Source organism: Chelonoidis abingdonii, chromosome 17 (assembly GCF_003597395.2).
Source record: "Chelonoidis abingdonii isolate Lonesome George chromosome 17, CheloAbing_2.0, whole genome shotgun sequence".
NCBI classification, from domain to species: Eukaryota; Metazoa; Chordata; order Testudines; family Testudinidae; genus Chelonoidis; species Chelonoidis abingdonii.
The window spans coordinates 30,861,318-30,988,069 of record NC_133785.1 but is presented as its reverse complement, the minus strand read 5'-3'; the positions used below and the strand labels follow the sequence as shown (position 1 = coordinate 30,988,069).

The 126,752-nt window shown below is 43.0% G+C and overlaps 3 protein-coding genes, 1 non-coding gene and 1 pseudogene across 4 annotated transcripts; 3 read left to right on the top strand and 2 right to left on the bottom strand.

Moving 5' to 3' along the window:
* Window positions 1–22,359: 22,359 nt before the first annotated feature.
* On the bottom strand, window positions 22,360–50,972 carry EIF4E3 (eukaryotic translation initiation factor 4E family member 3). Its single transcript, XM_075073424.1, has 7 exons — window positions 50,777–50,972; window positions 35,878–35,950; window positions 31,654–31,748; window positions 29,454–29,514; window positions 27,488–27,554; window positions 25,104–25,259; window positions 22,360–24,130 (listed from the first exon to the last, which is right to left on the bottom strand). Exons 1-7 carry the CDS (start codon window positions 50,794–50,796, stop codon window positions 24,084–24,086), a joined length of 519 nt encoding a protein of 172 aa, XP_074929525.1. The 5' UTR covers window positions 50,797–50,972; the 3' UTR covers window positions 22,360–24,083.
* Window positions 50,973–63,155: 12,183 nt separating this feature from the next.
* On the top strand, window positions 63,156–63,279 carry LOC116834116 (U4 spliceosomal RNA; annotated as a pseudogene).
* Window positions 63,280–72,173: 8,894 nt separating this feature from the next.
* Window positions 72,174–74,749, top strand: GPR27 (G protein-coupled receptor 27). Its single transcript, XM_032795981.2, has one exon. The coding sequence runs from the start codon at window positions 72,741–72,743 to the stop codon at window positions 73,884–73,886; it is 1,146 nt and encodes a 381-aa protein (XP_032651872.1). The 5' UTR covers window positions 72,174–72,740; the 3' UTR covers window positions 73,887–74,749.
* Window positions 74,750–93,092: 18,343 nt separating this feature from the next.
* Window positions 93,093–93,279, top strand: LOC116834114 (U2 spliceosomal RNA). Its single transcript, XR_004375875.1, has one exon. It is a non-coding gene; the product is annotated as a U2 spliceosomal RNA (small nuclear RNA).
* A 2,255-nt stretch (window positions 93,280–95,534) lies between these two features.
* Window positions 95,535–107,478, bottom strand: PROK2 (prokineticin 2). Its single transcript, XM_032795982.1, has 3 exons — window positions 107,407–107,478; window positions 101,681–101,806; window positions 95,535–96,440 (listed from the first exon to the last, which is right to left on the bottom strand). Exons 1-3 carry the CDS (start codon window positions 107,467–107,469, stop codon window positions 96,315–96,317), a joined length of 315 nt encoding a protein of 104 aa, XP_032651873.1. The 5' UTR covers window positions 107,470–107,478; the 3' UTR covers window positions 95,535–96,314.
* Window positions 107,479–126,752: the final 19,274 nt, after the last annotated feature.

Genomic DNA, 126,752 nt, shown 5'->3' with positions numbered 1-126,752 from the left:
GCACAGCCTCCCGCTGCCATGATAGTCCAGAATCTCCATTAGACATGAAAGAAGGGGAGTGAGAGGAGCTCAGCCTCCAGCTGCAATGATGAGGATGGTTACCAGCCTTATTGCACCATCTGCCAGGACTGAATCTCCAGGAGACAAAGCTTAAAGAAGGGAATGACCAGGAGTCATTCCCTTTTTTGCCCAGGTGCCCCCGGCCGACCTCACGGAGGCCAGCCAGGAGCACTCACAGGATGAGGAGGAGGACGGCTATCAATCATATTGTATTGTACTGTCTGCCACTGGGGAGGGGAGAGGAGGGGATGCTGCTGTTTAGCGCTGCAGCACCCCGTCTACCAGCAGCATCCAGTAGACATACGGTGACATTGAAAAGAAGTGAGAAACAATTTTTTCCCCTTTTCTTTGGGGGGGGGGAGGGTAAATTGACGACATATCCCCTGAACTACTGGTGACAATGTGTTTGACCCTACAGGCATGGTGAGCTCAGCCAAGAATGCAAATGCTTTTCGGAGACTGCAGGAACTGTGGGATAGCTCGAATCCTCAGTCCCCCCTCCCTCCCTCCATAAGCGTCCATTTGATTCTTTGGCTTTCCATTACACTTGTCACACAGTACTGTGGCCTTGGTCCCTGCTGTGGCCTTAGTCTATCATAATCTGGAGATTTTTTCAAATGCTTTGGCATTTTGTCTTCTGGAACAGAGCTCTGATAGAACAGATTTGTCTCCCCATACAGCAATCAGATCCAGTATCTCCCGTATGATCCAGGCTGGAGCTCTTTTTGGATTTGGGACTGCATCGCCACCCGTGCTGATCAGCGCTCCACGCTGGGCAAACAGGAAATGAAATTCAAAAGTTCGCGGGGCTTTTCCTGTCTACCTGGCCAGTGCATCCGAGTTCAGATGGCTGTCCAGAGCGGTCACAATGGTGCACTGTGGGATAGCTCCCGGAGGCCAATACCTTCAAATTGCGGACACACTAACCCTAATTTGAAATGGCAATACCGATTTGAGCGCTACTCCCCTCGTCGGGGAGGAGTACAGATATCGATATTAAGAGCCCTTTATATTGAGATAAAGGACTTTGTTGCGTGGATGGATGCAGGGTTAATTCGGTTTAACACTGGTAAATTTGGTATAAACTAGTAGTGGAGACCAGGCCTAAGGCACCAATCAGCATCCTGTGTAAACCCTGTACAACCGATATAGGCAGCACCCGGCCTGGGAGAAGAGAAGAGGAAGAAAACTAAAGAAGGGAAGGGGACACCTCGGAAGACCACAGATGATAAAACAACTAAGATGGGGTATTTTAATGCAGGTGAACATCACTGGTATATTATTCAAAGAGCTTTCCAGCATACCTGTAGCAGGGATCAGACTGAGCCAGAATGCCAAGGCAGCAGGTCTAAGACAGGGGTAGGCAACCTATGGCATGTGTGCCGAAGGCGGCACGTGAGCTGATTTTCAGTGGCACTCATGCTGCCCAGGTCCTGGCCATCGGTCTGGGGGGCTCTGCATTTTAATTTAATGTTAAATGATGCTTCTTAAACATTTTACAAACCTTATTTACTTTACACACAACAATAGCTTAGTTATATATTATAGACTTATAGAAAGAGACCTTCTAAAAAGATTAAAATATATTACTGGCACGCGAAACCTTAAATCAGAGTGAATAAATGAAGACTCAGCACATCACTTCTGAAAGGTTGCCGACCTCTGGTCTAAGATGACCTCATCAGTTTAAGCTTTATTTTAAAAGTTGCATCTCTAACATTTCCAGTTGTTTCTGAAGGTGATCCAGTTGCAGTTCTGTGTGAATGTACCAGAAGACTACCTGTAACAGTAGCTCTATGAGAGACCTGAAGAGTTCCCAGTCAGTTCAATGGGGTATTAACTCTGAAACCTAACGGGGGCAATTCAAATATCAACATTTAAATACCCCACTGCTGATCGTGTTCTCAGAAAAGTCCAGCTATTCTGAGATAGTGAGAGGATCTGTAAGCAATGTCCAGCTATAACTATAAGTCTGCCCCTTGACCAGCAACAACACTATTTACATGTATTATTTTTTACTACACAGTCTTTTCCACCAGAAGTTCTGCTGATCGTGGCAGTTTAGAATGGAGGCTGTAGAGATGCCTTTTATCACCTTCTAGCAGTGGCAAAATCTATCTGACATTCCTTGGTTTGCTCCTGAAGAACTACAAAGAGCCAAGACAGTGTCTCAAAGCTGAAGAGCGAAGCTAGTGCTACGTTTAAAGTTAAAAAAAAGCAGGCCCTGGTTGCATTCAGCCAAAGAAAAGCAGCAAGCCACCCTTCTGGGTATGAGGAGGAACTTAGGTGTAATTTGAAATACTGAACTGTCAGACATCTGGGCCTCATGAGTATGACAAGCATTTTCTGAGGAGTGGGACCCCCACTGTGAGAGATTATTAAAGCAGCAGAGATACTTGCTCATAACACCATCTCAAGGGCCTGGTCCAACTCCCTCTCCAGTCAGCAGAAAGATTCTCATGAAATTTGATTCCCTGCCTTGCCACAAACTTCCTGTGTGGCCTTAAGCAAGTCATTTAGGGTAAAATTTTCCCAAGTAACGGAGGCACTTAGAAGCCTACAACCCATTGATTCTCAATGGCTTACACTTCTCAGTCATCTCCGTGCTTTTGACAATGTTCCCCTCGGCTTCAGTCCCTCATCTGCACATTAGGGAGAATAGCCCGACCCTACTGCACGGGGATAGATTCATTAAGTCATGAGGGGCTCAGATAGCATGATGAGGGGGCCATAAAAATACCTGAAATCGAATTGCAGCTGGTTTACTTTCCCATGGGCGTGTGTCAGTGTTACTTTTCAGAAAGAGGGCTGTTGACAAAATGGGGGTCAGGCATTTGGGGCCAAATTCCACTCTCACTGACACCCATGGTGTGCCCCCCCCCACACCGGAGCAGAATGTTGTGCTTTTGCACAGAGCATATGCTGCAAAGCCAGGAAGTAAGAATGTCCCACAATTGCAACCAATTTTCTGACTGCCTGTTTCATGGCATTTGGGAAACATAAGGCCAGATTGCCCCTGGCCTTTGCATGGATGCACAGAAAGAAGTGGGCACAACAAGTTTTCCCCTTTGGTACAGGAATACCCTAGGGGATGAAGTGTCCAATACCCAAGGGAGACCGGTGCCTAAATCTGGTCCTTACTTTGGCCATTCTAAGTTTTTACCCCCAGTGCTAGAAGGCTACTTTAAGCTTAATGCGGTAAAAAGAAGAAACCACCAAAGACAAATACACCAATCTAGTTTCAACCCAGGCCATGGCTACGTCTTTTCTACAGTTATTCGCCAAAGGATACAGAAATCAAATGCACTCTGAAATTGCTGGCAACTTCCAAAGCAAATCTATTTCCTTGCTTTGTCTACATAGCTCTTTTTTGTGCTGTTTATACAGATTCCTAGTGCATTATGCATTTAGTAAAAGCAGGAAGAGCCCAGCCCAGAGCTCCATGAGAAAGTCTCACTGACTCATTCCAGAATTATTCTTACATATGTCCTCTTTCTCTCTTGCCGTTTTTCTGCGGGGAGCATACTTGTGTATGTAAATGAGTAGGATAAATACAGTTGTATTTATTTCAGTCCTTACAGCATATAGCTGACTTGCTCCATAATTTATGTTATAGTGCCATCTTATGGTAGCTTTATTACCATTATTTTCAGTTAGACCAGGCTTTCCAGATATTTCCCCACTGATCTGTTAGACTCCAAACATAAAAATTAAAGAAAGCTTTATTGCCAAAAACCCCTAGTACCAACAGCTAAGAGCTTCCAAATAAAGTTATAGGACAGAGCATGAGCAGTGAGCTGATAACCTCTTTCCCTGAAGATGTGCTGCCTTCTCATCCAGAGACTGCTGGGAATAAAGATGTGTAATATTATGCAAAGGTGTGGCTTCCATATGACAGATTGACTGACTATCTGTAGCTGCAGTTTCTCTATTTTATTTTTTTCTGCTGAAACAAAGGTTCAAAGATTTACTAGACGTCTGGAAATTGATTCTTTGGAGACACCAACATACCAGGGTAAACTTCAGACCAATGGGGGACTGAGTCATCCCTACCCTGCAATCTTGGGTGCCTTACAATGCATGCTCTAGTAGCTCCCACCTGAGCCACTCACAAACAGCCTTCCAGCATGCAAGCCACATCCTGAGTGTCTGTGTGTAACTGCAGCCTGCCAATTACATCCTGGCTCTCACCAGCCTGGGCTATACTGTAGGGTGACCCCAACACTCCCCCAGTCCAGGCTTTCCCCCTGGAAATGTGTGTCCTGTACTGCCCAGCCCTCTCCCGGACTGTACAAATATTTTAAATCCATTATTCCTTGAAAGGGATAATATACCAGTTTATAATCTTAACTAGAGTTACCCAGAAACTTCAATTTAAACACACAGGATTACATAAAAGAAGTTTGTTGTCTCCCTTTGGAGTTATTTTGAGTGAGTACAAGCTATGAGGCATAAAACTCAGAAATGGTTACAAGAAAAATAAAGATAAAATGCTTACTAGTGCCTACCTTGACATAACTATAATGCAGGGATTGGCAACCTTTTCATGTGGCCTGTCAGGGAAAGCCACTGGCCGGCTGGGCCAGTTTGTTTACCTGAAGCGTCTGCAGGTTCAGCTGATCGCAGCTCCCACTGGCCATGGTTCGTTCCAGGCCAATGGGGGCTGTGGGAAGCAATGTGGGCTGATGGATGTGCTGGCCGCTGCTTCTCACAGCCCCCATTGGCCTGGAACGGTGAACTGCGGGCAGTGGGAGCTGCGATCGGCCGAACCTGCGGACTCTGCAGGTGAAACCATCCCAGCCCACCAGCGGCTTTCCCTGACGGGCTGCATACCAAAGGTTGCTGATCCCTGCTATAATATATTCAAGCAAAATCTCTTACCATGTGCTTCCAGCAAGATTCCTGACCAAACTTCAGGTCAGGATCCCTTCCTCTAAGTCCAACAGCTGTTTTCTTTTATCTTCTGAGGTACAACACCAGAAACAGACAGGGTAAGAGGGTGTCTTAGGGTGTTTGCCCTACTTTTTATAGACTCCTGTTCCTCTTTGAAGAGCATTTCCAGCTGGAAACAGGAGACTAAGAATCTATGTGGAAGGATGTTCCCTGCTGGTTGTTCTTCTACCTGTTTGAGTTTCCTTTGTTTCCTCTCCCTGCTTGATGACTCTGTTTACTGCTTAAATGCAAATTAAGGCAAGCACACATTCCTTCCTTTGTTTAGGACAGACCTGACTTCTGTCTGGGTGGGGCTTGGAACATTTTAATAACATCATAGAGGGGAATCTTACTTCACATACAATGTTGCCACTCAGATTTTACCAGAATATGGACCAGCAACTAAGTTGTGAAATGATTTTTTTATAATGGCGATATACCTATCTCCTAGAACTGGAAAGGACCTTGAAAGATCATCTAGTCCAGCTCCCTGCCTTCACTAGCTGGACCAAGTACTAATTTTGCCGCAGCTCCCTAGGTGGCCCCCTCAAGGATTGAACTCACAACTCTGAGTTTAGTAGGCCAATGCTCAAACCAAGGAGCTATCCCTCCTACCTTACATGGCAGTCCCTTTACAAAGATTATTACAGTAGTGTGTAGGGAGTTAATACAGAGGGTATATTCTGCCACAGACATGAAAGAGAAAAAAAGTGTCTCAAATCTGCGGTTTCCTTGCTTTCAGGGATGTCAAAAGTTTCAGGTTATAAGAGTACCTATTGTGCCACTCATATTCACAGCGAGTAGCACTGTACTGCAAAAGTAGCTCTATTTGAATTGGTGGTTGAAGGTTGATTGTGGGTATTGGGAAAGCTAAATTTCAGAAGAGCTTCTCTTCAAGAACTCAACTTAATTCTTCTTAGAAGTAGAGAAGAATTTACGGCCTAATCTGGAAGATTTGCAGTGAAAGATGCAAGCAAGGTTTAAAAACAAAAAGGGAGAGAGAAGAAATAGGTCTGGTTTTTGCTATAGCAGTGCATGCGCAGTATTGGCCCAGGTGGGGTGTTTTGCCTGAACAAGGCATAGAACAGGAAAAAATGGTATTTTTTTCCAGCCAGCCCTGAACTCTGGTAAGAAAGGCAAACAACATCGCAATAGACTAGATGTTTGTGACAGAATGGTTCTACCAGTGTTCAGTAAACTCTACTCAATAGCTCTGTAGTGTAGACATTAGTATCAGCTGTAAATGCAAACAACTTGAGCGAGCAGATGCAGTAACTCCTTCAGGAATCCTGCTGAGGCAATAGGATTTCCCCCTTCCCAGTAAATGGACAGTAATTAATTACAGGAGAAACACTGGAGCCAAGAAAATAAGTTTCCCTGCAGCAAACGAAAATTAAATCCAATTTGAGCAAACAATAGCTGTGTGCGAGTTATTGTTAATAATAAACAAAACAACCACTGTATTCTCTGTCAAAATGCTGTGGGCAAAATCCTGGCCCTAATGAAGTCAACGACAAAACTTCTATTGACTTCAGTGGGGCCACGGTTTCAGAACGTGAATAGGGTGTTTTAGTGCAGATTTCTGCAAAGTTACTTTACAGATTGTCCTGCTGTCTTAGAGCCCAATTCTGCCACTGTTACAGCTTTACTGAGGCAGTAGGGTGCTACTCAGTGTAAGGTTGGCACCAACACTGCAAAGCTGTAGTCCCTGAGTCAAGACAACTTCCTTTTAAAAGAACAGAATTTAAGCACACACTTAATTTTTTAGTTGTCTAAGGGGGGAAAAAATGGGGAAATAAAAAGACGGGGAGGTAAAAACTAACGCCCCCAAATTGATAAATGAAAAATATTGGGGCGCAAACGGAAATACTAAAACACATTTCAAACCCTGAAAAAAGAAAGCAGCTTCAACATTGTGAAATATTTCATCACACTCTTTCTCAGCCAGCTTTACTCTGAAAGTCACTCCATTAACTGCAGTAAAACCTCAGAGTTATGAACTGATAGGTCAAACACAAAATCATTTTTAACCTGAATTACATGATCAGGCAGCAGAGACCAAAAAAAAGCAAATACAGTACAGTCCTGTATTACATGTAAACTACTAAAAATAAAGGGAAAGTTTAAAAAATTTTTTTTGACAAGGTAAGGAAACTGTTTCTGTGCTTGTTTCATTTAAATTAAGATAGTGAAAAGCAGCATTTGTTTTCTGCATTGTAAAGTTTTAATGCTGTAGTAAGTCAATGTTCAGTTGTAAACTATTGCAGAACAACCATAACAGTTTGTTCAGTTATGAACATTTCAGAGTGACGAAAACCTCCACTCCCGACGTGTTCAGAACTCCGAGGTTCTACTGTAGCTCAGTTCATCCATGTTATAGGCTACAGCATAATATTTCCAGCATGTGGAGTGAATATAACCCAAAGGGTCTGGACTGACAATTCAGTAAAATTTATGTCCTGTTAACTATGTGTGTCTGCCTGATGAGCCATGGTAGAATGCTGGGAAGCATCAGCAACCTTTTTGATACAATATACAAGTTAAAACTTTCACAGTGCTACACCATCCCAGGAAAGTGACGCTACTGCTATATTGTTTCTCTAAACATCTTTCCCCACAGGGAGTGCCTGTCTGTGTGCAAAAATAATACAAATGTGTTATCCAATTTAAAAATATTTTCCATACGTTCTCTCATAAGACTTACAGACATAACCACTAGCAGTTCCAAGACCAGACCCAAGACAAATATTTAAAGAGATAGTAATCTAACTGCCCTGTCTTTCAAAACAAATTTCTCCAATTTGTGGGCCCAGATCCTCGTCATGTCTATCTGCCTGCCTGTCTGCACAAACCAAGAAGTTAGATGTACAAATTGTTCCGTTTGCTCATGTGAAATTAGACACAGAGTTGAGCCCGCTTTAAAAATTTTGCTCTAAAATAATTGTAGTCCTTGCCTGTAAAATTGTATAATTGTCCTCTGCGATGCTGGCATCATCACCAGGGGGAGAACATCAGTTCCGCTGCCCATCTAGATTTAACAACTCTAGTCCCAGGAGTCTTATTTCTGCTCTAGTGAAACAACAAGACTTGGCACTTAATAAATAACTAATCATTAATTAGTGCACACAAACACCCTGTGGGAGAGGGAACATGGTTTAGTCTGAGAAATTGGAGGTCCTGCTCAAGGCCAGATACATCATTGGATTAGAATGCTGGAGTCCTGACTCACAGTCCCACGTGCAGCCCATTAGACCAGTGGTTCTCACTGATATTTAGTCCACAACCACAAGAGAGGGGAGTTTTCAGCCAAAGACCAAGCAGTCTGAAAAAGTAACTGACATTTGTCAAAAATAGATTTTTCCAAGGAACAATCAACGATTATTTTAAAAAGAAATAGGATAGGAACTCATTTGTTATGGTACCGATTTCTCTGGTAACTCAGTGCTGCACCTGATGACACCACCATCCTGCCAGGGCCATGGTGGTACAATGCTCCAGCAGCAATGGTTGAACTTGCCACTTGACCTAAAATTAAACAGATATTTTTAAAAAAAAAATGATTTTTTCCCTTTTTCCATAAAAGAGTCTCACTGAAATTTAGAACATTTCAAAGTTTTCATCCTGCTCGTCTCAAAAGCCAGACATGGCAGGTCCCTGGTCCGAGATGCCGTGGTTGGCACGTGCACGATGAAAATTATTTAGAAGAATAATGATCATACATGGACAGAGAAGAGCACACCGCTCAGGGCAGTGTGTGTGTACGTGCATAACCAAGCATGGACAGTGTGGATCTTTGTAGCCCTCTGATAGCTAAGCTACATACAGCTAATGGATTTAGGCCTGGGTCCACAAAGGTACTTAGGCACTTAACCCGCTGATGTATGTGCCGAAATCCTTTTTAGGTGCCACTGCAATCAATAAAACCCCTGCTCGGCTGCTGCCAAACCCTGTAGGTGCTTAAATTCACTCAGAGCCAAAGTTTGCCTGTTTCCGCCTCTGAGCATGTACAGTGTTGCCTCCCACTAGGCATCTGGACAGCTATGTCCCACCTAAGTCTCAGAGCAATCCACACGCCAGGGGGAAGACAGGCATTCCTCTGCCTAAGTTGCATGCAGGACCCAATCCAGTAGGCATGCTCAGAAGCCACCTAACTCCAAACAGAACAGCTGGACAGGAGGAGGAGGAGGCAGCAGCCTTAGGGTTGCCATCTTCGCAAGTGCAGAAAAATGAATACCCTTGCCCTGCTCCTTCCCCAAGCCCCTGCCCCCTGCTCTGCTGTTTCTCCCTTCCTCTGTCATTTCCTGTCCTTCACCCTCACTCATTTTCACTAGGCTGCAGCAGAGGGTTGTGGTGAAGGAGGGGGTGAGGGCTCTGGTTGGGAGGGTGGGACCTGGAGTGGGGACAGGGATGAGGGACTTGGGGTGTGGGAGCGGCCTCTGGGTTTGGGGCTGAGGGGTTCAGAATGTGTGAGGGGGGTCCAGGCAGGGGCAGGGCTTGGGGGTTGAGGGTTCTGCCTGGGGGTGCAGGCTCTGGGATGGGGCCATGGATGAGGGGTTTGGGGTACAGAAGGGGCTTCTGGGCTGGGGCCAAGGGGTTCACAGTGTGGAAGGGGATGCAGGCTTTGGAAGGGAGTTTGGGTTGGGGTGAGGGCTCAGGGCTGGGGCAGGAGGTTGGGTCATAGGAGGGAGTGTGGGGTGCAGAATCCAGGCAGTGCTTACCTCAGGCAGCTCCCAGAAGTGGTGGGCAAGTCTCTCCAGCTCCTAGGCGCAGGGGCAGCCAGGGGACTCTGTGTGCAGCGCCGGTCCATAGGTGCCCACTCCCACTGGCCGCATTTCTCAGCCAATGGGAACTGCGGGGCCACGTAAATGACAAGCCAGGTGCTCTTTTACTAGCCCATTCACAGATGGCAGCAGGTACAGGGCAACTCTCTGTTTTCATCAGGCTGCTGGTTCCTTGCAGAGGAAGGAAGCCTACCTTGGGAGACTTACACCCAGATCCTAAATACGTTTGAGGATCTGAGCCTTGGTGATTTGAGCATAAACAAAGCAGTTCATTAAATAACGTTGGCCCACTCTGCTGTGAGGACTCTGAACCAAAGCGTCACATAAACAGCACATCTCTGCTTCTGCTGTGCCAGTCAGAGCAGAGACAGGATTTAGCTAAAGCAATACAAGGTTTGTCTATAGACAAGACCATCCTGCTTATAATTAAACTGGCACAACAACCCTTGTGTGGACACACCTCTACTGGTATAAAGTGCTTACACTGGAGTAACAGATCCTAGTACATTTCAGGGTAAAAGCTTCCCCAGTATACAGCACATTTATATGGGTATAACTGTGTCCACATCAGGGATTGTATTAGCATCGCTATTTCAGTAAAACGCTCACACTCCTAACTGGAATAGTTACACCAGTACAAAGGCTGGAGCCTCGGCCTTCACGTTCAGGTCACAGCCAGAGATTAATTTTCACTCTCATTGAACATAATGAAGACTTAACTCCAAACCTAGTCCTAGGACAGTGGCTCCCAAACAATGGTCAGGAGAAGACAACACCACACACTTGCCAGTGGGGTTATTGGTGACCTAATTTATTGCAAAGATGAGCCTGAATGCCCAGAAAAGCAGCTGCAAACAAACAGAACAAGACAGCCTAGATGCCTTCACTAGAAGCTGCTGCTCCAGTGGGGTGGAGGTGGGGGCGGGGTAGAAATAGGGTTTGCCCTTGAAGCCCTGAGCTACCAATGGGAGGGACATTTGGAGGCAAAAGAGAAGGGCAGCATGTGCAGAGGGGGAGTAGGGAAGTTAAGTGACAGGGAAGCATATGCTGGGGAAGAGGAGGACTAGGCATCAGGGAAGCATTAACAAGTGTGGAGGATGAGAGGGGGAGCAGGTGGCAGAGAAGCAAGTGCCAAGGAGCAGGGGGAGAGAGGAACAGGACAGATGGGAGGAGGAAAGAAAAGCAGGAGCAAAGCAGGCAGTATGATTAACTGAAGCAAGTGTATTTAAGTCAGCTCCCCACCATGTTCCCATAGGGGTGTTATACTATCGTGGGGCGGGAGCAAGCGAGGAGAGCTCTCCAGTAACACACTGTCTGCACTGGGGAAAGGCCGAACACCACCTGACATGCTAGCTGGGATAAGCATTTCACAGCTGGCTGCAGGTTAGAGCTCGGTGGGAGGGCCTGCTGGTAGCTCCCACCTCTGTCAGCTGCACAATTTACTTACCCTGCACATATCCCCAAGCAGCGGCAGGGCCTGTTCTGAAAGCTCTCCTTACACTGTTCTCCATACAGCGCTCTGGCCACTTTGTCCCTTGGTAGGGGCAGCCAGAGGGGGTTGACAGAGTCCCACTGTACTCAGCTGGGAGATTTGGAGAATGGTGGAAAGCAGTATCCTGTCAAACTCAGAGCAGTGAACACTTCAGTCCTGTATGGATCCTTCTCCGGAACCCTCTTTCACCGGGTAGCCCTGATCCTGATAAGTGGTGCTGATTGCGTCTGTATCAGATGGTGCAGAGATGAGTCAATAAGCGTCCAGCTGAACTGGATTAGCAGATTTTCTTCCATGACATTCCAGAGCAGTGGTACATTCCTGGTAGGATCTATGGCCCTTATTATAGGAACAGGATACAACAGAGAGGTTGACTTCTTTGCAATGCCTCCCACTACAAATAGAGAGCCAGGCTTCAGCTTGGTAGCAAGATGCTGCTGCTTCCGTTGGTGTTATTGATTTAGACTGCCCTGAGATCTAGCAGTCGGACAATCTGTTCTAGATACTTATATGGCCGCCATCACCATAGTGTCTGAATGCCTCATAGTCTTTCATATATTTATCCTCACAACACCACTGCAAGGAAGGAAAGTGTTGTTCCCATCGTTTTACAGGTGGGAAACTGAGGCACAGCTAAATTGCAGCTGTGAGGTGTGATTCCTAGCACTGGTAGACATATTTAAGCTAGCATGCTAAAAAATGCTGCAGCCCTGGTGATAGCGCAGGTCCACTGCCTAAGCTCAGACCCAGTAGACAGGTGGGTTTGGACTCAGGCAGCTAGCGCAGGCCACCACCTGTGCAGAAGCATCCACGCTGCTGCATTATCACGCTGGCTCGAGGCGGTCTCCCCAGGCTGGGAATCATATCTCCCAGCCACAATGTAGGCTAAGCTCCAGACTCCCATTGGCTTCAGTGGGCATTAGAATTCTACATACAGTTATGGAGCTGGGCCCAAAGTCCCCAGGAAGTCTGTGGCAAAGCTGGCACCCCACCACGGGCCCATCCTGCCCCCCTCAGAAAATCCTGGCCTAATCCCAGCAATACATATCATTAGTAAGAGAAAGCAGTATTTTGTGGGCTCTAATATAATAAGGCAGACATGTTCTGCAGCTGATCCTGGAAGGGGTGTGTAACTTTGGAAAGTTCCTGAGGGTTTGTCTTTACTGCCACATCAGCTTGAGCTATAAATTGAGTTTTGCCCCAATCTGATGCCTGTCCGCACACACAAATCTCAAAGGGTCTGTCTACACTGCAATAAAACACCCACAGCTGGGCCATCTCATCTGACTGGGGCTACACAACTGCAGTGCAACTGCTGAATCCCGGGCTCTGGGACCCTCCAGCCTGAGCTTGGACTTCTATGCTGCAATTTTAAAGCCTCATGAGCCCAGGCCAGTGGACGCGGGCCAGTTGCAGTGTAGACTTGCCCTAACTTGAGTGAAGTGATGTTTTTAGCTTAAGCTAATGGACCTGTTGGGGGTGAGAAGAAGCTCAAGTGCTGCTGACGCTGGAGCTAACCACGCGGCGGGGCTCAGACTGCCACTCCAGTTACTACGTTTCTCTCAGCTGCTAATCCAATCAAGTCGGTGTAGTGGTTTCACAGTGGTGACTCTCCTCTGAGCTGGGCTAGCTCCAGTCGAGCAGCTGGAGCGCAGACACCCTGAGCTAATTGTTGGAATGAAGACAAGTCCAGGGAGCTGGTTGGGAAATTTGCAAACTCTCAGCTGATAAAAAACTGGAAACCATTTTTCTTTTTGCAGAGAACGTTGGTTGATCATTTCCCTGTATTGACTGTTTTGTCCGTGGGTCATCCTCTTTTCTTTTACACATGTGGACTTCCACTGTTCCCAGTGGGTGCTCGATCCAACCCCCACCCCTGCCCCCATTCCCCAGGGGTGCTCCAGCCCCAGAGCACCCACAGAGTCAGCGCCTATGACAAGAATCCGGTCACAAAGGAATGGCCAGGCAAGTGCACTTTGAGGCATGCTTATTCAACCCCTCTGGCACTGTAACCTACGATCAGGAGGCACTCGCTCAGCTACATGGTTTTCTACTCTGGAATTTCTACCCTCATTGGGGCAGGGACTGTCTTTTTGTACTGTCTATACAGCACCTAGCACGCTGGAGTCCTGGTCCAGAATGATGATATCCAGCTCTTACAGGGCATTTTTCATCCATAGACCTCAAAAGCACTTGGCAAAGGGGATAAGTATTGTCCCCATTTTACAGGTAAGGAAACTGAGGCACAGAGAGGTCTAAGTCATTACAGGGTCCAGGTGCTCCCGTACTTGAGCTGGCGCTGAGCTGGATTTGTAGGTGCTTGGCAGCGTTGAAAACTGGACCTATTTCAGATGCCTCCCATTTAGGCACTCAAAAATAGAAGCATCTACAATTGAATGAACATTTCTGAAACTGTGACCCTAAATGGTTACACCGGTGTTAGGGAAGCTACTAGCTTGATATTAACTTGGGTAAAGTATGCGGATACAAATTATTCCCCAGAGTCTCAATGAAATTCACTCACAGGGAGCCAAACTGTATGAAGTCTTATTGAAGTCAATGGGGCCCTGCCTGGGCAAAAGGAACCATGCTAATCGAGCCTTTCACAGGACTGGGCAGTACATTAAGATCTATTTTAGTCTCCCTCCCCCTAACACCAAGCAATCCATCACACAGAAGTGTGGCGCTGTAAATTGAGGACGTGCCAAATCCTTGACTCAGGTTTTGGATCTGTACCAGCAGACCTGAGAATCTTTGCAGGCTCCCGGATAATGTAGGAGTTTGAGTCATTTGCCATCTGCCACATACTCTAGCACAATGGTTCTCAAACTAGGGCCGCTGTTTGTTCAGGGAAAGCTCCTAGCAGGCTGGGCCCATTTGTTTACCTGCCGCGCCAGCAGGTTCAGCTGATCGTGGCTCCCACTGGCTGCAGTTTGCCGCTGCAGGCCAATGGGGGCTGCAGGAAGTGGCTTGGACTGAGGGACATGCTGACTGCCCTTCCTGCAGCTCCCATGGGCCTGGAGCGGTGAACCGCCACCAGTGGGAGCTGCAACTGGTCAAACCTATGAAAGTGGCAGGTAAACAAACCGGCCTAGCCCGCCAGGGGCTTTCCCTGAACAAACAGCGGCCCTAGTTTGAGAACCACTGTGGATCCAGGCCTGTTTAGTGCAAGACCTTCTTCATTTTGAATCCCTACAGGCACCTGGACCCTGTAATGACTTAGACCTCTCTGTGCCTCAGTTTCCTTACCTGTAAAATGGGGACAATATCCCTTTTGCCAAGTGCTCTGAGGTCTACAGATGAAAAATGCCTATAGGAGCTGGGTATCATCATTAATGGAACAATGTTTCCCTACGAATTTCAAGACAAACCTTTCTCCTGCAGTGGGAGATTTCCAAGCTCCTGCCATTTCAGATGATTTCCCTGGGCATTCTCAATCATGGGAAGACAGCCAAAGGCATCCTCATGTGATTCCGGAGATGCTGCCTGAAACAGGGTGAAAGCTGTCAGTGCCCATGGTGTGTACAGCGGGTAGGGCTTTGCCCATCCCCAGGAACTTTGTATTAATGCTGCTCTGTCAGAAGCCAGGTGGCTTTTGTTTTTTAACAATTCAGCCTCTGCTATGGTATTTCCAGGCCATGCAAGCCACAACCAGGAATGGGCCTCTCTGTCCAGCAGCTGTCATGCTGTCCAGCATGTAACAATAAAGGTGGAGTGCCACACACTGTGTGCTGAAGTGTCCAGTGTCAGATCTTTTTCCACTGGGAGGAGCTGAAAGGTGTAGCCACACGGGGATCTGGCAGGCTGTTCATATTTCCAAGCCCTTTGAGGAGTTAACACATGTAAGCCACACAGATGCTTGGCCCTTGTCTTGGTGGCAGGTGCCTGGGCTGGCAAAAGCATGGAGGTACTGCCCTAAAGCATCAAGACAATGAAAATGAACATTTCCCTTTAGCATTGGTGTGCTTCAGCAACGTGGAAACAATGGAAAGCTGCACTGTGGCTTAGTTACTGGATGCTCTGTTTTAAGTGCTTTCCTCAAGACAACGGCAGTGTATCCGAAAAGAACAACCAGTCCTGCTGAGGGCATCCTGAGCGAGGTGATGTTGTTTTATATGCAGCAGCGATCACTTGTAAAACTAACAACTGTTTTGATGCTGCACACGTATGTCGAGATTTTTTTTTTTAAACTATGAAGCATTCCTAGGAGCTAGGCCCTAGCTTGTAAACCTAGCTCTGAGTAATTTCTGTAGGAAAGAATGCCCCACTACACTATACAAATTGTTTGACGTGCTGATTAAACAGATTCAGAGCCCAAAAGTAAGTGGATTCAGCCCCTCCCTACTGATAACGCTGCCTTTCCTTGCAGACTAGGAGCATGAACATGCTCCAGACTGTTGTGTGTGATGGATGATGCCTACTTTGGTTCTTTGATGTCAGTCTGTCCTGGCTCACAGATTGATGGAGTTTTACTGACAGCAGCTCTGGCAGAAACCGTTTTGTCTAGCCAGCTCCATCAAAAGATAACAAGCTGTGGGTGCTGATACAGAAGCAGACAGTTGAGAGGGGTTGATAAAGGAAATTGGGCAGCAGAAAAGCATGAAATACCGCTGGTCAGGCTTCCTGCTGCTTTAAATGGAGCCGGCTGCTAGTGTCATTGCTGAGGATTACTTGCTTGAGGAACAGTAGCATTTCTTACTCTTCACTACCACCACTGATGGATGAACATACCTCACTTTTCTCATAAGCCTTCTCCACATAGTCTAACCTTGTATCACTCACTGGACAATCTCCCTTGAAAGCAGAATGTTAAAAATGCTGGTACCTTTTGTGCATGTGGTACAATGAAGCGTACTTTGACTTCATTGTACTTTGACAGATACCTTTGGCTCGGCTCACTGTTACAGTCCATTTTGTCAAGTATCAGAGGGGTAGCCGTGTTAGTCTGGATCTGTAAAAGCAGCAGAGAATCCTGTGGCACCTTATAGACTAACAGACGTTTTGGAGCGTGAGCTTTCGTTGGGTGAATACCCACTTCGTCAGACGCAGGTATGGAAATTCCGGGCAGGTATATATATGCAGCAAGCAACGAGAGATAACGAGGTTAGTTCAATCAGGGAGGATGAGCCTGTTCTAGCAGTAGAGGTGTGAAAACCAAGGAGGAGAAACTGGTTCTGTAATAGGCAAGCCATTCACAGTCTTTGTTTAGTCCAGAGCTGATGGTGTAAATTTGCAGATGAACTGAAGCTCAGCTTCTCTTTGAAGTCTGGTCCGAAGTTTTTTTCTGCAGGAGGCCACCTTAAGGTCTGCTATAGTGTGGCCAGGAGGTTGAAGTGCTCTCCTACAGGTTTTGTATATGCTATTCTGATATCTGATTTGTGTCCATTAGCCTTTTCCGTAGTGACTGTCCAGTTTGGCCGATGTACATAGCAGAGGGGCATTGCTGGCATATGATGGCGTATATGACATTGGTGGACGTGCAGGTGAATGAACCAGTGATGGTGTGGCTGATCTGGTTAGGTCCTGTGATGGTGTTGCTGGTGTAGATATGTGGGCAGAGTTGGCATCGAGGTTTGTTGCATGGTCCATTTTGTGCACATACAGAGTCCATAAACTATAAACAATGCAATGACCATGCAAATGCAATACCAAAAAGCCAAATATTAATGCCTATGTATGTAGGTAATCCTTTCACACACACATAACAGTAACATTTCTGTGAATATAGGACAATGAAAATACCATATTATCTATGTGGTAACACTTAGAAGTCCTGATTGTTGATCAGAAACCCACTGTGTTAAGTGTTGTATATAGGACAGAAAGATGGTCCCTACCCCTAAAAGTTTCCAATCTACGTGCACCTTTCCTCAGCAGAAGCTGAACAGCTATGCAGCCCAACTGGAAGGATGGGTCTTGTTTTTTGGAAACTGCGTGTACAGACAGGTAAACTCATTGCCTCCCAGCATATTTTAAATCTGTCTCGAGTTGTTTGGGAGTTCTGAAGTAATTCATTCTTCCTTAATGTGTCAAATTAGGAAGTTATGAGACCTGTCAGAGATAAAGCGCCGTTAAGACTGGAGATACTTTTTTAATCAAAATGAGGGATTCTCCTGCTATTTTTTAACTCTAATTTCCTCATCACCCCCACCCTAGGATAAATAATTAAAGGAGATGATCAAGACCCAAAGTTTTCCAACTGAAAACTACTCACTTTCTCCTTAAAAAAATAAAAATAAAAATTCAGTGTTGCATTTAAGTAGAGACGAGAATGTTAATAAAAGAGTTAGTGTGTTGGGAACATTCACCACTTAAAATTGTGTGATTTAACCAGATCTTTTTCTTTCATAACCCTCTGGTTGATCCTGCAGCAGGTGGAATCAAAGGCTGTTCTGTTTTGTAAACCTATCAAGTGGAAGAAGCAGTTTACTGACAGAGTCCTTTAGGAGCTGTCGTTCTTTTGTATCCATCATGTACAGGAGCGGAGTTTCATTAATTGGTGCTAATGACAATGTGAGATCTGTCCTGAGCATGCCTGTTAAGAATATTGGAAAGACCGATCAAAGAAAATATGAACAGTGGACTTTAAGACAGGCTTGCTTTGCGCTTTGACATACTCTTCCTTCGATGAGCTGGTTTCTCTCTCCTCAGCACCTGACCCTCTACTATCAGTGGAAGCAATAGTAAAGTGCATTTTTTGTTGCCTGGTTAGTTCCTGCCCCCCCCCCCCCCCCCATCATAAATTATTTAGGAAAAGATATACACAAACTGCTACAAATGTCTCAACTCTGCAAACAATGCTAGAGTCTAGTGCAGTGGTTTTCAACCTGTGAGTCCGCACGCTATGTCTAACGGGTCTGTGAAAGGTTATCGTTACCATAGAACTGTGGTTTTCAATCTGTGGTCCACAAACTGCTTGGGGTCCACAGACTATGTCTAAGATTTCCAAAGGGGTCCACACCTCCATTCAAAAATGCTAGGGGTTTGCAAATGAAAAAAAAAGGTTGGAAGCCACTCGTCTAGGGCCATTAATATTGTGACTCTCCTGTTCCCATACAAATTACTCAGTCTGCAGAAGCCTGTGTTAAAAAAAAGACAGCACAACATTTGAGAGAGTTGACTTGGAGGAGACAAGTCTCAGTATGCAGCTGCGTCCTGTTTAAATCCATGATAACCGCAGATGCGTAGCGCCTCCTGCTGAAGAGAATTTAATGTGCTTTATAAGTTACATACGGGAATCATGTCACCTGGTTTGAGCCTAGAGATGAGTAAAATGTTTCACAGTGCAAAACAACACTGCACAACAACACTTCAGTGCTAACCGCGTGAGAAAACTCTCTCCACCACTGAGTGTACATGGGGTAAGCAAAATGCAGTTATCCAAACCGAAATCTGGCTAGAACACCAGGGCTAACCATTAACTTTGCAAAAGATGTCATGATTTTTTGAACCAGGAATACATCCCTCAGTATTAACATCTGATCACGCAAATAGCTCCTTGGAGTGACTTGTAGTGCCTTCTAGCACCATGCTAGGACGCTGGTTAAGCACCAACTTAGAAAGAGAAATACCCTCTACAACTTCCTGCAATCCCCTGGATAAAGGGCTGGTAGCCAAGTACTTGGCTTGACTTTGTTTAGTTTGTGGGATCAGAAAATAGCCAGTGGCAGTACTGGCTGCAGGTACCACTGCATAACAAGGCTACCAAGGTGATCCAGTTGGTAATGATATTGCTCATCAAGATGTTAGTGAACAAAGAGGTTAACTGATACCAGCTGATGCAGGAAGAATAACTTGTTCAAAACCCAAGCACCATTTAAAATGGTGAGACGAATCCATACCGAAGCTCTTGCTCCAACAGCAGGAGAGGGGGAATACGTTGTCAAATAATATTGCTGGAGAAGTATACATAAAACAGCGACAGCTCGATATGTTTAGAGGAAGGGAGGATTAAAGGATAAGTGACAAGCTGGGAGTTGAGGTGTTGAGGCAAAGTGGCCTTTTCCTGCTTATTAATTCTTACGTCTTCACAGATTTCATCAAATAAGTTGTGTTCAGGAAACTGCTCCTTGTTTATTACAGTGGAATCCTGTTAACTAGACTGCTCCAGAAGACAGTGTTTCAGCCCCCTGAAGTGAAACTCACAATTAACAGTCATCACAGTAGCAGTAATGCTGCTGAAGAGCCCATTCAGAGAGGCCCAGGAAGTGGGGAGGAAGCACTGCCAGAGTCACAGCTCAGAGCCTGGCCACTGGCACATGGCTCAGTGGGCCAGCAGCCAATATAGCTGTGAAAGTGGAAGGGACAAAACAACAGCTAGCGTAAGACAGCGGGAAAGCCAGTGATCCTCATCCTGCATGTATCCCCGGAGAGGAGGATTCAAAGCCGACAGAGGAGCCTAGTCAGAACAAGTGTGAGACAAACACCAGAAATGCCACGCATCACTAAATCATTAAGCAGGGTGATCATTCGCTTTAAACGCTGCCACTAAGAACTAGCACCGCTGGGCCTCTCTTGGTCCCCTGGAAAATGCCTATCATTATTATTTATTGTTTGTATTATTGTAGCGCCTGCGGCCCCAGTCAGAGACCTGGACCCCATCGTGCCAGGTGCTGAACAGAGAACAAAAAGACGGTCTGTGTGTACAAGTGACAACAGATGGATACAGGCAGATGGGCGACTACAACGAAACACTGAGACCATATTGTCTACGGTAGTCAAGACAGACACGGGGTGGGGGAAAAGCTGTAACAAGCAGAGTGAGCAATGTGATGGCAGCAAATGTCACGGGAGTCCACAGTTTTGGGGGTGGGTGGGGTTTACTTAGGAGGGGATCAGCTAAATGGAAGGGAAAGAGAAGTGAAGAGCGGGTGGGGGACAGGGTAGAGGAGAAGAGGGTAGGAGTAGAGTGAAGCTGAGGTGAAGAGATGAGGGAGGGTTGGAGCAGACTGTCCATCAGCACGGGGCAGAGAAAGCCTGAAATTCCAACAGCTTTGCCCGGAATGCCCAGAGGTGTGATATCCAGTAGTCCCTGCTTTGGCTGCTCCTGTTCCTGTGGGCTGCAGTTTATGCAGATTTCCCGGTTACGTCAAGCATAACGCACAGGGACTTCTTGAGCTGCTCATGCATCACTAACGGTCAACAGGCGAGCTCTAGAGCAGGAGGCATCACATGTTGTGAGAGCCTGGGCAGCTTCTCAAGAGGGGCCAACCTTCCCTTGCAAGTCCCTGCCACCACCCATTGCTGGGGCAACTACCACAACTGATTATATTTAAAAGTAATCATCCAAGGCTGTTCCTCTCATCCCTTTTCCTCTGTTCTCCTCAGTGCAACTCCTTCGCCTGCCCGCCCATTTGCTCTGCTTCAGCAGCAGGCCACATGGCCTTCCCCTTCTCTCTCCCACTCCCCTGTGCTCAGCAGCATGCCAGCAGGAAATCCATGCTTCTGTTCCCTCTGCACGCAGCAGTGCATTCTCCCCTCACAACACTGATCCACCTTGCTCCCCTTTCCTGCCTTATGCACTTGGTTCTGCACTTCTCCAGTCAGTGCAACTATTCCCTAGCTAAGCTCTACTCTTCTTCCCACCTTTGCAGAGGTTGCTCAGCTCCTGGGTTTCTCTTCAGTTGGAAGCTGTAGTGGTAGCCTCTTACTCAGATGGTAAGAACAGTTCCCAGAGAAGGCAACTATTCATCACCTCCTGACAACAGCAGCAACTCTTTTGCTTTTCTTTCCCTTCCTCCTTTTCGGGAATATTTATAGAAGATCTTTGATCTATTAATACTTAACTGATCTACTATCAGAACTGGCAATTAGTTTTACTAGGAATTTGTTCGTTGTCTATTTTGAGATCTTTTTGACTAGTCTGGGGTTATTTTACATCAGTGCACTGTTCGTTTAATTGTGTTCAGTGAAGCAGGATCTCTAGGTACAATAAGACATTACAGAAAAATACTTATGGCACTTACAGAGTGTCCACTTTTCTGAACTTTACTGTAACATACTTCAGAAAACATCAGATAGATCAGTCTGAACTAAAGACCAATTGACTCCAATTCTGTAAGCTCGCTCGACTGAGGCCTGGTCTACACTACAGAGTTAGGTTGACATAAGGCAGCTTATGTCGACGTAATTATGGCAGTATACACACTACAGCCTTGCTCCTGCTGATGTAAGTGCCCTACTACACCAACACAACTCCACCTCCATGAGAGGCGTGGGGCTTATGTTGGCGTAGTTAGGATTCAGTGTCTGTGGAGTCACTGCATTACTTACACTAGATGGTGGCTATCATTCTGGTCAATCTTATGGCTCCAGCATGGAGCCATGAGATTGACAAGAAACCAGGGCTGTCACCAGGATGGGTGGGGTGCTCCAGCTAGAGCCTGACTGCCCCCGGGGTCCCCATTGCCAGCCATGCTGCAGCTGCCCCACTCTTCGCTCGGAGCCCAGCTTCCCTCCAAGCCCCAGCTCCCCACTCAGCTGCTGCCTGTGCCCCTCAGCTCCCTGCTGCCCAGAGGCTCCCTGCTCGGACCCCCAGCTGCTGCCCTGAGTATCTCCACTCCCTGCACAGAGTCCAGGTGCTGCCTGGAGGCTCCTGGCTCCCCACTGTCTCTTCTTTAAAGCTACTGTGTTATCAAGAAATCTTAAAAATAATTTAAACAGCTTCTTTAGTTTGAAGTCTATTGTAAGTTAAATATTGAATTTTAAAACTGCTGAAACAAATTTCATAGAATCATAGACTATTAAGGTTGGAAGAGACCTTAGGAGATCATCTAATCCAACTCCCTGCTCAAAGCAGGACCAACCCCCAAATGGCCCCCTCCAGGATTGAATTCACAACCGTGGGTTTAGCAGGCCAATGCTCAAACCACTGAGCTATCTCTCCCCCTTAAAGATTACAGACAGATATGGGGTAACCAAGAGAGGATATGTTCCTAATTCAACTTAATGGAAGGAAATCCTTGCAATTTGTAACTAGATTTTGGAATAGCACAGGTGTTAAAGCTCATTTAGACAAACAGTAACTACTATATTTCATATTCTGAGACACTGAAACAATGCAAACTGCAAAATATCAAGTCATTAAGATGAGCATATAGTCTCTCTGCTTTTATTTCAGATCATCAAACTACATGCAAAGTTTAATACAACATATAAAGAAATACAAGTCTTTCAAAATAAAAAAAATTTAAATCAGATTTACTACTGAAAATATACAAGAGCAGTTCTGATAAAGATTAATCAAACATGCCCTTTCTTCATACTTTAACAAAAAAAAATGTATTTGAATTTTTAAAAATAAATATTTCAACGTATGTTCAGGATTAGATGTATAGTTTCTTGGAGGTAAATTTTCATCCAAACATAGTTTAAGAAAGCAGCTCTAGTAACATAATCTTAGAAAGCAATTATTGAAGCAAGTCATTTGATTTTAGAAAAATTTTGTTTAATTAATATAACTGCACAATTCATAAATACAGATGATGATGTAAAAAAAATTCAAAGGGAATTTTTATTTATAAATGTAATTAATTCCAATGGTTGCCTCTTAATATACTAAATATGTGAAAATCAGTGCAATCTGAACAATTTCCAAACAAACACACCAATTCAGTAATACTCAGTGGAGTATGTATTCATTTCTACTTCATAGCTCCCTTTAGTAAAAAGAACTAACTCAATAAATCTTTGGTACTATAATAAAACATACTGAAACCTCCAATAATTAATACAGACAAAAACACACTTGGAGTTAAACATTGTAAATATTCACATTCATGCTGTAAAATGTTAATCAACTTCATTTTTCTAAATTAAGAACAACCTCACTTAAGGTGCCACCATAGCTTGAAACTAAGTACAGTGGGGGTTGCACTGAAGCCAACAGGAGTTTTGCTACTGACCTTTATGGGTACAGATAGAGGCCAAATACGATCAAAACACAGTGACAGAAGGATCTATTTAGTAAAATGTGTTAGAATTGATTTGTGAAACTTTTTTTTAGTGAGTGCACCGAAAAACTTCATAAGAAAGCATACAAAACTATTTAAATATCATCTCCTCTAAAATACGAGGTGAAGGGTTTAATATTGAAAGATCTCTCCTTCTAGGCTGAATGTGTTGTTTTGAGATAGCTAAAATCAAACACTGGTTAACAACAACTCACAGAATTTAAGACAGTCCCTATACAAATGTGTTCTTTGTTTGCAAGATCTCATTCAGTGATTATTATTTATTTTTACAGTATGTGTGCTATTATCAGTGCAAGACCACATGACTTGATATTAGAATAATGCAGTGCAATTTCTCTCTCTCTCGGGACAAAGAGAGTGAGTAAATCTTAACATGATAGGAATGTTTCAAAACAAATATTGAAAACACATGTTTGACCAAGCCAGGATTCCTCTATGTACAGCAAATCTAGAAGAAGCAGCATATCATGTTTGTGCATATTTGCATTTTACTAAGTACAGTACAACTACTTCAAAAGAAAGGAAAGTCTACTAAATTTAATGAAACAGAAATACAAATACAGTCTGAATGAAAGAAAAAAGTGGCCAAAAATATATATTTTTTTCCAACAAGGAAACTAAACTGAGAATGTACAAAGCCAAAAAAGGAAGGAGCACCATGTTTAGTAATCAAGGCAATCATTTTCCTCATTTTGAGTAATAATGGCCCAATTTGAAAGCATTAGAAACAAACTGAAAATGACCAGCAGATGTGGTGCTTCTGCAAGGATTCTGCCCATCCATCTCCCTGCTTAGACCACTTCCCAAAGTCAGACTACAAAGTATGAGTTTTTTTACAGGGTGCAGTTAATGTCTTCTACGTCCACCTTCAAAAGCATGATGCTCTCTGTGAGCTAAGGGGGGAAAAAAGGAAAAACTCAACTTTTACATTGACTATACGAACAAGTACTAAGTAAAAAGATGCTAGGGGATGGAGATTTGGGGACTGAGGTATATTTTAATGGATAAAAAGTATTCCTACTGTTGCTTTTACTGTTAGTGAGAAATAGTCTGTTTCAAATAAGGCATTAAGCTTTTTGTTACAAATGCCTGTACACTTAAGGCATAATGCAAGATCTAACATGACTGTACTTACGGGCCTGACCCTGCAACTCTTACTCATATGGATGTGAGTTGCTATATCAGGTCCTAAGTAAATTTCAGTTTTTTTGTGCTGCAGCTTGATCCAAAACTCCCATTGACTTCTATGGGCTTTGGACAAGACCCCTGGAGGGATTCCCCAGTAAAGCACTATGAATTAGCAAAATAGCACCCCAACTTCAAAGGCAAGAATTTCACCCAGAGTCCTTACCTGGAAGAGCTTACAGTTTAAATTAAGATGAGAACAACAGAAGACAATAATAAGGGTGAGTGGCAAGGGAGGACAAGAGAAAAGACAACAACCATTTTTACCAGTGTGTTTATAGAGAGCTTAGCAGAATGCACCCCCCGCCAATCCTGACTGTAGTTGCTACAACAATACCAATAAATATATTACTTAACAATAACTCACAATCTTGAGGGTTATGTGGCTTTTTTTTATTAATTTCATTTGCAGACAAAAAAACCCTTGTAAATCTGACAAACCAATTTGTTAAAACTTAACTATGAAAGCCATCCTCACTATTTTGTACAGAGGGAAAAAAAGCTCCAATAACTAAAAAGTAAAAAATCCTCATGCAACAAGATACACTAAATTTCGGAATGCTAAAAATTCAGTCAGTCACTCACCAAGGTTATCCTATAGCATACATTTCATCTATGATGACTTTCGCTAACAAAAACTGGAAATCCGGCTATGAGAAAATAAACTGACAAGATACTTACGCTTATAAAACACTGCTTTAAAGGAGGTGTGTGGCAGAAGTTCATAGATCTTTTCTAAAACTGTTGCTTCACTTGCCAAAGATGCATTCACATTCCAAACTTGAACAACATCTTCACGGTCACGAACACTAACACTAACCCCTATTACTTCATCATCTGTATAGAGGAAGAAGCGTTGAAAAAACAATCAGTTTTTTGAAAAAGGGAGAAGAGTCTATACTGGCTAGTTATGCTACTGTGGGACATTTTTTACAAAAAAATCAAACATTAAATAAAAAAATGAAAAAGAGCAGCCTAGACTGACGGGAATACCGGTGTAGAAACCATATGTATGCTTACTTGCAGCAGTTATTGTAAATAGTATTTCAGAGTGAAATTGTGCAGTTCATAAACAATCTGTAGTTATGGCTTTAATTCTTTGTTGCAGTAATATAAGGAACTTATGCTGAGGGTCTGAAAAATGTGTCACCACGATGTGGGAAGCTTTATTTTTCAAAGTGTGATGGAGACTGAGACAGTAAAGTTTCCAGAATGTAAGCTTCAATAGGGCTGCCACACAGTTTTCTCAAGCAGCAGCAGATGAAATTAACAAGTCTATGGTCAGTTTCACACAGCTGCTACTAGTATTCAGACCTCTGTGCTCTAGTGCTGAATCACTGAGATTGCGACAGAATTCTGCACATAGAATTAGATGTAAACGGCATACATGCTTTTTCACTTCCTGATGTCAGCTTAACTAAGCATAAGACTGAACAGACACAGATTTAAAAAGTTTCTTACTGTGGAAGGATGTGGGTCACCTTTATTCTGTTTCCTATAATGCTGAAAGTTGTGCAAGCAGTCAGAGAAGTGTATTATCTGTGATACTAGCTCAACAAACCCTTGCTGGAAAAAATTCAAGACAACCACCAAGCCAAACACACCAAAAAGATACGCAATTACTACTTTTCTGCTCTACTGTACTGATCAGGCTGGAGAGAAATTCCCTGTTTGAAAGGTCTTTGCTGAACTGCATTATGGAGTTAAGAAACCAAGTTCTTTTTTACTGAATGATAAATCAGAAATGGAACTACTTCAAAATGTAATATTCAGAGCATTAAATAAATATATGTCTAACCAGATGTTTGTGTTTAGGACATATAAATGTAGTTACAAAGGTATCTTTTTATCATTCCTTGATCAAACAGAAAAGTTAGCTTAGTAACAATTTTTGAGCATTTATTTCCTAGTTCAATGGACTGACAAGTTAGCCAAGCATTTGCCTTCTCCAGTAACTATGGACAATTCCTGTAACTCAGCCTTATATTCTGAAACAGACACAGACCTCTACCAGCGTTTGATGGCTGGAATATGTAAAATGTGATTATATGTCTTAAGCAAGATTACACTCACAAGCCCTCTGCAGTCCATTCCCAAATAAAGCATGCAATCTCAAGTATATTTTTAGGGACTAGATTTAGTTTGAAAACATGGTAATTCAATTATTGCATCTGAACAATATCATTTATTGAGTGAATTTAGTGGTTCCACTTAACAGGCAACATATTTCAAGTACAAATTTTGTGCAAAATCAACACTAACAACTAGTTTGAATCAAGTGATATCAAATGAGAAAAAGGTGGTCCACTGATTAGGGTGCTAACCTAGCACTCAGGAGAGCCCAGGTCATTCCCAGCTCTGCCACAGAATTCCATTGTGATCCTGGGCAAATCATTTAACCTCTCTGTGCCTCCATTCCTTATCTGTTGAATGGGAAAACAGTACTTCCTTACCCCACAAAGGTGTTGCAAGGATAAATACGTTAAAGATTGTGTCCCTCCTCCTCTATGGAAGATGGGGTAAGTGGCGTGCAGGAGCAAGGGGAAGGGGGACACCCTGACATTAGCCCCTCTCTTCCTTCTCTCCCCCCAGCATAGCAAGCAGGAGTCTCGGGGAGCTCCAAGCAGAGGGCAGAAGCAGCACATGGCAATGGGGGGGATGAACAGCTGCAATTGCTAGCCTGCTGGGCAGCTGCTGCACAGGGAACTTAGGGGAGTGGGGAGCTGATAGGGGGCTGCTGGTCCACCCTCGTTCCAACCACCCACCAGCGAGCTCCAAGGGGCTGCTCCTCCTGCAAGCAGTGGACAAAGCAGGCGGCTACCAAACAACATTAGAAGGGAGCATTGCGCAACTTTAAATGAGCATGTTCCCTAATTGATCAGCAATGAAACAACAAAATGACGTTAACCAGGGCAACTTTAAGTGAGGAGTTACTGTATGCTGTGCCAAAAGTTTTAGGTGTTGGATGTTTTAATATTTTGAACAAGAACCTACTGCTTGGAACAGTGGCTTAAAATAAATCTAAAGAAATAAAAAGAAGCACTGTAAGAAAATGATCTCTTTACCTGGTGCAGAGCAATCTGTAAACTGTTCTCCAATAGTTGCCAGCAATAACTCTTTCCAAACTGCAGACTAACAAGAAAAAAAAATCAGTTATTATTCTAGGTTATTGATCTTTCAGTGTATGTGTTAGGTTTGCTTGTTCAGTCTTGAGGGCAGTTTCTGAGGCTGTGTGTTACAAGTGCATCTTATGTTATATTCTTTCTTACCACAGAGTTGGAGAAAAAATTTATAATACTTATAATAAGTAGCATAACATGACATTCTTCTATTAAATGTTTAAATATAAATTTACCTTCTGTAAATTTTTGTCTGGGATTCAACCTAAATATTCATTAATGTAAAGTACAAAAGTAGATTTCTCTCAAGTTTTTCTCCTGCTTATGCAAGATAAAAGACCATTAAACTACATTTATGAACACTTCTTTCTATAAAAAATAAGTAATATTCATTTTAAGAAAAGAACCAATCTGTACTAGAAAAACTGATGAATTTATATTTAAATCTCATGTCTTGATTTTCCTTCAACAAATTCAAATGCTAACTAGAGAATTATAATAATAATGAAAAAAAGTCTATCACACAGTTGTCTTTGGCTTATGTTAGACAGATGATACTGTTATTTCCTTTTTGACATTTGTTACTATCTAAGCCAAAAGAGCATTCAAAACTTGGAATCCTGTTGCTGATCATATGCAACTCTGAGCTAATAAATTCAATAATATGCTCCAAGGTGTGTGCTTACAGGGAAATAATATTATTTCTGGAGCATATGGCAACATCTATCTTTGTCTATACAGCCATAATTGACTTTTGCATATGCTGCTTTTAAACAAACCTCACTATTATTTCAATTTAGTTTGTGCTTTTCAGTACTATTAAAAATGGTAAGAAATTAAAACAAAATAAGTTTAAAACCACAAAGCACAAACACAATGAGCCAAGAAAAATTTCACTTTGTTTCTGAACATTCTTATCCACCTTTAAGGATGCAAAGAATTAGGATAAAACATTTCATTGGTTCATCATCAGCCAATACAAGGTCCTGTATCAATCTATAGTAGGGAAAGATAAATTGGAGGTCATGCAACAATATGCAGTCTGAAGATGTCAATCTGACAATCTTTGACATGATGTATTTTTTCTGTCAATGGAGCGATTCATACATGAATGTAGAGACTGATCCTGCAAACTCTCATTACCAGCACAGAGCATAAGCCACCAGGCATAAACACACTACTGTGAGTTGTCCTATGGTCTTGTGCGTAGGAAGCATTTCATCCAGTAAAAAATGTTTGCAGGATCTGGCTTATGAGAATAAAAAGCACATTAGTTGGTGTGTTGAAAAACTAATATTACTATGCAGTACCTTTTAGTACTTATGGCAGTGAAGAATATGACTGGCTAGAGATAGGCACAGTGTGATCCTCACTATTTCAGCCCTACGTCTAAAGCACTTATGTAGAGGAGTATTGCTATGCACGAGTAGTTCTTCTGGGGCTACTCACATGTGTCAGTTTTGCAGGACTAGGCAATCCTTGCTGCTCCAGCTATTACTATTAACTTTCAATCATAGTAACAATTGCTAAATTTTATCTTGCGTATCTGTAAGTGAATACATCAAGTCTTGTGATGGAAGTTAAAAATAACCAAATAGTATGTCTGCCAAATGGAGATGCTATATGAAACCTTTAACTATAGTTTTATTTAATTAATAAAATATTGTCAAATATTGTTATAAGCAAAAAATCAAGTATTGAATAATCTACACTAACAAATTTTCTCACCTTCTTAACATAAAAGGTGTTAAGACTTTATAATGGTGCACTGGCATCAATCAACACAGTTCAATAACCAAACTAAGAACTCCACAAAAGGAATTTTTATAAACAAAATTGTCATCATTTTATACATGGAGATTAAGCTGAAACCCTGACTAGTCAATTTCTATCTGGAAATGACATTACATACCGTACTTTCTTTAGGGACCTTCATTTTCCATATACCTCCTTTGGCATTGCTTTCCTCTTCCCTGGTTGTGGGGAATATGTCAAAGAAAACAAACCATTCAAATCCACATGTAGGTAAAGTTTACACACAGTGTACTTTTCATAGTATGATACAAATTGAAACTTATTTATGGGGTTAATTTTTCCAGGACAGTCCCATTTAAAATCTGAGCACTAATTCCAGGTAACAAGGCTTGTGCTAGGAATTCTGACACCAGAGAGAAATCATTCACTGTTCATGGGAAGCACACCTGTCGACATCCAATCCCTCTCCTACGTTATGTCTCTTAGGAAATGATTTTATTTTCCCTGGTCACAGGTCACCTTTGAAATGGCTGCAAATTCTTAGAAAGCACATGACCACAAAACATTTCATGGCTTATTGTGGTAACCTCATATTTTGGCATTTCATTTCTTCTCAGGTTCTTGCTAGTGAACACAGGAGCTTGTACATATTTCAGTTAAGTTTTGTGATCACTGGAAATTAATTGTCCTTCAAAAAAAAAAAATCAAGTGATCTGTGGTTAGGGCTGACAACACTTTTAAACCATGCTTCATAATGCTACAGTTATTAGTTACAGCCTTTTCCAATTCATTCTGTTGCAGCTAATTATAAACTTGAATTAGTGTTTTCAGTCACGGCTCCACAAAAGAAAAAGTCTAAGAACCAGTTTTTAAAAGGTAACCGCTAATATGTTCAATGTACAATGTCTGAACTGCTGAAAATTGTTTGCAGCCTCTAAAGACTCCCCAGCCAAAACAGGCTCCCATCAATGGGGGTGAGTGTTGGGGAAGGCTTGGGACATAAATCAAGGAAAGCACATTTTTAAACACCAATAAAATAGATTGGTATTTATAAAAGCATGCCCATAATTAGCCAAAAACCACACTTTAAACTCTAACTAATCTGAGAATCTCAACAAGAGCCTTGTTTCCTGTGCAATAATTTATTAATACTTACTAAGACAGTGACTTAGTGATGAGATCAACATTGCACATTCCTTCCCTTAAATACAGTACACTGAATTTCTTTGACAGAGGAGTTTTAAAATAGACCTGCATCATCTTCAGAGAAGGTCTTTGAAGTGCACCCCCCTCAAAATCACTGACCAAATCAAAACTAAAAATAGAGAAAAACAAAAACAGGAAGTTCTCTCGCTCATCCTTTGCCATTGTCAATGAAGAGCTCAAGACTGGTGTACCCATATCCCAGTGTCGACATTTACTTAAAACCAATTTAACCTTCACTGTTCAGCAGTAATATCTTTTAAAAGGAGTGCTTGTGCTTACTTGCTAGTCACTTGAACCTACAGTAGTTTTTCAAAATTCAGTGAAACATTTTATGGTCTATTGTTAATATGTAAAGAATTGTAATTCGATCATAAGCCAAACTAATAAGAAACCATGCAAATAAGTAGCAAGCCTAATCAAAAGGTTCCTAATCCATCTAACTAAAAAGTGCATGAACTATATAAATGGGAAGAGAAATTAAACTCGGTTTATAAAGAAAAAATTGATGGTTTATAGTTTTGAGTTTCCATTCTATGAACAATAAGCTATCAAATTGGAATGAGCTGAACGTACTGTTACAAAACTTGATAGTCAATCTTTTGTGATCTAAGCCTATAAGGATGTGTGTGTGTGTGTCTTTAGGTATGTGTATGTTTGTGCATATATGGAGCATACTTGGCACAGTGAATATTACCAACGAATATTAGTCACCTGCATTAATGTCCCCCTATTTTGTGTGGCGAGAAAAGAAAAATCAGTAAATTCAAAATAATTCAAATACAATTAATCAACATAAAATGTGTACTATACTGTTAGCTTTTTCTTAGAACACTTGACTCTAAACAGGATGTATGTTTAATTCAGGATTTCTTATAATTTACATGTATAATCATATATGAACAATTAATTTGTAGCCCATATTTCCACATGCTAATTTTCAATAAATTCTCAATTTAAGATCATTAGCTTTTAAGATGAACAAGATCTTTAGTGATATATGAAAGTCACTTTTGAATCCCACGTCAAGCTGATTAAAGGCAGTATGGAACAGACATGCAACTCTTTGCCCCCTCCTTCCACTCGTTATTTATTATTTCTACAATGACATAAGTGTCCTTAGGCCCAGGAGCTTACAGTGATAAGATACTTACCAAAGTGGCCGTCTTTCTCCTCGCATTAAATGGTAACTACATCTCAGAGGCAAATTTGTCACAGCAGGAATATTATTATAGACACTCCAGAAAATCTTTAAAGGAAAAAAAGGTTCTACTATCATTCATGTATGACAGTGAATTGTATACAGATTTACTTGTATACTTTGCATTGCTTACACGTCATAAAATTATCAAGATTCTTGCTCACAGAAAACTATAATTTACCCTTGTTATGTATTTAAGCTCTTTAAAGTTCAAGCTCTTGTCACAATTTCACTTTCAGTTTTTTGTTAAAGAGAACATAATTCAGAAATGGTAATATTTTAATTACAAGCCACTAAAACTAAGACAAGTTGTGTCCTATTAGGAAGCCACCGTTGCTTAGCAAATGCATGTTTCTCTGAGAGATAAAGGTGGAGAGAAGGGAAACAACTGGTCTGTAACAAAGTTCCCAAAGTGCAGAATACTCCACACTTGGTGTTCTCATATGTGAATTTGGAATAGAAGCAGCAGCTCTTAAATGTACTATTTTAACCGAGGCTATGTCTACACTACCGCGGTAAGTCGACCTACGCTACGCAACTCCAGCTACGTAGCTACGTGAACAACATAGCTGAAGTTGACGTACCTTAGGTCAAGTTACTGTGGGGTCTACACCGTGTGGGGGGGGGGGTCGATGGGAGAAAGTCTCCCATCGACTTACCTTACTCTTCTTGTCGGGGGTAGAATACAGGGTCGACTGGAACGCAATCTGCTATTGATCTGGCAGGTCTTCACTAGACCTGCTAAATCGATCAATGGTGGATCGATCGCAGAGCATCGATCCTGGCTGTAGTGTAGACCAGCCCCTAGTAGCATGCTGTATGTGCTGAAGAGACGTGTGCTGTATCACAGCCGCCAACTGACACCTTTTTACCCTAACAACAGAGCCTTTGATACTAAAGCATAATGAGTGTGAGAAAGAAAACAAGTATATTAAATATTATTATCTAAATCTGAGTTACATTGGAACATATATCCAAAGCATTTGAGTAAAACTTCCTTAACATGCTTTTTAAAAAGAGATAAACACTTGTTCTGTCTATCTGTTGAACTAGCTCAATACCATAGAACAGTAATCCTCTAACTTTTCTGTTTAGAGATTTAGATCACACTGCTCGTCATGGTATCGCGTATCACAAGATTACATTATAGCTCTTGTGAGCATCATGCCTAGTTGGTGATCCACTTATTTTGTCTGAGATCAGGCAGAAAGAGTACTGTCTATGACAAAATATGATATACCATAACAATGCAAGATTGGGGATTTCTGAACAGACCAAGTAGCAGGGGAACCATCAGACTCTACATCTCAGCTGCAGGTAAGAGAGGAAGCCACCATCGAGGGGATGGGGTGGGAAAAAAGAGCAAAGATAATCCCATTTAGCCCCCAGAAGTGATAGTGGGGGTTGGAGGAGAACAAAGAGATCCCTCCTTCCCAGAAGATAGGTAAAGGACAAGCAACAAAGATGTTAAGTCATTATGTTGCATCATAATCATGCATTAGTGCAACTTTACCAAAAAAACTTTGCAGCATTATAATATGATTTTGTGGCTTTCTGCAATTCCATCTGAGAGCTACTTTGTTATCCAGCTGTTAAAAGTTGAGTACCACTACATAAAGCCATGAGAACTGATAATAGAAAAGTCTGACAGAAAACAGAACTGGGTGAGTTTAGATTGGTGAAAGCAGGGCACAGAAGACAATCTAGTAGTAAGCAATAATCTGCTGAAATTGAAAGAATAAGGGACACCTTTGTGTCTACAAGGTTTTGGCTCACACCTATAATATTCTTGAACTTGTACAGGCTACTATGTTCTGTACCAACTACCTCTGATGAGATACAAATTCTAAAGAGTACAGAGAACGTCACTGAACATTTCTGTTGTTTTCCACAGGGAAGTCATATCAGATATATGATAGTACATCTGAGGTTAAACCTATCAATAGACAAGTTATAGGCCAAGCTGTTGGCCTCCAATAATTCATCCAGTGGAAACAGCTTTCTCAGGGGACCTGAAGGAATTCTCTAAAACTTCAAGAACCTGATGGGAGGAAACCAATGTAGCTCTTCAATACAGTAAGGTCCAGTTTAATTAACTGAGTCTGGATTAAGGGTGGAAAAGGCAATGATAAGTGATGCTATGTACATCATACTCTGGGTTTAAGCAGTGCTCTCTTCAGTTGTCAACGCGACAACCATTTCAGCCACTTTAGACAGGAGCGTAGTTATGCTGTTAAACTTAATCCCCTGGAGCTAAATCGCTATGGAAATCACCTGAATGATGTGCATATTCTCTTTCATAGGTAGGGCAACAGACACCTTCAACAGAAGTCTGCAAAGCACAACCACAAGCTATCCAACTGCAGCCTGTTCGCCAGAGCTCTGATCGGTGCCCTCATTTTCTGAAAATTTCTAAAGCTAATTGCCTCAGAGTGAACAGCAGAAAAGTGTGGCTGGGAAGAGACAACTGATACAAGGCATAAACTAAACAGTACAAATGTCAAAGAAGTCTTATTTCAAAACATAGCCACCAAGACAGTGTCCCTTTAAAGACAGTGTTTTAGCCTCATCTCCGAATTTCCAGGCTTTTGTCACACAGTCCTTGTAAAGCCTCCTTGACACTCACCAGGATGAGATGTGTGGGTCCCACCACACTAGGCCCAGATATTCTTAAGCTTCCCTTGGTCTGAGGAGGCTGCAGCACTCTCTCTCTCTCTCCTTGGTCTCTCTGGCATACTTCCCGGGCACAGACTCTCTGTCTTCTACCCCGTCACAGAAATTGACCCTTTTGGTCCAGCTGACCTAGGCCTGCAGGACCAGTGCTAACACTGCTCCCCCTCACCCTACTGGATGCCTCAGCACACGATCTTAGAAGCAAACAGACACACAGGCTTTGCCAAGGGTTCAAAAGCCAATCCCTCTTTAGGTAGCAGAAGAATACAGAGATTTAGACAAAACAATAAAATATCCCTCTCTCTGAACTCAGCTGTCGGTGCCCAGCCTCTCTTACCGCCTGTCAAAAAACGACTGATGAGAACCCTTTCTTTTATAACCTCCTGTCCCTTATGTCAGGTGACTCTCTCATCAGCCTTGTTATGTGATAAAGTCCCCACACTAGATGGCGCTTTGTTTCATTACTAGCCCTGGAGTTCAGACTCGAAAAAAAACCTCATTTGCCCTGAGCAGTAGCCACCTATTCACCCAAGACACTCCATTTGAATAGGCAATCATCAAAGTTTAGCAACCCTCCACTGTTAGTCTTGTGCCAAGTGCAAGAACTTCTCCTGACACCTTCTGTGGGTTTTAGCCCCATAAGGAGGTAAAAGACAGCAGAAAAGATAAACAAGATCCACATTCAAAAGGGAGTTTGCAGTCTGACACAGATACAGAGTCTTCAGTATCAACTAGAAGTCATAAGCTGTATATAGATCCCCCAAATTACCACAATAGTTTTAGCCTCATATCAGAATATCTTGGCTTTTTGTGAATTAAAGCCAGACTTTTAACATTATGTGAGACAAACCCAACAACAGATATTTCATGCCTACACCAGTACTAATATGGACCCACACTCCTAATAAGGTTGTTTCCATTCAGAATACAGAGTGCAGGTATTACCCACCGACTTTTTGCAAATACAAAGTCATATGACAAGTAAAGGGAAAACACGGAATGATATTATGCAGAACCTCTCATCTGCTGCAAGCGTTCCGGAAACAGACAAAGCCTGTTCACAAGAAGAAAAGTCACAAACAGGGTACTCAAAGGAAGACTTCTGTGTACTATATCTTCCGTTGCTCATATAATGATTTATTACATTGGAGAATAGCTGGAGTAAAGGAAGACAAATACTTAAAGTAAATCAAGTTTCATGATCCAATTTAGAGGCACGGCCTAAGGCTCTGAAATCTTCTAGAAAGACAGAGTATCTGGCAAAGCAAGTGTATTAGCCTGCAATTCACCCCTTGATGATCCGTCAAAACCACCCAGGAATCAAACACGTTATCAATAAAATTCTAGGGAAGCCTAAGGAATAGCATATACTATCAACTGATACTTAGATTTTGTACCTCAGAGAGATGAAAGCATGAGAATCACTCATCTGGCACATGGCTGTCAACAACTTGAGTGTTATTTCTTGTGTGTAGCAATTTCTGTCGTTCTATTTTAATCTTACCTGTACTGTCTGTACTGTATAGATCTTCTTGAGATTTGATGCACATTCAGCTGCTGTGGTACCTGGAAGTGACCTAAAAAACAGTTTATCTTAATAAAATACTTTATCTAAAAAATGATTACTTGATTGTCTTAGCAAACGACTGAAACATTTACAAACATATCAAAGTTATACAAATCAACTCCAATCACTATAAAAATGACTATAAAAAGTTTTAGAAGTAAAGGCTGAGCATTCTTAGGTTTAGTTTAATTTGAGAGTTGTCAGGATATTTTAAAAAAATATTTATGTTCTAATTAAAATGTGCATTAAATATTTAAAACAAAGATATGTCTGCTTGTTCTAAAAAGGCACCCACCCACTTTCATTATACAAGTGCACTGGTCTGTGATTATAGGATTGTTCACATTTGCTAGATTACTGGTGTGGATTTTGAGAAAGGGAAAAAGAGTAGCTAAGTGGGTTTCTATTTGTTTGTAATGAAAAGGAGTCCTCTGAAATAAGAAAAAATCCAGATCAAATTTTAAACCATGGGTACTGAGAGTATCACTTTAAAACAAATTTCAGGGTTAATGTTTTTAAAATTTCAATTTCATTTACATCTGATTTATCTTCGAATACATTAAAATATTTTAATGTCATACTTCAATGTTCTCTTACGGAGTTTTAGCTGTATTAACTATGCAGTTCAAAGTAATAATTATGATTTTTTTTAAAGAAATCACCTTTAATTTACATACACACCCCACTAGATGGCAACATACTACAAACTCTCACAACTAATATAGTACCTGAAATTTAAAAAAACCAAAACCAAAAACCACACCAGACTTAAAAAAAAAAAAAAAGCAGCTAATTTTATCAACTCTTAGCTGTAATTTCTCTTAGGGGAAACAGAAGCACTTTTAGTTAGATGTCACATTTTAAAAATGGCATTGATTACACAGAGATCAAGCAGGTAGATCCAGCATATAGGGCCACCTCTTTGGCTGCAAAGCCAGCAGTTAAAGTTGCAGAGAATTTACACAGGGTCTTGCAGCGCTACGCTTAATTATTCTGAAAATACGCTAACATTCCACCAAAACCCTGATACTTTTAAATTCTCCCCCCATTGTGCACAACCAAATGACGAAAGATAAAACAAACATACATAGAGAAAAGTGGAAAAGAAACAAATGATACAGGAAGTCTCCTTCCAAAAAACAGGCAGAGTTTACATTAACAAGACGCATACAGTACATATGCACCAATGCAAGTATAAGCCCTACAGGTCAGCTCTCTTCTGGTTTTTCTTCTTGTGATCTATGCAATGCAGTGCATTCAGTCTATGCCTACACTGAGCATTTCAGATAATTCTCCCACAATTGTCCTAATGCCTAATGCTGATACAGATCCAGCATCAACAACAGCTGGAGTGGCAGCACAGACCAGATGCTAGCATTTTCACCCCCAGAGTTGTCTAGCCCTTTATGACATGGAGGTGAAACACCTTATCCCTGTATATGTTGGTGTTTACCCCATTGCTATCACAGACACGGCTGCATTGTTGATAGCAGCTGCAGTAGTAAAGGTACTATCTTCATTTAGTGAAGCCACAGGGCAAGGTCCTCAGCTGATACAAGTCAGTATAGCCTCACTGAAGTAATGGAACTATGTTGATTTACACCAGATGAGGAGCTGAACTAACCCCTCTCAGCTTCTTCAAGCAACTTCTGTACTATTTTCATAGCCTTAAGGTTTTATAAGGTGAAATGCATGCAAATTCTGATGCAGAAGACTGCAAAAGCTTGAAACAAACAAGTAATCAGGAAAATAGGAGACAGTGAACAGAGTAGTCAATTGGCATGGTGTTGGAGACTGTGGGATCAATTACAATGGTGCAAATTCAGCACTAATGGTTTTTGCGTACATTAGCACCACAACAATGCACAGTGACCTAATGCAGGATACAAGAGTGGTGTATCTTGCAGGCTAAGCCTGAACAAGTAAATATTGTAGCTATTATTTCTGTGCAGCGCCACTCACAGAAGCAACAGCATAAAACACTCAAACAAATATCACTGAATGGCAGATGTGTAATTTCTGATATTACTACTCCCAGTGGAGCTGCACAAGTGCTGTGCAAAGCTGCAAACAACTGTGTGTGCGGATGACATGTTACAAGCATGACAGGTGCATGCAATGGCAAAATCCTCTATTGGACAGAAAGTAGAGAAGACAGCACATTACTCTGTCTGGGTGTTTGTCTGTCTTGCCTCTGAAATCCTGAAATGCTTGGTCTTGTCTTTGATCTGGACAACTCAAATTGGTTTCTCTCTTTAAACCAACGAGCGCTGTCAAAATTCTTATTTCTCTCTTCTTACTGGCAGTAATACATTTTACATTATTTGTGTCTTTAATCACCATTGGGCTAAAATGGTAACCTCATCTAAGTCATACTGAGAAAGCAATAAGGAGAAAAGAAAGATTATATTTTGTCTCTGTTTCTGGAATACACGCTGAAGATTCAGCTTTGTAGCTGTATCTTCAGCATGTTTTTTTAAGAACACACAAAATATAGCTTAGAACAATAACTTATTTTTTTCTTCAGTGCAGAGCAGACAACAACAACAACGTATGTTTAACCATTTCTCTGCTGATACAATGGCATAGACATTGCATTGTGCTGATGGACCCAATCATAAAACTGTTTAAATAAATGTTAGAACAGCTACACTGGTGTCACATTGTTTCTAAAGTAGTCACGGGTTCAGTACAATGTCTATTATTTTTAATGGGAGCGTTTTATACACTATGAAAATTTTACTGAAAGTGACATTCTGTCAGCAGATCTGCTAAATTAAAGAGAAATATTTGCCCTATGTCCCTTGAATGAATTATTACAGTGACAAATGAAGATGTTCTTCACACACACACACACACCCACCCACCCACCCCACAACTTACCTTTTGAGTATTGTAAGTCCAGGGAAACTGGTCTTAATTTAGCAAAAAAATCATTTTCATGACAGAAAGATTTTGCTAATATATGGAGAGTAGGCTGACAGTCAACATATTTGGCAATACACAGAAGTAGTCTCTGCGGCCAGAAGATTGCTTAATAAGGGTCGTAGTCCTTGCACAACTTTTACTGCATTCACGCAACTCTTTACTGATCAGTGTAAAATACTGTGGCTATCATTTGCAACAATGGTATTTTGTCTCTTCTCGCATCTTAGAGTCTCTAATATTTTGTGCTTCTTACACTGAACCTCCCTCAAAAGACAAGGGCGGATTGTTTTGTTTTTACACTTATCAGATAATGGTCTGAAAAATTAGTTCTGACATGCTTTCCTTTTGCCTGTTTCCTAACTTCATAGTCATACATGGACATAATTTTGCTTTACTATACATTGCATCATCATCCCCACGTACGTTCACTGATGTTGCCGTCGGAGTGTTGTGGTAAGACAAAAACCTATTCCCATGAAAGGTAAATAAACATTATGAAACAGTAAACTTCAAAAGGCAGCAGGATGTCAGCAGTGGATATTTATCACATTTTTATGCTGCTTCAATATCTCTTGGGGAATAAAGAACAGAGTACTCCACTTTGGGGCCATAAAATCATTCGTTTTGATAGCTACAAATCACATGTTGTCGAGAAACACTGGTAGAGTATAACAACCAACCACCACATTACTCATTTTAAGGTTTAGGTGGAAGACTATTCACTGCTTATTTTTAGCAGCTTGACTGACAAGTACTACAGGTGCTGTGTGGACAAGCTTGCATAGCATATTTCAGCATTACACCCAACACTAGCAAATGACATCAATCTTCTGTCATGAGCACTAACACAAATGAAAGAACAGAAAAATATCTAAGCTGCAAAGAAAAAATTAACATTTAAAGAAAAGCGCTCACCATAACTATATTAAAATGGCCCAGTGATCTTGGTTGAGTTGCTAACTCACTTTAAAATCATTTTCAAGGTCCTTACGAATACTCCTCTGTACTTCTACATTGTTTATTTGTGAAAAAATTGTTTTTCTACAAAAAAGCATTATTGGACTAGTGAGAAAGAAACTGTTGAAAGTCCTAAAATGCAACCAATGGTCAATTTGGAAATTTTAGCTTTGAACTACTTGCCACACTAAATGGAGTTACACATTTGTTTATGGGACAGAAAACAGTAGCCCAAGCCACAACTTGAGATGAAGAAAAAGTATCCAAAATACAGACAACAGCTAGAAGAATGGAGAAATGTCTAATCTTGCTGCAACAAGTGACATCATCGAGAGGCGTTGCTCCCAAATTTCGGCAGCGATGCCTCTCGCTGATGCTGCTTGCAATGAAAAACATTAGTAAGAAGAGACCTTCTAAAAACATAAAAATGTATTACCGGCACGCGGAAACTTAAATCAGAGTGAATAAATGAAGACTCGGCACACCACTTCTCAAAGGTTGCCGACCCCTGTTCTAGTCAGAAGCAGTGTGAGCCTCTATTGGTGTTCCAACAGTAGGGAAGCCGTCATAATTCAAGATTCAACATATATGCCTCCTCGCTGTCCATTCAGACTGACTCAGCACATCTTATTCTGACCAAAAGGTTCTTAGACACTACACAGATTATTACAAGATATATTAAGTTATGTTAGTTATAAAAGGCTTCCTTTAGAATCATAGAAATATAGGACAGGAAGGGACCTTGATAGTCATCTAGTCCCTCACCCTGCACCGATCCAGAACTAAGTATTATCTAGACCGGGGTAGGCAACCTATGGCATGCGTGCCGAAGGTGGCACACGAGCTGATTTTCAGTGGCACTCACACTGCCTGGGTTCTGGCCACCGGTCCACGGGGCTCTGCATTTTAATTTTAAGTGAAGCTTCTTAAACATTTTAAAAACCTTAATTACTTTACATACAACAATAGTTTAGCTGCATATTAAAGACTTATAGAAAGAGACCTTCTAAAAAGATTAAAATGTATTACTGGCATGCGAAACCTTAAATCAGAGTGAGTAAATGAAGACTTGGCACACCACTTCTGAAAGGTTGCCGACCCCTGATCTAGACCACTGACACTCAGACTGAGGCTTGTGAGCTGCAGGTGACTCTTTAATCACATGATATTAGCCAACCTAAGTTATTAACCAATCAGGATGCTTTTACTCTGTTATTAACCAATTGTAGTTGATAAAATAATATATGGTCAGTCATGTTGCTATGAGATATATATAAACTAAATATTTCCACATCATACTGTTTAAATATGAATAGTACTATAGAAAATGAAACAATGAATTCTCACTACTGTGGCTCTTTTGGGTAAGGCTGATCACTAACTTGGCTCTTGAACCACTTAGGTCCGAGTCTCACTGATCTAGACCATTCCTGATGGGTGTTTGTCTAACCTGATCTTAAAAACCTCCAAGGATGGAGATTACACAACCTCCCTAGGTAAGTTGTTCCAACGCTTAACTATCTTTACAGTTAGGAAGTTTTTCCTGATGTCTAACCTAAATCTTCCTTACTGCAATTTAAGCCTATTACTTTTTGTCCTGTCCTCAGTAGCTAAGGAGAACAATGCATCACCCTCCTCCTTATAACAACCTTTTAGGTACTTGAAGACTGGTATCATATTCCCCTCCTCCCCTCAGTCTTCTCTTCTCCAGACTAAACAAACCCAATTTTTTCAATCTTTTCTCATCGGTCATGATTTCTAGATCTTTAATTGTTTCTGTTGCTCTCCTCTAGGCACCAATTTGTTCACATTTTTCCTGAAGTAGGATGCTCAGAACTGGACACAATACTCCATTTGAGATCTTATCAGTGATGAATAGAAGAATTAATTCTTGTGTCTTGCACACAACTCTGCTGCTAATACACCCCAAATGACGTTTGCTCTTTTTTTTGCAACAGTACTATATTGTTGACCCATATATAGTTTGTGATCCCCTATAGCCCCCAGTGCATCAACAGCCACTTTCTGAAACATATGGCAAGAGGGCTCATTGGGCTTATTTACCACCAAAAAGCTGGTGGGTTTTGTGCATGTGGTTCTAAGAATCAGTGTATTTTACATAAGATGCTGATGAACTGAAATATATCCTTGTGCTATTGTCCAGTTTATGCACCAACTCATTAGAATACATGTGCATCAGTATTTATTTTAGTTTAGTTTAGTACCATAGCATATATCAATTTTAAAAAATGTTTATGAGAGTGATTTTGCTAGTTAGCACAACTATTATTGCTGTTCAATAGGGGGTTGGCAACTGATTGCCTATTGTTAATCTCCCCTAAATCTTTGATGCCAAGACTAAAATACAGGACAGCTTTAGAGCTCTTTCTGTCCAATCACCTTCACATTTTCAAAACAGGTAAAGCAAAAGTGCCATTCACCTTTCTGTGAAGACCAGAAATTAATCTTTATAGCTCTTCATTGCTAAATTCTATGTACTAAGGAACAACATAATTTTAAGCACCAAATTACTGAAGTTGAAGGATAAAACTAATATTAGGTCATTTAGATCATCTACCTGGCAATGAAGGATTTATCCTAATTTTAATAATAGATGCAGACAAAAGCAGATATTGACAACAAATGCCTTGAAAATTGTTCGCCATGGCAAAACAGTGTCTTTCATTTGCTCCTCTCTTACGGAAATAGTTACAACATCCCTTGCCCCACTCCTATCGGTTAGTATACTGTTTTATTCCCTTATAAGGTGGAATATACAAAAAGTATCGCACATATTTATGTGAAAAAAATGTACTATCAACAATTTTATCATTAATAAAAAGTCAGTAACTAAAGTATTTACTTGGCCAATAAGACACCAATCATTTAAACACAGGATGTTTCACGCTTTTTGTTTTTGGGTCTGGTTATTATCTTATTTCACTTCTTTATAGAATTCTAAAAGAAAATATCACTTACATGGCATATATAAACAATCTACTGATAAAATAACATTACTCTGCTATGTGCCAAAAATCATGGACTGAACAAAGACACTAGACTTATGGCTTATTACAACAACCTGTATTCCCCTCTTTTTGTCCTATGACGGCAGAGATGTTAACACGCCACTCTATCTTGAACTCTATCTTACAACATGAGCTAACCAATCTGTTCCACCTTGCATCTTGCTCTGAGGCTGGGTGTTCCTTTCCCAAATACTGCATGGCCATTAGGATCTTAGCAGGGGAAAAATTAATGCAACAATAAATAAAGGAGTTGCCAGACCACATGGGACCCAGAAGTCCACCTATCCTCATGTGCCGTCTTTGACAGTAAGCAGTAAAGTTGCTTGGGACAAAAGTGCAAGAAACTTGGCACTTTAAATAACTTGCCCAGACATGAAGGTTTTTTTCTTACCCATAGCAGTTAGTGGTTCCTTTTATTATGCCTGAGCCATTAGGATTTATATCCCATTTTTTATTTTCTAATGCTACTCAGGACATTCTCACTATCAGTGTCTAACAGTGACTTGTGGCTCAGACTTTATCTGCAAGAATTAAGGGTCAGATTTTCAGATGTGCTCAGCACTGACATAACTCGGTTCCCACAGATATCAATGGGAGTTTTTCCACTGGTTTTGATGGGAGGAGAGTCAGATCAAATGTTGAGAACTTCTGCAAATTTCACCCTAAATATTTAGATGCAAATGTTTTTGGTCTAGAAAAGCAAAATATTTACCTCCAAAATGTACACTCAGAAGCACCCACTAGCAACCAGCCAAATCTGGTAATCCAGCCTGAATATAGACAAAGAATGACTTCAAACCACTAAAACTGTCACGAAGCATTTTTATATTACTAATGCTGAACATTTTTATATTACTAATGTTTTTCATTGCAAGCCACCTCTTCATGATCCTAGATAGCTGATATAGATGCCTAGACAACTAAAGGTTTGCTGCAGGAGAAGCTATTAATAGTTCTAAATTGTTTCAAATATGTTATATCCACAATTGTGTAATTACAAAATGGTCACTAAAATACACAGATTTAATTGATTGGTGGAAATGTTTAAAACTATAATTTTAAACTCCTTTATCTGTAATTACAAAGCTCATAATAATGTTAAAGGGAAAAGGGAAATCTAAAATTTTGACAGGATAAGTGCTGTATATAAAAAAAGTTTTCACTTTCCTGGAGTGGATTAACAACACTGCACTAAATTTGTCAATGTTTAATCACAAGAAACTACAGCGACTGATATTTTTTCTTTTTTAAAAACAAAGAGGTTTGCGGTTTTTTTGTTACAGTATTAATCTATGCTTATAACGTAAGTAATTTAGCTTAAAAGCATTGCTTTAGCAGTCATGCAGGAACAGAATTAGGTCATGATCCTACCATCTAACCTACTTAGCAGACCCGTGCACCCATGTGGAGTCCCACTGAAGTAACTGGGGTTCTGGAGAAGTTACCCACAGATCAGATTGCTGGATCCAGCTGTAGTCTTTTCCTAGCACAGCTTGAAAACTAGCAGCTAGCGCTACTAGCGTATTCTTTTAGTTATTCATTAGAAAGGTTTTTACTCAGTGTAGCATTAACCATAAATTATTGTACATTGGTCATATTATAGGCTGTGTTCAAGTTTTCTGAGGCTTATTAACTGCTATAAAATTTGCTCAATACTGACATATGAAACTTATATACATGTGTAAATAGGCATATATATTAGCTTCAGTTGTAGCTTTGTTTTTTATACAAAGATGATCTGCAGATCTAAATTCTAAAATCGAATGAAACAATTGTTCTGAATGCCTCAAGCCACTTTAGTACCTGCAGGACCCCAAATCCAAGATTTTTTCTGCAAGATCTGTTGAATTCTCATTTAACACAATAACCCAGACATCACACGCACCAGGAAACTGCTAACTGCTTAACAAGAGTCTTCATTTTTTAAAGCACTGTTTTTAAAATGCTTATACCCTATGGGGTATGATCATTTTTGAAAACTTGCAAGACTGCAGAGTAGTGTAAAAACCACAAGACTTGCCTTTCACTCAGAGGCCCAAGATCCTGAAAACTGATTCATGTGAGCAGAACCCTACACCTGTGCAGAGCCTGGGCCCCATGTGGGCGTAAGGGTGTACTAGTACAGATCAGTTTGCTGAGCTGGAGTGACTGGCATCTGTAAGACCCAATGGAGATCCATGGGCAATACAATGTCACCAATGCAGTTCATACTGCAGCTTTACAACAAACAACAAAAGCAGATAAACTATATCAGGGGCAGACTAGTGGCCCTGCAAAAGGAGGAAAACAATTTAATTTTCATGTGCTAAATGCTCCTTTCTAGTTTTGGAACACTTGCAAAATTCTACTTTTAGGTTATGTTCTATCACTTTTTAAAATGTTCTATCATCTTTTTTTTAAAAAAGCTGGAGGTGAAACAGAGACATTTATTTTTCAAAGCAGGAAATATTAATCAAATTACCCTTATAATAGAATGAGATTAAATGTAAGTCATCCATTTGGTAGTACACTAGGCACTAGTAGAGTGTGTGTGTGTGTGTGTGTGTGTGTGTGTGTGTGTGTGTGTGTGTGTGTGTGTGTGTGTGTGTGTGTGTGTGTGTGTGATAAATTATTATTTATCCGATATATATATTATTTATCTGATATATGGACTTGATGCAGATGTATAAATTCCTTGAAGGTCTTTTAACGTATGTTATAACTCTCTCCCTCAATACAGTTTTGTAATTTAAAGTTACCAGAGGTTACAGACAATTCTATACACCTACCTCAGTGTTTTCTTGATACTTAGCAGCCACTTCATCTAGCATGTCAAAACAAGTCTGGAGTAACATTCTACTTAATGGTAGGCAAAAATACTATTCCCTGTCATGAGATAATGTGGGTTAGTGAAGAGACTAAGTGGTTTTAGAAGCAAATGAAAAATATGTTTGCATTTATAGATAAAGTTGTGCACTGTTTGGATATATTTCAGTTATTTACAACTCATTACAAATGGTACAAGCCTAAGCATTGATCCTACAACAATCAGGTCTGCATAGGTGGATGCCTCCGATGCCTCCGCCCATAGCCACTTCAATGAGACTTTGCATAAGCACAGAGGTCTGCCCACACAAAGGTAAGTGCAGGACTGGGGCCCTGCATATCAAAAGCTACCTTCTGTTTTTATGTTCTAAGCTTATATTTATTTTTAATGTTTAAAACACCTATTCTGTTTTCTGCCATCCTTCTCTCTTGACATTAATCCATTATTTGTTCACCTCTTCCTTATTGTTAGTAAATGCACAAAAATAATATTTTGTGTATTATGAGTATGAAGACCACTAGAAACTTTTGACTTCTGAGCCATACCTTTAGAATCTTCAACTCCTAACTGGTTAGAAGGGGCTTGCCAGACAACTCAGTAACGCAAAAACATATCTTCCAGTTCTGCGGTGTTTAATTTCACTATTTTTAGTAATTTAAAATAAGCAAAAATGTACACTATCATATGTACTTATATGAGATAGTTAAGGCAAAAGTTGGTAAAAAAAATCAATTTAAATTTAAAAAATTCTGAAATAGAATGGGCTTTTTAAACATTTCATAATATATAATTCAATAATTTGACATGGATCTTAAACTTTCTTTGCTGTTGGCCACAAGAGATAAACATGCACATGTCCAAATGGCTGTGTAGATCAACTGGGAACAAATGCAACTGACAAATCAGCTTCAGAGTAGCTAACTCCAGCAGGGTCTGAATGGTTATTTAACACTTTAGGCCTTGATCCTGCACATACTTATGACTTAAACCCAATGGGATTACTCAAGTGAGTGTTTGCAGGATCAGAAGATCCTCTTGTGTATTCTCAAAAGGTTTCTCCATATTTCTCAATTAAACAGTTAATAAGACACAGTGAAGATATTTTTTTATCGGAGATACTAGGATAGAAAAGAACTTGCAATTCTTTTTTTTTAAAAGACTGCATTTCTCCAAAGAGGATAGTTGTAAAACGTCAAAGATTGAAGCCTCTTCCTCATGCTGTCACATAATTTCTGAACTCTTGTGGGTTTTGCATTGTTCCTGTACGTCCATCTGTAAGCCTCACCAGTATCAATTCCAGTGCTGATAATTGCCCACATTTAAGATTGCGGGTTTGTCATGGAGGTCACATAAGTCATGGATTCCATGACTTTCCATGACCTCCATGACTTCTGCAGCAGCTCAGGGGCAGTTCAGGCAGCCCCTGCACCAATCACACCAGCTACTGCTGGGGCAGTCTCGGGCTACCACACCCCTCCCCCCAGCAGTAGCAGAGTTTGGGTGTGAGCGCTGGCAGGAGGTTGGGGCATGGGATGGGGTGAGGCGGGCTGTGGGTGGCGCTTACCTGGGGGGCTCCCCAGAAGCAACATCCTCCTCCTTGCTCAGCTGCTATGTGGAGGCATGGCCAGGCAGCACTGCACGTTGCCTCAGCCCAGAGCACTGGCTTCGCAGCTCGCGGCCAGCCCCACGCCCCCAGTACCCAGGCCATCCTCCTTCCGACACACATTCCCCGCCCAAGTTTTAGTCAGGGGTATATAGTAAAAGTCATGGACAGGTCACGGGTCGTAAATTTTTGTTTACTGCCAGTGACTTTTACTAAAAATACCTGTGACTAAAACGTAGCCTTACCCATGTTTCAGCTACAGAGTAAGGTAAGGTTTCAGAGTAGCAGCTGTGTTAGTCTGTATCCGCAAAAAGAACAGGAGTACTTGTGGCATCTTAAGAGACTAACAAATTTATTTGAGTATAAGCTTTCGTGGGCTACAGCCCACTTCATCGGATGCATGCAGTGGAAACTACAGTAGGAAGATAGATATACACTTCAGTCTCCCTGGTCACTTGATTACAGACCTAAAAGTCGCAATATTACAACCAAAAAAGTCAAAAACAGATTCCAGTGAGAGACTGCTGAATTGGAATTAATTTGCAAAATGGGTACCATTAAATTAGGCTTGAATAAAGACTAGGAGTGGATGGGTCATTACACAAAGTAAAACTATTTCCCCATGTTTATTTCCACCCCACCACCACCACTGTTCCTCACAACTTCTTGTCAACTGCTGCAAATGGACCATTTTGATTATCACTACAAAAAGTTTCTCTCTCTCCTGCTGGTAATAGTTCACCTTAACTGATCACTCTCAGTGTGTGTATGGTAACACACATTGTTTCATGTTCTCTCTGTGTGTGTGTGTATATATATATCTTCCTACTGTATTTTCCGTTGCATGCATCCGATGAAGTGGGCTATAGCCCACAAAAGCTTATGCTCAAATAAATTTGTTAGTCTCTAGAGTAAGGTAAACCTCCTAAAAAAAGTCAACTAGGTAAAATGTTAGGTGGCAATTAGATATTCACTTTGCTTAACTAATGTAAGATTTAGCTAATTCCTCCAAAAATCTCACTTCTGCTGGACCATCTATAAGAAGTGAGTTGATACAGTTTTTAAAAGATTACAAATGTAGGCCACAGTCCTTCAAATAAACTCAGTGTAGGTAGATCCCTGCACCCACATACATTCACGCTAAAGTCGGGGAAGGCGGCATTAAAGAAACTATCAAGGTGTGTACATGCCTTAAGTGAAATAACAGCTTTCACTCTGTTATTTCCCTTACAAGCATTCTGTCTAAATTTAGGGCTTGAAACAACACTATTACCTGAATCAATGTTTGTTTATTATACTACGAAGAAAAGCCATTTCTGAAATGTATTTTTTAATGTTATGACTATAGTATTAGAAAAAGTTAAAGCTATCAACTGGTGGTATATAAAACAGTTTTGTTGATTTAATGTCTATACTAGCTACCTACAGAAAGTTTTCCCATGTGTAGTACACTTGAAAGTCAGGGTGAGACAAATAACTTACCATCATTCAACCCAGGTTACAAAAGACACCGGTGAAGATCAGAGCTGTTTTTCAGTGTTTTTATGCTTATTTTTAAAAAGATCATCATATCAAAACCCTAGAGTATGTTGTGAGTAATAGCAGTAATCAATGGATACTTATTTGCCAAAACGGTCTAGGTTGTTTACCATAAAACAAATACAACTTAATTTGCTAAAACATTATATATAGACGGCCTGTAGCATCTGAACTGCATTGTCAGTGTTCAATTTAGATCATGAACACTACAGCACTGGGACAATTTCTTCTTCTGTACTGCACTCATTGCACTGCAGATGCTCAATAACTAGCAATAAGAGTATTTCAGGAAACTTGGTGAGCTCTTACTCCTTTAAAAATTCATTTATGATCTTATTAAGTGTCAGCATTACAAGGAAGTTTTGATTTTATTACTGTCGTCCTTCACTTCATGTTCTAATTTGTTGTGCTGTGAGTTGTTTTGTTCACATGTTAAAACAGCTGATGTAAGCATGGCAACATTTCAGCAACAGCTGAAATGATCCCTGAATACATGTTGCACATTAGTTTGTAAAGCCTTGTGGGGGGAAAGGTGCTAATGAAATCCGAGATGTTGTAAGAAATTGTATTAGTTTCAGGCCACAGCTGTCTAATAGGAAGAAGCTTTTTATTTATGGCTCCTGGACTCATTCTCTGGTTACAACCCAGTTCTGTAGGACAACAAGCCAATCTCACATTATGAAGTTTGGGTAAAGATATGTGTGCTTCGATTTTAGGGTGAGGCAGTCAAAAATGGGAACAGGCATCAAACTTCCACTCTAAGCTGGGTAGTTAGGAATGGAGTGGTGTCAGGTCTGAGTCTGGACTGTGGAAGCGAGTGGGTTGGGACAGTTAGGAGCAGTGGGGGGCTTGGCTCCCAGAGGGTCCCCCCTGCTGCTCAGCCCCATGTATTTGGGGTTGGGGGTTATGGAGCTGGTCTCTCACCCCCTAGCAGAGCCTGCAAGGCAGAGAAGACCAGACCCACTCCCCACCCCCCCATCTGAGAGACACAGCAGGGTTGAGCCCTGGGCCTGGGGGTCTAGCAGGGCCCTGCTCAGGACAGAGGTGCCTATGCTGGGGGGAGATGTCTCAAGAGGTCCCGGGGGGGGGGGGGCTGTCGTCAGGGTGCCTTAGCAGAGAGTCCCTGTGTGTGTGGGGGGCAGGTATCAGGCGAGGTTTCCAGGGAGGGGGAAATCGCGCAGGGGTCCAGGGCCCGGAGGGCGGGGGTGTCCTCACGGGGCCTGGGCGGAGGGTCTCAGGGCCGGGCGGGCCCGGCGAGGGTTATCGCGGAGGCCCCTGCAGGGGGTCAGCGCGAGCGGGCCGTGGGCGGCGGGGTATCGGGAGGGTCCCGGGCCGGGCAGGGCGGGCGGGGGGTATCGCGGAGGGGTCCCTAGTCCGGCGGCGGGGGTCAGGCGGGCGAGGTGGGTTCGCGGGGGTTCCCCGGGCCGGGGGCGGGGTCAGCGGGCGACGGGGTATCTGCGGGGGTCCCGCCCGGGCCGGGTCAGGCGGGCGAGGGAGGGTATCGCGGGGTCCCCTGGCCGGGGCGCGGGGTCAGGCGGGCGGAGGGGGATCGCGGGGGTCCCCGGGCCGGGGTCGAGGCGCGGTAGGGGGTATCGCGGGGGTCCCGGGCCCGGGGTCAGGCGGGCGGAGGGGGTTCGCGGGGGGTACCCGGGCCCGGGGGCGGGTAGCGGGCGGAGGGGGTTCGGCGGGGGGTCCCCGGGCCCGGGGGTCAGGCGGGCGGAGGGTGGGTTATCGGGTCCCTGCCGGGTCAGCGGCGGGGTTTCGCAGGGGCCCGGGGGTCAGGCGGCGGGGGGTAATCGCGGGGGTCCCCGCGCCGGGGGTCAGGCGGGCGAGGGGGGATCGCGGGGGTCCCGGGCCGCGGGGTGGCGGCGGGCGGAAGGTCTAGGTCGGGCGGGGGGGTCGCGGCAGGGTACGCGGGGGTCCTCGGGCGCCGGGGCAGCGGGCGGGAGGGGGTATCGCGGGGCCACGACTCACTTGTCCAGCCAGAGGTCCATGGCGAGTGCAAGCGGGATCCCGCCCGGCTCGGGCTCCAGGCTCCGGCAGCTGCTGGTGGTGTGATGGGCACCAGGTTCCCGTCGCCCCCTCCTGCTCGGGCGGCGGGTGCGGGGCTCCGGGCCCGGCCGGCTCTCGGGGGGCTCAGCGCCATGGCCCTCGCGCTTCCTCCCGCGCGGCCCAGCTGTCAGGGCCTGTCGTCCCCGGGCTGCCACCCCCGCGCCGGGCAGCAGGGGGCGCCGCGCCGGCAGGGACACGGGCGGGGAGGGGAGGAGATAGGGTCGGGGGCAGCCATCGGGACCCACGGAGGGAGGGGGGCAGACACAGGCGGGCAGGGGTGTTTGGGGGAGGGACAGACACACCGACAAAGAGGGAGACTCAGGCAGTGAGAGGGACAGACACCTAGAGCCTAGTAGCGTTGCCAGCCCTCCAGGATTGCTCTGGAGTCACCGGGACTTAAAATTAAATCTGTCCTTAAGTATTATGTCCTGAGATGAAATCTCCAAGGAAGGTGTCCAACCTAAATTGGCAACCCTATGCCTAATGGAAGGGGACAGACAGATGGGAAGTGGGGGGAGGACACACCGACAGAGGGACGCACAGGGCAGTGCACCACTCCAGGATACCGATCACTACCGACAAGGAGAAAGACACAGAAACACCTCCACAAATGCAGCGACGTAGAAGGGCGCACATATCACCATCTTCAAATGAGGGAGAACCATTTTTTTAAAAGCAAATCATCCATTTTCCATTATTGCACACTCATACCACACTGGAAAGTCTGCCAGTTGCATATGCATTACAGTTGGAGAAAGATTCCCTGTCCAAAAGAACTCCCAGCCTAAGGCCCTGATCCCGCAGTAGGCTCTGTGGGCAGACCAATTCACACGTTGACCTCACTGTCAATGGGACTTTAGCTCCTAAGTCCCCTTTCCAAAATGAGACTTGGGGTATTGTCTAGACTATGGAAATTATACATGCATTGCTCTGTTGGCACAGCCTCATAGGGCAGACAGTCTACACTGATAAAAAGGATTTTTCCCTCAACGGTATTAGCTATAGCTACATTGATGGAAGAATTCTGCCATTGGCATAGCTGTGTCTGCAATGGAGGTTATGCAGCATAGCTACAGTCAATACGAATGCATTTTTTCCACACCTCTGATGGATTGTAACTATGCAGATACAACTTTCAAATGTAGACAGACCCATAGGCTCCCAAATCACTTAGTTCGGCAAGGCTGAGCTGGGCAGAGCAGTGCCTAAATACCTTTAAAATCTGGACTTTAGGGCCTAATCCTGCAAACAGCTGGGTAACAAATGCATGTCTCAGCCCATGGAGTGACATGGGACTGCTCATGTGTACCTGCAGGATAAAGACATAAGCAGACCACATACAGGTACTGGGAGGAACATAGTATATGACAAATCTTTAATTTTTTTTATTCTCTATATATCATCTTTTTGATCATCCTTTTTTATTGAATGTATTTACATTTGTCTATAGAAAGCTCTTCCTTATATTTCAGAAAGCACACGTGCTAGAACCTTACTCTAATAAAAAGTAAATACAAAATAATTTTACTCAGAGTAAAGTTAAGCAGGTGCATAAGTGATAGCATGATTGAAGACCATGAATCATATAGGATTCTTGGAAAGCATATTTAATGGAATGAATAATTTCATACATACCTCATCCTAAAAGAGCATCAATAAAACCATCTCCTTTTAAAAAACAAATCTATCAGTAAGGTCACCCATAAAAAACAGGATGTACATTACCAGGGAAACAAAAAGTTAATGATTATACTGTGCAGATAAAACCTGCTAACTGCTGCATCAAATCAAATAAGATCTGGAAAACTAGTTGCATCATCTCTTGTTATTTAATTTATTCTTAAAATAGAAGGCAGAAGATAATAACCATTTGGAATAGTTTGGATTCCTGTATCCATTGATATGCCTGCTGTGGACCCACCTTTTATTTTGGCAGTGAACATCAAAAATTGTAATCTTGCAAAAAGAACATAATATGGGGCTTTATCCAGCCAAAATAACCCATGTGGTTTTTTTTTCTTCTCTTTTACTCAGAAGGAGTAGGGGATGAGGAAGGGGCCAATGTCTCTTGACCTAGAAAGACGATGTATAGGCCCTGTGACTGCAGTGGTTCAGTCTCCATGCCTATTAAGCTATTGGTTTGCCTTTGCTGAGATTCCCAACCAATGTGTCCTTCAGTGTCAATAGATATGGTGATTTTCTCATATGCACACTGTTGCCCTAGGAACGAGACTGAGACCACCAACTCACTTCACAAAATCCAGCAGATTACTAGCTGTTACTAGCTTTTGTTCACCATCAACCTAGACCAGACAGAAATCAGTGGCCTCATCAAGGTGAAATGTTCCATATCCCATTAGCACTGAGCTATCCAGCCTGCAAGCCCCATTTCTCAAAGAAATTGCTGTTATCATGGACTCTGTAAGTAACAGTACACAAAAAGACTCCAGAAATAGAGAGAACCAAATCACACAGATTCAGGGCTTGTCTACGTGAGGAAGTCAATTACAAAATAAGCTAGTAATGGATTTAAAGCGCAATAGCTATTCTGCTACAACTTTCCTTCTGGACACTCTTGCACTGATGCCATTTTGTGGTTTAGCTTAATCCCCTTCCAAAATGGATTAAGCCAGGGGTTCTCAAACTGTGGGTCTCCAGGGCTGGCGTTAGACTTGCTGGGGACTAGGGCTAAAGCCCTGGGTGGCAGAGCTCAGGCTTCGGCTTTAGTCCTAGGTAACGGGGCTCAGTTTACAGGCCCCCTGCCTGGGGGTGAAGCCTTGGGCTTGGGCCCCCCACCTGGGGTGGCGGAGCTCGGGTGGGCTCATGCTTCAGTCCCCCACCATCCTGGGGTCATGTAGTTGTCAGAAGGGGGTCGTGGTGCAATGAAGTTTGAGAACCGCTGGATTAAGCTAAAGTCAGAAAAAGACCCTCTTAGTGTCCAGAATAAGAGCATCTACCTGGGAAGCTCGTGCAGATTGGCTATTTCCCCATGCAGACAAGCCCTCAGCCATTTTTCCAAGTGAGACATGTACAAATCTAAATTCATCCCTAGTTTACACCAGTGCAAACAAGGGCTGCCAGTGACAAAAAGTCTACCGTGAGGAATAGAGGATACAACAAATGCTGGAAATCCTATAGAAGAGGGTAAATCTGGCTGGGGAGAAGGAGTGCAGCCGGATGATGCACTGGATTAATACATTCTTTATCTACGGGGCTTGTATGGAGCCTTTGATAGAAGCTAAAGCTACCTTCCTAGGTGGATCAAACAAAGAACAAACTATGAAAACACTACTTGCCCCCTACAACCCTAGGATGAATCCTCTGTGCATCACAAGCACTTCCTTGACTAGCAGGTTTGAATTCAGACCAATGAGGAAAAATCTAAGGAAATAATCATTGAAACATTTAAAGATTTTTACAGGATTTTTGTTTAAAATACTGTGTTAATATTTGTCATGTAGTTAAAAGATTTCTTTTTAAAGGGATACACACTGATAAAAGCCACCCTTTGCCACCTCCTCTTACAAAGTAAATACTGGTATGTACTGGAAACTTCTGCTTTCTGTATCTATAAAGTCAGTAAAAAATTTGATAACCCTTAAGCCATGGTCAAATTGAGGAGATATATGAGTATGCCATAACCTCAGTTCTCCTAACTGACAGATGAAAAAAAAAAATTGGGAGTGGGACATATACTACTATCACATTTTGTGGGTGATGGATTTGGAGCTGCTCTGTAATTATTTATGAATATTGTATGTTGCCCTGGTTCTTAGGGTACTTTTTGTCTGACTATATTATGTTAACAACAAAAGTCGGTCTGAAAAAAACAGGAAGGAAAGAAAATGGCTCAACACACACTTAGGAGTCCTGAAGGGACAATGCCAGAGATACTAACTTTGCTTAATTTTGCTTCTTCTCTAAACTGCAAAACTGATTTGGACCAGGGCAGGAAAAGTCCTATGAACACAGAAGGACAAAAGAATTCTGCCAGTTTAAAAAGAGTAAACTTCTCCTGAGAGAAGCGTAAATTGTTTGGGGGAACCGGACTGAGGCACTGGGACATGCTGGGGCGTCTGAAAAAGTTAGAACTGCCTAGGTCACCATCACAATAAGGCACAGACACACGTAGACTGTTTTAAAACCCCTTTTTTTCCTTAATGCTTTGTTCTTCCTGCTAAAATAACTAATACTTTGGTTTTAAGAAAGCTGCCTTAATCACTGTACATCACTGGTCACAGACTCCCAAAGGGCGAAAAAGATCACAGATGCTGAACAAGTTAGACCTGCTGGATAAGCACAGCTGATACACAGGCTACTGTAGCTGAGGGTGAGACTAAGAGTGAGAGAACTGCAAAATTCCATCTTGGAATAGGTAAAGGCCAAGGCCTGGCACCACTCAAAGAAACCTGGGAGACAACAGAGGCACAGCTAGCTCTGTAACTGTAGCAGTGTGCCTCTAGCAGCACTTTCCTGCATCTAAATTTGAGTTCTTGCACCTCTCTGCCATAGCAGAGCCTCAACCAATTTCATGTTGGGGGCAGGTATTACAGACACACAATGCTAGAGTAGGTTCTTTGGAAGCATCAGGAAGAAGTGCTGAATATTGCCTAGAAAATTGGGATGGAGGTGATTTACATTTAGGGTCTACACTTACAATCTCCAAAAGTGTTACTGACTTCAGAGGGAGTTTCACAAATGCAAGAGCTGGTTCTGATTTGCAAAAAAAGAGACACCCATCACTGGCAGCATTAAATATAAATGCCTACTTTAATCTTAACTTAGAGTAGTTCAGAGTGGGGCACTCTGTCTTAAAACATGAGATTGATTGGTAGAATCCTTTCCTCTCTCATTTGGGACTCCTCACATCCCCTCCAGTCCCATTTGCTGTTGTAGAAGATCGATGTGGCAATAACCACAATTGTGTATGTGAAAATGAGACCGAATTTGATGAATTTTTAGCTTTTTTTTTTTTAAAAGTGCAGTTTAGCAACTGGAAGCAAGGAAGAGAACTAGCACAACATGATAGTCTGCTCTCTTTGGACCATTGGAAAGTGCATCGCTGACCACAGGTTTGATACGACAGTACTTTAGAAGACTTCTCTGAGAGAAAAAAATTCAGCACTCAGAATGGCAAAGCAAGCAGCCTGGAATGACTGATGTACAGGCAATTGGGAATGACCTGTTGTGGTAGACAAATATACCCTAATTGGGGGTCTCCTATCATCACCTGATCCAAAGCACACCGAAGTCAACGAAAATATCCACGGACTCCAATGAGACTTGGATCAGGCTCCAAGTTCAATGGATCCTCTTGCTGGTACTACTTACAATTCAGTTGCTGATTCTGGTATTCTTGAGGCTCACAGCCATGAAAACTAATTTCTACTGGATATAAACCTTATGTTACAGTCACTACTGAATCATTGACTGCGACAATGCTGTGGGTTGAGGCATTGTGAGAAATAAAAGACTTGCTTATGGTAGGTGGAAAGAGTGACAAGCAAACCATTCAAAAGCCAAAGCAAAGTTTAGAATAAAATAAAAGCATCCTTTATAACCCATTATATTTACTTCTAAAAAGGTTAAAGGAAATGTTTTAAAATACCTAAAAATATGTATAATGTTGAACTGCACTGTTTTTGGCAAGAGATCCCCCATCTAGGAAAGATTTCATATCAGCCAAGCTGTTAAGCAGAGGTTGTCATGGAAACAGAATGTATTCAAGTGATAGGGGCAGTGATATACTCTATTGAATGTGTTCTTCATTTGCTGCAAATTGGGAACATGTCAGAGCTAAAATCCATTATGTAACTTAATTTTGTTAAAAACAAATGGGCTTCCCTTTCATTTTGTTACAAAGCATGGAACCAGTCCTGCACAGTGCACTGTTTTCCACTGGCATATCCAACCAGAGGTGCTCCGAGTTACAGCTGTGGTGCAACCTTAGCTATGGCATTTCCTGACTTTTGAGTACCTAGCCAGGCATCCTAAATGTAGTATTTAGTTTGGAACTTACTAGTTTTTTTCATTAGAAGAAACTAAGGATGCTCAGAGCTGGGCTCCCTCTTGCAAAATTTGTGATGTGCCTAGTACTCATCTCTAACCTTTACATCCTTTAGACCCCTTGGTAAATTACAAAGCAAACAGCAACCTTCTCAGAACCCATTGCCTCTTCAGCACATTTTTTTATAGTGAGAAAGGAATTATACATATTTAGAGCACAGAAAAGGGACTGAATTGGTTTTGTTCAAACATTAAAAAAAAAAAAAAAATCACCTTTGGGAAGGACAGCAAGCTTGGAAAATTTCCATCTGGAAAAATGTGTGACCCAAACTGACCCTGCAATGGAAACCATTTTACTATAGCAGTTGTTGCTGCTTCTATTATAATTGCAAGGAAAATTGCATATGAAAACCATTAGTATGCAACACATGGATTAGAGAAGATAATGCATTGGAAAGTGTTCAGGGGAAAATGTCTTAAGCGATGACACAAGGGAGCAGGAAATTCTAGTTGCCTGGTACAGGTTGATCTTCAGGTAAAAGATCAAAAAACTGAAACTTTGCTCAGGACATCAGTATTGAAGGTGTTACATAATGAATACAATGTAAAATGGTCAGTAGAATGGTTATGGTATTTCATGATCTCCTGCTCTTGTGGTTATGAAAACTGGCTGAAAGTTTCTTTTCTTCTGGGGCAGAGGAGCCTGTCTTTCTTTTTGGACTCTCCCTGTAGTTTAGCTCATGAGGCAAAACCTAAGGTGAAAGATGTGGAAGATCAAACAGCTTACATTGGCTGAAACAGGCACTGCAGCCAAAGAAGAGGTTAGAAGAGTAGATATAGGGCAAACATCTTGGGTTCTAAACAGACTAGCTCTTCCAAGCCAGCATCCTAATTTGAGCTTCTGATATCTTCTTTCCATCTACCATATAATGCATTATCTATCTATTGCTTGACTCACAACTGGTAGAAAAATATGCACTGATATAAATCTATCCTGTATCCTTTTAAAAACAAATATCTTAATGATAAATAATAACCAGTCTTTCCTGTTCTATATCACCTTTGATTCAAGGAACTCAAAGTGATTTACAATTCATTAAGCCTCAGTTCCTATGGACCAGAGTGGAAGGTTAGTACTAAAGGCATAGATAGTGCCGCTATAGCACTCTCCTAAGCAAGATGCTTCAATATCATCTTGGGAATCTGCAGCTGGGCAAAGGGAAGGTTGAGGATATAACGGGGGGAAAATACCTTCCCCTCCATACTCCAATGGAAAAGGTTATGGAAAAAATCTGGGCCTGATCCAAGCCCACCGAAGTTAACGTAAAGACTCCCATTGACTTCAGTGGGCATTAGATCAGCTCCTTAATGCTCCCATGACCAGTTTGACTGGCTTTCGGGCAACACAGCTTCAACATAGCACAGAATCTTTGCCTCAGAGTTAGAGCTTGGTAGGAAACCCAGATCTCCAGACTCTACTTTCACTGCTAGACCACTAATGCTCACTTACAGAACACCTCTGCTCCCAGTGTCATAAGGCATTGGATCAGGCCCTGAGACACTGAAAGGAACACAAAGAACAGGAGTACTTGTAGCAACTTAGAGACTAACAAATTGATTTGCGCATAAGCTTTCGTGGGCTAAAACCCACTTCTTCGGATGCATAGAATGGAACATACAATTTGTAAGTCTCTAAGGTGCCACAAGGACTCCCGTTCTTAAAAAAAAAAAAGACCAGAATAGTGCTTTAAAACCAGGATTGGATGTACAAAGAAAAAGACCCTCTAAGCATCTTTCCTTTGCCTCATGTCACCAAGAAATATCTGTAATACGCTTCACTTATCATATGCACTTTCCCAAATATGTGTTCTTTATTTTGTTACTAGTGTCCTCCATTGGAGCAAAGATTTGACTTTTTTTTTTTTTTTTTTTGATAAATGCTATTGGCACTGCAACTAACAGCTGCTTTATGCTGACACTAGCTCAGATGGAAATCTTTTCATGTTGTATATATTATGGCTCATAGCTGAAGGGAACAATATGCAGGAGAGAGAGATCCTACACAATGGGCAAAACACATTACAACTTGTGTGCTAGAGTGGATTTGATCTGGGAACTGCGAAGTTTGGGAGCAGCATATGTTATTTAAACAGTGAAGAATTAAACAAGATTCCACAATAAAGGGAAGAATACGAAAAAGGAAAGAAAAGATATGGTGGAGTCTATTCTCATCTTTTGCAGATTATGAGTTAGAATCTGTTTTATGATTCAGCCAACAATCTTCTATACCAAGGTCAGCAACTTCCATCCTAGGCTACACTAGTACTTTAAGAAAGAAAAGCCATGGATTCCTATGTAAGTTAGCCCCCAGAGACAGACTAGCTTCATGGATGTAACGGAAACATGCAGATTTAAAATATACATACAAATTTAAAAAATAAAAGTTACAGAGTTCAAACAAAGTGTGTTCCTTAGTTCAGATCAAGAACACGGACTTCGGTGCAAACATTTCTTCTTCACATGAAAAGGTAAGGATAAATCAAATGGGTCAAATTTTGCTCAGTTATGGCAATATAAATTGGGATTAACTTCACTGAAATCATACTGTAAATGAGATAAAAATCAGGCCCATAGCCTCCTATTAAATAGTAAAGCTCCTATTAACATATTGTTTGTATATTATGTTAGAATGAATCTATTAGAACAAAAAAGAATACTAATGGTTGTTACTGTCCTGGCAATGCACCAAATTCCATGAAAACTTGGATTGTAATAGCAATCCTTTTTCACCAATATAGTAATGCTTTATTTCCAGCTTGTTTGAAATAACTTTTTGACTCTCAAAACCATCAACAGCCAGATAACACTTACTGTATTTAAATGCCCTCTACTAGGGGAGGGATCACTCAGTGGCTAGAGCATTGGCCTGCTAAACCCAGGGTTGTGAATTCAATCCTTGAGGGGGACATTTAGGGATTAGGGGATTGGCTCTGCTTTGAGCAGGGGGTTGGACTAGCTGGATTTCCCTTCCAACTCTAATAATCTATTATTTGGCACATCAACCAAGATAAAATGGAGCATTGCATGCTAGGACTCAGTCTTGATGGAGTTCAGTCCTGCTCTCACTGAAGTCAATGTCAAACTCCCATTTTCTTTGAAGGGAGCAGTATCAGACCTTGGGTGCCTTATTGAACTTGGCGAGCCAAATTTTGCTCACAGGACTCAATTCACTCCAGTCTCGATGTCTCTTTCTACCACGTAAGCCCTTAATGTGAAGCTTAAATGGGTGTTGAATGGCCTGGAAGGTTTTAAATGGCATGCACTATCACTTGAGGGATGGATTTTACTTATTGTGCATAACTGAGCCTCCCCTTTTTAAATCTAACTACAACATTTAAAGGGCAAACAAAAAATCATAAATCTATTAAAAGTCCTTTCCCACAGCACTCACTCACAAGAGAAGTCCCATTTTCTCACATGAGTGAGGACTGCAGGATTAATACATAAGGCATTAAAACTAATATTCTGGAAGATTAAAGTACCCTGTTTTTTATGGCACTGAACAAGCTGCCTCTTCTTATTTCCCAGATGTTTACAAATTTTATGCTGGCTATTTTAAAGAGCTTTCCCCCCCTTATTCTGACACAGCGCTGGCCTCTGGGTCATCCTGAAGTGGAGCTTTTGTTCCAAACACTCCTGTCAAACTGAACCTAGTTAGATAGAACGTGAGAACCAAGAATAAAAATAAAAAGCCCCAATGCCCAAGGGGTTAAAACATGGGTAAAATAAAGAAAACAATCCATTATGTCTGACAACCTGAATGGGCATCTGGGAGTTCTGGGGCATTTTGACATTTAAACTCCACTCAAATTTTGGTTACAGAATTCACTCATCTCCATTACATGTCACAACCTTCCTGTCAGTTTCTAGCTGATATTTCAAGTTCTGCTTACTTCAGTAAGTGAGTAAGACCTTTTACCAGAGAGCTAGAGAGCGAGCTATTAAAATAATAGATTCCCTTTCATTAGACTGTCTTAAAAGCTAAAATAATAATATAGCATGATAAAAATGTTTTAAAAGCCTTAGTTAGTAGCCCACAAAAGCTCAGTACAGACCTATGAATACTCAAAAATTAGATACCCTTTTTCTGCCCTATTTCAATAGCATAATTTTTTTTTCAAATGAGATAATGTTGGAGAAGTACTTTAAATATAAAAAGTGCTGGATTGCTTACTTAACCCCCACCCCCTACATGAAAGCAATGAGGGCGAGATTCTAAGCCTAGGCACAGTCCTGAGCAAACTGCACCATCTCAGAAACTCTCTGGAGGCACTGTAGCTAAGACATGCTCCTCAAGTCCCAGTTCTTTCCTTAATTCCTCTTTTCTCCAGGGGGTCATAGCCTATAGCAGCCCATCCTAGCACACTGGCTTAGGGCTTATCTAAACACAGAAGTTGCAACAATTTAATTTAAGTGAGTTTAATTAAAGTGGTGTGACTGTTGTATGTGCACTCTCTAGTATTGGTATAAATCTTGTATTAGTTCAGCTTGTGCCTGAAAATGTACCCATTTCTCATCCTCCTGTTCCATTTGCTCCAGGCATCTTGACTCAAGATTGGGGTAGCCTGTCCAATGATGTAAATGGTGTACAGGAGGGGCAGAAAGTCTTGCTTTCTTTTACTCAGGCACATAGGCTACATGAAACTTTCTAAAGCCAGCTTGTTCACAGCTATCATTCATAAATCACCTGAAGCCTAATATACAAAGTACATCTCTACCCCACTATAATGCGACCCGATATAACATGGATTTGCATATAGTGCTGTAGCAGTGGGGCTCCGGTGGCGCTTTAAAGGGTCTAGGGCTCTGGCTGCTGCGGGGAGCCCCGGGTCCTTTTAATCCTGCTGGAGCCCTGCTGCTGCTGCTGCTGCTGCTGCTGCTATCCCGGGGCTGCAGCAGCGGAGCTTGCCGGTGATTTAAAGGACCTGGGGCTCTGGCTGCTGCGGAGAGCCCAGGGCCCTTTAAATCACTGCTGAAGCCCCAACGCCGTAATCTGGGGCTGGGGCAGTGGGGCTTGCCAGCGATTTAAAGGGCCTGGGTCCCCCCGCAGTGGCTGGAGCCCGGAGCTCTTTAAATCACCACTGGATCCCTGCCACCCCTACCCCGATATAGTGGGGTTTCAGCTATAACGCGATAGGGATTTTTGGCTCCCCACGACCGCGTCATAGCAGGGTAGAGGTGTGTGGTATAATAGTAATATCAGATTTCAGGTATTATTTGTTCAAGTTAAATGATCTTATAACTTGAGAGTGAATGAGAAAAGAGTGTAACAATTTTGAATAAGTACAAATAAATCATCTCTCTCAACCCTTTGATGGTTTAAAATAAAAATATTAAAGTTTTAATGTGAAGAGATTCCCAAAACGTTTTCTGGAAATCAACAGAAATATGGAAATTAATGCCCCCAAGAAGACTGATGTCTGAGAGCATTTCTTCTGTATGACAACAGGCTTTTTAGTAGAAAGCATTAAGCTTTTATCTGAACAATTACGTTGTGAAACTCTGCCCTGAGCACTTTCTGTATTACTGGAAAAACAACAATTTCTCAGTACAACAAAAGCACCACATAAATATATTTAAGTAATTATTATAAGGTGGAATAATACCCAAGCAACAGTAGCGGTTAAAGATTTTTATTTGTAATATGTTCCATCATAACCTAGTGACAACGTAGGATTCCATTATTACTGCTGTCATGCCAAATAATTCAATTAGGAGATCAAATCTGCAGGTATTCCCATGGAGAGCAAGTGACTTCAAAACTTAAAAAACACATGAGGTGTGTTCCAAATTCTCTTCTCAGTTATACTAATGCAGCTCCACTGAAGTCAGAACTGGGCTCACTTATTTTTAGCTAAAATAAGGCAAAATGCAGAACAAAAATAAAGGTGCTTTGACTAGCCAATTAGAAATGTTTTTATTTCTAAAATCCTGCACCCACAAAGAGTAGCAATTACTCCCAGGAATCACCCCATTGATTTCAATAAGACTATAAATGGTAGTAGGCATTAAGCTTAGTAAGAAGCGGGTGGAGGACTGGGTCCTTAATATATTGCTGAAGACTCATTCCCTCTGAAAAAAGACTGTTGAGGTTTCCCTTTTTTAGCTAAATCTCCCATGTGTGGAAGTTTGTAGTTGATTCTATCTGATGGCAGATGAAGGAAAGGTTAGAGTAATTAGTGTTTCCTATTTTGGTAAAACATGATTCTATGTTTTAATTATGGAAATTTAGGTCAGGTATGCGCAGTGGCAGTATCATAGCTAATGAGGTTAATCCGAGGCGTGATTATTGCTAGTTGAAAACTTTTCCCAATACCAAGCGATCCCAATCAGGATCATATTCTGTGCTGTACAAATAGAATGATAAGAAGCATATCTTACATGTTTAACAAATAATTACTACAGTATCCAGTGTAGAAGTCAAGCTATATATTAAGTATTGCAAAACAAACTTCCATTTTAACCTGATTTCATACCACATGCTCATAACATTCCAAAAGATTCTCTTTTCGCTGAAACCTTCCATGCTTTGTCCCTGCTAAGAAGTGAATTTGTTTTTGCGGAAAGTTTGAGCAAAACCTTGTAAACCATTAAAAAAAAAATGTAAAAGCCCTTTCCACGTGATAGAAGAAAGTGGACACAGTAATTTTAACAGCAAAGAGCATGGTAACACACTTGCTTTCTGTTTCTATTTCAATCAATGGGTGTTTTACCATTTACTTCAACATTAACAGGTTCAGCCTATGGTTGCTAAATGAACCTTTCTGCAGAGAGAACGTGTTTGGCTAAGTCTGAATACTGAAAAGGTTTGACAAAGTTATGAATGTGGAAGAGGACATGACGCACAAAACTATATGTTAAAAAAGACAAATTCCCCCTCAGTCTCCCAACAGGAGGGTCCTGAATTCAGTGGTCCAAAAGGGTCCTGCTACACCAAGGGCAGAATTCAGGGACCTCACAAAGGGGGTCTACTCCTCCTTCATACTATGCAACACAGCTCCGCAGGAGTTCATGGCTCCCCACCTCAAGGGCCGGTTTGGGGAGGGACAGGAGTAGAACTAGAAGTAGATCACCAATTCCCCATGTGCATTGTTGTCACAGAGGGACAAGAATTCCTTCCCTTCTTCTCAGCCCCCTATTTCACAGCCTGTATATTCATCTCTGTGCTTAAGTGACATCCAGTCCTTAAAGGAGGAGGCAACATATGCAGATAATTAATAGCACATTTAGTCACAGGGGTGTATGGGGTGCCCAGGGAGGGGTAGTACCTCTGATGGGGGGACTTGTCGTACCCCTTCGGGGTAGTCCGTCCACTTTGGTCCCCACCTGTCACTCAGCTCTCACCTATGGCTCCAAGTAGGTGCAGCATGCGCAGTGGCCACACCCTGGGCAACGGCTTCGACAGGCCGGCCAAACCAGGTGAGTGTAACTGATGGGACTCAAACCCTCAGTGAATTAGGCCTACCCACATGCGACATCAGCCCCGGTGGACTGGACAAAAGAGATCACTATAATCTAATGGCCAAGAAGGCGGTTCTGCAATGCTTTGTGGAAAGCGAAGGGCTTGACGAGGCATGAAAGACGTCAAGGCCATCCACTGCAACCAAAGAAGTTACCAGTCGTGACGATTTTTCGTACCATTGGTGTTTGGCTTCTAAGGTCGAGAGAGTGGGATTGCTCCTGTGCAACAGCTCTACCACTTGAAAAGCTTTCATGCACAGGTCCTGTGCAAATCATCAAACATCATCATCATCATACCACCCAAGTCCTGCGCCGATGGGGGAGGGGCAAAGCGATAGGTGGAGGTTACCACTGGGAGTTGTAGTCCCAATCCTGCACGCAGGTGGCCTGTGGATAGGTGGTTGTCCAGCTCTGTACTTGGGGCAGCAGATTTGCCCGTCACCATTCCAGGCATCTGAGCAGCCCTCTTTAGGACAGCACTGCTCACCCTAGTAAGGGAGAGGCCTAGGAAAGGTGGCCTAAAAATTGCCCGCCCTACAACAGCTAGCCAGCAAGCGCGGCTGGCAGTTTAACCCAATCTGTGGCCGAAACCAAAAGAAAAATTTGAGTCACAAGAATTTGTAACTTCACCTGCTGAAGCAGGGGATTTTGGAGTTGAGAGGCATAATAGCTTCAGAGCATGAGGCTGGTGGAGCTTCTAAGTGCAGAAAGCTACTTATCTCTGGACTAAGGAGTTTAAGCACCTTTGTATCCCCATAAGCTCATTAGCTCCAGAATAAGGAGCTGAGACTTTAGGTGCACAGGCAGAACAGCCCTGATTCCAGGTAGTTATGTTGCTACTGACAAAGCCTGTGCAGTTGGCATGTGGAGGGAGCCAAAGAGTTGTAGTTCAAGGAACTGAAGAGCTTCAGCTATTTCCTTTTGTTGGGCATTATAAGCAGATTGTATCTTTACACTGCTCCAATACAGCCACCACCTGATGGGAGGTTCAGGCAGGCATTAGTAACCCACTCTACTAGAATAAAAACACCTTGCTAAACCCTAGACTCAGAACCATCTCCTCTGACCAGAAGGGGTGTTGCCTAGCTCCCTTATACTCAGAGTGAGTCAGTGAGCTGCATCTGCCATAATGATCAGGGCTCAATTAACTTTTCCTTGCAGGCTTCCAACACCTGTTTAGATTTTGATGCGTATCTGGCACCTGCCTCATTAGAGACTCTTTCAGTCAGATACGGGGCCTGAGTTCCCTCTGCCTTCCGTAGTGATTAGTCAATTCCACGTGTGTGAGGAGGGTGTAAAAAGCTACCAAATCAAACAAGTTGTGGCTCAAAGAGAGGTTAACATGGCAAAGTGGACTGAGGCAGGAAGAAAACTTACATGCGCATAGAAAGTTTCCTTAGAGATTTTCATACGATTATTTTTTACAACTTTGTCAAAATGCCTCTGGCAGGATCTGGAAGTGCCGCCAAAAGCTTATATAGAAAGACTTGATGGTGCTGGTATTTCCTGCCTTGCTACTGTTGTGTCCTCTGTCACAGAGGAACTGATCTACAAAAGCTCAGTTTCTAAAGAACAGCACGTTATCAACAGCACAGAATGTCAACCTTAGAAAAGACAGCGATAGAACTGAATTCCAAATGCCCACTCTTCTCTCCTCCTTTTCTTCCCTCTCCATTAAGCGAGCTCTTAAAAGCTAACATCTGTTGTAGGGAACGCGAGTGCTAAAGAACTTTTAGCAAGTGGCATGCATGGAGACAATCACAGTCATGGTATCTGGGTCTGTCTGGTTATTTCCAGTCAAAATAATCTTCTGTTCAATTATGGAGAAGAATAGAGAAGCCAAGCCTGACTCACAATCACATGGGGAAAAATGCAAGTAGCTGTTCTAGTTCAAAACATCCAGCTTGCTGTGGAGGAGGATTACTGTCAGTGCAGAGCTCTGCTCTCTTTTTCTATTCAAGAGCTACAGGAACTTGGTAGTTAGAGATGGAATAGACCCATTAACTCAGAGACCATTTTCCTGTCAGGATAGAATCTACTCCCCCAGTATGGAAATGTCAGGTATTAAGCTGTCAGGGATAACCCCTTCAAAAATTGGTTTGCTCATCTCGAATACCTCTGGACCAGATCTGCATAACTATGTGCATGCTTAGTGGCTTGGTGGAAGGGTATTGTGCTGGATTCATTAATATTCAGTCAGTCATTCTCCATTATCATCTCAAAGACATTGGGGGAGGCCATCCTGGTCAGGTCTAACTTGCATGTTTTGCACGAGTGTGGCAATACTTCTATGAACAGAGACAAACCAAAAATGCTTAAATCTAGTTTTACGGACTGCAAAGCTTTCCGGTGCTAAACTATCCCACTGTTATGGCAGGCCTGAGTATGCCACCTCTGTGACCTGGCAGCTGGAACTCCTGAAAGTGGAGTTAGGGACTGATGTTGGGAGAGGCTTGTTTTCCTTTAAATCACCATTTTATTCTATACTTGCTGTTTACTTATTTGGGAGACAATGCACTGTGTGATATAGGCTACAGCAGGGAAGCATGGTTGCTGTGCAACCCACTTTAAATCAGGTAATACTATCAATTCCTTACACCATTGTCCTGGTAATGTCCCAATATTCATTTAATGGTGTCTCACTTTCTGTTTTACAGTTGTCACACAGTATTATTCCTTGGGGGATCTCCCCAAAAACATCCACAAAGCTCCCTCATTATCCTCCTTCAAAATCCCTCCTTAAAACTCTCCTTTACCATCATACTACCCAAAAAATTGACACCGGTTAGGCTGCCTTTGCACTGATACCACTGCCTATCATGCTGACCAACACTGTCATCTTGTTTCCTTATACTCCCCCATCTCTCTATAGTCATCTGTTGTCTTGTCTTATACTTGGATTGTAAATTCCTTGGGGGCAGGGACTATCTTTTTGTTCTGTGTTTATACAGCTCCTAGCACAATGGGGCCCTTGTCCATGAACAAGGCTCCTAAAATCTGAATCCTGCCCACTGCGTCAGATGGGTTTAGATTATGGAAAAAGCTCCACCCTCCCTGTCTAGCCTAGGCTGCTCTTTGCATGTATCAAGTCCCAGACATTTTCCTCTCAGAGTAGTATTTGATGGAGTTTATTCTTTCAGTGAGCCTCTTTTGTATGTTACTCCAGTTGCCCAATTATTTGTATTTCGGTAGTGTCTGAGAGCACTGGAATAACTTCCCCAGTAAAGTTATCCAGGATTCCTAGATGCTACCGTGATACAAATTATTATTCTCTCTGAACTAATCCAGACAAAAAGATGGAAATATTTGGGACACGTGTTAAGGATCAAGCCAGATCATCTTGCTATTCTTGGAGGACACAGCTGTGTGCTGCCCGTTGCTCAGGATGACACATAAATTCACAGGGTCAGATTCTGTGCCAGCTGAGGCACAGCACAGAAAGCAAAACTCAGAAGAAGAGGAGACACAGGTAGCTTTTAAGCCCCGATGGCTTCTGTAATTCACACCAGCCCCCAACAGATGGCTACAGGTGGTGCTACAGCCCAGAATCCGCCTACTGCTCTACACTACAGGCATGCTCTCTCCAACCCACAATCCACCCCCAACACCGGGGTAAGGTATGGATTTTTTTGCCATGGGATTCTCCCCCAGCCCTCTGTGGCTCCTTTGCAGCCTCTATACACTGCTGGAGTGGAGTGTAGCAGTGAAGGCCAGAATCTCCCCCTGCATTTTGCCCAAAGAGAAATTCCCACCCAATTCCTTCTCTGTCTCTCCCCTACCCACCACCTGCTTCATTCCAGTAACACTGAGCACTATGGGGATTCTGGACTGCAGTGCCACCCACAGGCATTGTTTGGAAGTTGGTGTAAATGACAGCAGCCATTAGGGCCGCTCTAACTCCACTTCAGCCCCTGCAGCCACCAGGCAGCGCTGAGATGGCTTAAAAGCCACTTTTGTCTCCTTCTCCCCTGAGCTCAGCCGTCTCTGAGGTGCCTTTCAGGAGGTGTGCTACAGAATCTGGGCTTGAGAATTGACCTCTCACCCTGCATAGGGGCGGCACATAGCTGTGTCATCCCAGGAGCAGCACAAGGAAGGAATCATTCCTCTGAGAACCATGATTCCTTTCCTGCCTCCCCCTTGCTCTGGGCAGGGGGGAGGATAGCAGGTGTGCGGTACCCGCATGCTCTTTGACCCTGAACCCAAGATTCAAGTAGCCTGCACAGACATCAGGGGTTCTGATTCCCTCTTACTCCCCTGCCTAGCCCTGTAGTTGCACTTGGGAAAATGTTTAGTTTATCTCCTGGCAGCCTACATTTTGTTGTGCCAGATTCCATTAGCTTAGTCCTTTGTTGTACTGTGGGCAATTAGGATATCAAGTGCTTTAGCTCCCTCCTGGCAGGCACTGCTGCTGCTAACCTTGGAGCCAAGGAATGCAGGACCATTCAGACTGTATAGGGGAGACTGCACATCGCTTACTCAAGTAAACTGCCTGCTGTCCAAATATGAGAAATGCCTTGTATCATAAGCATAATTCCTAATTCTGAACCTTAGAGTCCAAAATGTGGGTGCATGCATGAAACCTCCAAGCTTAATTATCAGCTTGGATCTGATAGTGCTGCCACCAGCCAAAAATTTCCAGTGTTTGGCTCACTCTAGTCTCCCCAAAACCTTCCCTGGGGGGACCCCAAGACTCAGATGCCCTGAGTCTTACCACAAAGGGGAAAATACTCCCCTCCCCTTGTCTTCTCTTTTACTTCCTCCCCAGGCTTCCCCTCCGTGGGTTATCCTGGAAGATTACTGTACTTAAACTCCTTGAATTACAAAACAGAGAGGGCAATTCACCTTCTCCCCTTCTTCTTTTTCCCCCTCCCAGTCTTTCCCTGAGGAGAGACAGTAATCCTGGCACAGGGATTTCTATCCCCTAAAGCCTCACTTAGAAAGAAAATCCAACAGGTTCTTAAAGAAAGAAAAGACATAAAAATGCTCTCTGTATCAAGATAACAATATACAGGGTCAATTGCTTAAAAGAAAAATATGAATAAACAGCCTTATTCAAAAAGAAATACAATTTAAACATTCCAGCAACTACACACATGTAAATACAAAAAAAACAATAAAAGCCTATTGTTTTTTCTGCTTTTGTACTCACAACTTGGAAACTGAAGATTAGAAGCTTGAAGATAGAAAGATCCCTCTCATAGCTGAGAGACAGACAAAAGACACACATAAAGGGACACACCCCCAAACATTCCCTCCCTGAGCTTTTAAAAATCTGGTTTCCTGACTGGTCGTCTGGTCAGGTGTTTGGTTCCCTTTGTTAACCCTTCACAGGTAAAAGAAACATTAACCCTTAGCTATCTGTTTATGACACCTTGAAAACTGCACAGAACACTAAATGACCCATAGGCATGGTAAAACTTCTGTGCAAATGAGAAACCTAACAGCTGAAATCAGCTTGAGGATGTATCGGTAGTAAGCAAAAAACAGACTTAATTACCTGCATTTTGCTATCAAGGTCTCTCTGCTTGCCTAATGATAGAAATATACAAAAATACAAACCAGAACAAAGCCACGGGTCAACAAAAATCTATGTGATGAATTAGCGTAAATTGCCCCTGCCAGTTCTTTGGGTGAGTCTGATCTCAGTTTCACCAATGGTAGGATTTCAGTGGAGTTAATCCAAACGAACAGTGGCATAACAGAGATCAGAATCTGATCCTTTGGCACTAAACCCAACAGTAAAATTTTGAAATGAGGCAGAAAGTTCTATTCCAATAGATTCTGTCTAGCCTAGTATTTTAATTTTCTTGGGCTACTATGAATGACTAACTATTTTCTATGGAATCCACTTTCACAGCCTGAAGAAGAAATAATACTGAATAAAACTAAATGGATTCCTATAATTTGTTTACGTTTTCAGGAAGTCTTTGACAAAGGCCCTCACAAGAGGCTATTAAGAAAACTACATCACATTGTAATTATTTATATTACAGTTGCACCTATAGGCCCCACCGAGAACAGGGCTTCACTGTGATAGATGCTGTCCGAACACAAAGTGAGAGAGAGAATCCTGAAGTTTATACTAAGTAGGCAAGACAAAGGGTGGAAGGGGAAACAGAAGCACAGCACCTTGCCCTACACCCCACTGGCCCCGCCAAGACAACACTAGACAAACTAGTACCCTTATTATATCAATTGTCACCAACAGTTCAGTTGCCCCAGCGTATGCAGATCTAAGGTGTGTTCACCACCTTGTCACAAAAAACTTTCTGTGGCTATTCTGTGTTGGTGGATGGTGCCAAGGTTGCTGTAACTTAACTCTGGAGTTGACAGGCCCCTAGACATGAAAACAGCAAGCAACTAGGTGTTTTAAAGCCACTTTTGCCCACCATCCCTGTCCCTCAGTTCCTATGCAGGAACAGAACATTAGCTCCAAATCTTTCAAAGAGCACTTGAGCCATATTTCTGAATTCACTCCCATTACTAGGGAACAGCCTTTATTTGGTACCTCCGTTTACTTGTTTGTCACACAAACCTGTTTTTTTACCAGCCTTACTCTTGTAGAGTTGCAGTTACTGTGAATGGTTCCATTGAAGCCAAGGGGCTACCCATGGAGTAAAGTACTAATCCCTTAACGTTGGCAAAAGCTAACTCAAGAATATTTTGCATGGATATACTCTCATCTGAAATGGGCACTTTATAAACTATATGTACATTAGGGATCACTTCAGCCCTCTCTGACAGCTACCTCTGGGGTGGAACCTGGAGGCTATTAACAGCCCACAGCTGTTAGACCAAGAGGGGAAGCATTTTCTACTCTGTATTGTATTATTGGGAAGGAGGACAGGCAGTGCCTCAGTTGGAATTTGGCCAGGGCAGTGGGATTAGTGTCCCTACACTGACGTTTCGTTTCGAACGTTATTTATTTTGGGCCAGATTTTGACATTCCTACCCATATTGAATAGTAGTGTATTCCTTGCGTGGCCCCAGAGAAATCAATGAGGCTACTTGAGGAGTCAGGTACTAATGAACACGTGCCAGGGCTGTGGAATCCAGACCTGCTGTGGTTTTGATTTGTATACTTTATTTAACGTTGCAAATTATTTCTGTCAGGAAGCCATGAAATCAAAGTTCCTGAAAGTATTTCCACCCCCGTCAAAAAAAGTGTCCCGATTTTTCACAGTTGGTCTCCCGATCTGCATTCTGGGTCTTTCTGTCCCCATGTTTGGATTATGGCAGGCAGGCGCTCATTGGTAACTGATAAGGACCGCGTTCCCTTGGGAGGAGCGGGAAAATCCACGCTGATGGGGACAGCCTCTGAATTTAAGAGTGGGTGGATGTCTCCCCCCTTTTCTCCCCAGAGATTTTACATGACAGCTGGTCCTCGCTGAAGGCAAAAGAGCTCCAGGGAGGGATAAAAAAAAAAAAAAACACAACAGTTTATGCTCTGGCAGGGAGGGGCTGAAATGTCCAAGCAGCAGGGCGAAGCCCACCAACCCTTCACTCCCCACGCACACTCAGGACATGACTCAGCTGCCCCAGTGGATGAGAGCCACTAAAGAGACTTGGCCTATTTCATCCTCTCCTTAACGCCTTGCCCCACGCGTGGGTTCCCCCGGCTGTCCTGCGGGGAAAGCAAGGACGGGGGAAGCAGCGAACAGCTCCGCCGGCCCCCCCGGGCTTTCCTGGCTCCGGCTTCTCTGCGCAGGCTCAGCCTGCCCCTAAACTTGGCTCCGGAGAAGCGTCTCGCCGGAAGTTGAGCCCGAGCCAGCCCCCGAAGGTAGCGGCTGCTCGCCTGCTCCAGCCCCGGTGCCCCCGGCGCTCCCCGGGGAAGGCGAGCGCGGCAGGTGAAGCCCCCTGGGAAGGAGGGAGGGAGACAGAAGACTCGGGAGCGGTGCCATGCTGCACGATGCCGGAGCCGAGGCGCCCCCGCCCCCTGCAGCCTCCCTCCCCCGGCGGCGCTAGGAGACCTTTCAAGTTGCATGGCCCCCGATGATCCGAGGCTCCCGCCCCGCTGCAGGAGGGACGCCGGGGGGCCGCCCGTGCCTGGCCGAGGCGGGCGGAGGAGGAGAGGAAGCGGCGGCAGCATGCCGGCATGGAGGCGCAGCAGCCGCGCTCCGCACACGCCCAGCCCGGCCTGTGCATGAAGCAGCGGAGCGGGACCGATCGCGAAGAGGGAGCCGGCGGGGAGCGGTGATGGGGCCGGAGCGCATCCAGGCCACGGGCGGGGATGGATGCAGCAGCAGCCGCCGCCTGTGTCCCGGGGGGCGCCGTGGGAGCTGAGAGCTGAGCCAGGAGCCCCCCGCCGCGCGTGAGCGGAGCCAGGAGGCGGCGGAGAGGCGCCCCCCGTACCCGATCGATGGCGAACGCCAGCGAGCTCAGCAGCAGCAGCAGCCCGCACCTGTCCAGCCCGGGCGGCCTGCTCAGCGCCTCCGGCCTCAAGCTGGCCACGCTGGGCTTGATCCTGTGCGTCAGCCTGGCCGGCAACGTGCTCTTCGCCTGGCTCATCCTGAAGGACCGGCACTTGCACCGCGCGCCCTACTTCCTGCTGCTGGACCTGTGCCTGGCCGACGCGCTGCGCTCGCTGGCCTGCTTCCCCTTCGTCATGCTGTCGGTGCGCAGCGGGGCGGCCGCCTGGCCCCACGGGCCGCTCAGCTGCAAGGTGCTGGCCTTCCTGGCCGTCCTCTTCTGCTTCCACGCCGCCTTCCTGCTCTTCTGCGTGGGCGTGACCCGCTACATGGCCATCGCCCACCACCGCTTCTACGCCAAGCGCATGACAGGCTGGACCTGCCTGGCCATGGTGTGTATGGTCTGGACCCTGGCCCTGGCCATGGCCTTCCCGCCCGTCTTCGACGTGGGCACTTACAAGTTCATCCGGGAGGAGGAGCAGTGCATCTTCGAGCACCGCTACGTCAAGGCCAACGACACGCTGGGCTTCATGCTCATGCTGGCTGCCGTCATCGCCGCCACCCACCTGGTCTACGTCAAGCTCCTCTTCTTCATCCACCGCCACCGCAAGATGAAGCCGGCCCAGCTCGTCCCGGCCATCAGCCAGAACTGGACCTTCCATGGGCCGGGAGCCACCGGCCAAGCTGCTGCCAACTGGACGGCTGGCTTTGGCAGGGGCCCCACTCCGCCCACGCTGGTGGGCATCAGGCAGGCCACCCACAGCCAGATCAAGAGGCTGCTGGTGCTGGAGGAGTTCAAGATGGAGAAGAGGATCTGCAAGATGTTCTACATGATCACCCTGCTCTTCCTGCTGCTCTGGTCCCCCTACATCGTGGCCTGTTACCTGCGGGTCTTCATCAAGGCCAGCACCATCCCGCAGGTCTACCTGACTGCTTCGGTCTGGATGACATTCGCCCAGGCAGGAGTCAACCCCATCCTGTGCTTCATCTTCAACAAGGAGCTCAGGGTCTGCTTCAGAGCCCACTTCCCCTGCTGCCAAAGCATACAGAGCACCCAGGGCACCATCCTTTGTGATCTCAAGAGCTTTGGCATGTAGGGTCGCTTTTCTATTAATGAAAAAATAGATCATTTTCCATATTTCTGCATATGCACTCCAGAGTGCTGGTTCTGAGGAAATTCCGATCACCACCCTGTCCCTAAACTTTCAGCTGTAAGAAGCTATTTTGTTTATTTTTTTTTATACTCTGCATATGTCATCTTCAAAATAGAAGAGATTGCTGCCTATGGGCCACTTCCATGAACAAAATACCCCAAACCTTAGGCTGTAAGAAGCAGTTTTATTTATGTCTTTGTGTAGTTTTTTTAAAAAAACAAAACAAAACAGGGCTCCAAGTTTCTGGTCTTGTTTCTAACCTTTGTAGGTGTGGCTGCACCTGATCTGGATAAAAGGCCATGGTAGTTTTAGCCCTTATGCCTGTCTGTTTTGATAAAGGCTTAACAATTTTATTCAAGATTTGATAAAGGCCAAGACAAAATTTTATACAAAAAAGTTATTTTTGATGACCTCAAAAGGTGTTGTTTTATTATTTGTTTTGAAGTCAAGAAGAGGAAGTTCCTAATGTGTTGAGAAGCAGTGTTCAGTTTCTGTGGGGAGCTGTTGGGTTGACATTCTCAAGTGATTCTAAGTATTGAAAGCAGTGACGTAATTTTTGCCTGGAATGCAGACACAGTGTAGAACTAATTTTAATTTTTTTGTTGCACTACTCATTTGGTAATATTTCAGAATTCTTTGTGAAATGTGATTTTAAAATGAATATCAACTTTAAAAATGATCAATTCTACCAGTTTTTAAACTAGATTGAATTAATATTTTACTGACTTCATAGGAAGTTATCTACAAAACTGGGTCACATACTTGTACATTTTGACTGTTTTCTTTAATAAAATACTGACACTTTATGAAGTTGTTTTAGAATGGCAGAATAGTGCTTTCTGACAGAATTTATGTGCATTCAAAATTGCATGTCTCTTATGTCTGAGTAGAATTCACAGTTTAGGATGTCATGGAGAAGCACAGAGTTCTCATTTGCTGTTCAAAGTCATTTTAGGTATTTATACCAATAAAAGTGACTAAAGTATTTTTAAAGAGACTTAAGTTCACGATGGGTGACAGGTTTAAATAGCACAATTCTTTTTCTGTGTGGTAAAACTAATTGCCATGTAAAAAAATTACTGTTCTATTAATAATGGGAAAAATCTAGATAATTATGTATCACTGATTTTAGTAGGCAAAGGAGTTTAACACAGTTGCTTGGTTTAACATTGTGCTCATTTATAGTCTCCACTTATCAGGAAGGTTATTTTGAATTATTAATGGGCTGGGCCTTTTTATATTTTATTATTGTGGCTTATGCTGTGAAAAGCTTACCTAAAAAGGTATTAACTGAGTTGCTGGGAGTGGGATCCTGAACCAATCTATCCTATCTATATCAGGAATTAAGCTTCTTCAGAGAGATGTAGTCAAAAACATTTGTTTGGCAAGGAAGCTCTCTCTGACATAAAATTTAGCAAACAGTAATATTTTCACTGTTTTATAACAACAAGCCACATATATGACAACTGCAAAGAAATTTCAGTGACTGCTGCAAGAGTATTTCCATAAACACTAGTCCAAAATTATTATACATCTACTAGATGAGATATCTGTCCTGAATGTAAAGTTACTGCATAGATGTATTTGCTATATCTTAACCTTAATGGAAAAGACTACAAGTTGTTGTTAGGTGAGACAGTTAAATTAGAGGGCTGAAAAGATTTGGATAATGAATGGTGAAACCAAATTTTTGATGTAACTCTGAGTCTAGAAAACTTAAGAGACAAAATTTCCTGAAGTATGTAGGGCAGGCTTTGCGATTTAAGCTTTCACTTCAGTAGTAACATACAAAAAACAGATGAAAAGGTTCAAAAACAGGAACATGAATTTAAGTCATCAGTGGCTGGATTTTGCTAAAGTTTGAAAAAGGAGCCTGATAGTGACTTAAATAGTTCAAAGCTTTGATCTACAAAGTGAAACTTAAATCAACAGTTACAGAATTGCAAGTGGAAATATGTTTTTTTTAGGGGAGGGGGAGAACATACAATTTTTATGTTACAATTCCTAGTCAGTTAAGGCTTATTCACAGACATCCATACATCACTGGTAATTGCCTTTTGGGTATCACTAGTTCTTTTCAGTTTTATTTAAGTTTTACAGAGTAACACTGACTTTGAAAATTAAAAAATGTCTTGTAGAGATATAAGAATGTGACAACCAGGGATATTTAAGGACACTTTAATGGTCTGAAAATATGCATCCAATTTCTCTTCCCTTTAATACCAACAGAAATAAACCCAATATATTTTTTTTTCTCTAAGCTTGATTTAAAAAGCTTTCTTGGTGAGTGCAAGGCGGCGGGGAGAGGATGAAGAAACCACTAAACATAGCTTCTAAACTCTTAGGGGGAAGATAACTGCATCTTAACACTATATTTTTATAAATCAGCGATGTAAAAGCGTTCTTGCCACCGCAAGAGTCAGATTTCACTTCTTGTAAGACTAGAGGCATGAACAGAAATATATAGTCAACACTGGTGGAAATGAGAAATAACCTCCAGGAGAATGGTGGTTCTATTAATATTTAGGAACTCAGCAGCATCAGATCATTCTGCTGTAAAGGACAATGTCACTGTGTGACATTCTCACTAAAACCAGAGAAGTTTCCACCTCGATACACGAAATCCCATGTAGGGACGGTGAGCCTGATCCTGCACCCTTTGAAAATGGTGGTGGTTTTGCTGCTCACTTCAATGACAGTGAAGTCTGGCTCTGATATGCAAGGCTTAGTTAAAGAATGTCAACACATACGTAAGGCTGTATATTACTCCCTATTCTTGTAGGCAATTCCCAGTGCTGTCTAAGGGAATTGTGACATGGACAGAGGGCACAGTATGGAAATGCTTAATACACCTCTACCCTGTTGTTATGCTGTCCTCAGGAGCCAAAAAATCTTACCGTGTTATAGGTGAAACCGCATTATATCAAACTTGCTTTGATCCGCCGGAGCGCGCAGCCCCGCCCCCTGTAGCACTGCTTTACCGCATTATATCCGAATTCATGTTATGTCAGGTCATGTTATATTGGGGTAGAGGTGTATATTTCATTCTTAACCCACCAACACAAAGAAAATACTGTGCTGGATTTGGATCTCAGTCATATTGCTGTAAGACCGGAATGACACCTCTGACTTTAATGAAGCTATTTTGGACTTATATCAGTGTTCCATAACAGAATATAATTAGGCCCAGAAAATACAAAATTAAGCACCAAAGACTGACGCAAAGGAAGAAAACTGTATAGCTTACAGTACATGTATACCAGCCCAACCCACTTCACAAGTTATATACAATTGGCAGAATCAATCACTGCCCTAAGAATACACAAAGCAATTTATCAGAAAGTAAAACAGAACAGCAAAAGAAACGTAGAAACAGTAAGATGAAGACTGTTCTTCCATAGATAAGACTGAGAAAGTTACTGAAAACAAATGCACAAACCATCATATTCGGTAATAATTGTAATGAACCCCTTCAAAGCACTTACAATGTTAGCTAACTAGTTTTCACATCGTCCGTACAAAGTATTATCCCCATCCTACAGATGGGGTAACTGAGGGAGAGAGATTAAATGGTTTGACCAAGGTCACAGAAGGAGTAAGTGGCAGCGAAAGGACAACAATCTCAGATAGCATGCAAGAGTGGTAATCAGGCTAATAACTGGACATCGTCCCTCTGAACAACTGGATGAGAGAAACATACGTAAGGCAGCATGGGTTAGTGGATATGGCACTGGACTGGGACTCAGGACTCTGGGTTTTATTTCTGAGTCTGTCACTGGCCTGCTGGGTGACTTTGGGCAAAAACCTCTCTCTGTACCTTAGTTTCCCCATCTATAAAATGGAGATAATTACGTTTACCCCCTTAAAGGTGCTTTGAGGTCTATGGGGGAAAGGCAGTAAATAACTAGATATTTGTATTACTTAGCCTCTTCCACCAAAAGAGGTGTTTATTAGTACTGCATTCACAGCAGACATTTCAGAAGGTCCTGCAAGGTAATTTATGGGGCTGTGTTGACATACTGTTGCTTTCAAACTTAATGTCCCTAAGCAGGATTTGTATTTAGCGTTCCTTACTTGATTCATATATACTGTGTATAGTATATTAAAATAGCATTCCTTTTCTGGGGAACATTATTGTTCAGTGTCACAGACAATACCAGCATCAGCTCATGGTAGCATCTTATTAGCCCAGCTCATATATTGTAGTACACCTCATTTTGGATAGATTATGGCAGGTTAGTTAAAGTTAGCTCTGGCATTACACTGAAAATATTTGTTTATGTTGGCAACAAATCCCTAACTTTGAAGTATTTGATGCATTCTTTTCAGATACTCCTGGTGACATCCTCTCTGATGAAGTCAATAGAAGTTTTGCCAATGACTTCAAGAGGGCCAGGATTTCACCCTCTACATGTAAGCAAATAATTGAAATCTAAACAAAGACTGGATATAAGCATCTCAGCTTTGCAAGATAAAGTGCTGTCATGCCCTCAGAGGCCTGCAGTATTACTGTGCCGAGGGTCTGATGCTGTCAGAAAATGGCTGTACCAATGAGGAAAATGTTCCTTAGTAAAAAAGGGGGGAAGTTTTGCCCTAGCCATCATGCAGGGGAACAGAGGCCCCCATCCTTCCATGGCCATGTAAGGGCTGCCAGGTTTGCAAAGCTGGAGGAGGAGCAGGGGCTGTACAATCAGCACTTCCCTCAAGGCAGGGACTAGGCAGAGCAGAGTCTCTGTTTCTCTGCTCCCAGCAAGCCAATCTGGCCATGCACAAAGGGAGAGAAAGTTGCATCCCAAAAAGAGGGGAATAACTAACGAGGGCAGAAATTAGGACTGAGTCAGTGCTTTCCTCAGGCTTTGCCTGTGTGCAGTGCAGCTACATGAGACAAAGAGTTGAACCTACAGGCTGCTCTGACTTTGCTGGAGGATTGGGGCAGCATACTCCTCTAGGATCAGAGGTGTGCAAAGATGAGATTTACACTACACCCGTACTCTTCTCTCTCACGCACCCAAGCACTATGCATGCACCTCATGGTCTGGCCCACTGTACTTACATTTAAAATCCTTCCACACCTGGTGCCCCATTCTACAGCCGGTGCTCACCAAGAATTCCCACTGGAGCTTCTCACCACAGAAGTGGCCTCACAGCTTTGACAGTGGAATATTTTTGCCTCCAAGAGCATAAATCTAAAATATCCGAGGATACTGTATTTGTTTAGATTTCAGCTCAGCTGGTAACAGAGAGGTGTAATCCCACCTTAAAAGCCCTTATTTAAAGTTGACAGCTCTGTTGCAAAATAAAATATATCATCAGTGTGACTGGGGCTCTAATTTCTAATCCCCCCGCCCACTATAGACAAAAATAGACTATTGTGATGCATAATCTGAGCCAGAAAGCTGTGATGCTGGCACTGTTCAGAATGTCAAAGAATATAATGAGGCCCAGGAAAAATGAAAGCTGTCTTAGCCACCACTCAGGGGAGTGATAAAAATTGGTTGCTCAACAAAAGTGGTCTCTTAATAAAGATGGAATAGAATTGTACCCAGTGGGGGAAGAGGTAATTTTGGGTGGTCTCTTAAGACAGGCGGTTGCCTAATAACGGTGATTGCTGTACATTTAATAAAGATTACTAGATATGCATCCAACCAAGCTAATTAAGTTTGAAAACAGCAGCCTCTCAGTGAGGCAAGTTGCCACAGTGCAACACAAATCACAAAAGCTTGGTTTCGTTATGTCATAGTGCACTTTTGTACCTTTACAAAGATTTTCTTCATGACGACTGGAGTCAGTGTATTTCTTTTGTGAAGTCCCTCAGGCTAACTTTTTCAGAAATAGGTTCTGATTTTTGGGGACCCACTTTGGGCCCGTTTTTTTTTTTTTAAAGAGATAAGTATCTAAAACTCCAATTAAAGTCAGGCTCAGAAAAATCAGGCCCAAGGTGTCTAAGGTTGGTCACCCCAAAAATTGGAGCATCCATAATTAGAGAATGGTTTTAAATATCTGTCTTGACGTGCTTTGTTCAAAGCCATGTGGGGGGGGTTATTATTTGAGACCATGTATTAAAACTCAGGAGTTCCTGGCTCCTGCTCATGCTCAAACCACTCTTCTCTCACTACTACTGCACTAAAGGGTTGAAATTTTCAAAAGTATCTAAGTCCCATTTTCAGAAGTGACCTAAGTTCTCAAGTTACTTTTGAAAATGCGACTTGGGTAAAATTTCAAAAGTACCGAAGACCTGCTCCTATAGTCTTTGCTCGCCTAGAATTGCCACTGACTTGGAGCCCAATTTCATAGCCCTTATATATTGAGTGATTCAGTAATCCTTACTCACATAACAGTCCAAGCTAAGGACTGCAGAATTGGACCCTAGAAGTCTGATTTTTGAAGGGTCTGAGCAGATTTCTGGGTGCTAAGCACTTCTGAACATCAGGCCCTATGTGACCTTGAACTAGTCAATTAACCATCCCATGCCTTGGTTTCCCTATCTTTGTAAAACACAGAGAGCTACTGATGACGAGTACTAATTATTATGGGTGAACAGTCCGTCACTATGCAGGGTTTCGTCAACTAACTATGAAAGTAAAGCTATACAGTTTTTAATGTGCATTTCTCTGCATCTTTATTTATATGTAATGACCTCAGTACTTGGAGCTCCTTTGATTTTGTGGGTCAGGCACATTTGTGCTGTGAAATTTTACTGGAGAGTTCTTGAATCCATCACTGCTCCCCTTGGTTCACACTTTTCACCTGTGTTGTGTCCAGATTGATAACCGTCATCAGTTAGCGTGGGAAACTTTTAAAATCATTTTGTAAGGATATGAGGAAGTTATGAAGTCCCAGCTGATTTAGGCAGTCAGCATAGTACATTGCAAGGAAGTGGAAACCTAGAGCCAGAAACCGTCACAAGGAATGACGAATAAAAGAAAAAGCTTTCCTGAAACTTCTGGCTTGCGTTATTGATTTTGTAATTAAAATAAACATTATAGGTTAAAAGTGAGGATTAACCATTGGAACAAGCTACCAAGGGAAGACATGGATTCTCCGTCTCTTGAAGTCTTCATAATCAAGACTGGACGCCTTTCTGGAAGATAACTTGTGTTTGACTAGAGCCTTAGACTCAGGACAGGAGTGACCTGATGCAGTTCTATGGCCTCAGTTAGACAGGAGGTCAGACTAGATGATCAAGTGTTCCCTTCTGGCCTTAAAATCTATGAAAATAGTCGCATGGCCGGATCCTCAGCATAGTCATTGGAGCTACATTGATATGACCCAGATGAGGATCAGGCCATAGTTTTCATTTCCCATACTCATACGGCGAGGAAGGACCGATGCTGAGGGCCTCTCCCACCAAGTTTGATGGATGAGCTCACTTATTGTGAGTCCTGAGATGGGGCCAAAGACCAATTTTGGAGCTGCAGCCCTGTCTGCAAGTGCCAGAGGTGAAGACAATTGTAGATGAATGTGAGCTGCTTTCAGTTTTATGCCTCACACATTTCTCCTTGGTTGTGCCAATCTACAAGCTCTCAAAGTCCATCAGTCTCAGGTGGTGGAGCTGCTGCCATTGGGCCTTGTCAGGGGCTCAAAGCTCCCAGGGGTTGAGATCAGCATTGCAAAATTGGAGATTAGTCTCCAGAGTGTCTGTGGAGCATTTTCTTGGTCTGCCCCTAAAACAAGTTCCAGTCTCTAGTTCTCTGCCTGCAATAAATACAGACACAAAGAGAGCAAACCCCCTTTTTCCTCTTGAACCCACTATCCTTGGCATCCAGGCATCTCTTTAACGCCAACCAACCAGAGGAGAGGGAACAGATTCTTACTACATTACTGTAATTAGCCTGTTTAAGGTTAACAATGTCATCTGCCCTGACTAGCTGAATCATTAACAAGGCTCAGCTGCTTTGCCTCTGCTCAGCCCAGCTAGGTCCAGCACCTGCTGTTTTGGCATCTTGCTTCCAAGGATGCACAAGACAACTCTCCTCTCTCTCGAAAAGCATAAACAGGCCTCCTATGGCAGGTGACAGAGGCCTATAAATGTTCCAGTCTATATCTAATAACATAGCCTAAAAGGGTAGACAGGCAAGGCTGGATGCTGCTGACCCACGAGAGCTCCCTATTGAGGATTTAGATGGAAATTCAACAGGTGCCATGTAATTTTCTGTAGTGATCTGGCAAATAGATGGGAAGCCTTTCAGGAGTTGCTCAGTTCCCATTTTTTTACAGTGGCCCATAGAGGCTGGAACTAGGGGTGCTGCTGCACCCCCCGGCTTGAAGTGGTTTCCCACATTTACAAGCAGCAAAGAGTCCTGTGGCATCTTATAGGCTAACAGACGTATTGGAGCATGAGCTTTCGTGGGTGAATACCTACTTTGTCGGACGCATGTGACATATACAAGGTTCAATGGCTTTCAGCACCCCCACTATACGAATTGTTCCAGCACCCTTGCAGTGGTCAGTGCCATCCGCTCAAAGGCACAGCAGAAGAGAATGCGCAGTGGCTTACTTTAAAAGAAGTGTGATTTGGTGTTCTGATCTCTCATTCCAACAGGTAGAGAGTAAATTCCCAAACATGTAAGACAACCAAGAGACCACGAAAAAAAAAAATCTTGTTTTTTTGTTTATAATTTGTTGGCATATTTCAGAATTAGGAAACTACGCTCTACGAACTGATCCTCTGCTGGTGTACACTGGTTAAAGCCAGTGGATCTAGGCCACTTTACAGCCACTGATGATCTGGCCCATTGTGTTTGGTTAGGTCAGGTCAATAGTGAGATGTGCTCCCCAGCCTGAAACCATGAGAAAAACAATAAAAGGGACATCAACAAACATTAGCTCTCCAGGCACCCTCTCCTGTTTGCTAAGTTTTTAGAACCCTCTCTCATATGGTATAAGCATTACTGCTTGCTTCTTAGTCATTTTAACAAAAAAATATTGTAAAAGAATTCCAAAGGGGAAAAATACAAAGGCAGAGATTTGAGGATTGAAGGCACGGTGCTTTTTGATAATGAGAGGAAGTGGAATGATTTAGTGGAGTATTACCTCACTCCCTCGGACTATTCATTCTGTTCCCATCTGTCACCCTCGTGCTCGGAAGGGAAGGGTGGAAGGGAAGCTGCTGAGCTGTTTGATAGAGTGAAGTAGATCAAGTGGATTTCCCCCTCCCTGCATTAGGCCTGACATACTAGTGCTGAGAATATATTGCTGTACACCTCCAGTGGGGATACATCATACTGGAAAGGACAGAAGTGAAGCTGTCCCTCTCTATACAGCGCTAGTGAACCTGCCCCTGGAGTGAGTACGGTGCTCGGTTCTTTGTACCATGTTACCAAAAAGACACCACCCAAGTGGATGAGATCAGAGAAGAGTAGTCAAAAGGATCAGGGTCTGGACGCACTGATTGATGAGAGCTGGGTATGTACAGCTGAGCTAAACTATGACTAAGGGGAGAGACTGTGGGTGTAAGTGCCACGAGCTATAACTAGGAGCAGTGGTATGAAATTAAGAAAGAAAAAACGTAGGCTGAATATCATGAAAAAAAAATTTCCTGACAGCAATATCTATTAAGCTACAAAACAGTCGTTTCTCAAGGGAAGTTCGGGATGCTCAATCACTTGTTACGTTTAAAAGTCAGCAAGGACATAACTCTGAAGGAAATGGTCCCATTGTGACCAAGAGAGGGACTGGATGATCTAACAAGTTGTTTCCCTCTCCAATTTCTATGGCACACATTGGATCAAAATCTCTCCCACCCTTGGGCTGCTTTCTCTGGTCAGACTGTAAGCTCTTCAAGGCAAGGACTGTCTCTTGACTATGTGTGTGTCGCACACATAACTCAAAAGAGCCTGGTTCTGGGCTGGAATACCAAGTTACTTATGTAATACACACAAAGTAAAAATAAGCTTGATCCACAGCTCCCTGAAGTTACGGCAGCTTTGTCATGGACTTCAAAGGGCTTTGGATCAAGCTTTTTGGGTGAAATCCAGGCTCCACTGAAGCTCAGGAGAGTTTTGCCATTGACTTTAATAAGCCCAGGATTTCACCCTAAAAGCTTTATCCGTGGGACAGAAGTAGTAAGAAAAAAAAAAAGTTACTGATGCGGAGAAATCACTAGGAAAAATAAGAGTGAGAGAGGATGCATGTAAGCAGTCACCAAAGGTTCCACCCCTGAGTTTGCCTTCCTTGTAGACTGTGCTAAAGACCCCAGACACTCTCTCTTATGCCTTTGTTCTAAGATATCTCAACCTAGGAGTAAATGGAATGTGGGTCTGATTCTACAACCATTTAAGTCAATGGCAGTTTTGTTTGATTGTAAGCTCTTGGCAGCAGAAGCCATGTCTTTGTATTTGTTCTGTAAAGGATCCTAACATACTTTTGCATGCTCTGTGTAAAAACAACACAGTTAGTGCTCTGGAATGCTTAAAAAAAAAAAAGCTCAGCCTTGCACTTGTTTAGTTGGAACCAAGGCATTTTCACTGTTTCTGAACTGTGCTGTGTCCTTAGGATCTGCAAAGCTGCATTACAATTAAAACAGGGTTTAATCCCATCCACATGGGCTGGTCTTGTGGTTGAGACACTGGCCTAGAACTCAGGAGGCCTGGGTGCAATTCCAGTTCTTCACGAACTTCCTGTATGACCGTGGGCAGGTTGTCTCTGTGGCTCAGTTCCCCATCTGTGAAATGGGAAGAAGACTGCCTTTCTCCCACTTTGTCTTGTTTAGTGGAACTGTAATTTTTATGGGGCAGAGACTTCTTTTACTGTGTTATTTGTTCAGTGCCTAGCTACAATGAGCCCCAATCTTGGTTGGGTACTCTAGGCATTACCGAAATACAAATAGTAATAACTGGATTCCTAAGCATGTTAGTTTTTGTCATGTTGATGGTACCTTGCCTCCCTTTTCCACAGCCGCTGCCAAGTTTTTCTGATACCTATTAGGGAATTTTCCCCCTGCCCCATGTCTCCTTCAGCTATTTGAAGACGATACTGTGATGCACTTAGAAGACTTAGAACAGACCTGGCTTTTCTTCCCTGTAGTTATAGGAATAGATAATACCCCTTTAATTTGTGAGCCTTGTAGTGGTGCTCTACACAATCTTGGTGTTAGAAGCCATCAGACCCCAACCAGAGCAGCAGTGCGTGTATGTAGCTAGGCCTCGCACGTTGTGTATTTTCAGTAGATGTGGTTATTTGGATCCAACAGTGCCCCTCTATTTCCTTCATATTTGTTGCATAAAGATCACGAGACACAACATTTCCTATCTGTATTCATTCTGCAGCTTCCAAGAAAACGCATCATTGCCTTTCTACCACCAGGGCCATAGCCTGAATATTGCAAATTGCAGAACAAACCGTAGAGATGTGCAGCAGCTTGCAGGACCTACTCCACCAGGGCTACCATCTTGGATTCCCTTCTCTGAGGAAAGGATCACTCATGTTTGTGTTTGGGAAAGTTAATCGCTTCCTTTTGCATTTAAAATGCCTCCTCTTCCAACAACTCCCCAATAGTCCTGCAGCTCCCTCCTTGCTAGAGTAAGAACTGCAGTCTATTCTCATTACACTGTGTCAAAATTTATCCACAGATAGATCTCTGATTGAGGAGTCTGGAGTCCAGAAACGCCCACCAAACAGACTCAGCCCTCCCACCCAATTAGAGCTGTGTGCTCCCAGAACAAAACAAAGAGTTGCTATGTAAGCCAATGGTTTACAAGGCTCTATCTATGTCTGCACCCTGCACAACATTTAATAGATACATTTGTGCACTTTACAATTCAAACCACTTGCAAACCTGGGGCCAGTTTCTCTAGGATGCTATGGCTCCATTCTGGTGATGCAAAGCAGCTGATGCATACCAGTGAATTGGGCATATATATGACCGCTTGCACATTATTGGCCTAATTCTGCATTCTGCAAGCACCCACAACTACTACTGAGAAGGAACAGAGGAGTCACACTGTGCTAGATGTGCATTAAAATCTTCCAGATTCCTGGGTCCATGTTACTGATTGATGATGACAACAATGCTACTCACTGAGTTTGGTAACTGGTTTCAAAAAACCTTATTTTGTCTTTAAAAAGAGTCATGCCACTCTTTGTGATTCTTCTAACGCCTGCTGGAAAACACATTACGCATTGTCAAGATCAAACTCCTGAGACATCTTGTTTAAATCAAGGGATTCTGAACACCTTCTGTTTCTTTTGAACAGCCATCTGTGCAGCAATAATAAGATGTGGCACTAAAGGGGGGCTGTGAACAAGGGGTTTAGTTTGAGGTCAGACTTGCCGGTATTGTACATCATTAAGGTGCATTATGTTGACAAGGCAAATTAGTAAAAAGCCTCTTATAATGTATTGTAACGGGGTCGGACCCCATTGCAATACGTAACCTCCTGGCCGGATGTGTGTCTGCACCTCTCAGTCTGCAGTGACCCCTGTCGGTGGTTTCTCAGGCAGCTTTGGTGACTCAGGGCGAGTCACGCACAAGTCTGTATGTGAAACACAGCTTAAGCAGAACCCTTCCAGGCTATGAGTCCAACAGGGCCTTTTGAGTGTCCTCAACACGGACTTTAACTGTAGCTTTCTGCAGACTCAGTCCATAATTACTCTCACTGTCTTTACACAGTCCCAGCCCAAGCATGGGGCCCTGCCCCAAGAGCTTCCTCCCTGAAGCTGATATTTGCACCCTCTCTGTGCCTTCCACTGACCACAGCTTTCCAGCTGAGTCATTAATTTCAAGTCCCCTTTCAAGGGTGTATCAGAGTCCAATAGATTCCAGTACCACTAACCCTCTTCAGGAGTTTTCAGTCTCCTTTCTGAGTGCTAGGCCACTGCCCTGTGGCTGGGGGCGGAAATCCAGGCTGCCCTCTAGTCTGAGTCTCAGCCCAGGTCTGACCCGGTGGTGCCCGGGGCAGCTCTCCCTAGAAATGTCAAGGTCAGGGCAGACTGGAAAAAGGAGAGCGGATACTCCCAAGACTGATGGGTAACACTGAAGTTAAACTCGCCAGCCAGTCAAAAACTCTGCTCCTGATCCCCACACTGGTTATCAAGAAGCAAAACAACAACAGTAATAATAATCATCACACAATTGCTTTTACTGTGTTCCAATTCTCTGCCCCCCACTCAGCACCTAGGTCCAATACAGTGAGAAGTTATTTGAAACTCTGCTCACTATACAAACTTCTTCTGACCTCAAAGGGTTGGCCACATTACCAGGTTAATATGAGTTTGGATCTTACCCAAAATACCATGCTGCCAGCCAATCCTTTAGTATCTAAAACTAAAGGTTTATTATAAAGAAGAAAGAACAAGAAGAGAGTTGTTAAATGGTAAACCAGTCACATACATACCCCCTATGGCAGGGAGCCTGTCTCCCTGTGTGTTTGCAAAGCACCTCGATCACTTTGGTTGTTGTATAAATTAATAAGTTTTGATACTTCAGAGTCATTTTGTATTGATCAGACAGTCATATAGCCACAGTGAAGGAGGATTTACATTTGAAGGTGGAGAAGCTGAATAGCATGACTGACGTTTTCTTAGGTACCTCTGAATGTGCTATAATAGGGTTTTAAATAATTGAATTATGTTGAGAAGCAGACACCAAGACTCACAATTCCCTGGAAAGTCAACAGGTTGAGTGACAGAGGCCCAGGGCCCCCACAAAAGAGTATTTAGGTACCTAACTCTCACTGAAATCAATGGGAGTTAGGCACCTACATATCCTTAAAGATCTGGGCAAATGTCCATAGGCCAAACTCATCTCACAGCTCTGGGGCTGTGAAGGACACTTAGCCATGGAAATGGTGCATTTCCACTATGCAGGCAGGTAGGTAGGCGCATGGGAAGGAGCAAACCTGCAGCATAGAGACCAGCTACGTCAAGCTCTTTGCATGACAGTTCACAGGAGGTCAGTGGGAGGCTGGCAAAGAATCAGCTACTGCACCAATTCACTGGTTCTGCCCCCCATGGCAGGTGCATACTGGGGCTTCAAATGAGTCCCACACTCATTAGGCTCAGCTACAATTGCTTTAGAGCCAGAGATGGATAATTCCTTTCCCCTGGCCATTGTGCAGAGCTAGCCAGTGTACAGCCCACAACTCAGAATGGTTCCTGGCTCTGTCACCCCATACCCACAGTGGCTCCCAGGATAGGTGCACATAGTCACTGCAGAAGCAGCACTACAATGTACCTGCATTCTAGTTGGCAATGGCCCTCTGTGTAGTTCACCACCACACACACACTTATTCCTAGCTCTATAGCTATCATGATCTTAAGAAATTCCTGCAGCTAGGAAGATTCTATGCATGGGCTTGTGAACAGACCCATTGCAGAAACAGGAAGAATGATATAAATATGAGCTCGTACCTTTCTGATGCTGCGCTGGAAAATCTCTCTGTGCTCCTGTTTCTGAAACCTATGGAGTGAGTTCCTTATTGTCCTAATGCTCCCCTGTTTTACACCTGTGCAGACTGAGTGCAAAGTGGATGTAAAACTCTAACCAATCAGAATTCTCTACTCATGTACCCGGTGGGTGTTTCACACCCACTTTCCCTAGATGTAGATGGCTAAAGTAGGTGCAAGAGAATGGAGATGCAAATTCACTGGGCCAGATCTTTGTTTCCTGTTCCCTATCCCCTCAACATGCTTTCTCCTGCCCCAGCAGCACACTGGGGAATTACAGTGGCTATATGCTAATCTTTCCTGGTTAGCATAAGATGTGTGTGTCAGAGGCATAACTGATGGAAATGGGGAATAGCTGGAGAGTGCTGTGGTCTGCTGATCCACTTGTGCCACAATGATTCTTTGGGAGAAGGAGGGGAGAGCATTGCACCTGGGCTCAACTTAGAGAAGCCATGAGGTTGCTCTGAATTGTTCCAGGGGGTCACACTGGCTGCAGGATCAGGACTGCTGCACCCAGATAGCACTTGATTGGGACATTCAAAGGGACCAAAAGGGAGTTAGGTGCCCATTGAAAGTCAGGAGAAGTTGAGCACCTAACTCATTTAGGCCCCTTTGAAGATCCTAGCCTTTCCCCTGCTGGGCCAGGTGTAGCACCAGTGCATCTGAGGACCTGGAACATGTAGAGGTGGGAGAAGGCAGCATAGGGCTGAGACAGCTTCCCCTTTGCTCTTCTTGTGCTAGGCTCAGATTTGCTGGCAAATCCCTGTGTGCTGAGGAGATGAGGTGGATGTGACAGGACTAGGATAATACAGGTGGGAAAAGTTGAAGGTTGTTGCTTGAATAAGGTCATATGGCAACTGAGAGGGGAAGTGGAAACTACAGCAGTTATAAGTTATGTATATAAATAGATGCTGTAGAGAACTGGGATATCAGTAACAAGAATATATAAAGCTTAGAACAATATGCAAGCTAAGAGGTGAGGGTTGTGACCACTATGTGTGCCTGGTCAGGGAAGTAAGAGAGTGAAAGGTGCCCCCTTATATCCTACTCCCTGACATGGGCTATATCACAGCACATGGGGGAGAGGAGGGAGGTTCCATATTCCACTCCCCTTCCCCTGATGTACCAGCTCAATGGCAGGGGAAATAATCTGCACAAGGCATGGGACTGGCTCACGTTGTTTCCTCCTGGAGCAAGGTAAGGATGGGGGGGGGGCAGGGGGAGGGGAAACAGGGAACAGACTGTGACCCTCTAAGCCATGGTCTGGTTTATTCCTCGAGCTGTGCAAGATGTCATAGATTTGCCACTAGGTTTTGTCCAAAGAGAGAGGAATTGACATTCTAGCCCCAGTGTTTTTTATCACAGAGAGAGACATGGAATGGGAACACTATTCACAGCTGAAACCTGACAAAATAGTAAGTAAATTTCCCTAAGGGTAAATTCAGCAGAAGTCCTTCAATTCCTACCTACCCTTTATAGAGCATGTTCCATCAGGAGGTCTCATAATGCCACAGAGGGTAGTAACATCACCCCCATTTTACAGATGGGTAAACTGAGGTAAAGAGATTAAATGATTTGCATACACTCACCTAGTAGGTCAGTGACAGAACTGGGAATAGAACCCAGGTCTCCAGAAGCCCAGTCTAGTGGGCTGTCCACCACAGACCATCCCCTCCTGCTTAGATAAAGGCAATCAAATCCAGGTCTTGTATATGCTGTGATTCCACCGTCTTGGCAGTCACCTCTTAACTTGCCCAAGAAAGCCCTTCTAAGCCCATCACTGATATTACATTGAAAGCCAAACCATAAGACCATAGGATCTGGTTGTTTTCAAGCTTTCAGTTAAGCTACAAAAGCCAACCACTAGAGTGCAAAATAAATAGACTACATGTTTTTTTTTCCCCCCAAAAGTCAAGATTAGTTACCATTGACAAAGCAGGTTTGGGGTTTTTCTTCCTTCCCCTGTTAATGACCATATCCAATCACAAATAAAGACACAGTAACACATGAAGACATACCGTCAGAAGAACTAATTATTTATCACAGGGGAAGGTGGGGGCCTTCCTTGCAGACACAGGCCTGAGAAGCAGATAGTCCTAGGCTAGAATTTTTACCTAATGTTATGTCAAGACAAATAGTGTAGCATAAAAGTCTGAAGCAACACCTTAATGGCAGGGCTAGCTGCTCCCTATCCCATTGCCCCTGCTAATTAAACTTTGATATGGCCTTTGGGTAAAAAAACCCAGCTAAACGATAATAGGGAGGGAATGCATGACTGTGAACATTCTGAAATACTTCTTTTGGACCTACTTCACCTGTTATTCCTGGTGTCAAATGAAGCAAAATTGAAGTGTGTCATGGTTTTTGGGTGAGGGGGTGTTCCACTGCAGAGAGAAATTAACTACAGCTGAAAAGTTCCCTTAATGCATAAAATATTCACTGGGACAGGTAAAGGATGTTGACTAAGGCAGAGTTTAGGAAAGAATTTGAGTGGAATAAGCCATATCTTTATCTACAACAGTCACGCTAAGCGCTTATTCCTGCCAAACCAACCTTCATTTAATATGTGAAAATTAACAAGGCTCAAGTAGCTAAAATCAGGGTTATGGTAATATTAACACAAAGTGAATATTCCACGGCATGGGAAATACTGTACCAGACTGGTGAGTCATCTAGTCCAGTTTTCTGTGGCTGACAATGAGCAGAACAAGCTGCTTCACAGAAAGGAGCAAGAAACTCTGTTATGGATAATTATGGCATTAGAAGCATCTTCCCAGCCCCCACATAATTAGTTAGTGATTGGCTCTGAAACATGAGAGTTTAGAGCCCCTGTACGTTGCCACAACCTTATCTAATATCATTATGGATGGTCTCATTACCCGGCTAAATCTCTAATCCCATTAAAAGTTAATTGGCAGGAGTTAACTACAGAGGTTGCTCTGCTTCTGTGTGATAAAATCTACTAAGATTTCTATCTGATGGCCAGATCTCTAGTAGTCTTTGCATGGAATTGTCCACTTGCTCACACTGATACATAGCGGGAGTACTGGCTTCAGGTGAGTTACTCCGTATTTATGTGAGTGTGCGATGAGATGAAGGCCCTGTGTCCTCTTGTATGTTGTCACAGCTCTGCGCACAGTATCACTGCTCAGTAAGAAATAATAGCCTAAGACTGCCTGGATATGTGCATAGACTACAGGATACTTTTGGGGTGCCATTGACCAGTTTCTCTTTTCATGGGCGTGAACTAGGGGTAACGCCACTGAGGTGACAGCATGCTATTGAAGTCAATGGAGTTACACCTGTGTAAAAGTAGCATAAGGGAATAGAGACTCAGGCCCCAGATTTCTGAAGCTTGCTCTCATCTTCAGCCTTGGGCTTGTTTCCTTGACCTTATGTGTATTACCAATAGCTTTACTGAGTTCAGTGGAGCTACTCTGACATCAGCAGGATTTGGCTCCTGGTTTCAAAGGCTGACTGGCCTAGAGTTAGCCTTTACTTTGGCAGAATCAGGCCCACAAAGAGAAAAACAAAGATGAATCCATCTATTGGATTCGAATGCTTGTGCTCTTAAGGCTCTTGGACTGAAGCTCTCACCAAATTATTCAATCCTGAAAGATTTACAAAGATCCCTCCTACAAAGGCAGAGCAAATTAAGACCCTCAGAGCCTTCAGGTTTGATTCTCCCATGTTCTATAGCCATTGACACCTGCGCCACATGGATGCAAAATGGTTATAGAACAGTCCTGTTCCGATGGGGTAGCATCTTAACAAGTGCAAAGTAGGTATAAGGTGGCTGTGCACAATGCAAGACAATGGAGAATAAAGTCCTTCATTGTTTTATATGCCAGCGAGGTCTGACTTGGGAATAATAGATGATGCCATCAACTATGACATCCTTAGCCAAGGCCATGAATGCACTCACGACCGGCGCCAGGGTTTCCTGCGCCCTAGGTACATGGCCATTTTGCCACTCCGCACGCTGCTCCCGCGGCTCCGGTGGAGCTGCCGCAGCCATTTCTGCAGAAGGTCCGATGGTCTGCGGCTCCGGTGGACCTGCCGCAGCCGTGCCTGCGGGAGGTCCACCAGAGCCAGCCGGGACCAGCGGACTGTCCGCAGACACGACTGCGGCAGATCCACCGGAGCCGCCTGCCACCCACTCCTTGCTGCCCCCTCATAATGCTGGCGCCCTAGGTGATTGCCTAAGCCGCCTAAATGCAAGTGCCAGCCCTGAATGCACTCCTGCTGAATTTTCCCTTCTGCTGTCATGCTTTTGGGGGTTATAACTGTGGGAAGACAGACTTTTACTTGAGCTATGCTTGGGACATTGCACTTCCTAGATTGGAACTTTGATTTTCTGAATGAGCATGTTATGGCAATTATTTAATTAGGAGAGTCCTTGCTCTTGGATCATCCATTTACAACTGGGAGTAGCCAATGTCTTGGAAGTATGAGTAAGGGATTTTATCATGGTGGAACATGGTAAGGGACTCCTCCACCTTCTGGCTGCACCCAGTAATTCACAGATCTGTTTCTTGGCTTTGTGGTAAAGGAAGTGTAAGCACTTGCTGTGTATCAAATGTTACCATCATTCTGTGCTTTGCTGGCTCTACACCTAGATCCTCTCAACTGGCATAGAGTTGAATATGCTGATTATGCACTATATGTATCTTACGACTTTAAAAACAAACTGTATTTGTGGATAATCTAAGCACTCTACCCAGATGTACAGAGACTCTTTTCTCAATATTCTTTTAATGTTATATAATTTTAATATTGGCTTAATAAAAATGTTAAATCTGTTCTTATCAGTTTAATATCTGATATGTCCTTTATTTGAGGACTGTATATTAAATTGATTTTTGAGACAGGGAGCTGGAATAGGAGCATGCTCTGTCCACACCATGCACTGACCTGGTATTGCAGTGCCTCTAGGAATGGTGCATCTCCTTTTGGAGAGAATATTCTGGTTAGAAAAGGAGAAAGAGTTTCACTGGGAAGATGCTGATTTTGTATGTTTTCTTTAAAATGGAAAAGTAACTCAAATACTTTCCTGGTAGACTGTTTTCTCTAAATAGACAACCTATTCTAAATTCTCGATTACTGAGGGACAATCTTCACTCATTGATATATTTTGCTTTCCGCCACCAACTCTCTGCATAACTTTTTTCATGAGTAATGTGCCTGAATGCAGGGATGCTAAACATCTAAACTGTATTCTTAAATTCATTCACCTAAATTTGGGTTATTGCTGATTATGCACTATATGTATCCTATGACTTTAAAAACAAACTTTGTATTTGTGGATAATCTAAACATTATCCTGGATGTACAGACACACTTTTCTCAACCTATGTACTATATAATTTTTTAACATTAGCTTTAATAAAAATTTTAAATCTGTTCTTATATTTAAAAAAAGGGCATAAATGTCTCCTTAACCCTTTGTGCCAGGGTAAGAAGTGGCTGCCAGTCAGCAAAGGGTCTACTAAGTACCGTTAACCAATTTTTAAAAGGTAGTTTTACCTCTGACACTCATGGTTTATGTGAAATGCTGCCTATGTCTACATTCTGTCCTTTGATTAACTCCATAGCTACCAAACCAATTATTTGTTTCCCATGTCATATGTTTATTGTAGGCAGATGCTTCTGGATCACCTCCTTAAATCTGGAAAATCACTCACCTCTGAAGTTGTAGCGTAGCATCATTTAGGTGCATCACATTGAATCATGTATCAACTGTACATTCAAATATGAAAGCTGAGTCAAAAATCATTTATCGAAGAGCAACAAAACAGTGCTGTGTTTTCAATGCACAGGTCCTCAAGCACATGCCCTTGCTAAATAACATACACATTACAGCTGGACTGAATTGAAGGCAGAAGCCCTGTCTTGACTTGTATTAGGAGACAGAATTGTCTCTGAAGTGCTACAGCAAGACTGGTGAGGATATCATAGAATATCAGGGTTGGAAGGGACCTCAGGAGGTCATCTAGTCCAGCCCCCTGCTCAAAAGCAAGACCAATCTCCAGACAGATTTTTGCACCAGATCCCTAAATGGCCCTCCTAAAGGATTAAACTCATAACCCTCTGTTTAGCAGGCCAATGCTCAAACCACTGAGCTATCCCTCTAGGATAGCTGTACTTCTAGGGTGACTAACAAGTTGCAGACACCTTGATTATCTAAAGTGATGCATGATGGTCACACAACCAGAACCACCATAATCTACTCCAACACAGTCAAGGACAGTTTCTCTGTTCTTCTAAGGACATTTTATGCAAATGAGGCAGGAGGAGCATTCTGTTTTGCAGGGGTGGAAATCCTGTACCAGCTGCCCCAACCCCACTTTAAGGGGAACAGGAGGGTGGCATGAAGTAGAGCTCTCAGCTACACCCAATATTCCACTGGGAGCTTCCAAAGAGGGACAACTAACTTGTACTGGGATCAGGCAGCTTTGAATCGGGGAGATGCAACCTGCTCTCAGTGGCTCCCCCTTCTCTATTCCATCCAAGCTTCACACAGAAGAAATGGAGGAGCATCAAGACTACAATGTTCCTCTCCTTGGGGTCCATGACAGTGCATGGAAAGGTATTTATTGACAAGGCCAAGGTATTTCCCATCCCCTCTAACTTTAACACACTTTGCTTTAATACACCAGAACACAACTTGTCTCAGAACAGTAAAGTAGCAGAAAAGGAACTTATTGTTGGAAGATGAATGGCTCCCTTTTTCTCCTTCTGGGTCTGTAGACACAACTGGTGGCAGACAAGTGTGAGAAACTCACACAAACTATAGGAATTCTTACCATGGCATTGACAAGTTACATGGTGTTTCACAAAAATCACACTCTACATATATCTGACAGGTTTCAGACACTTGGGGGCATGTGCCTAGAAAATGTCTTGATGTTAGCGCCAAGAAAATTCTCATTATTCAGGTCACATCAGCTAAGAATCTGCTGGAAACTTGCGTTAGGGAGCTTTTAGTGTATGAACCATGGAGTTTCCTTAGAAATATATAAAAGTGTGTACTCTAATATGGACTTACTTTTAGGGAACTTTGTTAATTTTGGTCTGTGATATATGCAATAGCAGTTTACATGGAATAAAAATTGAAGACCAAAGTGACAAAAATAATGCTATAATATTAAAATAAATCAAATGATATACTGCCATTATTCTGATACAGAATTTTTACACAGCAATATTAATACATGTGCATGACAAGAAGTCAGGCGGCCTATTCGAATAGATTTCAGGGTTTCTTTTAAAATATAACCTACATTTTAATACATAGTTTCAGATGAGCAGCACGTTTTATGCCAGATTAAGTAACAAGTCTTTCTTCTCTTTGAACACTAAAACAACATATAGAATTCTTTGAACACTTTTTACACTTAGATGCTTCGGTTTAATGTGACAGTTTTAAAAAATGTAAAAGCTACACCTATTGGTTAAATTGTTAATGTAGTGATGCATCTAACCTACAAATACTATAATAATTACAATAAAGGTACCAAATTTAATCTAAATACACTTCTTTTGACAGTCATCTTATGCTTTGCTCTATACTTTTGTACAACCCGCCCCCAAACACACACCCCACATTTTTAATCAAGCTTATTCAAGTATAAAAATATTGGCCAAGAGTTACCAAGCGACAAGTGATTTTGGAAGCTTCCATTTCTGGGCCCTGTCGTTGGGACATTTTAAAGGGGCATGATTTCCAGAAAGTGCTATAAAGTTGCCAAACACTCCCCTTTAAGATATCTCAGTTTGGGCATCCAAAAATGGAAGCATCTGACATCAGTAGTCCCTTCTGAAAATCTTGGCCATAACACCATACTATCTCAATGTTTCTTTTCAACGTTTATGAGGCAAGAACGTATTTTAAAGAATTTCCTCTCGCATATAACTTGTTAATCACAATAACAAGGAAAAATGTAAATACATGAAGTGCCTGTTTATGGTTAAGAACTGTTCCTGCTAAAAAAAGACATCTTCGTTTCTGAACTCTGGTAAACATTGGAATCTGCTAGGAGATATCCGTAGGCAGGCCAAGTTAGGCAGACATGGGCAGGTGTGATGCATTCTTCTCCCAAGAAACGGGACCTGGAAGCAAGTATTGAAAAGGTCAGAAGTAACAAGAGGAAGCAACGTCAACAGCAGGTAGCAACAGTACCCACTGGTATGCTGTAATGGAGGCAGTGACACGAGGTCATCTTTTCCTCCAATTTTATAAATAGGTCTATTGTAAAAATGCATTAACCTTAGTCATCAGGTCCCTGTTTTTCCATCTGTACTTCACACTGGTATCTGCATGCAGTGATCTAGATGGACTCCTGCCTTCATGACTCTTTACTCTGTACTGCCATTATGAAGCAGCATAACTGGCCATAGGAAGATCACCCAACTGGAGAAGAATTACCTAGTGGCATACAGCTCACATAATGGCTTCAATGTGTCACCCCTGCTTCTGCCCCCACTATTCCCTGTGCCCAGCAATTCCTGGCTTCTGTAATGGCTTGTTGGTCTTAACAGTGCTCTAAATTATGTCCAGAGAACAGATAGATCAGGATTGGAGAAGTTCAATGGAAACTTAAAAGCCATCTTTGTGCACAATTTCAAGTTGTGCTGTGCTTTTCTTGGTGTGTATATTTATATTAAACTGACAAAAATCCTGCATTAAAAAAATGTTGCTTGTGCCAACTTAACTCACTTCCCTTGTCCATATGCATTATGATACAGTGTTTGGTTACTTGATAATATACTCTTTTTCCACAGGATCCCTGCCTTATTCAGCTCTAGCAAGTATCTACTCAGCATGTGTGAAATACGATTTTATTAAGGCTTGCAATTTGGCCAAATTTGGGCATATTTTCATGGGGACAGCAAAAGGTACATCCCTAAGACAAAGGCCCTGCTTGTAAGCCTGGGGACACTTAGCTTTCCAAGAAAAGATCACTAGATTTTTTAAAAAACAAAATGCATTTCCCCCCAGACTTATTCTTGGAAACAGTTGAAACATTTTGGCTGAAACCTTCCAAAAAGCTCAGCCTGAGGCAGACACCTGGCATGGGAAATTTCAGCCCAAGTAGTTAAAGTTTGACAAAGCTACAAGCAATTGAAAACAAGGTCTTACAGTGGGAAGTGTCAGGCAATGTTAATCACAGACAGTGCTATTAGCCATGCCTATAATACAGATCTGTAGATTTAGAATGTAGGAACATCTTTTCCTTCCAGTTCTATTATTTCACAAAATTAAATGAAAGTAATTTGACTCTTTTCTGCCATAAAGCTCAAATATGTCCTTTGCATAAATTACAGTCTAATATTTCTATTATAGAAGTGCTCAGAGGCCCGTACATATACGTATGAAGACATTGGGGGATGATTCTCCTCTTACTTACACCAGTTTTATTTAGTGTAACTCCTAACTTACTTATATCAGTGGGAAAGGAGATTCAGACCCAGCACCTGTGACCCAAAGAACCTGCAGCCTAAGAAATCCTGTTATGTGTTTCTTTTATGTGTTCCAGAAAAAGGCTTGTCTTGGAATTGTTCTCTGCTATGACCTAGAGGCATGTGAAAAAGAATGGGATTAATTAAAATGTAGAGTGAGTGAAACTCTCCAAAAGAATGATACAAACATATTCCTCAGTCTAAAAACTGAGCAACTCTCAAAACAGGTACTTGCCATGTGATACTCTCATACTATCCAGAACCTACCCATAGGCCCAATCCTACAAGTGCAATCTCCAGGGAAGTCAAAGGGAGTTTCATTGCCACATAGGACAGATTCGAACCCAAGGAAACCAACACTTACATCCTCACATGCTTGTCACTAAAATGGTACGTTGCACTTGGCAGTGGCCATTAAGGACAGAGGCAAGTGGAATGTGGCCAAGTAGATAAAAAAAATTAAGAAGTTAGAAAAAAACCACATACAAAGCAGCTTAAAGACACCTGTCTTGGCAGTGGTCAGTGACTGCAGGGAGGACAATGTTCAGCCTGAACTGTAGTGGTCTCCCAGTTTGACACTCAAGCCCAAGCAATTTAAATGTCCTAAGAGGCCCACACAATTTCAAGGCCTCACCAAGCAATGTCTGTCAAGAAACACCCAGTGTGGGGAAATCCCCAGCTTGCAAAGGGCCAGCATACATGACTTCCATGCTTTCCCCGATGCCGACTGAGGAGAGAGGGAGGGTGAGTGCAGTGCTCTCAGACTATGCCCAGTTGACATATGGTCCCTGGGGAGTTTTTGCCAGTCAGCATACGTTAGAGCAGGCCCTGTTCTAACCAGAGCTGGGGCAGAGAATCAGAGAGCCATAATTGTCATCTGCTTTCCCTCCCACCCCATTAGGCTGCCTAGTGTCAGGGACTGGAGCCACTTCCCTAGGCTAGGCAGAGCCAGTTTTTAACCCCAGCTCAGTAGGAAGCAGGCAGTGGATCAGCAACTCTCTCCTCCCTCCACTTGCAGCATAGCAGGCAGCCAGCAGGGGAACTGCTTACCAGCTGCAGTCGGGAAGGAAGAGCAGCAGCTCAGAGCACAACTGGCTCACACCTGAGCTGCTGCTGATGCTGCAGGAGGAGTGGGATGCAGTTGGGAAGATGGCGCCCACTGTTGCCTCCTCCAAGCCATGGGGCTGATTCAAACACTTAAATTTAAAAAAATTACAAGGGGCAGCTCCAGGAGCACGTTTTGCATCCACAATCACGACATTTTTCACCTCATACAATTGACCTTAAGGGCCACAGAATGCACAGCATTCCCTAGAGATACGGTGACTGATGCATTACAAACAGAGAGAGAGAGAGATCTGACAGGACACAAATTCACAAATTCATCTTCATAGTCACAGGGTGTACATAGCTGGGTTGATCCCTAGTGAAACAACAGTTTAAACCTTTTACTGTACAATATGTACAGAAATAATAGTTTATTCATTTTATACATGGAAAAGTATGTTGGGGTGTGTGGGGAGATTGGTGTTTAATTTTGGAGGAAGGACTGTCCAGTGCTTAGGGCGTAGCCTAGTATTTAGGAGACCTGGGTTGTAGTTCCTGCTGTACCACAGACTACCTGTGTGATCTTGGGCAAAACAGTCTCTCTGTTCCCCATCTGTAACATGGGGATAACACCACTGCCCTACCTCCCAGGGGTGTTGTGAGGATAAATATGATAAAGATTGTGAGGTGCTCAGACACTAAGCAAATGGGGGATGGACTTTCGATAGAAACTAAAGGGCAGGTCTGCACCAAAAAGTTACATCAACCCAGTTACATCACTCAGAGGTGTGAAAAATCCACATCCCTGAGTGATGTAGTTAAACCGACTTAATCCCTCACGTAGAAAGCACTAGGACAATAGAAGAATTCTTCTATCAGTGACGTTACTGCCTCTTTGGAGGTGGATTCACTACAGCCATGGGAGAACTCCTCCCGTTGCTGTACGGGAGCGTCTACACTGAAGCGTGGACATAGCCTAAGGAGCAGTTTTCTGCAGTAAGTGAAATGCTTTTAGTGGTCTCAGAACAGTTGCTACCAGTCAGGAGTCCACCACACAAACTAATCATGTGTTATTTAACACAGGTGAGAGATTCCGCCCAAGTGAGCGCAAGGCTAATCTTTCATGAAGACTAAATTGCCTCACAGTGTAGGTTAGTCTTTGCAGAGTGCGTTTAAATTCAATGGCAAAACAGCGCGGGCAAGTATAAACTGAAGGTGTGTGGTTTGTATCTGACCTGCAGACGAATGAAATGTTTCAATATCCAGCAGTCCTGATCTCTCAGTCCTCACACACTAAATATTTAAAGGAGAGGAAAGAAACCTTGAGGAACACGTCCCCCGCTTTATCTTTGAAAATATTTAATTTCACAGAGTACAGTAAGTCAACTTTGCTTTCTATCTGTCAAGTACAGTAGCCTGGTCAAGAGCATAAGTTAAAATTAACCTTGTAAAAGCTGTAAACGTCAGTGACCAACTGTAAACCAGATCTGGATATTCCTCTTTATTAACTGTACCACTGTGTACACACAGCTAAAGAACAGAGTGGACATTATACATTATTGTAATAATAATTAATAATAATAAACTCATTGAACAACTAGGTCCTGATGCTCATTCACAGTGAAGCTTCCTTACTTCCCTCTGTTAATGTAAAGGGGTCTTAAAATGGGAGTAAGTGACATTACTTAGTGCAATCTGGTTCCTAATACCTTACTGGAAGATTTAAGGGTATATTTTTAGCTAGACTGAGACCTGTATTTTCTTTCAGGTAATGAACTGCAGACACAAAGTTGTGAAGTTGTGCCTACAATCAGCTAGTCAGAGATACAACTAGTTTGTACTGCACTCACAGATCTGAAATTAGTATCTTCTACACATGGCTACTCTTAGGTCACATATTTTCTTTGGCATGACCTTCAAGACCACCCAGTTTTAAAATTATGGTCTCAGACCTGTTGGTAAAAACACTTTCAAAATGAATACATGGTTCTGATTCCATTCTATGTCAATTTCTCTCCCATTAACTTCAATGAAAGGACTAAACCCTAACAAAGTTTAGCTCAATGCACATAATTGTAAGTAGTATTTTGGGTTACGTGGATGCTGTTGACTATGCTTGGAAAAGACTTGGATCATGCTTTTAGGTTTGCAATTAAAGTTAAGCATTGTGACAAGATATTCCAATGTGGCTTGTACTGTATATGAATATCGGTCAGAGCTGGATGGTCAGTCATATGTTTTTGAGGATCTGTTTAGTAAAAGTAGCCTTTAATCAGAATTCTCAAATGCAGTTTTTACTTTTTTGGAAACCAATATCTTTTTTAATGGCTTTTTGTGGCATTAGTGGATCTTTAACAGTAAGAGCACAACTGGCATTGATGTGGAATATCAAGGAATGCGCTCCAATGAATATACCAGGTGCCTACCGATGTCATTATTTGTGTGACTACTGTAGTTCTTACTCACTAGAGTAGTTCCACTGAAGCTACTGGCACTTACTTGTATTACCAAGGATTACTTGCATGAGGAAGGGCATCAAGAGTTGGGACCTGGAACTGTGAAATACTGTTTCTATCAAATAATGCAAAAAAAACTATACAGTACTTTTGACCTTGGGTTTTCTTCAGAATAATTTTGACAGTAATATATTTCTTTATGTATGTTCCTTCAATGCTGTTTCCATAAAGAAGCAAACTGCTGGGTATTGTAACTGACACTACGGATCCCTACGTTTTTACCATGTATATTTTTTTATGCAATTTGACTTACACCAAAATATATTCACATTTATTTCTGCCTTGTCAGTTTCAGTGTTGTAAGAACTGCCATTAGTACATACTAACTTTAATACTCAAAGGATGACATTCTTCTCCCAAGTCGCCCATAGGCGTGCACATTCGGAGGCTGCGAATCCAGAGACTAACAGCGCAGCACATGCTGCCCCCACACTGTAGATCCTTGTCGCAAGCCTGAAGTTTAATAAACAGATAAATAGTATTAGGCAAACAAAAGCACTCCAAAAATAGCACAGTCCACTGCTTTTTGCAAATGTCTGAGCTACACTTTTGTGTGGGAACCTTACAATACATTGAAAAGATAGCAAGCTACAATGGCTCCTTTAACATTTATAACAACAGAATCTAGACTTGTATGTTTAAACAAGCCATGACTATGGAGGGGGTCTGGATCAGGGCTGACGGATCAACTCTGCCACCAGGTCCCTCCCATGTATCTGTGAGGGGTAAAACTGGCATCAGACTACAACCCCCATTCAACTTCCCCAAATGCTGTCCTGAATAGTGATGGCCTTAAGCGTATGCTGACGTTCTTTCCAATTCATGGCCTGAGGTATTTGTAAAAGGAGTAGAGTGTGCCAAATAGATAAGTGGCCCTGTCTTGAAGAGAAGGTAATGCTGAGAAATTCATAAATGAATGTAAAGATTTTTGAATCACTTTTCCTTCTAGATTCTAATGCTAGTGTTTTATGGTTGAGTGCCTTTGCAAATGTAAGACCATATTATACTTTTATCAAAAAAGTCCTCTTGGAACTAGATAAAATAAAAGCTTAATCAGGGATGTTATGATTACTATCTAGACCATATTCTGCATCTAAATTAAAAGGGGTTTTTAGTAACTAAGAGTAGTTTGGCATAAACAGTCCACACTCAGATAGGTGCTGATGTGAGCTGTAGAAGGAGGGGCTGTCCATTGTAAATTTCAACCATTGGTTTAAGGCATACGGTACTTATATAAACACAAAATGAACTAGGAAATGCTTTGTACATTTTGAAAACCAAAAATTTATGAGCAAGTGAAACACTGGGGTTCAGAAGTGAATGACTATACATGTTTATTCCTGTTAAACTACATTAAAAAAAAAACCAAAAGGTTATAAGGATTTTAATTATAGCATTAGAGGGCCAAATCATATTCTGCTTGCTCAAGTGAGGAATCTCACTGAAGTAATGGGCCTCATCACATAACTAAGAAACTGAATCTGACCTCCCCCTCTTTGTCCCCCCCAGTATCTGACAGCAGGACTGACAGGCAAAAAAGGGTTTTGATCAATTGTCTCAAACAGGCAAACTGAGAACAGGATGCATAAGGAATCTTAACTGATCTGAGGGAGACATTACCGTCTATTGAAACAAATCCTCATTTTAGAAAAAAGTGCTAAAGTATCTTATACTGGGATTTACATGATAAATGCCATTCTGTGTACTCCCCCCAGGTAAATATTATGCCATATCAAACTCACATCAAAATACATATTTACTGAACAGATAGTAACTTAGAAAAAGCTCTTGGGGCTAGGGAAGAGCAATGAAATAGCATATGTAACCAACCTGTGTAGCACTCACATTAAAATATATATTTAATAAATTCAACAGCAGTTACAAACCAGTTTAAATACATAAAAGCAGCAGAGAATCCTGTGGCACCTTATAGACTAACAGACGTTTTGGATCATGAGCTTTCGTGGGTGAATACCCACTTCGTCAGATGAATACCCACTTCGTCACATTCATCTGACGAAGTGGGTATTCACCCACGAAAGCTCATGATCCAAAACGTCTGTTAGTCTATAAGGTGCCACAGGACTCTCTGCTGCTTTTACAGATTCAGACTAACATGGCTACCCCTCTGATTCTAAATACATACTTACCGAAAAGACTAGTCTGACTCTAAAACTGCTGTTAGAACCTCTCAGGTAGATGATGTTTGTTTTCTAACCTTCCATAAACAACAAAATAAATCTACTGGTCAAATTCTGCACTAGTGACACCGGGATAAAGCCACAATATTGCCACTGATTCAAAATAAGTTCTTTTGGCTTTACAGCAGAGTTTAGCAGTGGTGCAACCACATGCAAAAAGTTTGAGGAAGACAGAGTAGTCTGAGAATGCAACCCCACTGAGGACACATAAACAAGACGATTCAAAAAGGGGAGGGGCTTCCTCTTTGTTCTCCTGTTGTCCTGTCTCTGGAATTTGGTCCTTTAATTTTGTATACAAAATTAAATTATTAAGTCTGTCATTTGAGGTGGGGGAGAGGGAAGATGCTAACACTACCACTGCACAGAATCAAGTTTTAACTAGTTTCAGAGTAGCATGTCTGGGTGCTTATCAGACCTATCTTGTGCTGGTGCATTTTGAATTAATCAAATGCATGCAAATTTACAGCATTCATTGCCCTGGTCTTGTGAATGTTGTACTGCTGGCAATGTTTTCCCAGAAGGCAGGGAAACTCATGCTTCTGAACATGAACAACAGACTGTACATTTGACTACCATGCTACCCTTTATGGGTCATATTCTGGCACCCGTGCTCACCCTGAGTAGTACCTTACTCCCCAAGGAATCCCATTCATTTCAGTGGGACTACTGGCAGAGTGAGGTGTTACTCAGTGTCAGTAAGGGTGGTAGAACCTAGCTCTGAAACAACAGTGAATACATTCTAAATAACAACACCACTTAAGGCATTGTATTAGTCAATATTCCTTTTCAACCTGATCTTCAGCTATTTCCTCTGGAACCCAACGAAGGTTTTCCCTCTAAGAATTAAATTACATTGTCCCAAATCCCTGCCATTCACTTTTTAGGTCCCCACTTTCTCTTATCTCCAACCTTTAACTTAAACTAATATTCCCCACATTTGGGGCATAACACAGTGGTTACTTAATGACATTCCTGCTCCTCAGTCTGCGTTCAACTAAATTCTTGTGGAAAACCCTGGTAACTTTATGTATGCTTTATTTGTGATTTAGTGTCTGAACCAAAGTCGATTTAAGTTAATGGAAAGACCCTTCCTGACTTCAATAGGCTTTGGGTCAAGCCCTTAAATCAGACATGCCAACCCCATGAAAAAAAAATGCAGAAATTGGGATTGTTTTTGGCTTAATTAGCTTGTGAGTTGCTTGTTGGCTAGCTTTTGGCTTGTAGCTTCTTTTTTTTTTGATCAGCTCCCAGCAAGCAGGGGCAATGGGGGAAAGAGAGTCGGGGTGCACAGCAGGCCCACCACAGTCCCAGACTGCACACCAGGAGGGATCTAGTCACAGAGTGTTGGGGTTCTTAGGGATTGCCTTATTTTGAAATGGAATTAGCTTGAGTATGTCTTATTGTGACAGTCGAGGTGCTTATTTACTGCGGGAAAGTTGGCAACTGTGCCTTAAATTCACAATGCTCATGCATGCTGAGTGAACACTAAAAAGAAAAACTAACAACGCATTCAGCCAGTGTATGAGCGTACATGGTAAAAGGATAAGTAAAAATACATTTCAGTTTCAAGCAAATAGCATTTTATAATTCTAACACACTTTGCTGTTCTAATCCATTTAGTCCCTGCTTACTATTCCGTTCTTCACTATTAGCTTTTTTACTGGGGTTTTTAATGCTTTAAAGGTGTAGCTAAGACTTTATTGGTAAATATTTAGACTGGACCTACAGTGTGGCCGGAAATATTCTTAATGTAAAGAGATTTTCAAATTCTCAGATATTTCAGAACTCCTTCACAGTTTCCCATGTGCAAATAAACAGGTTCTGAACCAAGTATTCCCATTAATTAGACTGGAACCTTGTAAAACAATGAAATATCTGTTGCCATGAATACAATTTCTAAATGGTTACATTATGTCCTGAAAATAGGCTTTAAGATGTCCAAAGAATGTAAATGCTTAACTATTAATCTAAAGCAAACATTGAAAAAGAACAGTTTTTACTTTAAAATAATCTAGCAGTTTTTATTTAAACAATGAACTTATTAGAAAAATTGTATTTTTCACCCCAAAAGTATATTCTAATAATAAATAGCAATGAACAATTCGCTATAAACTAATGGCCAGTTCAGGAAAGAAAAAAAAGAGAGAAAGAGACCGTAAAGCATTGTGTTTTCTGAACCTTTAAAGCAGGTGCATTTTAATGGATGAAACCAATAGAATAATCTCAGAATGTATTTAAAGGAAATTAAGCCTGTACAAACATTAGACATTTTAAACACCAATATTTAAACTGGGCAATCGGAGACAAGTTATAGAGGGAAAATGAACGGACAGTAGAGTTTTTAAAACTCTAAATACATTAACACACAGTAAACCCTCTCTTAAATAACCATTCAAGGGATGAATAAAATTGGCTTCTTAACAGAGATACTCTTCTAATAACACTAATTCTCTTAAGTATGATTGAGGATAGGTTTGGGAGATTGGTCCTGTTTTGAGCAGGGGGTTGGACTAGATGGCCTCCTGAGGTCCCTTCCAACCCTGATATTCTATGAGATCTTTTAGGGACAACAGGAAGTTAAATGATTAAGTTTCACTGCATATTAAATGTTTAAACTGGAAAGTACCATGGCTAGTTCTTTAAAGGGACACACAGTCTACAAATCTCAGATAGAACTTCAAGGGAAAAACTGACAGCTATCAATCCATCTGCTGGAAATAAGCTAAAGAGCTGAAAGGAGGTGGATTTCCTTGTGAGAAAAGTGAAATCTTGTGGTAAGTTATGCAAGAAGAAAAGCAAAATCAAAGGGGGGGCATTAGTTGTTTCTGGGAATTGGCTCCAGCCTTGCTTTTCATTTTAACTAGTTACAAATAAAACATCAGTTGCAACTAGTGCGAACTGTCCCCCTCCCAGGGCCAACTCGTCTGGGCTAAAACTGTCATCTCCACCCTGCAGGCTTCAGTGGGAGATCTGCGTGAGGCAGGACCACAGGGTGGGACCCTGGGCCTGGACACAGCTTGGGGGTGAAGCTCAAACCAAGGGCAGGGATGTTCACCAGTCAGAAAAGTCATTTCATCTCCTTTAACAAACTCTTCCTACCCTACAATAACTCCCTATCTGGTGCAGACCAGGCGCGGGCACCTTTGCACTGAGTGTGCAATAACACCCGGCCAGGCGGTGGCAGAAAGGAACTTCATTGGGAACAGAATAAGGGCTCTGCTTGCTCCTGATGCAGCAGGTGCTGGCAGAACGCAGTGTGGGCAGGTTAGGCACCCAGCACCCACAGGGTGTAACAGGAGAGACCCCATTACTTCCCAGCACATACGACCATCCACCTCCATAGAAACCCCCCAACATCAGGGACCACTGATCCCCAACCATCCCCAGAGACCTCCAGGACCTGGGACCTTCCCCCACCCCAGGAACCCCAAACCATCCTGCAGAGACCTCCAGGTGCCTGGGACTACTGACACCCCCCCAGCCCACTAGGACCACTCACCCCCAGGACACCCCCAGCACCTAGGACCAGGAACCTCCCACCCCCCTAGACACCCCCAGCACCTGGGACCACTCAGCCCCCCCAACACCAGGGACCACTGATCCCCAACCATCCTCAGAGATCCCCAGGACCTGGGACCGTTCCGCCCCTCCCGGGAACCCCAAACCACCCCCCAGAGATCCCCAGAACCACTCAGCTCCTTGACCCCCGTCCCAGGATCCGGCTCAGCCCTGCCCCGCTCCCAGCCGGGCGGCAGAGGGTCGCTCCCCCCCGGGGCCGCCGGAGCCGGGGGCTGGGACGTTAGCGCGGCGCTGGGCGGGCTCCCAGGACCCCCGGACGCCCCCGGCTCTCACCCCGGTGATGACCGCGGCGTCCCCCGCGGAGAGCAGCAGCAGCAAGAGGGGGGCGCAACGCATGGTGCCCGGAGCCCGGTGCCCGGCAGCGCTGCGCCAGGAGCGGGTCCGCCCCGAGGGCAGCGGCGGCAGCAGCTGGAGGAGCAAAGCCGGGAGCTCGGGCCGCTCCCGCCGTTATAAAGCTCGGGGCTGCCATTCAAAGGCAGCGTGAGTCACCCACCCGCCCCGGCTGCGCCGCCGGGAGAGCCGGAGAGGGGGAGAGACGGGGGGGGCACGCCCACGGGGGGGTAGGAGAGCGACACACCCACCCACCGGGGGTAGGGGGAGCAATACACCCACCCACTCACCCACTGGGAGTAGGGGCAGTGACACACCCACCCACCCACGGGGGGTAGGAGAGCGACACACCCACCCACGGGGGGGTAGGGGAAGCCACATACCCATCCGCTCACTGGGGGTAGGGGAGCGACACACCCACCCACCGGGGGTAGGGGCAGTGACACCCACCCACTGGGGTAGGGGGAGCAATACACCCACCCACTCACCCACTGGGAGTAGGGGCAGTGACACACCCACCCACCCACTGGGGGTATGGGGAGCGACACACCCACCCACTCACTGAGGTAGGGGCAGAGACACACCCACCCACTCACTGGGGGTAGGGGCAGCGACACACCTACCCACCCGCTCACTGGGGTAGGGACAGCGACACACCCACCCACCCATTGGGGGCATGGAGAGCGGCACACCGACCCACCCACCCACCGGGGGGACGGAGAGCGACACTCCCACCCACCCACTCACTCACTCACTCATTGGGGTACAGGAGCGACCCACCCACCGATGGGGGGGCGGGAATGGAAAGAGGCGCACCCAAGGGGACAAGGAGAGCAACATACCCATGCACCCACTTGTGGCAGAGGGAGCAACACACCCACCCACTCACAGGAGGAACGACACACCCACCCACTCCCTGGGGGCAGGAGGAGCGACACACTTACTGGGGACACAGGGAGCAGTGCGCTGGTACAGAGAGGGTTGAAGTGGCACGCACAAACATGCGAAACAGACACGAAGTTGATGCAGTGGTGCTGATAAGAGAATTGTGTAGCGGGGGACACAGGACAATGCACACAGAGTGACAAGGCACAGAAAGAGAGGCATGAAGGCCAACACATTGGGCTACATATGCAGTGACCAGAGGCACCCATGAGGGAACAAATGCAAACACAGGGATGCAAACATGAGTACAACATACACACACGCTGTCATAGAGGCACACAGGTGTTAAATGTGATGGCTAATGGCTAGTCCACGTAGAGGATAAAGAGCCTGGTATCAGTTTAGGGGCCTGTTTTTTGTAGCTGTATATGTGGGGGGCAGGGAGGCTCATTAGACACAAGACATTCATTCAAGGAGGCATTGGGCAATACACATCCTATCTGTGATTTGCCATTTATAGTAACTGGAGCTGCCCTGGTGCTGACTTGCATGTCCAAGTTTTGCCAGTGTCAGTGCAGCTATAGGGAGGACTCTCACATGCCCTCCTTCTCGCTCAAGGGTTTTTCTGAAACAACAATATTTAGAGGTTGTTTCTTGAATGCATTCATCTTATCTCCACTATGTCTACACTACCACTTATGTTGGTACAATTGATGTCACTAAGGGGTGTGAATAAGCCACCCCCTGCGCTACATAAATTACACCGACCTAAGTGCTGGTGTAAACAGTGCTACGTTGGTGAGAGAGCTTCTCCCACCGACATAGCTGCCACCACTCCTTGAGGGTGGATTAATTAAGTTGACTGGAGAGCTCTTTCTTATTGGCTTAGAGCAGCTACACTAGAGACCTTAAAGTGGCACAGCTAACTATTCTAAATAGCAACTCAGGAGCCGTAGGAAAGCACTCTCTCTTTCTCACTCACATTGTCCCCCTTTTTTCCTCCTCTCTCTCCATTTTCCTTCCCTCTTTCCTTCCCTCTTTTCCTCACTTTTGGCCCATTGCTTCCTCCCTCACAACCCCACTTTTCTCCTCTCTACACCTTTTCTGCTTCTGTGTCCCTACTTGTTCTCTATTGTTCTCTTTCTCCATTCCCTCCCTCTGACCCCTTGCCCTCTCCCTTTGTATTCCCATTTGCTTCTGGCCCATTGGGCTGTGTTCTTTCAGGTTTCTCAGACTCTCCATTTGCAAACAGGAAGGCTGATCCATTGCTACGCCCACATTTGCATGATTCTTAAAGCAGTCATTCTTCGCAGTGATTTTAAATGCAATTGAGGGGGAACATATAACACACGTATGTCTCAGTGTAATCTGGTGTCGTCCAATTCTGGTCAGGATCTGTCAAATCAGTTTCTTGGACTGTGTCCCCTAAGGGGGTCAGTCTGTTTGGCAGCGTTTTCATTATGAACGTGGGTGGTTTTTTTGTGTTTATAACTCAGTCATAAAAATGCAGGGACGGCAAATATGGTCTCACTAAATAAAGTTTTATTCCAAGAATGATTTAAAAGCAAATTGGGATCAGCCATTTTTGAACTGCAACAAAATGTTGCAAATCACTGAACCAGTTCTTCAGCTGACGTAACTGTGCATGGCTTCACTGAAATTAGGGCCACTTTGCACCAGCTGAAGATCTGGCCCATTATTTTGGTATCCTAGAAATTTAAAACTGGCTGATTTAATGAAGTAATTACTATTTTCGTAGTTCAGATATCCAGCATTTGGAGAGTCAGGCTAGCTATTTGAATGCCAAATCTGTTGAGCCCCTCAAAACCCAACAAATTTCCAATCAATTCAAGAGGGGAGAAGGGAAGAATTTTATTATGTCTCGTGCAGTCAGTATTTTCTTTTAAAATATATTCATTTACAATTTGATGTGAATTTTATTGCTCTGTGAAAGGTTCCCAGTTACCAACCCTAAAGGTTGACATTATATCCATGGAACAGCTACTCATCCGTCCCACGCTACCCTATAATGTCCCTCCAACTATGTTCTGCTGGGAACACATCTGGGAATAAGAGGATAGTTTAAGGCCATTCATGTCTTGGCCTCTTAGCTGAGTCTACTGACAAGGGTGGTAATTAGTGCCAAATGGGGTCACGTATCCAATGGGACATGGAGTGAAATCATGCCACTCATTTCAGATAGGATGTTTAGCAGCTACGATATTACCAACTTTTGGTTGCTACTGACTTGTGCTAGATCTGGATTGGTGATCTAGAGGTGAAAGGCTCTATATACACCACTACAAATTCCCTGCACCAGTAATTTTTTGAGAGTGCAAATTAAGAACGATTTTGTCTGAAGAAATGAACTCAGTACAAAACTATATGGGGTTTTAGTTCATCACAAAACCATAATTTTGAATCAAATTAAATTAAAAGTTTGGTGCCTTTCAAAGTAAAAGGATTTACCATTTTATGACTAGTATTTAGTGAGCTTTCCAAGGAAGAATGTCTGGACACTTGTTGACTTCAATGGACCATAGAGGCTCGCATTATATCCTTCCAAACCTCTGGACAGATTTGCTGGTTCCTTTCCTTGTTCATGTCTAACCTCACAGTCAGGATTGCCTCACTGTTCTACAGTAGAGAAAAGAAGTACCTGCAGCATACTTATTTCTCTCTCTCTCCCTCTTTTTTTTTAAACCGAATATCTCCTTATCCTGTAATTTCTTTGCATTGTCTTCAAACTACTAACATCTGGAAACAGTATCATTTTACAGCACCGATCAACCATAAATGATGTTAAATTTACAGAAAATGTTAATAAAAGAATGTTTCCACACCACCCATCTCACAAAGCGTGTCAGAACTTCAAAGTCCTTTTATTTCTTCAAATCAGTCTTGAAGAAGAGCCTTGTACTAGTTCCTGTTGTTTTAAGCATTCTGGATGGCCCTCAGTCAGCACCTCTGGAACATGTAGTATTTCTTACATTAGTGGCATCACAGGGCCTGGCTCCTTTCTCTCCTTCTCCCCGCAGAAACTGGATAGATTCCAGTAGTCGTGCCTTCACCATATTCTTTTATTTTAAGTTCCCTCTACCATTTCTACAATTCCTAAGCAACAGTCTATTTACAGTGCTGATGAGGCTTTTAGCCGTCTCCCTAGGACCTGAGGGGAACAGAGGCCTCTCTCCCTTGAGGCCTCCATGATACTGAGCTCAATTAGTCAGTCAGTCGGTCGGTCGGTCGGTCGGTCGGTCTGTCTATCCACCCTCTTTCTCTCTTCCCCCAACTTTTGGGGCTTCTTCCTACCTCTTTATCAGTCTTAGGCTGAGGGGGTAATTCGCTCCTTAGACCTTCCAGCCAGTTAGCCTGATTTTTCTCAGGGGGAACTAATTAACATCTGAGTGATCAGAGTGCATGCTTATCTGTTCCCACCCTGCAGTCTGTCACAAATGGATTCTCAGCTTGAGGAATAACACAAATACCTCCATAGTGTCCTTAGCAAAGGATCTCTCTGTGCTATTTCCTTCTGCCCTGAGTGGCAGGGCTGAGCTCTAGGAATAAAATAACTGTACTTCATTCATCAGCCTTTCCCATATGTCCATGTTGCCCAAGTCAAATAGGACTATGATCAAAATGGATTTATTTCTCATTCCTCCACAGAGATAACTTTCCAATTTACTATTTGCGGAGTAAAAGGATATCAGAATCTAGCCCTCCAGTGGTACTATGTCTTCCACATTAACATTCCAAACTTCTGCTAGGACCTTCATGATGATCAAATCTATTGCATCCACTCCTTTTACACCAGGAAACACAATACCATTGAGCCGTTGACTTCTGTTTCTGATAGGCCCAGGATTCCATCATTCACTTGTGACACTTTCAAACAAACACCTTCATGCTTTTCCCCCATGCTGCCTCTCACACTTGGGAGGTGCTCCCCATAAAATCCACAAATCTACCCCATCATTCTCCTTCAAAACACTCAACTTTCTCCTTTGCCATGAGGCCTACAAAAAACTTGACTGTGGTTAGGCTGCTGGTGTCCTGAGATCACTGCCTATCATGTTGATCAATATTGTCTCAATGTTTCCTTGTACTCCCTGCCTGTCTGTCTCCATTTGTTGTCTCTTTGTCTTATAGAATGTAAACTCTTTGGGGGGTAAGGACAGCCTTTTTTTGTTTGTTTTGGGTTTGTACAGCACCTAGCACAATGGGTCCTGGTCCATGATTAGAGCTTCTAAGTGCCACGGTAATGCAAATAAATAAGTGCCTGTAGAATTATACCCTTGCTTGTTTCTGATAAATTCACCCTCCCCTCATAGTAAAAGTTTGTGATTATATATCTGTATGTATCTCAGATTAGAATCCTGACTGATTTTTTTTACTTTACAACCTTTACTTTCAATCTGCTGACTTCAAGCACTTGCGGTAGGTGGGATTAAAATGCTATAGCATGACCCACTTGGAGACACATGCTCCATACATTCAAGTTGGGAGTTTCAAAGAAGCCTAAAGGTACGCAACTTCCTAATGCCTTTAAAGTCCTTTGTTATTCTACCCAGAAGGCCATGATACTTCCGTGACTTATCTTTTTATTTAACCCTGCTTGCATTTTACATCACCCTCAGCAATCCATTAAACAGCAGCTTTTTTAATCACAAAAACTCTAATACCAGAATTGGGAATACCATCCTCAGTTAATAATGATACTTCTAAATGTGACACAATAAGTTATTGTTAGGTTTCTAAAAGCAATTGAGATCTTATAGTCTAAATGAAACCCTTATTTTTAGATTTTCAATGCAGTTAGTAACTGTCTTTTTTTAAATTCTTTTATAAACTTCAGTTTTACTGAAAGCTAATTATCTATGAGTAGGCACTCTAATTATTTGGTCTATTCAAGTGATAATGTGCAACAAAGTTTACAGATTTCTAAAGGATAAGAATATGAATATATCAGTTATCTAAAAAGACTATTTTCTCATTAAAGAAATAAGTAAATGCATATAATACAAGACAAGACATGAACATTAACTTTTTGTCCTGAAAGCTCGGTTAATAACTATTGTGTCTAATTTGTTTGATCTTTCTTTCACACTTAGTACAAAACAAAGGTCTGAATTCATCAACGCTTAGTCCAATTCTATGGGTTCTATTTAACAGGAAGAATAGTCACGTAAATCAGACGCTCATGGGGATTAGTGTAGGGTTATGAACAAAGTCACTAGAATATTATATACCTTTCCCTAGCACTGCATATAAGACATTTTTCCCCTGAAAGAAAAATGGTCAAGCAGCTGAAACAGCTGCCAATCAGGGAGCTCAGAGATGGCTCACTGAGGCAAAGATACACTCACCACCCTAGGCAATTTGAGGTGCAGACAATCATCCTAGTGGAACATTCCTTGAAATGCAGAACAGTGGAGATATACAGTACTGCTACAGCCTATGCCCTCCTTCAGCGCTTTGGAGCCTTGCATTTCCTCTGCATCTGTATGAAGAATCAATAGAGCTGGTTGAAAAATAGGGCAGGATTTTTAGGTGAAAATTTAGGGAAAAAATAGTTGGTTTTTGCTGACATTTTCTGTTGGAAAATATAATATTTCATCTAAATATTTTGGCTGAAAAGCAAAATATTTAATTTAAACTGGCTCTAGGGTGTCTCACAGGAATGGTAGGTCAGGTCTTATATTCCTGTTGCGTTCTTTGGGCTGGACCTTCTAACTCAGTGATACTCAAACCTGAATGATTCAAGAGCCAAATTAGCGATCAACATTACACAAAAGAGCCACAGTAGTGTGAATTCATTGTTTCATTTAGTATAGTACTATTCATATTCAGTATGACGGGAAATATTTAGAGTGTGTGTATGTGTGTATATGTGTGTTACTCTCCAAGCAAATAAGTTAATAACTTAGTGCAAGTTGATAACTTGATTGGTTATTAACATAGCAAAGGCATCCTGATTGGTTAATAATTATATCACACAGTGTTTTAATATTGTGTGTTGTAAAGAGCCACAGGAGACAAATTAAAGAGTCACTTGTGGCTCGTGACCTGCAGTCTGAGTGTCACTGCTCTAACTGGACTACATTACCCATTAGGTACCACAGCCAGGAACACCAACGATGCACCCTTTCCCCTCACCAAGAGAACTGCAAGTGTTGCATCATGGGAAATGTAGTCCAATCTGAGGTCTTAGTCTATGGTGGAGAATGGGAGCATAAGGCACTCAAACTGCAATACCCATGAAACATCATGGTGCTATTTTGAATTTAAATATTTTTGGACAATTTTTTCTGATTAAATATTGAAACTTTCTGCAAAAAGCAGGCACTGCTTGTGAAAAATGTAGTTGAAAACACAATTTTCCATTAAAAACAAGTTTCAGCAGAAAATTTTGAACCAGCCCCAGAGCAGAGAAACTTTTGAGGGTGATAAAAATAGCCAATTCCTATGACTTTATAGACTCATAGACTCATAGACTCGTAGGTCAGAAGGGACCAATATGATCATCTAGTCTGACCTCCTGCACAAAGCAGGCCACAGAACCCTACCCATACACTTTTATAACAACCCCTAACACATGACTGAGTTATTGAAGTCCTCAAAATTGTGGGTTGAAGACCTCAAGCTGCAGAGAATCCACCAGCAAGCGACCCATGCCCCACGCTGCAGAGAAGGCGAAAAACCTCCAGGGCCCCTGCCAATCCGCCCTGGAGGAAAATTCCTTCCCGACCCCAAATATGGCGATCAGCTAAACCCTGAGCATGTGGGCAAGACTCACCGAGCCAGCACCAGGAAAGAATTCTCTGCAGTAACTCAGATCCCATCCCATCCAACATCCCCTCACAGACCATTGAGCAGACTTATCTGCTGATAATCCAAGATCAATTGCCCAAATTAAACTATCCCATCATATCATCCCTCCATATGTACTTATCAAGCTTAGTCTTAAAGCCAGATAAGTCTTTTGCCCCCACTACTTCCCTCGGAAGGCTGTTCCAGAACTTCACTCCCCTAATGTTAGAAACCTTCGTCTAATTTCAAGTCTAAACTTCCTAATATCCAGTTTGTACCCATTTGTCCTTGTGCCTACATTAGTACTAAGCTTAAATAATTCCTCTCCCTCCCTAACGTTAATCCCCTGATATATTTATATAGAGCAAGCAATCCCCCGCAGCCTTCTTTTGGCCAGGCTAAACAAGCCAAGCTCTTTGAGTCTCCTTTCATAAGGCAGGTTTTCCATTCCTCGGATCATCCTAGTAGCCCGTCTCTGGACCTGTTCAGTTTGAATTCATCCTTCTAAACATGGGACACCAGACTGCACACAATATTCCAGGTGGGGATTCACCAGCGCCTTATATAACGGTACTAACACCTCCTTATCCTTGCTGGAAATACCTCGCCTGATGCACCCTAAAACGCATTTGCTTTTTTTAACGCCATATCGCATTGGCGGCTCATAGACATCCTGCTATCAACCATAATACCCCAAGGTCCTTCTCCTCCTCGTTGCTTCCAACTGATGCGTCCCCAATGTATATCTAAAATTCTTATTATTAATCCTAAGTGCATGACCTTGCACTTTTCACTATTATATTTCATCCTATTACTATTACTCCAGTTTACAAGGTGGTCCAGATCTTCCTGTATAGTATCCCGGTCCTTCTCCGTTTAGCAATCCCCCCCAGCTTTGTGTCATCCGCAAACTTTATTAAGCACATTCCCGCTCTTTTGTGCCAAGGTCAGTAATAAAAGGTTAAATAGATCGGTCCCAAAACCGATCCTTGAGGGACTCCACTAGTAACCTCCTTCCAGCCTGACAGTTCACCCTTCAGTACGACCCGCTGGAGTCTCCCCTTTAACCAGTTCCTTATCCACCTTACAACTTTCATATTCATCCCCATCTTTTCCAATTTAACTAAACAGTTCCCATGCGGAACCGTGTCAAAATTGCCTTACTGAAATCGAGGTAATTAGATCTACCGCATTTCCTTTGTCTAAGTAATCCGTCACCTTCTCAAAGAAGGAGATCAGGTTGGTTTTGGCACGATCTACCTTAGTAAATCCATGTTGCAATTCGTCCCAATTACCATTGACCTCAATGTCCTTAACTACTTTCTCCTTTAAAATTTTTTCCAAGACCTTACATACTACAGACGTCAAGCTAAACAGGCCTATAGTTACCCGGATCACTTTTTTTCCCTTTCTTGAATAGGAACTACGTTAGCAATTCTCCAGTCGTACGGTACAACCCGAGTTTACCCGATTTATTAAAAATTCTACTAATGGGGGGCTCGCCTGCATTTCATGCGCCAGTTCCTTTAATATCTTGGATGGAGATTGTCCGGGCTCCGATTTTGTCCATTAAGCTGTTCAAGGTTTGGCCTCTACTCAGATGCGGTAATATCCACCTCCATATCCTCATGTCCCATTTATCATCCTCCATCATCCCTAACTCCTCACTAGTTCTTATTAAAGACTGAGGCAAAAGTACTTATTTAGATATTGGGCCATGCCTAGGTTATCCTTAACCTCATCCATCCTCAGCGTATAGTGCCCCACTTCTTCTTCTTTGTTTTCTTCTTATTTATGTGCTGTAAACCTTTTACTATTGTTTTTAATTCCCTTTGCAAGGTCCAGTTCTACACGGCTTTTAGCCTTCCTCACTTTTTATCCGCTACATGTTCTGACCTCACTAATGTAGCTTCCTTGCTAATCCGCCTTTCTTCACTCCCTGTAGCTTTCTGCTTTTTCCTAATCCCTCTCTGAGATGCTTGCTCATCCAGCTGGGCCATACACTCCTGCCATGGTTTTTTTCCCCTTTCTTGGGATGCAGGCTTCCGACAGTTTCCGCAGCTGCCACTTAAAGTATTCCAGGCCTCCTCCGCATTTAAATCCACAAGTTCCTCCGTCCAACCACTTCCCTAACTAATTTCCTTAACTCTTTAAAAAATTTAGCCCTTGAGAAGTCAAAAACCCTAATCCCAGATCTACCTTTGTTTATCCTTCCATCTAGTTGAAACTGAATCAGCTCATGATCACTCGAACCAAGGTTGTCCCCTACCACATTTCTCTACGAGGTCCTCACTGCTCACCAAACCAAATCTAAAATCCCTCTTGTCGGTACTCATAAGCTACTTGGGTGAAAGAATCCATCCGCTATCACATCCAGAAAAAATCTGACCCCCCTTTTTACTTGCAAGCACTTGTCCTCCAGTCTATATTGGGAAGTTGAAGTCTCCCTATAATCCGACACTTTCCCTAGTGTTTACTTCATTAAAGACATTAAAGAGGTCTCTACATCCATATCCAAATCAAGATCCAGCGGTCTGTAGCACACCCAAAGCACTATCTCAGGGAGGCTCTAGTAGCTTTTTTACCAGTGTGATGTTTTTGCCCAGACAGACTCTGTCTTATCCATTCCATCACTCCTTATTTGCATTTTTACAGTTAACCTCATCAGTGATGTACAATGCTACTTCACCACCTTTGCCTTTCTTCCGTCTTTTCTAAACAGGCACATAGCGTTCAATACCTGTACTCCAGTCTGGAGTACTATTCCACCAGGTTTCTGTTATGTCCATATAAATCCGTTTCTCACGTCCGCACCAGTAGCTCCAGTTCTCCAGTCTGATTCCCTAGCTCCTCGCATTAGTGTATCAGACATTTATTTTGGCATTTGCGTCAGTGACATTCTTTACCCGTTGTGCACAGACCTGCTACCACCAGCATCACCTGTGAGTCTAGTTTATACTCGCTTTTCCTCTTGGTCAATTCTTGGTCCACAAGCGTATCCCCTCACTTTGTTTACTTCTCTCCTGGTTAAATTCTGGCGTGGAGAATCTCCGCTGGACGATCTTCCTGAACCATCTCCCAACTTCCTAGTTAAAGCCCTTCGTTAATGAGGTCGCGCGAGCCTCCATCCTAGAAGTTCTATTTCCCTCTTACTTAGGTGAAGTCTATCCTGAGCGAACAGTCGTCGTCTGTCCGTAAATGCTTCCATGACCGTATGTCCAATAGCCTCTTATCGCACCACTTGCTCTGAGCCATCTGTTAATCTCATATCTTTCTCCTTCATCACCCTCTGCTCTATTGAACCGGCGAATCCCACTGATAGATCACCTTTAGCTTCCTTGATTTCTTGAGCGTCTTCCCCAGCCTGCAAAGTCCTCCTGATACAGTCCAGCAAGTAACTAAGCCGTATATTCGTTCCACATGAAAGACAATCAACGGATTCTTTCCTGCTCCCGCTAGGTATCCTTTTCAGCCTGCAGTCCACATCCTTATCTTAGCGCCCAGCAGACAGCACACCCTTCTGTTCTCCCGATCAGGTCTAGTTACAGGCCTGTCTATTCCTTCTCAGTAAGAGTCTCCATCACGTAGTCTTGCCTTTTCCTGCGACAGTGTGATTCTCCGGTCTATCCCTGCAGTCCCGCTGGCCGCAATCCTCTCGATTGTATTCGCCCTCGCAATCCTTCCTGGGTCTATACTTTGTTGTGCTCCATTGACTTCCTCCCTCCTTCTCAGACTAGCTGCTCGTCTCTTTTCCTTGCCCTCTCTCTTCACTCGAGCACTGCTGTGCTCCATCTTCATTTCCAAAACCCAGCAAACCTGTTCCTGAGTTCATTTCTCCGTCGCTGGCCTTACACACACACACACTCCACAATTTACACAATCCACAACTACAACATACTTGCTCTCCAACAGAACTCCCACTGGAAATTCCCTGTTAGCAGCTCTGTTTGGGCTGGCTCCTGTGCCGCTGCTGAGTGCTGCTACTTATATAGGACCCCTATTCAGGTAGAAGCCCCGCCCCCAACTCAGGGCTCAGCCTCTCTCCCAGCACACGGCCCCTAGCAGCCTACACACACACTCACTCACACACAAACCACAATACAATCCACAAACTACAACTTTGCTTGACAGGAGCCAGCAGAGAAACCTACAACATTTATCAAGAACCCGGAAAAACATCTTTTTTTCATCCACAAACTCTACAGTAGAAAGTATAGGTTGTGTTAAGTAATCACGATAAAGTTGGCCTTTCGTGGTTATTTGGAAGAAAGGCTGTACAACATGTGGAAACTAAGTTCTGATGCTATGATGCTAAGCCTCCAGACCTTGATTCAGCCATCCACTTATATTCAGCAAAGGATTTAAGCATATGTTTAGGCATATTCTTACATTCCATTGAAGAATCCACCTGGCTTAAGTGCTTTGGATATATAGGAGTGGGCATTAGAACATTGTCAAATGCTTTGCTGATTTATGACCTCAGAAGCTGAGAAACTCATTGAAATCTCTTGAATCTGCAAAATTAAGTTGACTTTCCTGGGGACTTCTCAGTTCTAGTTTTTTCCAGTGTAGCCAGAAACATGATGAGAGATCATATCATGGAAATATGGCTCCAGATATACATTTACTTTGAAGATGAAAGTAAAACTAAAAAATAGAGACTGGAGTCTTATTTGTTCAGGACAGTTTATCTGTAAATATATATAACACTTATAAAATGTTTCTAGCCCTCACGATAGTAGAGAAAAGCTTGAAAACAGGAACCCTAAAGGCTCAACATGGGGAGGCAAATAAAGTGAAAAAACTTTTTAAAAAATATCAAGTTTTTAAAGCCAGTTGCATGATTTCAGGGGACTGAACTCATAATTTTTGACTGCTTGGAGTTGGCAATACTCAACAAGCTAAATGCTATTGATAAAAAAAACTGATCAGCACTCTTGGGTAAACTCTACCTGTAGAAAGCAGCAGAGAATCCTGTGGCACCTTATAGACTAACAGAGGTTTTGGAGTGTGAGCTTTCGTGGGTGAATACATTGTGTTACACATCTACCTGTAGATGTGTAACACAAAGGTTTAAGTGGGAGCTGCACTCACATAGCCAGAGACGGAATCTGTCATATGATAATAGCAAAGATTCCAAGAGACCGTCACTTTCTTCCAACAGTGAACTAAGAACTTTGTTAGACAGTATTAATCTCATACCATTCATTTTCCACTCCCACTCTGCTTCACGACAGAACTTCTGCCTAGGACCTTCCTACACAAATCATTGTAGTTCCTCCCCCACCCCGCCTTTTGTATATATAATCTTTAACAAGGCTTCATATCTAATAATGCATTATTGATCAAAGTGCCTCATCACAGTCGCCATTTGCCATACCTAGTCATCATCTAGTCTTGAGGAAGGTTCTATCCATGTAATTCGTTTGGATTATCAAACTCTGAAGATGTAGACTCCTGATTTATCTGAAATATGGAATTTATTTAATCTGGCAATGATTCAAAGCCCAGAAAACTATTAATACTAAGCCAAATCCTGGCACCCTCAATTTTCATTCATTGCTTATCTAACCCTGTGTGTGTTATGTGTCCCCCTCTGTGCCTGAACCATAGAGATCATGGGTCTATTACAGCTCTGAGATGGAGCCTGACTCTTTAGTTGTAAAGATTCATGCTTTTAGCTCCACAGGTTGTCTGTTCAATTCCCTGTGTTGGCCATTACAGAAGTAAAACTCCAGCTAAAGTCAATGGGCAGACTGGTGCTTAGTCCCTTCTGCCCTTAATGAAGCCAAAGGGCCATATTCTGATAAACCCCTATTACTATAAAGGGAGTTTTCACCTGAGTAAGGACTCCAGGATATGTCTCAATAGGAACTCTGCTAGGGCTTGTCTATGAAAATTAATCCAGGATAAAACAGGGTGTTAATTTAAAGCAGAATAAGAGTGCTTATTCCAAATTAGTTTGATCTACTTTCAAAGAATAAGAGAGTATCCACACACGGAGTTAATCTGGAATAGCTCCCCATATAGACAAGTTCTAAGTAAGAACTCCAGGGCTTTGCTCATGACATGTAATGACAAATACTTTAGGACTAGTAGGAAGACTGTTTTCTTATGTAATTTATTTTATTTTTCATTTACAAATGGCCTTGAACTTTTCTCAACCATTCAATGTTTTCATTATCTAGAAACAGGTAATAAATAAAAATCAGACTTTTTTCTCCCCCATTAAGATTGGCTTCAGTATATCCTGGTCTTTTCTTAGTGTATTCCATTTTATCAAGGCCTTGTCAACAGTATAGGGACAAATAAACATATCTCATCATGACTGCAACTGGAAGGCGATCATGCGTAAATGTGACCCATAACCTTGACTAATACAAGCAACACAAAATATTGTATAGCATTTTTAAAGAACCTCTGAATTTGTTCACAATGTATGAAAGCTTTAAATATCATTGCTAGATATTCCTCATATAGTAGTGTCCTTGGAATGGAAGGACATTTATGTATGACGAGACACTCTTCATTTTCTATAAAGCAAGGTGAGAGCTAAGGTGTAAAGAATTTAACAAGGGTGGAACACCCAATGATGTTATTTTAGTTTACTATAAATATTTGGTTTGTGTGTTTTCATATATTGTCAAGAAAGTTAAAGTTCATGTAGCAATGCTACACGGCATTTGTGATGCTGTTATGATTCAAGGGCATATCTCAAGTTTACCTCTAACTTCCTTCCAACTGCATTCTGAGTTGCCCATGCAAACTGAATTTGTATCCAAAACCAATAGCTAAGCATCTATCTACCCAGTTTGCACAGAAACATGGGTATCCAGATGTGACACTTTAATAAACAGACAAACAGGTAGCATATGCAGTGTTGTTGTAGCTGAGTTGGTCCCAGGATATTAGAAAGACAAGGTAGGCAAGGTAACATCTTTTATTGAACCAACTTCTGTTGGGGAGAGAGAACTCTTCTTCTGAAGAAGGCCAGACAAAGAACTCTGTGTAGCTCTGCCTCTCTCACCAACAGAAGCTGATCCATTAAAATATATTACCTCATCCACTTTGTTTCTCCAAGTAGATAGTGTGTCCACCAATGTAGCAAAAACCAACCAAACAAAAAAGCACAACTGTAGGAAAAATACAGGGAAATGATTGTTAGTACAGTACCCCTCTCTGTGATCCAAAATGAATCACAGTCTTGATTATTACTAGAATATGCGATGAAGCATGTTCTCTTTTGACTTGCATGCATCCGACGAAGTGGTATTCACCCACGAAAGCTCATGCTCCGATACGTTTGTTAGTCTATAAGGTGCCATGGGACTCTTTACTGCTTTTATAGATCCAGACTAACATGGCTACCCCTCTGATACTTGACTCTTTTGACTTGACAGAGATAGGGTGACCAGACAGCAAGTGTGAAAAATTGGGCCGGGGGTGCAGCTTAACAGGCGCCTATATAAGAAAAGGACCCAAAAATCGGGACTGCCCCTATAAAATCAGGATATCTGGTCACCCTAGACAGAGAGGATAGGATATTATGCACCGAATAAAGGATGTCTCAAAATAAGAGAGTCAAAGATACACCAATTTTAGGACAAGGGCCCATTGGAATCATTTACTCCGACCTTCTACATAACATAGGCCATACATTTCACCCAGTAAATCCTGCATGTAGCCCAACACTTTGGGCGTGAACATCTTTTAAAGACATCCAGTCTTGATTTAAAGACTCCAAGCAATGAAGAATTTACTACTTCCCATGGTAAGCTATTCCAATTGTTAGTTACCTTCTCTGTCTAAAACGTCTTATTTCCAGTTCTGATTTTGCTGATTTCAACTTGTGACTACTGGATATTACTATGCCTTTGTCTGCTAGATCAAAGAGTGCTCTGGCAGTAGAAATCTTCTGTGTAGGTAATTATAGGCTGAGAATAAGTCACCTCAACCTTCTTTTCTATCAACCAAAATAGATTTGAACTCCTTTAGTCTCTCACTGTAAGGAATATTTTTCTAGCACTCAAATCATTCTTGTAGCTCTTCTCTGAGCCTTCACCAATGTTTTAACTAACTTTCTAAAATGTAGACACCAAAACTGGATCATTATTCCAGTAGTGATCTCACTAGTGCCATATATAGAGGAAACATCACATCCCTGTTCTTGCTAAGTATTCGTAAAGCCGCCAGAAAATTCTTTTGATTTTTTTTATAACTTTTCATTTTATTTTTCTGCGATTTCTTGTTATTTTGTTTTATGCATTATCTCTCTCCCCTCAGGCGTCAAATCCTGCCCCTGAAGTGTGTATGGGAGACTGTGGGGTGTGGGTGTGTAAGTGTGTCAAGTTTTGCATTCCCCCAGGGGGTGTATGGGGCAGTGTACAATAGGGTTCAGCCCTGGGGTTGGAGGCCCTGGTGCAGGGTCAGATTCTTTTCCTAGAGTGTGGGAGGTCCTAGGGGGCGGGTTGCAGAATGAGTCTTCCCCGCTCTCAGCCTGCAGCAATGGCTTCTGTCCTGTGGGGCTGGATCTGGCTCCCCTCTCCAGGTGCTGCGATTTGGTGCACTGGGTTGCAGAGCCACTCAGGGTTGGCCCAGCCACCCCTCTGTCATGGTGATGACAAGGGGGGCGGCCAGGCCAAATCTGAGCCAGTGGCAGACACTCCAGCATCTTCCGTTCCCCACTCGTTGGCCCGTACTGGTTCCCTGCACAGCCCTTTCCAGGCAGTGCTGCTACTCTATAATGTTGGGTACTCAAGTAGAAACACAGAGAAGGCATAAGCAGAAGGGTCTTACCCTTTTTCTGGTCTTCCTTGGCCTTCAGCGTCTATCTGCAGCCTTGTTTCCCTTTGTCTCTCTACCTGCTTTCTCTCTCTCCCACTTTCTTTTTGTGCTTTCATTCCTCTCCTCCTCCTCTTCCCTCTGAACTTTGTGCCTCTTCTCTTCTCCCTTGGGCCAAGCAGAAGTAACTGCCATTGCCAGCATGCCTGTTTGCTGAGGTGCCTCTGGGGCTGGGCGCAATACTGTGTTCCTTTTTCACTTACACATGAAGATCTGCTCAGAAAGGTGAAAAATTCCAAGGAAACGGTACATTAGCAAAAGGACACACCCCCAAAAAAGCCTCGTGGGGACACCTGCAAAATGTTTCACCTTGTCAGAGCCATCTCCAATGTGCAAACTTTGCCTAATTTTTTTCTAAACATAAGTGTAAAAAATAGTAACATATCTCTAGTGACTTATGTCTCAAAGAATCCAAAAGCCCTTCACGAACCACAGATACACGAATGACTGTAGCTGCCACTCACATGCACCCAACTCTGGGGTGATGCATCACAGCTATTTGACTTTGCACTGTAACACTGCACAACAGTTTAGGACAGGAAGAGAAACACCACCACTGTCTGAAATTCAGACTGTAGTGGGAGGTTTAAAATAAAGGATGCAGAACATAAATAGCTAACATGGAATTTGGCTGGTACCCTGAGGCTAATACTCCTACTCTTAGGATAAGAGCTATCAGATCTTCAATGACCACAAAAGGTCAGCATCTCAGCTTTACAACAGAACCTCAGAGTTACGAACACCAGAGTCACAAACTGACCACTCCACTACACTCCACATTCGGAACCAGAAGCATGCAATCAGGCAGAAGCAGAGACAAAAATAATAGCAAATACAGTACAGTGCTGTGTTAAATATAAACTCCTAAAAAAATAAAGGGAATGTTTAAAAAAAAAGATTTGAGAAGGTGAAGAAACTGTTTGTTTCATTGTGCTTGTTTGATTTAAATTCAAGTTGTTAAAAGCAGCATTTTTCTTCTGCAGAGTAAGTTTCAAAGCTGTATTAAGTCAATGTTCAGTTGTAAACTTTTGAAAGAACAACCAGAATGTTTTTTTCAGAGTTACGAACATTTCAGAGTTACAACCAGCCTCCATTCCTGAGGCATTTGAAACTCTGAGGTTCTACTGCATCATTCCTCTCAGTGACGGGACCTTCTGGTAGCCCAGTACCAAAGCTAGAGCACTGAGGTTCGTCAGTTCTGCCTGAGAGGAAAGAGCGCCCCCTTGCTGAAGCATTTTGTAAAGAGGAAGCACTTTGAAGAACAATTTTGTGTCCTCCTGCTTCTCTCATTTTTTCCCTACTTTCCGGCCATCTCTTTTAGCTGCTCTGCATTTCATGAGCCACCACAGCAAAAGCCACTTAGTTATTCAACCCTAAAATCTAAAATAAAAGTTTAATTCCAGGGAATCAAATACACATTTCTCCTTCTCTTACCAGAAAGACTAAATGAAAGGGGAAAAAAAAAGAAGTCCCCTGCTGCTGACTCTGTTAGTCTTCCGCACAACCAGGATAGCTGTTGGAGTCTGCATTTTGGGCCTCAGGCAGGGAGGGCCAAGCAGACAGGAGAAGTTTCACTGCGGTTGGAAGAGGAAACTGAAGAAAACAAACTGTTAATAGTGTGGAACAGGGCTGCCCAGAGGGGGACGGGGGGCAAGAGGGGCAATTTGCCCCAGGCCCCGGGCCCTGCAGGGGCCCCCCTGAGAGTTTTTTGGGGCCCCTGGAGCAGGGTCCTTCACTTGCTCCGGGGGCCCTGGAAAACTCTTGTGGGACCTGGGCCCCCGGAGCTTCCTCCGCTCCCGGTGTTCGCCGGTGGGGGGTCCTTCTGCTCTGGGGCCGAATTACTGCCGAAGTGGGACCACCGCCGAAGTGCAGCCAGGTCTTGGGTGGTAATTCGGCGGTAGGGGGCCCTTCCGTTCCAGGACCCGCCACCGAAGTGCCCCGGAGACCCGCAGTGGGAGCCCCCCGATGCCGAATTACCGCCGAAGACCCGGCTGCAATCCTTATACAAGAAGAAAACAACAGGAGATAGTTTCTTGGCTCTCTGTTCTGAGTCTCTTTCAGCCAGCACTTAAGCCAGAAGCTCTCTTTTTTATCTTTTTCTCAGGGACATACTATCAGAGGTTTTCTGTCTGGTGCATGAACGGAAGGACTCCCCGCCACCGAATTACCACCGAACTGGGGGCCCCCTGCTGCCGAAAACCCCAGGCCCCCAGAATCCTCTGGGTGGCCCTGGTGTAGAAAGCTAGTAACATGTCACTGGCTCCTCTTCAATGCATCTGGTAGCACCTGGGAGGCCAGCACTGAGTGGGCAACACACCCTGAAGCAGCTCTATCATGAAAAATCCCTTTAATTCCCGCATGAATTCCTCTTGATTCTGGCCCCTCAGTGCTACTTGGTGCATGAAGGAGGGCTTCAAGTCAAGCCTTCTACCCACCTAGCCACGTCTCTTTGGGAGAGTAAATGCCTTTTCTCATCATTCTCCCCCGGCCTTGTGCCTGCCTCTGCCCTGCATTGGCTTAATGCCTTCCACTAGAACCATCTTGGCTGTATACACACACACACACACACAGACAGCCCTGCCCCGCCTAGGTGCTCAGATACAGGCAGATGGTGCAGTCATACAATCCATTTTTCCCTTTTCCTGACTATTGCCAAAACATGAAAGTGCTACCAAGAACAGGCAGGGTGACGTCTGACACTCTGCACCATTCCTATAAAGCTGACTTCTTCTGTTACCATAGAAGCCTGGCTG

Coding starts and splice junctions, on each gene's coding strand:
- EIF4E3 (XM_075073424.1), bottom strand. CDS start 50,796: ATGGACCTCTGGCTGGACAA. Junction 35,951..50,776: donor ATGGACCTCTGGCTGGACAA/GTGAGTCGTGGC, acceptor ACTGTTTTTTAG/GTCACTTCCAGGTACCACAG. Junction 24,131..25,103: donor TAAAGCAGTGTTTTATAAGC/GTAAGTATCTTG, acceptor TTCCCCCCTTAG/CTCACAGAGAGCATCATGCT.
- PROK2 (XM_032795982.1), bottom strand. CDS start 107,469: ATGCGTTGCGCCCCCCTCTTGCTGCTGCTGCTCTCCGCGGGGGACGCC. Junction 101,807..107,406: donor ACGCCGCGGTCATCACCGGG/GTGAGAGCCGGG, acceptor ATTAAACTTCAG/GCTTGCGACAAGGATCTACA. Junction 96,441..101,680: donor GTCATCCTTTGAGTATTAAA/GTTAGTATGTAC, acceptor ACTTGCTTCCAG/GTCCCGTTTCTTGGGAGAAG.
- GPR27 (XM_032795981.2), top strand. CDS start 72,741: ATGGCGAACGCCAGCGAGCTCAGCAGCAGCAGCAGCCCGCACCTGTCC.